The 126,928-nt window shown below is 35.8% G+C and overlaps 7 protein-coding genes and 1 long non-coding RNA gene across 10 annotated transcripts; 1 reads left to right on the top strand and 7 right to left on the bottom strand.

Annotated features, from left to right (window-relative positions):
* Nucleotides 1–7,213: 7,213 nt before the first annotated feature.
* LOC149503289 (uncharacterized) lies at nt 7,214–11,504 on the bottom strand. Its single transcript, XM_089738750.1, has 6 exons — nt 11,435–11,504; nt 11,049–11,166; nt 10,177–10,832; nt 9,896–10,112; nt 9,315–9,360; nt 7,214–8,482 (listed from the first exon to the last, which is right to left on the bottom strand). Exons 1-6 carry the CDS (start codon nt 11,502–11,504, stop codon nt 7,214–7,216), a joined length of 2,376 nt encoding a protein of 791 aa, XP_089594876.1.
* A 350-nt stretch (nt 11,505–11,854) lies between these two features.
* Nucleotides 11,855–16,020, bottom strand: LOC149503288 (venom peptide SjAPI). The gene is made up of 4 exons (XM_089737446.1): nt 15,866–16,020; nt 15,617–15,676; nt 13,569–13,730; nt 11,855–11,997 (listed from the first exon to the last, which is right to left on the bottom strand). The coding sequence occupies exons 1-4, from the start codon at nt 15,892–15,894 to the stop codon at nt 11,958–11,960; spliced, it is 291 nt and encodes a 96-aa protein (XP_089593572.1). The 5' UTR covers nt 15,895–16,020; the 3' UTR covers nt 11,855–11,957.
* Nucleotides 16,021–16,033: 13 nt separating this feature from the next.
* LOC114250489 (uncharacterized) lies at nt 16,034–18,725 on the bottom strand. 2 transcript variants are annotated; one of them, XM_089737441.1, is made up of 4 exons: nt 18,461–18,725; nt 17,184–17,367; nt 16,673–16,951; nt 16,034–16,169 (listed from the first exon to the last, which is right to left on the bottom strand). In XM_089737441.1, the coding sequence occupies exons 1-4, from the start codon at nt 18,540–18,542 to the stop codon at nt 16,166–16,168; spliced, it is 549 nt and encodes a 182-aa protein (XP_089593567.1). In that variant the 5' UTR covers nt 18,543–18,725; the 3' UTR covers nt 16,034–16,165. The 2 variants fall into 2 exon arrangements, with proteins under 2 accessions (XP_089593567.1, XP_028040178.2); XM_028184377.2 differs by lacking the exon at nt 16,034–16,169 and having other exon boundaries at nt 16,468–16,951.
* Nucleotides 18,726–27,995: 9,270 nt separating this feature from the next.
* On the bottom strand, nt 27,996–28,911 carry LOC114250511 (uncharacterized). The gene has a single exon (XM_028184415.2). It carries the CDS (start codon nt 28,909–28,911, stop codon nt 28,093–28,095), a length of 819 nt encoding a protein of 272 aa, XP_028040216.2. The 3' UTR covers nt 27,996–28,092.
* A 303-nt stretch (nt 28,912–29,214) lies between these two features.
* Nucleotides 29,215–84,767, bottom strand: LOC149503287 (uncharacterized). Of its 2 annotated transcripts, none has more exons than XM_089737435.1 (5): nt 84,505–84,767; nt 74,260–74,745; nt 38,898–39,016; nt 32,848–32,941; nt 29,215–32,053 (listed from the first exon to the last, which is right to left on the bottom strand). In XM_089737435.1, exons 2-5 carry the CDS (start codon nt 74,410–74,412, stop codon nt 31,892–31,894), a joined length of 528 nt encoding a protein of 175 aa, XP_089593561.1. In that variant the 5' UTR covers nt 74,413–74,745; nt 84,505–84,767; the 3' UTR covers nt 29,215–31,891. The 2 variants fall into 2 exon arrangements, with proteins under 2 accessions (XP_089593561.1, XP_089593559.1); XM_089737433.1 differs by lacking the exon at nt 84,505–84,767 and adding an exon at nt 79,387–79,546.
* Nucleotides 84,768–86,162: 1,395 nt separating this feature from the next.
* Nucleotides 86,163–91,987, bottom strand: LOC114251451 (uncharacterized). The gene is made up of 3 exons (XM_028185711.2): nt 91,738–91,987; nt 89,010–89,114; nt 86,163–87,286 (listed from the first exon to the last, which is right to left on the bottom strand). The coding sequence occupies exons 1-3, from the start codon at nt 91,882–91,884 to the stop codon at nt 87,188–87,190; spliced, it is 351 nt and encodes a 116-aa protein (XP_028041512.2). The 5' UTR covers nt 91,885–91,987; the 3' UTR covers nt 86,163–87,187.
* Nucleotides 91,988–106,812: 14,825 nt separating this feature from the next.
* On the top strand, nt 106,813–107,794 carry LOC149503286 (uncharacterized). Its single transcript, XR_016325727.1, has 3 exons — nt 106,813–106,956; nt 107,040–107,287; nt 107,392–107,794. It is a non-coding gene; the product is annotated as an uncharacterized LOC149503286 (long non-coding RNA).
* A 9,153-nt stretch (nt 107,795–116,947) lies between these two features.
* On the bottom strand, nt 116,948–119,993 carry LOC114251445 (clavesin-1). Its single transcript, XM_028185704.2, has one exon. It carries the CDS (start codon nt 119,863–119,865, stop codon nt 118,876–118,878), a length of 990 nt encoding a protein of 329 aa, XP_028041505.2. The 5' UTR covers nt 119,866–119,993; the 3' UTR covers nt 116,948–118,875.
* Between the last annotated feature and the right edge of the window lie 6,935 nt (nt 119,994–126,928).

Here is a 126,928-nt window from a genome sequence, read left to right as displayed (position 1 = left end):
TTAGGCGGGCTTTATTCGACCAAACCTTTTCAAAGAAGTCCCATTAGCACTGGCGTGCCAGGTGTTCCGACATTAGTACTCTGGATAAACGAGAGCCTGCAGCAAACATAGATATTTTGTAAATTAAATTTTATTATATCTGGCATGTGTTTGCCAATATTTAGTTAACATCGGACTGTCGCAGCTAAATGACTTGATTTGTCGTAGATGATTCGTGTGTTTTTGTTTTTCTTTTGAACTCCCCGAGGAATCTCTGATATTGCTTTAGCACATAATTTATTAGATTTACGTATTCACTGAGAACTCCAGAGCGAGCTATTCGCAAACTAGGTTTAGACTTTGCAAGAAACATGTCGAGTTCATATTAAAATGAGATAATATGTAACATTTTTATTTTGTTATTCAATTTTGTTTGTATTGAGAATAATTGACAATTCGAACGACGCAAGGAGCTAAGAAGCGGAAAATTTAAAGTTTTCACGGTCTCGAGGATCCTGAAATGAAATGCCAATGGCAGATCAGGTATTTTCCGATTAAATAGATTTCGACCCTATTGACACCTAATACAAAATTAATAAAAGCGGTAAACTGCTAAGTACTTTAATTTACTGAAATTTCAGTAATTTAAAACAGAACCGAACTTTTTTATCGCTGTAGGGGGCCCACTAGGACACCACTTGTTTGAAGACATGATATATGGACGAGGTTTACTAGACCTTATTTCGCACTCAAACTATTAAAAATGTCTTAAGGAATACCGAAATGGTGCCCACTCAACTTCTAAAAGATTTATTTGTTGTAGCACTGTGATTTCAGGTTTTTTTTTATTGCTTAGAAGGGTGGACGAGCCTACCTGGTGTTAAGTGGTTACTGGAGCCCATAGACATCTACAACGTAAATGCGCCACCCACCTTGAGATATAAGTTCTAAGATCTCATGTATAGTTACAACGGCTGCCCTACCCTTCAAACCGAAACGCATTATTGCTTCACGGCAGAAATAGGCAGGGTGGTGGTACCTACCCCCGCAGACTCACAAGAGGTCCTACCACCAGTAATTACACAAATTATAATTTTGCGGGTTTGTTTTTTACTACACGATGTTATTCCTTTACCGGGGAAGTTAATCGTGAACATTTGTTGAGTACGTATTTCATTAGAAAAATTGGTACCCGACTGCGGGATTCGAACACCGGTGCATCGCTTCAACACGAATGCACCGGACGTCTTATCTTTTAGGCCACGACGACTTCACAAAGGTAGGTAGTTTCAACTGTGCTTCGATAAGAGGTGGTGAGATAGTAAAATCAGAGTGAGATCATCTCCTACAATTCCTTAGAGCACTACCCACAGAAGGCACTCTAAGGACAAATTTCACAATAGACCTATACATTAAAACGATTCTTAAGATCAGGAGCTCACCTGCGCAAGTACGATAAGAAATGAAAGACTGTAAAACAAATTAACAAATGAACCTCAATTTTGAAAGCGTAAAAATTACTCACAAAAATTATCTTTCCCAACTCTCTCGAACTCTTTCCGTCTCTTCGAAGTTGAATTATTTTATGTTCATTTTAAATGGTAGATGGGACTTTGTTCTGTTATACGTGGATATGGCTGCCATTGCAACGACTCTTTCAACTTAGTTGAATAGGGTACGATCAAACTTTTTGTATGCAATGACTTTCGTTTACTGTTTTTGTGTTGTGAATATTTGCAAGGCGGCATGTGATAATGATGTCACTGGAGAGGCGAAGATTGGGCCGTGCAAGGTGCGTCGTAAACACGCCTTTGGGAAATTCTTAGTGATTACCTTCAGCCGGGTTGAGAGCACTTTACTTCCCGCTGAGTGAGCGAGTTCCGTGCTTACTACACCGTCTCAGTTTTCGGAGTTATCTTTTTTTTGTTCGCATTTTCTTTCCTAAAAGGTTTTAAGTGTGGGCGAAATTTTTTCGTTGCTCTTTCAATCTTAGCGCTTAAGAGGGATATCAAAGAAAAATTAATCTAATACAGTTATAAATAGTGTATTACAAAATTACATTTAATTTGCATTCAAAAGGGAAGTTGTGTTAAGCGTTCAAAAGTGATGTCAAAGAAAAATTTATCTAACGCAGTTATAAATAGCGCATTACGAAATTAAATGCAAAAGGGAAGTTACCTTAAATTGTTAGGTTTTTAACAAGCTTATTTTGAATTTGATGAAATTCTGTTCCTAATTATTTATAGCTTTCCTGTTATTGTTTAACTAGCGATGATTATGAAGATTCAGAATTGTATGGCGGAAGACAATAAACCGCCTACTTTATGGTATAAAGAGGCAGCTTCGAAGAGGACTTGCTTGGTATTATTATTGAGTAGTTAGCGGAACTTACCGAATATAAACGCTAACGCTATGTGTATAGATATTTATTAAGAGGTGACAAACACGAGTGCATTCACTTAAAAAGTTTGAAATGTCCATTGCATAAAAGAATGTTAATATCAAAAGGCGAAGAATAACAATTTCAAATAAACTTATTTAGACGTTGTAGAGTGATTTCTTAATATTTATTACACTTTTTTATTGTTGGTTGTTTCATCGTTGTTACGTTTTTTAATCTGAAATTATCTTCTGCGATGGTAGAGAAGGAAACTAGGAGCAAGCGGCTGGTTAAAAATCCTGCGTCACCTTATTAACAAAAAAACTTTATATTTATTATCTTTCCTTCTTCCATTTCTCCTATTCAAGGCTTAATTCAACCTTTATTGGAATACAATATTTATTATAGAACTTCAAAATGTTCTATATTATTATTTCATTACTTTCATCGCAATTTGGATTACGATATTAATTAAATAATACAAAGGAGCAAAGCGAAAATTAACAATGGACGATAGATATAAATAATAGTGAATAATTTCAAATCGGTTCCATGAAATATTAAAAAAAAAGATTTATTGCGTATCTACCTAACGTTTCGCGATCCACGCTTTGTGCAAAATACGAAAATTGGAAAAGCTCTCCGTTTGCCGCGTCAAATAAATATCGAAAGAAATAAGGTAAGCGAAGCAATGGGAACGAGAAATCTATTCCTGTTATTATATTATACCAATATTTATTTTAAGATTTTTATAATATTGAATGTTTTACATACATAAAGTAATATTGTTTTGTAGGTTTCGGTGTCCAGAGATCTCAATAACGGCGTGTTTGGCTATTTACGCCCTAAAAGTGTCTTAAATGTGGTACTTTTTTTACTTTCATCTTACACATTTTCGCTATTTTGTATAATCATTTATGGAAACAGAATTTTTGTGACATAGATAAACTAGTATACTAAGTTTGAAGTTGTTTGGTTGTATAATAAATTGAATGTTTGTATCATGAACTCATTGCCACGTAGTGTATACCAATAATCAAATGTCATACCACAGAACAGAGAGTATTATTTTATCATAAAATATTGTTTCAAATCTATGACTTTTTACACAAAATTTTACTATTTAACACAACGGAATCAATTCTAGTTTCTACATAGTCGTCGTTGACAGAAAATGTTCCAACCATAATTTGTGAAAACGTGTCTTAAAGCTTATTTTATATTCAAGTCCAGTCATTTTAGAGCGTGAAACAGTGTGGTCACGAGCGAACGTAGGCCAAAATGAAATACAACAAACAGAATGGCCTGAATGGAAATTTGCATAGCGTGAAGTCTGCCAACCTTTAAGTACTCTCTTGTTTATATCTTCAGATTTTCGTAACAATTTTGGTTAGCTAAATATTTTATTTAATGATCACAATAAAAGGCTGATAATATTGTTCGGATACATTGAATAAAGCCTTATTATATACCTATGTATAATATTCTTCTTATATTGCTTAAACGGGTGAATCAACTCAAGGTCAGCTTGGTGTTATTTGGTTCCCAGAGTCTATAGGTTTCAACAACTCAACGTGATCATATAAGCTTAAAAATCTCCGTTGTATTGTACTCGTATAGGACAATGGTCAGCCCCACCCGTGCGGCCAGATATTATTATAATATATCCTGCGTTGTCCGGCTCATGCTAATCTACCTTTTTGCCAAATTTTGCCTAAGTTTACTTTATCTAAGTATCTACAGTCATTTATGAGTGAGTATGAAACATAAAAAAGTTCACGTTTATAATAAACAAGCGGCACGCTCCGGCTCCGCTCGGGTCTTTAACAAAAATTTCAACGATATTTGACGTTGTTTTATTATTTTTTTTAATAAAAAAATTTCTATTGCAAATAACATTTATTACTTTTACAGTTTGTTAGTTTAATACATAAATATAAAACAATTTAAAGTATAAAAAGCTTATTCGAAGTGGTCTCCATTGGCTGCAATACAGTCCTTTAAACGTTGAGGCCAGTTATCAATAGAAGCACGCACTCTTTCCATGGGAAAATTTTTCACTGCCAATCGTACGGATTGTTTTAGGGACTCCAAATTATCACGGCGTTTAGAGCAAGCCGTACTCTCTAAAACTGACCATAAATCATAATCCAGCGGATTAAGATCGGTACTAGACGACGGCCAGTCTTCAGCTCTGATGAAGTCCGAAACATTCGTTTCCAACCAAGACTGCGTAGACCGAGCTTTATGACCTGGCGCCGAGTCTTGCTGGAAGGACCATTCTTGATTATTGAACATGGTGTTGTTAAGGCGCTTCACTACCTTCTCAAGAATGGTATCTTGATACACCTGTGCCGATGTTTTGATACCTTTTTCACAAAAGTATGGCTCAGTCACTCCTTCATAGCTAATACCCCACCAAACCATCACTGAAGTCGGATAGTGCCCACGTTGCTCTCTTTCGACTAATTGGGAAGCTTCCTTAGAGCTTTGAGCATAAATACGGTCATTTTGTTTGTTAAAATGTTGCTCAATTGTAAAAAATTTCTCATACGTAAACAAATTTTTTTTATGACCTCCCTTTGCGTTGTTTCGATTTTACCACCCTATTCTCTTTTAAATTATCAGTTAAGAAATGACCAGTATGTCTCGCATAGGCAAGTCTGTCTACAAGTCCTAAGTCATCTTTTAAAATACGCGACGTGGTTCTAGGTGCTATCTTCATCTCCCGAGATAAAATCTTTTGCTTTCGGACAGGATTTCTTCGAATTCTTTCCCTTACTGCTTTGACCACCTTTTTCGTACGAACACTACGTGGACGGCCAGATCTTTTTCTGTCACAAGCAGGAGATCTCATTGCACCTATTAATAGCCCGGTACACAAACATTTTACTAATACCAAGCGTATGGAGAGTTTTAAAAATTGCATTTGGCTCCATACCTACTTTGTGTAATGCAATCACAGCGATTCGGTTCTCTTTATCACCCCACTCCATTTTAATATCGCAAAATATTGTACAATGTTTTGGCGCCAAAATGAGAAAACTCAATGAGCAATCATATAAAAATTGCAGATTCCAAATTCGAATGTAATATTTTGTTTATTTTTAATTGTAACACTATTTATGGCCAAATTAAGTAGTATAGATTTTCTGTGCGAATGACACAATTTTAAAACAAGCTACAACATTTGGTGCTATTGATCCGATTTAAAGAATTTCACTAAAACCGGCTCAAAAACGAATGAGACAAGCATATAATATGCTCTGCGAGAGTTGTAATTGTAATTATTTAATGGAAAAATGTTTCATAAATAGGAAAAAACATCGTACACAAAAAAAATCGGTCTGTATAAATAGTACTGGTAAACATTCGGTCCATAGATAGAAAGAGTCAAATAAAGTAGACCGAATTGTCAGCCTCCTTACTCTCTGAATACGAATTTAGATTCCAATTCGAATGTGTATCAAGTTTCTACATTAAAAAGAGCTTTGGACCCGAAATTACTGTTTGTTCAAGATATAAGACGGTTGGTTCGATATCATACTGTTCCAACTGCATACAAATTTGAGTTAACGCTTACGCGATCGAGAACGTTAAAAAATTCGCATTAAGCACACTGATACTTTATGTCAATCCAGCACGGTCCCAGCACACACAAGCCCATTTTGTAATACGTATTTGACGATACGAATGTCAAAAATTATGAAGTTATAATAACAAAAATAAGATAATAAGTATGTCATGATAATTAAAAAACAGTGCGTAAAAAAATATCTATAACGTAACAAATGAACCGAAAAAATGTATTGTCACCTCAAAAAATTCGATGCCTTCTAAAATGAACCTACACATTAGAATTTCATAGTTTCTTTTTATTTTTTCAGTATGGCAATTAATTGGCTACTTGCGATGCCATTGTCGCCGGTATCTTGTTTATAAAAATCTTCAATTATTATACACATATTCTGTTTAATGAAAAATGATATATACTGGATAAGATGAAGTTAATCGATTATAATAAAAGACCCGCCGGCCGGCCACCAAACCGTTGGTCGGATCAGATAATTGCGCTCACTGAACTCTCTGTTGCGAACGCCCTAAGAGAAGTCGAAAACCGAAGCAAATGGAATCTGAGGGTACAAAGAGCCACGAAGGGCTTTCAAGGACACGACCTTCAGCAATGAAGTATTCGACTAAGAAGAATAATCGATTCGAAAATGTGATCAGTTGATTACATTAGGTGAAACGAGATGAAATGATATTAAGTCTCAATAAAAAGTTATTAACTGAGACTTTAGCGGACGTTTTGGAAGAACCAGAGAAACCACGTGCCCGCATTAGTCCACTTTCATAAATGTTAAGCGGTTAATAAACCACCGATTGAACTTCATTGAACAGTAAATTAAGCAGCCAATGAAAATAAAACAATTCACACCGCTTCGTTCCTGGTGTTCCTGCTAAAATCCAATCTAATCGGACCTTAGTTTACTCATAAACATGCTCCTATAAACGTGCTGAGGTATAAATGAGCTCGGACCCAGCTTCGGATGCTAGACGCTCATGCGATTCATATTATGAAATGAGAATTAAATTGTCTGTGAAGTATACAAGAGGATTACCGCATAAAATCGACGTAGGTTCGTATAAGAACGTTTCACACAGTGCTCTAGCTCCAGTAACTTGTGCAAGTCTGAACGTACGAAGGTCCATGATGTGTAACATACATAATGTACGATCAGCTACGCGATCCTCGTAAGCCTCCACATACTGGATTATATTAAATTCAAAATCAATTTAAAGTTAGAGCTTTGTTTTGTTTGTTTCAAATAAAATACAAAGTTTGGAGACGTTTTATTGATCAAAGTAATCGAAATGACGAAATTCATGATGAAAATACGAACGTCGAGGTGTATTGTGAATATGTGAAAATTGCTTCCTAACGATTGGTAAATTCATTGGGTACGTTTTCTCGTTCGCATTTTTGTCGAAATAGAAATTTTGATGATCATGTGGGTTTACATTCATTAAAAAATTTGGATGGTTTGTCGTGAATCTCATTGACGAACTTCTTGTTTGTTTAATGAATTGTAATTGTCTAAACTGGGGACTGACAGATGTGTTTGTTATTTTATTGTTCGGTTTTCTAGTCGGTCTTATAAAGTTAATATTTAACTTCAATTTATCTGTTTTATTTGCAACTGTTAGATTATCAAACGAAGTTTTTCGTTCTGCAATGTTCTGAAGATTGTTCATTAATTGTCGACGTACAGGATATTGATCAAAAATTCTCAGTCGTAACGGTTTTGCTGTTGAAACAAAAAATGTGTTCCTATTCGTAGGTACTACCATATTCAATTGTTGATAGTCTTGTAGTCTAGCATTTGGATTTTCATCTACATTGTTCAAGATACTTTCTAATTCTTGAAGACTCATTAAACGTGGAGTGCTCGCGGCGACTTCAACTTTACTTTCAAGATTAAACAACCTCTCGTTGCTGTTCTTTAAGTATTCAAACATTTTTGTGCTTGGTTGAAAATACCGTTGTAAAGAAGATCTCACGGATCTCTCCCAGTAGGATCGAGGCGAATAAGTATTTTCACTGAAGATGGGATGATTCGGACTTTGTGAGTCGGATTTTTCGATTTCTATGTTAACTTGGCGTTCAGCGTTAGAGTCTATTGATCGTATCATCGAAGCTATTTCTCGGCCCAAGTTACTGTAGAAATCGTTATCCAGCTCGTGTTTTATAAGATTTCGCCTTTTTTCAGATATATTTGGAGGATGTTCTGATGTGATCTGATCTTGATAATAATCATTATTATAATTTCTTCGGCCTACCATTGAATTTCGTAAGGGTGTCATTCCATAATGAATATCACGCTCAGGTAAATAATTAGATTTGTTTAAATCGACTCTATGTATTAATTGAGACAGATATTTAAAATCCACATCGTTCATAGATGTTTCGTCATCGTTTTTAGACATCAATGTATCTGAACGTGCTCTATTCCGGTTAATTTCCCCTGAATAAGGCACCTGGGACTCTCGTGACATATCGTTGAAATCGTCATCAGGGGGCATTTTCTTTCTTCCTCTTAATTTTTCCTTTATTTGTTGTAACTGACAACAAAAAATTACCAGTCAAATTAAATATAATGTTATATATATTTTTATTGGTTTCGAGCAGACGAAGCTTTCGGTTTTATCAAAAAAGTCACCGCGCCCCCCCATTTTCAAAACATATGGTTAGAGTCACAATTACTTTAGAAGAACGGTAATATTTTTTTCCAAACCGGAACGCTTGTCTTCTTCGAGACAAAATTAGACAAGATAGGAATCTCGACTACTATTAGGCCCTACCACTATTAATTACGCAAATTTAATCTTTTTGATTTTAATCTTTTTTCCATTACTCCATGAACGGAATGAAGATTTGCTTGCTATACGTTCTTATCTTATTCATCATATTATACGACATATATTATTATATCATACTTATATTATGACATGACTATGAATACAATTTACTGGTGGTAGGACTTGTTGTATTTACTGGTAGTAGGACCTCTTGTGAGTCCGCACGGGTAGATACCACCGCCCTGCCTATTTCTGCCGTGAAGCAGTAATGCGTTTCGGTTGGAAGGATGGGGCAGCCGTTGTAACTATACTGAGACCTTATACCTCAAGGCGGGTGGCGCGTTTACGTTGTATGTGTCTATGGGCTCCAGTAACCACTTAACATCAGGGCTGTGAGCTCACCCAAAACGGCGTCTTGCTTACTTTTAATAACAAAATTAAATAACTTGTAAAAGATACATGAAACAAATCGAGATTGAATTAAGGCGATCGAAATTAAGGCATTTTAATTGTATTCTGTAGCATTTTTTTCTATCAGGTTCTTGTATCGTTTCTAGCTTGGAATATGGTTCGTAAAATATGCATAGTTACTTACAAATTTAGCCTTAGGTCCGAGCCTTCTTTTAGTGTGATTCTTTTTTCTAAAAAAATTTAAAATCCAATTAAATTAATGGAAGTGATATATGGAAAACACTTCTGAAAATTAATGTAATAAATGTGGGTATTTGTTTTTGCACCACACGCTATTTACAACAAATATAATCATCTGACGATCTCGTCCGTGGATCTGTTGCGAAAGCATGGATCTGCCTTTCTTTTGCAATACATTGTAAATTATGTACCGGAATATGCATTTATTATAATCAGTCCATATTGTGAGTTGTGTAGTTTTAATATTGAAGTGACGAAGCAAAGGATAACAAATTAAAATTATTTTTGTATATTATGCAGCTTTTAACTTTGGAAACGGTTAAAACGGAAACAGAAACGTACAAATTACGAAATAACATTTAGTTACAGGCTTTACTATTGATGTGGGATGTAACTGACGTAGTTTGAAGAGAAAAATTAAGAGGATTGGAGACCCATTATTTCGTGTAATTGTTACTTGTAATACTATTAAGTCATGGACTGATAAAGGTGCGGCTTATTGTCGTAATTTAAAGGAGAACTTACGGCTTTTGTGAGCCACTTCGTTCATTGGGTGTTTTTTCTGTAGTTGTCGAAGTACTATTCGCAGAGTCTGAACTAGGAGTGTTGGTAGTGATCGATGTTACTGAAGTTGAACTAGAGCTTGTTCGCGTTGTAGTTATTGGTACAGTGGAACTAGTCGTTTGTTCATTTTTTGTGGACCGAGTGTTTGTTATATCGTCGTTGCAAGATGGCGTAGTACCTATTTAGAAAAAAAAAGACATTAATGTTGTTTTGGATTTATTGAATAAATTTTAGATACATACCTCCGAAGATGGGCAGCTGTCCTACTGGTGGTACAGGCACAACTGGATACATCGGTATAGCGGGCGGTGGCGGTAAGCCTATAGGAGGATAGTACGGTGTACCCATGTTTGGCAAGAATATAAATGACGGCAACGGCGCTTTAGGCTTTTTGTTCAGCAGCAATATCTTTTTGTGACCGTGATTTTTTTCTTTTTTAATATATTCGTCGCTTTCACTGCTGCTGCTTGAGTCAGAACTGCTGCTACTGTCTGAAGAAGTATCGGAACTAGAGTCAAAGAGACTGTCGTCTTGTGTTATTCGTAAAATTTTCTTTTTCAAGGCATTGTTCTTCATTTTCCTCCTCTTTCCTGTTCTTTTTGAATGTTTGCGAAGTTTCTTCTTCGATTTGTGAGTTAGCGGCATGGAGCCACTTCTTCTATTGACGATCTGCTCTTTATCGTTTGTTTTGTTGATCACCTGATTTTCTACTGTTTTGAAAAATTGGTTGTAAAGCCAGTCACCAAGGTCGTCAGCGTCTTTCGTAATCTCATCGACTTTCTCATTTACAGGATCGACCGTTGAAGTTGGACTGACGTTTTCTGTTTCTGTCACAGGAATTTGGAATCTAGTTGGATCTATCTTCGCATGCCGTCGAAATCCCTCTATCATTTGTGTGCTGAAAGTTATTTACAAGGAAAACACGATTTACCTACACATATTTCAGTTCCACTTATAAGCTTTGTTATCGTTCAAAAAACTACATTTACATCGTTCTATTACGATCGTTTATTTTCCTTACAAATAAAGATGTATATTGTTAGACATCGAACATGTTTTTAGGTTTCGAAATTGATGTACATATATAACGTTATTCAATTTTATTTGCACTTACTTGGATTCACATATTTTCGTTTCCGTATCAAAATAGAAACCGGGATGGCAGTGGCAGCCGACAATACATCCCGGGATCCCATCAATGCAATATTCAAATCTGCCATGCTCACCACATTCTGTAAATTAATGGTTTAAATCTCGTAAAATTGTATGTTCTTTTCATCATTACTCGTATTTGTGCGCCATCATTTGGTGAGCTGAGCCTCTTTTGATTCGAAGGATCCGTTTGTTTTAACCGTAAGCATTAGCGATAAACTACCATGATGCAGATTGGTACATCGATCTGTGATGAAATATTTGCTACAGGTGAATATGATTATTTGTTTTTTTTTTTAATATTTACAAAATAAAAGTTTCAATGGTTATAAATTAAGTGATAGTTACCGTATTGTAATTTGACTTTAGTACAAAAAAATTGGGGCAGGAATAAACTGATTAAAGTCCAGATATTCATTAGGTTAGGATACAACCAATTAGCGGTTACGACTCCGCAAGGAACATCAGCTTCGCAATTTCCTTATGAACTCTATTGAACTGAAATACGATACAAAGTGATCAGTTACTAAGCACAAATTGTATATTAAAATTACACTTTTTAAATCACTTATCACAGTGCAGTTTCTGCTTGCTGGCTTGTGTTTTTTTTTCAAGCAAAAATAATGCGTGTAAGGTTTTCTTTTTAGCGCTACCATACAATGACCGCTTTGAAATGATAAGGCTCGGCGGTGTTGCGTTGTTCGTGTTTCCAAACCTTCTTTTTGCTTCAAGTGTTTTAAAATTAAACACTCGATCGTTGCATTACAAAATGATTTACTTAAATATGAAACAAATAAATGCAGTAGTAGAAAAGTTTATTTAACAAAAATACATTTTAACAGATATATGTATGCATATGGTCATTTCATTTCTACTGGTCGTCACCAAGATCAGGAATACCTTTTAAGCCCCTGTAAAAAATGAAATTATACTTTTAATTACAATTTTAGACATGGAGAAATGTGTGTTCTTTTTTTGTATGAAAAAAAAAACTGATTGACGTATTGTTAACAAGATTATAATTATACATATAATGAGGTATGCTTGAAAAATCACATGTTTCAACATATTAAAATTACATTGTGTTTAAAACTGCGAGTCTGTTTTATTTATTATATTATAAATGGAATATAATAACCTCCGTTTTTAAAAACTGGCCGTTAGAGATTGACATGAACATAAAATCTAACGCCGGGTTGGCAATTTTTTCGAACATCTTTCTTTCCGGTTTGAAGGGTGGGACAGCCCTTGCACACTAACATCGTTGGTTCGACTCATCCAATGAGGGTGGTAGCATTCACGTCATGACGGATACGGGCTACGGTAATCACTTAACAATAGACAGACGACTTGATAAATCTATTTAGGGGAACAAAAAAAATTCAATTTTCAATTTTACTGCATGTATTACGACGGCGTTTACACAGTTGTCTATGGGCTCCAGTAATATCCTCTTAACGCGGAGAGCCTCGGTAGTCAATGAAATATTAAAATAATTATCACAATAAGTACAGATCGTAAAAACATAGCTTTTAAGATTGGCTTAAAAATAAAATTAGTTTATTGATATTTTTTTATGCTAATGTTTCTGAATAACCAATATAGACAATATTCAAATTCTAAAATCATCCACGGAGGATCGTCCACTAAGAATCATTATCAAACCCATCATTTATGAGGTACTTATGTTAAAACTGACATCAAACGAACCTTATAAAAGTGACTTTATTCGCCTCATTCATTAAAATAATCCTCATTAAGAGCCTTTTAATTTGCGGCGAGGCTCGTTTTGCTACAATGTATTTCCACACCGGATTAAGTCATTTAGATTAAAATTTTTTGAACATAATTTCTTATTGCATCTGTTTTATGTAGTCTTTATTTGACGCAGTCGTCGTGGCCTAAAGGACCTCCGGTACATTCGTATCTAGCAATGCAACGGTGTTCGAATCCCGCAGGCGGGTACCAATTTTTCTAATGAAATACGCACCTACTTAACAAATGTTCACGATGGATTTCCACGGAATATCATCGTGTAATAAAAATCAAACCCGCAAAATTAGAGTTTGCGTAATTACTGGTGGCAGGACCTCGTGAGTCCGCACGGGTAGGTACCACCACCCCGCCTATTTCTGCCGTGTAGCAGTAATGCGTTTTGCTTTGAAGGGTGGGGCAGCTGTTGTAACTATCCTGAGACCTTGGAACTTATATCTCAAGGTGGGTGGCGCATTTACGTTGTAGATGTCTATGGGCTCTAGTAAACACTTAACACCAGGTGGGCTGTGAGCTCGTCCACCCATCTAAGCAATAACAAAAAAACGCAATTATCGAAAAAGATAGTCTACGGGTATAGTAGGTAACTTGCCTGCGCTACCTTCTACCTTCCTCGGTAATTTCACGGCGCAACTATTAATAAATTAACTCTATGTTCATAACGAGATTAGTAAGTAAGCAAATTTTATTTATTGTCGCTGCGATTTACTTTGTACAATCTTCAGGCAAGACGCATTTGTGTGTCCGATCATCTCTCACATAGGGGTGAACGCAAATGCAACCAGGTTCGCAGAAAGGGTAGCACGGCCGCAGTCGGTCTCGGGGGTTGTCGCAGGTTACTGAAGCACAGCCAGCGAAGCACGCTTCGTACCTACGTACCGTTTATTTGCTTAATCAAATGATACGGTTCAATAACCTCATATCACATGCATTGAACAATATAATAAATTTGTTTTAAACTAAGGGAAAGTACCTATATCGACATTATTTAGCAATCTTATACCTTTCTTATACCTAACGAGCAATTCTTGTAACTAGTCAGGTCATAAGTATTGTCACACAGTAAAAACATTTCTTTTAGAATGCTGGCCACAAAAAAGTTTATTGGATTCGAATTTCGAATTGTTCATGAAAATAAAAATGTATACTTTTAGAATTTTACTCATTTTTTATTATTTAAATTTATAATTTAAATATGGAGTGGACGCTTAAAGAAGACCGTGTTGCAGTTATTGCGTTGCATCGTTGCGGTTACGCGCCAATTCAAATTTTTAACATACTGAAAAATTTGAATATAACCAAAAGATTCGTTTATCGTACCATCAAACGATACAATGAAGACTCTAGTGTAGATGACAGGTCAAGAAGTGGTCGCCCTCGGTCTGTTAGGACTCCAGCTGTGATAAAAGTTGTGAAGGCGCGAATTCAAAGAAATCCCAAACGTAAGCAGAAACTGTTGGCCCTTCAGATGGGGTTAAGCAGAACCACGGTGAAAAGGGTGTTAAATGAAGACTTAGGGCTTCGGGCATATTGAAGAAAAACAGGACATCGTTTGAATGCTCGTCTAATGGGCCTGAGACTGAAGAGATGCCGCGCTTTGTTGAAGCGGTACGCGGAAAAAAAAAATCGGGAAATTCTTTTTTCGGTTGAAAAAATTTTTACCGTAGAAGAGAGCTACAACAAACAAAATGATAAGGTGTATGCACACAGTAGTGAAGAAGCGAGCAACCGTATTCCGCGTATCCAACGAGGTCATTTTCCATCCTCGCTCATGGTATGGTTGGGAGTTTCTTATTGGGGCTTAACAAAGGTACATTTTTGTGAGAAAGGTGTAAAAACGAATGCAGTTGGGTATCAAAATACAGTCCTGACGAACCTTGTGAAACCTGTTTCTCATACCATGTTCAATTACAGGCACAGGGTATTCCAACAAGATTCGGCGCCAGCTCATAGAGCGAAGAGCACACAAGACTGTCTGGCGGCGCGTGAAATCGACTTCATCCGGCACGAAGACTGGCCCTCCTCCAGTCCAGATTTGAATCCGTTAGATTACAAGATATGGCAACACTTGGAGGAAAAGGCGTGCTCAAAGCCTCATCCCAATTTGGAGTCACTCAAGACATCCTTGATTAAGGCAGCCGCCGATATTGACATGGACCTCGTTCGTGCTGCGATAGACGATTGGACGCGCAGATTGAAGGCCTGTATTCAAAATCACGGAGGTCATTTTGAATAAACTTTAGTGTCATAAGAATCTATGTTTTGTTCAGATCATTTTGGTATATGAATGGTTACATAATGAATAAACTTGTTTCAATTATTTTACATTAAACATATGACAGAATTTATGACCTGACTAGGTATATATAATCTTGTATATATATATATAATCTGAATCTCGGAAATGGCTCCAACGATTTCCATAAAATTTAGTATACAGGAGATTTCGAGGGCGATAAATCGATCTAGGTACGATTTATTTTCAGAAAATGTTGTTTTATTCGTGTTTTCAATAATCAACTCTCCCCACATCTATTGGCGAATAATAATACTATTTTTCTTGATTGAGGGCAACTAACCGCTCTAAAGACACAACAAGATGGCGTTATCAAAAAAAAACCGGTCATTGTCTAGTGTATTATTTAAATATTGATATTGATAATGTTATTAGTAACGTGATGACAGTAACACAGGACCATTTTGTTTGTTTCTTTGTTAGTGTATGTATATGTTTCGAAACTTAACTTAAATTAATACCTTTCATGAGGTCTCTCACAATTCATTACAAACGGGTACTTTTTTTCTTGGTCTTTTTCCCTGCGAGACAAAAAAAACTCATTAATGGATAAATGACGACTGTTTTTGCTTATAATTATCTTTACTGGAAAGACAGGATGGGATCCAGTCACACCAACCAAGCTAATTTTAACGGGCTAACGTTGCTATATTTACTTCTGGTTAACAAGTTAAAAGTGCTAAGAAATATTCAAGAGTAATTTTACTAACGAAAATATTGCGGCGTGTGTCATTTCCATACTTTTCGTCGCGCCGTTGTTCCATTTATCAGGATCTTCATAGTGTTGTCGATATGATTCGGCTTCTCTAATTCTATCGACACCAGTGTGGCTCTTAAGGTCAGAATCGTCAAGGAATCGGTCATATTCAAATCGACGTCGAGTATCCCAGTCTTTATGGTCGTCTGATTTCAATAAAGCCTTTTGTCTTGAGTTTCTCCTTTCGCTTATAAGTCTTTTGTTAATATCGTCTTCATAATCATAGTTAGGTCTCGTTGCTAATGCAATAATGTTATCTGTAATATGACTTTTGTGTTAAGGTCACAATATCCAAACCGGTTTAAAATTTCAAATAGTGACTTACATAAAAGAAGAGCCAATATCAATAGTATTCTCATTTTAATTTGTCACTGTTAATGTCAGATGTATGTCGATTGAAGACCGCGAAACAAGTGAAATTTTACACGGTTGTAAAGGGTTATTATATTAACAAGACACAAAAGGTTGTATGGAATGAAAGTCGAATTCCTCAGTGCTCCAAACTGCGATAGCTGAGTTAGTCTTCGTATTGAAGTCATTAAAAATAGAAAAACTTAATCTCCTTGTTTTGCCTTTCAGTGATTGTTTGATGAAATTCATTTTAGTTTTATTATTCAAACACAACAAGCATAGTTTACGATTTTTGCATTTGTCTATGGAGATCGATAGGAAAACAGATGGTATAAAATAAATTAAAACAAAATGGAACCTAATGAAATAAATGAAACCTAATGAAACAAAATCTCTTTATTTGAATTACATTCTTTTTGAGTTTGGTCTATATGCGTCGCTTTGTAGAATTTTCCTTGGCTGGAGTGCTTTGATGGGCGGTGGTGCTATGACAATATTAAAATAATTGCCCATCCTGGATACTTCTGGACTCCTTCTAGCATCTTCTAACTTGTAATTCGGTGCTGGAAGTTCGTTCTCGACAATTTCTTGACCTTCTCGTTTAGTATGACTTCGATATGACCTTCCTGAATACTTTGGTGATAATGTTTTGTCTCTTTTTGTGGGTATTGGTATACCCATTTGCGTCCTAGAAAAAAAAAAGCTTAATAAGTTTATACTTTTCAAATGTAGCATGTTTACTATACATTGTTTTTGTGGACAGTTACATTCATTTGCATTTGAGGTGCTCACGAAACTTCAACGCAACGTGTCTTTGACGTGAAGACGGGTGACGATGTTCAAGTGGTAATTTTCGCCAAAAGCAAAAAAAAAGCGTTCTGAAATTTTAAAATCATTGAATCCTGAATTGAAAGACTTACGGAGAGCAGTCTTGTGGCAGTACGCACTGATGGGTCCGGTCGTCCCTTATGTAGGGTTCTTCACACACACAGCCAGGCTCGCAGTACGGGTAACAAGGACGTAAGTGGCTGCGGGGGTTGTCACACGATACTTCCGCACAACCACCGAAGCATGGCTCGAATACTTCATTAGGCCAATAGCAAGCTGGAATGTTTAAATTAACATAACGTCGGTGTCAAACCAAAATCTGCTATGTGCAAAAACTCTATTTTGAATTAACGAGTAAAAGCATTTTCGTATAAAATTTTATATCGACGCTTGAAAGGCAAACGTGACTAAGCGACAATGCGTGAACTTTACAGTAGACTAATTTAAAGTTGAAATACCTGAAAAATTTTCTATTTTAACGAATCTAGCTGTAGGATTGAAATTATTTTAATAGCCTTAGAAATATATTTTTTTTGCGCATCGAATATGGTTATTGCCTATCATTTATGTACAAAGCAGTTATTGTCGCTTAGTCAAGTTTGCCTTTCAAACGTCGATATGAAAGTAAATTTTGAAGAACTATATCAAATGAAAGCTATAGATACATATTAAAGCTATAGACACATGACAGTTTTTTTATACGGTAGATAGGGCTGTGAACTATACGAAAAGGTCAAAAATTAAAAATCTCAAAAAGTGCACATAGCAGATTTTGGTTTGACAACGACGATAAAGTGTTTAATATTGTCATAATTATAGTATGTTATACTACATTCGTTTATCTAAATCAGAAATTTATTAAGCTACTTTTCGTTTTAAACTTTAAAACATTGTCATCGAATGAAAAGATTAATAAAATATGGTTGAAATATTGCCCTATAACAAAAGTCTTGGTAAATTTTCCCTCGGGGAAACCTAACGACATTAACGGGTTTGTAGAAGCACTAAATCAACGGTACCAGTTTTTCTTTTCTTTGCAATGGAACCAAAAATGACTTGAAGGCAGAGACAAAGATGCAGTCGTTTTTAGAAATATGTACTATCAGGTTAAAAAGTATCACAGTTTATGTGAATAATGTAATTTATTAAAAATATCATCATTGTAAATCAATTTTAATCTAGTATGTTTTACATTCATTTAATTGATATTTAATCACCTATGTTCTGGAACTTCCTGGAGTCATGATAATAAAAAAAAAATTAGTGATACCTTGAGTTCACTTTTGAATTTAGCACACTGAACATTTGGTAATTATAGTCGGTAAACGAAAACTGTAAATAGCAGGTTATCAAAAATTAAATTACTCACCTTTAACAATTTTATCTTCATCCCTACCATTTGTAAATACTAAAAGTAATGATAGACTAATGCATGTACACAGTAACCTCATCTTTTACATAAAACTTCCACTGCACTAATGAATTACTCGAAGAGCCTATTGTTTCGCTCTATTGTCTTTTTGTTGAAAGATTATTTTCAGACAAAATGATTTATGGTTTCTATTTCTTGAAAATTTTTTTTTAATGAATTTTATATGCCTAGATATTTAATATACGTTCTAGTATGGATACATCGTGCTTTCTTTCATCGCACCAACCCTTATCCGTCGAACTGTAGGGCGGGATTGAGATCCCGTTAGAATCTGTGCTGTACTGTGCCCTCGTAAGTCCACTGCTGGACATAGGCCTCCCCCAAGGTTCACCACAATAGCAGGCTGTCGGTCTACCTCGTGGGAGGCCTACCTGCGCTGCGCCTTCCATCCGAATCATGTCCCTTTAACTTCTTCGGCTCTCCCTCATACGCTGCTTAGTGAACCGACGTGTTGGCTGCTCTATACACATCTTGCTAAAGAGAAAATGGGTGACGGATGACCGCGCGCTGGTAATAATCCAGCAACCCTGCTGTTTACCAGGGGCATCAGTTAGCGACTTTTTTTATTGCCCTTGTAGGCAGATGATCATACAGCCCAGATGGTGAGTAGTTACTGTCACCCATGGACGTCAGCAATGCCAGGGGCAGAGTTAAGCCGCTGCCTACCGTCATATTGCAAAACAAGTCATATCGCTCGGGAAACATCGTAGAGGGGAGCTCATTCCAAAGCCTTTAAGGCGGGATTCGGATAACCCGCCTATCAAAAGCTTCTTTGTTCGTCGTCTTGACCGCCTGTTCGGCGTATCGGAAAGATAGGGTGACGAAGTCAACCAATATGGTCTATTGATAAAAAGGGGAATTGTTAGTTCACGCTATGTGTAATCACCATCTTGTTCATTTCTGTCGCAAACCAATTAAGCCGGCTTAAAGAGCGGGATAGCTTTTGTTTCATCGTAGTTGATAAATCAGCTTTTCGAGCTAAGCACAAGTAGGTATTCACGTTATATTAAATAATTCATCTTGAGAATTAACAAAATAATGTGAGCTATATATTTTTAGCATGGTAAGCATATCGAATATCAGAAAGCTTATATGGAGAGGATAGAGGTCGTCAAAACAATATGATAAGGGTTCACGTATTTCATAAACACGAAGCCCAGTTAAGCTCCGTCTGATTGAATTATTGCTTGCGTTGTAAAGTCGTAGATGAGTTTCAGTATTCGATCACGTTTCTGGAATATTTTATAAATCGCATCACCTATAGGTACTTATTCAATAGGTGATTAACGTTAATACTAAAATAAAATGAGTACAAATGAGCATAACAGCTAATATGATTGTAACAAAAGATGTTGACGGAAGACGTACTTTAAAAAACCTATCATACAAAAAGACAGACGTTGTGCATAGCATTCTCTCAGCGGCCGTGTCACTAAAATTTAAGTGATGGCAATGAATTCCGGATAACTTGGGTCTACCTTCAGCAATTGATGATAGTTTTGAATTTTGAATACATTAAGTTTTTTTTTACGAGTATTATAATCGCCAAAGACGATCTTGACGATTGGTGCCGTGATGATTTATATTATTTTCACAAAATAATATGTATTTTTGTAAATTTGGTGACAAGATTTGCCGTTTCCACTGTGATGACATATTTTAAGTTTCAAGTTTACAAGTTGGTTTTTCATCTTGGTTTCTCTCATCACATAAAAAATACACAGTATAAATACATTAATAAATCCATGTGTCGCTACACTACCCTATACGAGTAAATTAAGGTGGCGCCTTAATTTACATTAAAAAGTATACCGTATAGTGTCGTAAAATTTTTGTCTTTATAAATCTCAATTAATCAATTATTAGATTAATAATGAAACTAGAAAAATAACAAAAATCTTACGAAAGTAGAACTCACTGTACATTGTACTACGAGTACAAGCGTCATATTGAAACAATTGTTTCATCAAAAAAGAGCAAGGGGATGAAAACAAATAGTAAAGTTGCAATTTTATGAGCTCCACAAACACGATATGATTTCGTGCGATAAAATCCTGGCAAATGAAAGTTGTACTCACTTTGTTCTTGTATTACCGACTTACTACATAGTACTAGAATAAATAAATATCTATAATCACTTGTAATAGCGCTAGTTTTAATTATGTTTTGTATACTCCAACTAAAACTATTTTGATTTTCAGAGGGTAGTCTTGTTTATAGGAAGCTCATAAATATGAAACAATTTTTCACACAGGCACTGAAATTTCAAGAATAGATAAGGATGCTAGTGAATTATTTACAAGTGGGACGTGGATTGTACAAAAAAAAAATGTTTATTTAGAAGATATATTACAGATATTTTAAATGTTTGTTAGTAACTTATTATCTATGACATAATTTAGTTAGGTATATAATAATTATTTACTTTTTATATAATACATACATATGTCGTGTGATCAAAATAAAGGAGAAAAATAATAATTTACATCAGTTTTTATTACAAACTAGCTGACCCGGCAGACTTCGTAGTGCCTCAATCGATAAATAAAAGACCTAAACTTTATTTAATTCCGAGAATTTTCATATTTATCTATCTTTTAAACCTTCTCTGGACTTCGACAAATAATTCAAGACCAAAATTAGCCAAATCAGTCCAGCCGTTCTCGAGTTTTAGAAGAGACTAACGAACAGCAATTCAGTTTTATATATACCTAGTCAGGTCATAAATTCTATCACATGTTTAATGTAAAATAATTGAAACAAGTTTATTCATTATGTAACCATTCATATACCAAAATGAACTTAACAAAACATAGATTCTTATGACACTAAAGTTTATTCAAAATGACCTCCGTGATTTTGAATACAGGCCTTCAATCTGCGCGGCCAGTCGTCTATCGCAGCACGAACGAGGTCCATGTCAATATCGGCGGCTGCCTTAATCAAGGATGTCTTGAGTGACTCCAAATTGGGATGAGGCTTTGAGCACGCCTTTTCCTCCAAGTGTTGCCATATCTTGTAATCTAACGGATTCAAATCTGGACTGGAGGAGGGCCAGTCTTCGTGCCGGATGAAGTCGATTTCACGCGCCGCCAGCCAGTCTTGTGTGCTCTTCGCTCTATGAGCTGGCGCCGAATCTTGTTGGAATACCCAGTGCCTGTTATTGAACATGGTATGAGAAACAGGTTCCACAAGGTTCGTCAGGACTGTATTTTGATACACAACTGCATTCGTTTTTACACCTTTCTCACAAAAATGTACCTCTGTTAAGCCCCAATAAGAAACTCCCAACCATACCATGAGCGAGGATGGAAAATGACCTCGTTGGACACGCGGAATACGGTTGCTCGCTTCTTCACTACTGTGTGCGTACACCTTATCATTTTGTTTGTTGTAGCTCTCTTCTACGGTAAAAAATTTTTCATCCGAAAAAATAATTTCCCGATATTTTTTTCCCGCGTACCGCTTCAACAAAACGCGGCATCTCTTCAGTCTCAGGTCCATTAGACGTGCATTCAAACGATGTCCTGTTTTTCTTCGATATGCCCGAAGCCCTAAGTCTTCATTTAACACCCTTTTCACCGTGGTTCTGCTTAACCCCATCTGAAGGGCCAACAGTTTCTGCTTACGTTTGGGATTTCTTTGAAATCGCGCCTTCACAGCTTTTATCACTGCTGGAGTCCTAACAGACCGAGGGCGACCACTTCTTGACCTGTCATCTACACCAGAGTCTTCATTGTATCGTTTGATGGTACGATAAATGAATCTTTTGGTTATATTCAAATTTTTCAGTATGTTAAAAATTTGAATTGGCGCGTAACCGCAACGATGCAACGCAATAACTGCAACACGGTCTTCTTTAAGCGTCCACTCCATATTTTTGTAATGAGTAAAATTCTAAAAGTATACATTTTTATTTTCATGAACAATTCGAAATTCGAATTCAATAAACTTTTTGTGGCCAGCATTCTAAAAGAAGTTTTTACTGTGTGACAATACTTATGACCTGACTAGTTATAGAATACACCTACAAAATTAACATAATGGTATTGTTTAGTTTCTATGTCTAATTGCTACGTTTTACTGTTAAGTAAAATTGGTCTATTTATAAGATTGACAAATGTATTTGTTAAATAAAGTGCGAATATAAACATTTTAGGGCTAGCTCACGTTTACTTTATGAGTGTTGTTATTGTTAACAGGTCGTTTTATATAGCTGGAGGGAAATTGAGGCATTTCACATAACCATCGACGGAACTCGCTCGGATCCGCCTACGAAAAATAGCTTTCCCGATAAAATATGATTTTGTGCGATCTTTTTTATTACTTATACTCGGGGGAAGTTTGCAGGTTTATAGTCTAAGTCTGGGTTTCGTTAAATTTGCGAACATTGTAAAATACCTTTGTGTTTTTTTTTGTTTTATCTTTTTGTGTAATATTACGAGTGCTAAGGCAAAAACAATTTTCAATTTCGTTCCAATAAACATGTTAAATCAATTTATTTGGTGGTTTTAGAATTGTAAATTTCATTGATTAGTTCACTACGGACTTAACTTGAGGTTACTCATTGGAGTGATATTAGTTGGGCCAATACGCACTTTTTTTTAATTGCTTAGATAGGTGGGCGAGCTCACAGCCCACCTGATGTTAAGTGGTTACTGGAGACCATAGACATCTACAACGTAAATGCACCACCCACCTTGAGATATAAGTTCTAAGGTCTCAGTATAGTTACAACGGCTGCCCAACCCTTCAAACCGAAACGAATTACTGCTTCACGGCAGAAATAGGCAGGGCGGTGGTACCTACCCGTGCGGACTCACCCGTAATTACGCAAATTAGAATTTTGCGGGTTTGTTTTTATTACACGATGCTATTCCTTCACCGTGGAAGTCAGTCGTGAACATTTGTTAAGTACGTATTTCAGTAGAAAAATTGGTATCCGCCTGCGGGATTAACCTTTGCATCATCTTTTTTCCTGATTTGCCACAAAGCAATACACGTTCCTCTTTAAGCGATTACGAATATGCCCCATACCTTTGAGACCAAATCAAATGGTAATTAAAAAACGATGAACAAATGTGACGCGAAAATATTTATTGATCATTTATATTACGCGGCTAGAAAAGTAATTTCCAAACATTAATGACAGAGAAACATAATCTTCCGACATTGAAAAAACATCGCATTCCCAACACGTGCACAGCATATTACAAGCAGAATGATCTTCTGGTCCCTTAAATAGACGCCTGTCGATTACGCAGCCCTTTCCTACAAAAACAAAAAAAGAAACACTTCTCGATTTTAATCCTTACTCAACTGAGCTAAGGCTGTGTTCGGTGTGTCGTAGGTAACAAAACAACAAATGATCACCAAGAGCCGATCTCGGCAAGTCCGTTGGTCTCTGGGGCTTGTAGGTCCGATATATTCGGGCGGGTACGCCAAGTCTTCAAGATTACTGTCAGCAAATACGATAGTCCGACGTGCCTTGAAAAAAATAGTCAAATAATGAAACCCAGAGGAAGATCGTTCATTTCCTTATTTTCCAGGACGGGTCCCGACAATACCTTCTCCAATTAGTGTTTTGTATTTTACCCGTTGTCTTTTATGCGTTAACTAATAGTTTGTTTCCTTATAAAAATCGTTTGCTTACCTTCAATTTCGCCAGACTTGTCTTTTCTTAACGTGCGTTGTTTTTAATGGTGACTATTGGCAATTAGTCGTTGTTGATTACATATTGACCTGTTTATTACAAACTGCAGCCTATTTTTTTAAATTAAAAAATTACTATAAGTACCACCTACAAGAAAATAAAATTATGAATGTAGATAAAGTTTATTAAATGTGCTTAATAATAATGGATAAATCAAAAATCACAAGTCAGATCTTGATAAAATTTAAATGGGGCCACATTAAAAGCACCGGCTTTCAAATAAATATCGACAACAATGGTTCACATACAAAAAAGTTCTGCAATGACACATTTAAAAAAATTAGAGGTCCCGCAGTAGTCGAAATTCGACTATAATTAATTGGAATTGTTAGTTTGTACACTATTATAATTGTATTTTATACTTCTATAATCACAAATTGCGCCAAGGCTACACTATAAAAAATATTAATAAAAACAAACAATATTTAATCTATTCTCAATTTGACAATAAATAGTATGCATGCGTGTTGCGTCAAATACATGGTATGTAGTGTGTGTAATGTTTTCTTTATTGATTTAATGTATTTTAAATGCATTATTTAATAAAATATTAGCATTATGCAATTCTTCTCTATATTCTGTATAAGTGTGGAAAATTTCATACTCCGGAGTCCGTGCAATTTTCGTAAAAAGGGATACAAAGTTTTTGCTTCACGTATTAATATATAGATACAATCCATTGAGGACCTCCTGATTTATTAAAATCGATTAAATTAGATTTCCACAACGAATACTGACAAGAAATGATACGTGGGTTACGTTATATTATATTGTATGATACTTTGAAGCGATATACATTTATTATGTTGATTTTTTAACACATAGGTAGGAAAATTTATTATTAACAATAATTACTGATCTTATGATTACTAAATTAACATTAAAACATCAGGATTTAAATTAAATTTTATTTTTGAATAGGAAAGAAGTTAAACTTATAAGTACCTACATATAATTAGAATGGTATTGTGCCATCTGGATTCGACCAGCTTATCGTGATCTTTGAGAGAGTCCTAAGTCCAGCAGTGGATGTCTGTGGGCTTGATGATGAAGATGTGCATGATAATTTATACAAAAAATAGACTGCGTCTACTGCTTTGTTGCTAAAATAAAGTTACTCCATGCCCATGAGACAATTGTTTTTGTAAATAATAATTGAGAGTTCAAGGTCATGTTCCAATGTGCATTTACAGCTATGGGTCATTTAAAATAAGGTCCTTTATATTTTGCAGTAATAAGATATATAAATGAATGTATTTTCTATTCGATTTCCGGATCTTCTTATCTAATAGTTTAAGATGACATTTGGTTTGAGTCGTGAGATCTCGCACGATGGTATACCTCGAAATCGAAACGCTTAAAAATGACTGAAATAATAAATATAATTCAATAATACACAAATATAAAACATGCCTTAATACCATATCACATGTAATGGAAATATTGAACGTAATTTGAAGATTAAAAAAAATGTCGATTTCCTGCCTATATATTTTTCGTTATGTTATCTTATTCTTTCAGTTGACCTAATGAATTGTTGTAAACGAGTACAGGCAATAAATAAGGAAAACAAACGCTAATAAACATACTCGAAGAAAGATAATTAAGGCGCCCATTGACAAAGTTACGAGTATTACAGTGGATGTATTATTACATGTGCTCGTTCCTTCAGAGCTTAGGTGGCGAACAGGAATCTTAAATGTGGTTGTGAATTTTCGTTGCTCGTTGCGGGTATTTTCATTTTTGCTTTCCTGTACGCTTAAGTTATTTTTTAACTAAAAAATATTTTTTGCGTCTTAAACAGATTTTTAATTAGTTATAATATTGCTTGAATTTTTCAAAGGATAGAACTAGGGCAAATTTAAAAAAAAAACCGCGTATTAATTTTTCTTAAGAACTACGCAACTGGCTTTTGTTCACGAGCGATTATCACAATGTGTAATAAAACTATCGCGCCAAATTTATAACTTTTGCTGGCGATAGGGTCGTATTTGTCTGTTTGTATGCCCATTTATGATTAGACCGGTCACGGGTTCCGGTTTGAACGGCAGAACAGTCATTATCCAATTGAAACCAGTAGTGCCGTGAGCTTATCAACCCAATCCAAAATTTAATGACGAAAAATGAAAGACGCGGTATATCTATACTAATATTATAAAGAGGAAAGATTTGTTTGTTTGTTGTTTCGAATAGGCTCCGAAACTACTGGACCGATTTGAAAAATTCTTTTTCCATTAGGAGCCGACATTGTCCCTGATGAACATAGGCTACTTTTTAAATTTTTTTGTTTTTTTTTGTTTCATGTGTGTTTTAATGTTTCCGAAGCGAAGCGAGGGCGGGTCGCTAGTACAGGTATATTTAGATGCAAAAAAAATGCGGATGAATCGATATTAAGTTTAATAGGATACCATTTCCAATATAATATTACTGAGATTCAAATTTACTACACCTTTTCGTAGTGATATGTTCTAGGATTTCAGTCGAGCAACATTACGTAATTGAAAGCCGCGGTTTCGCCCCGGCGGCAACACCCATGCCGAGGTAGTGACGCCCGCCGCGTATAAATTAGAGAATTATATTAATCTGGGATAACGCGCAGACTGCTGTAATTTTAACGAGGTTACTCTTCTTTTCGTACCTGTGGATCTTTTAAGCCTTGTTTTATGGGTTCAGTTTCTAATTGTCTTTTGTATTGGTTGAATAAAACAACAACTGTCAGCCAACGATTTTAAGGCAATTCATAATATCTTTGTTTATGCATTTATGCTGTTTATAGTAATGCTCGAACTGTTATTAAATAGTGTATTTAAAAAAAAACTATTTCTTACAAAAATATACTTAATTTTTTTGTTATATCTGAAAAAATTATCAACTATTTTTCAATATTGATATTTATTCCGCTAATGAAAATATTCGCTATTTTGTTTGTTTCTAGATTACATAGTTTGCAATTTGTACATTTTTGTTAAATTGTAATTTTTATTTTATACTTCTAACAGAGGAACAAAGAATTTACGTGATGATTATAGGAGGGAAATTATCGCAAGATAGCGTAGCGTTAGGAACCCACCTGGGGAAGGATTACGGGCCTAGATAAGCAAATATATTACCGCAATTACGTTAGAAAAGAGGAGATTGGCTTGAAGAGAAAACTGCCAAGAATGTTCGTACAATCTAAACGAGCTCTTTCGAACCTCAGAGAGCACATCTCAACATGTTATCAGACTTCGTTCTCCAAAGGCTTTGTTTGTTTCGAGCGTTAATACACTGCTTAACATATTTTAATCTTTCCTCGTCTTTGTTCGGCGAAAAGTCAGTTAGAAATTAACTGTCTCCAGCTACGTTATCGGGGTTATGAGCATGTTATATTCCGCCTCTTACGCCTCCTTAAACTTAAGAAGAAAAAACGCATGTTTAATAATGTTTTAGTACCAAATTTTTTACGTGACAGCGTCTTATAATTCGATGGAGCCGGCTGCCGGAGCCGGCCGCATGAAAAAACATGACTCATGCCGCGTTACCTCGCTCTGAGGCGTTCTATTTAAGGCTTGAAGTGCAAGCGAGAGCGAGCAACGAGCGGCAAAAAGGCACTATCGGCCTCCGCGGTCGGCAGCGTTCGACATCTGTCTCTCTCCTACTTGAGTGAGCGATGCATACGCGCGGACAGCTGCTATACAATAATACATTTACATGTTTTCGTCAAGTATGAAGTTCAGTGAAAAGTGAATGTGGTGTCAATTGTTTATAGTAACATTCATCAGTATTTTCTTATAACGTTGTCACGTTCAACTATCGTCAGTAAATCGACTTTACAGACAACCGATTGTTTTTACAGAAAATTGTTGTTTCTTCAAGATTATTTTGCGTCGCCTAAACATAGTCCGCTATCAACGAAATACGAACACCCAGTGACGCAACGGGCATTCTCACTAGCTACGAATGTCACAATATTTGCTACATCAGTCGCTTCGGTGACTATACGTAGCGGTGCGTTTGATTCTACGATTCGAAACATTGCTTTCACATCACTTTCTTTCATGCCGCTTGTTGTGAAGAGTGGTGTTCTCACAGGTCCGGGATTCACAGTATTTACTCGCACACCTTTCGGTCCAAGCTCCAAAGCCAAGCATTTACTAAACATGTCGATGGCTGCCTTTGACATGCAATAAGCGGTCATTGCGGGCAACGGCTTAAATGAGAGCATACTTGAAATGTTGACTATGTTTCCTCTGGTTTCAATGAGATGGGGTATAACTTTAGTTGTAAGAAGATAAGGCCCTCGAAGATTACTTGCCATTACGTAGTCGAAAGCTTCGATGTCAGGTTGTATTCCAGCCAGTGAAGATACTCCGGCGCTGTTCACAAGAATATCGATCTTTCCATACTTGTTTAATGTGTTATTGATAATTCTCTCGATATCATCTATACTTGTAATGTCAGCAACAATAATCAATGGTTTTCGACCGCAGATTTGTTCACAGCTGCTAGCCGTTTCATTAAGTTTGTTAACGTTCCTTCCAATTAGTGATAGCGAGGCATTTAATTCGGCAAATTTCATTGCACAAGACGCGCCTATTCCCGAACTGGCTCCCGTAACTAAAACTACTTTATTATTGAACATAGTACCGGCGCCGAGCGAGTACTGACGACCAATGAGACTGGTTACATTATACATCGATGATTACGAATCCGGCTACGTTACTATGTGACCACAAAATGAAAGTTAAACCAGCTTCTATTATTACAGAACGTTGCTTTACTGTCTTACGTTAAGTTATTGACATATTTAAATTAAATCAATCGATAGAGATGGTTGTTTTTTTTTTCTAGAAGTGTCGCCTGATTCATTGCTCTGTTTCATCTGTGAACTTGTTATTCCTGTCTTTTATGTGTTATTTTGTGGCTCTTTTTTATTCCTTTATATGTAAATAAAATAATTTAAAGGGTTGACATGAAATAAAAAAAAAACAAGGTGGTTTTATTACGATTTATTTGTGTCATCAGCATCCGTAAGATAACATTCAATTTTTTTAAACTAATTTTTTATTTACAGTATTTTAATATTATTATATATTGAAGCCTAAACTTAAAATAACTTAAATTATTTTGGCACTTGCTTTATAAAATGATTAAAAATTAGTTACAATTGGTAAAATTTTTGCATTTAATTTAAAATTACAATACATACAAAAATAAAACTTCATACAACCTATCGATATAAATACGACACAACCAATTTTTATGTTTCTTCAATACAAAAATACCACCATTTTGTTACATAGAAAACGAAAGTTGTTAATAAGAAAGTTATGAAAAATATGAAGATATACGCGTTATAAGAATTTATAATTATTAAGTCATACAGAAGAATATGAAATAATTGTAACAATAGAAGATTCGAGATTCAATAGATAAAACAAAAATACCCATCTTGATGTACTAATAACTAGAAAAAAGTAGCTTATTATAAAAAGTCCCTAAAATTATTTTTATAAGAAATTCTACTAATGTTACACTTTTAGTTTTAGTAAGTTACATATAAATTACTAATTTACTAATACCGAGAGAGCGAGGGAGAGGGAGAGGGATATATTTGTAAGTCAAGCCATGAGTTTTCATTTTCGTGTTACCAATACCTGCTTGAGTTATGAAACGATTTAGATTCCCGAGAGGGATTTGTATCAAGAGGCTGATTTACATATTTATGTTAACTGTATAACATTAATATGGATGTTGGTAAATATTTGTATTATATTACTTCAGCGGTTGATGGTAATTCAATAATTGTTTGATTTAACCTTTGCATCGGCTATTTATGGATACAATATTTAATTTTAATCGCATTCTATACTATTATACTCCACGTCAATAGCTTACGACAAATCAATAATTCGTTTGTGTGTGATAAAAGAGAAAAAAAATGATTTATTTATTTTAAATCACACTACTTCTAACACTAGCCGACAACAGTAATTGCATACTTGAAAAAATTTAACAACACCAAAACTACGCGAGTCAATAGAATCTAATCTAATACAAGATTTCAAAGAATGTCTTTCTATATTACGAAAAAGTACTGAACCTACTAAGCTTTTTGATAGGTACTGGTATATGTAGCACACGTAGAAACAGTTTAAATATTAATATAGAGGCAAATACAGCCAAATAGGAGCCATAAAATACATCATATTTATAAAAAATGATGTGTATAAACACTGGAGGGAGTGCGATATTGGACGTATTTACTTCCACTTAAATGTCTTAATCTAACGCTTCCTACATACTTAGAACCTACGTCTAAAAAAATTGAATAAACATTTTCGATAGACCAGTTCCTTCGAATAAAAATAGATCAAAAGGCATGCGGAAATATTGAAAACTACAAAAGCAAAGTTTTTTTAATATGGTAATAAAAGGTTCCGAACTATTTATTAGGGATTTAAAAAATATATATTTATCGTAGAGCCACTCGTAAACGAAATATTCGTAACGTCGGTTGAGGTTTATGGAACATCGTCCAGCGATCGATGTGACCACGGCGCGCCATCCAATATATTATTATTTTGTGTATCGAAGCGTGATGGATACTACACACATCCATTTCAAAATTATTAGTTCACCTTATATTAAATTCTTTCGAAGCTGAAACACAGCGAACCGTAAAAAAAATGAAATCACTGAAATTATATCAGCCTAACCATTTGAATAAAATGAACATTATGTTTAATGTCTATACCGTAGCACTATCTATAGTTATAGCTCTAAGGATTAAAGATTAAGATATGACTAAATGTGATCTCCAAAGATATTTCGAAAAAAAAAAACCTATTGCAATAGTTCCTACAAATATCTACAATGTACCTAGAATATTCATAAATCGAAATGCAGTACCTACGTGATTATCTAAGTACTAAATTTCTAATACAAGGAATATAAAAATAAATAAATAATCTATACTACAAAATCTACAAGCTTCTCTCCATAATTTCAATAAATATTCACAAATTTATGATTACTTTTTCCACTGTCCAACAATTCCTTCCCGTTTCAAGTTGATAATGGTAGTTGAAATGATTAGAATTTGCGATGACGATATTGCTTAGCAATCTTAAAATTAATGAACAGCAAATTGCTACTTGAGTTCGAATTCATAAAATTCCTATTGTACTCAATTCAATTCACAAGAAGACTTTTGAAATTGATCTTAAATATTGTTTAAGCTCGAATTGAATTTTGTGAGAGTACAATTGTACGTTTTCATCATGAATTTAAAATGTCACCTTAACAAATGTATTGCTTAAATCTTAGAATATTTAACTCCTATTCGATTAATCTAATTATCTTTTCACTTAAAGAGTTCCATATTGAAACTGAACTAAATTGATGTGTGCGAATGTATGTTATAGATTGCTTAGTTTCAACTTTTGCCCGGTATTTAATGTAATGTCGATTGCTAGTGAATAACTATCAAAATTTGTCTCTAATGTTATTAATATTGAAACTTCATTTAAATGGCCGACGCATCAAAATTATCATTTGAGATTACGATAATGGCAAAGTTTTTTAAGCTCGTCGCACAATTGCAATTTCTAAGGATAGCTACTATATAATTTGACGAACTGTGTATTATATAGTACATATTTTGACTGCGTTATTTAGGAGTTTTTCAAATGGTGCGTGTCGTGGTCGCAACGGCGCAATACAGCAAAGTGTGTCACTTGGAAGGAGTTGGCAGAACGACTTCCACGTTCTAATGTCCCGGTCATCGTGTAACCCATGTTGAAGTCGGCCTGGGTCACGTTAGTTGTCAGGTATAACTGTTGATAGAACACAATAAAGGTTTATTGGGTAAGGTCTAAGTACCGTTTTCTTCTCTGTTCGTGAATGCATATATCTATATATATAATAAAAATGAATTACTGTTCGTTAGTCTCGCTAAAACTCGAGAAGAGCTCGACCGATTTGGCTAATTTTCGTCTTAAATTATTTGTCGAAGTCCAGAGAAGGTTTAAAAGGTAGATAAATATGGAAATGCTCGAAATTAAATACAAATAACAATTTTGTTTTTCCTTTAATGTGTTCCCCGTCGGACGGATTCCTTTTCTTTGTTTTAAGTTTATTTTATCCAAAAATTTAGGTCTTTTATTTATCGATTGAGGCACAACGAAGTCTGCCGGGTCAGCTAGTTTTTAATAGATATTAAAAAGCCTTAGTACTAATAATTACGAAAAAAACATCTCGTATAAGATCAAATATATATTAATAAAACATAGGAGAAAAAAATGTATTACATTAAATCAATCTTGAGGTGTTTGTTATTTTGATCAATTTCAACGAGTGGGAACACTAGTTAATAAAGCTTTAAAACAGAAAAGAAAATATTACCATGATAATGTTATCGGAATTGTTTAGTATCTTATTTAATTTGGGATTAGCATTAGCATCTGTATAAAATAGCGGGTAAAAGTTTGTTAATATAATTTTAGGTGGCTTAGAACTGTTTCACTTCTATTCTTTTTTACGATACATGAAACTAGTAAGGTATCCTAATTTATAAAAGAAAAATTACATACAAAATTTGTTCCTGGTCATTATTATATAAAATTATTACCTTAAAATCAGCGTCGGTTCCGAGATGCTTAAATGTTCCCACGATATAAACAGCATTGACTCCGCTCACGACCATCCGAGCGTGGGTGCTGTGCCTAAAACAAAATTATATTTTTTATACATCAGTACAGTTCTTCAAATAAAGTGCGAAAAGAGTTCAGAGTTGTTGGCAACAACTGTGCTGGAGCCCTGGCATTCCTTGCCGTCGCATTACATGTCAATAAAAAAAAAAACTATCTTTTCATTTTTCATTTACTGCATTTGTTTTTATTTTGTTATTTTCCTGTAGCACAAGATAACGGCAACACGCACAGGGCCGTTTGTCAAGTCAGCAAGAATTAGTGCGGCACGTTTCCCGTAGACACCGGCCACCTTGTAATACTGCGACGACGTCCCCTGATTTATATACAGTTCATTGCTTCATAACAGTGTTTTACGTTCAATTTTGTTATAATAAACGTGTATAGTGTGTATAAAGTAGACGGATGACTAAATATGACTTTACTATAATAATGAGCTTTTCTGATCGTAATCAGAAAATACGTATTCTGGATACACAGTCAAAATTGCAATTAAACAATAATTTTATACAAAAAGAATAAATATTAATTACACAATAAAAACTACAATTAATCGTGGGATACTGAGAAAGACCCCTTGTACAGGAGCAATGTCTTCGAGCAGCACCGGCTCAAGAAGGCTGGTGATATTTACTAAACAATCACTTGATCATATTTACTAATGATCATGAAAAGAACTAATATGAAATATGCAAATCATCAAATAAAAAAATCTTGCTTTTAAAACTGGCTTTTCTCGCTTGCTTAGCTTTAGCAGTTTATGTGTGTTTGTATTGTCTTCGATACTGATTTTTTTATTAATTAGGTTGAGGTTTTTTACTGGTGGTAGGACCTCTTGTGAGTCCGCGCGGGTAGGTACCACCGCCCTGCCTATTTCTGCTGTGAAGCAGTAATGCGTTTCGGTTTGAAGGGTGGGACAGCCGTTGTAACTATACTGAGATCTTAGAACTTATATCTCAAGGTGGGTGGCGCATTTGCGTTGTAGATGTATATGTGCTCCAGTAACTACTTAACATCAGGTGGGCTTTGAGCTCGTCCACCATTTAAGCAATAAAAAAAATAAGCACATGTCACGGCGCAAGCGATTTACTACCACAAAAAATAATTAAATACTTAATTGGCATAAAAAGTTTATAGATTCAGCTACATTGGTTAGAGCCATTTAATTACCGTGTGTACCTACTGTCTACCGTATGTTCCATGGGGAGTGCTCTGAGGAATAGTTCGAGATGATACCGGCATCTCGTTTTTACCATCGCACCGCCCACCACCGGAGTAGAGTTCATTCATACTACCTGGAGCCACTGCGGTCATCCACAGTGCGTTTTCAGATGTATTTTTTGCCACGTACCATCCGGCTATGGAATGAGCTCCCCTCCACGTGGTTTCCCGAGCGCTATGACATGTCCTTCTTCAAACGAGGCTTGTGGAGAGTATTAAACGGTAGGCAGCGGATGGCTCTGCCCCTGGCATTGCTGAAGTCCATGGGCGACGGTAACCACTCACCATCAGGTGGGCCGTATGCGCGTCTGACTAGAAGGGCGATAAAAAAAAAAAAACTAAGATTTTTTTATCACAACATATCATATGTTAAAGTACGAAGACAGTATTGTTATACATATATCCTCAAATACAGGCTATGTTGTCGAGTGAATTGGTTGTGAAATTGTAAGGGTTGTACAGTGTATCTATGGCGCGAGACAGTCACGCAACCCGTAAATAAAATTCGGACGGTGCTTTTCGAACGGTCTATGCGTCGTTCGGGACGAAAGTATCTGTTCCCTGGTCACGTTTTCCTGTTAGTGGGGCGTGAATCCGACACGTACTCGCACACTCCTAACGGTCCTGTAATACCGCTCGACCTACAAGGGTGCGACTGAAGGGACAGTTTAAGGTTTTTAGATGATGAATGGTGTGTACTAAAATTAATAATTTACTATTAGTGTCTTTAGTGTCAAGTTTTATTGCTTAAAGGATTAATTCGATTCGATAAAAATTTATAAATGATGACATATTTTGAATATAAGTATTATAATAACTACAAGAAATTGTTGAGAAAATATACGACGTTGTTTTTTGTTTTTTTTTTTAAATTTCGATTTTTTCTTATCTAATTTTTTATTCATCTCTAACCTTCAAAAACCACGAAATTTCTAAAGTGTTCAACCGCGACTGTTACATTTAATAAAAGATTGCGGATAATAACATGTACTTTTAGGTTAGGAATATTGTGTTCTTTTTTTTTATAATAAATAAATTGATTTAATAAAAGTTTTTCGCATAATCATCGACTGATGCGTTATTATATTTAGACGCAGAGAGCGAACGTAAGCTGCACACGCGTCTATATCACGGATTGGTATCAGCATAAAGACTCTAAAATATTTGAAGCGTCGGAAATTGTAAAAATGAAAATGATAAACCCGAGATTAAGGCGTAAAAAAAGCTGTAGTTGTTAACTGACTCGCGAAACCTGACAATAATATTAGGTTTTTCCGACCCCCGCAAGAAAAAATAACGATATTTAAAATTAAATATATGTCTATTTATTTTTATTTTTATTTATACTTATTGTACACAAAAAGAATATACAATAAAAACAGATTTAAAGAATGTCTAAATACTATGTACAAAGGCGAGCTTAACTCATTCATGGGTTTTCTTCCAGCAAACCATTAGCAGAGAGAAATACGATGTATAAGAGGGGAATAGTGTACAATATAAGAGCTATTAAAGCATGATTTTTAAACTAAGTATATGTCAAATTTAAATCAAATGTAGAAATTTCGACCATGTTCTATGGACTTTAAAAAGTGTGCCCGTTTACCTTTTTACCCTTTTAACGTATTTATTTGAATAGAGGTCCCGCAGTAGTCGAAATTCGACTATAATTAATTGGAATTGTAAGTTTGTACACTATTATGATTGTATTTTATACTACTATAATCACAAATTTTGCCAAGACTACACTATAAAAAATATTAACAAAGACAAACGATGTTTAATCTATTCTCAATTTGACCACAGACGTCAAGAACAAAAGTTTGACAATAAATAGTATGCATGCGTGTGTGCGTCAAATACATGGTATGTAGTGTGTGTAATGTTTTCTTTATTGATTTAATGTAACTTTTATGCATTATTTTAATAAAATATTAGCATTTTGCACTTCTTCCCTATATTCTCTATAAGTGTGGAAAATTTCATACTCCTCCTTCCGCGCAATTTTCGTAAAAAGGGATACAAAGTTTTTGCTTCACGTATTAATATATAGACTAGATTTTGTTTTGAACGACACGCGTAGAATAGTTAATATACAAACAATTTGACAAATAATCAGTTTTATCTGTTCTACTGCTTATATGATAAACACAGTCAACGATACTTATGTTTTGTCTGTCAGCTTTTAACATGTAGGTAGGTAGCTTAAGTACTCTTGTAAACGAAAACATTTTTTAATTATTATGGTGTCCTCGCAACGGGACAGGTTTCTGGCGGTTCAGATTGGCGGTAAATTTTCTTTACGTAAAAAAATAAGAGCTTGGTAATAGAAAGTGCACCAAGGTTGTTTGTTGAGCGGCTGAAATAATTACAGGTCGGAGTAATTGCGAACTTTGAGTGCTTTTGGCGTTGGTTCAAATGAGTAAAACTAGTTTTCATATTATTATTTCAAAGTTTGACCTAGTTCGAGCGCGGCTTGTTAGGAAGCAACCTTCACGTAATATATGTATGTTTGTTGGTTGATAACATTATATGTTTTGTGACTTACTGCCTGTGACTTGGCATAATTTGAGGAATTATTAATTGAATAGTCATTCCTCGTTATGACTTCTTTCCTCGATAATCCTTAATGCTGAGGGTCGTGGCCTCTTCTAACAACTTTCTCCTGTATTATCCTACGCCATTCCTGTCTATCCTCGGCTATGTGGATAGCAGCGTGGACTAAAGTATTGAGAGTGGAGAGTATCTGGTCCGACCGGCGCATTGGACTTCTGCCTCTTGGCCTTCTTCCGCATACCTTGCCTGTTACGACCGACGTCACTTGATCTAGATTAAATGAGGCTTTTTTGGGAAAGTACACATGGTGGGGTCCCACGTCCTTCCACTGCAGTGTTTTTCGTTATGACTATATTCATTATTATTTTTTGCCCTTGTAGGCATACGAGCATACGGCTCACCTGATGGTGAGTGGTTACCGTCGCCCATGGACTTCAGCAATGCCAGGGGCAGAGCCAAGCCGCTGCCTACCGCTTAATACACTCCACAAGCCTCTTTTAAAGAAGGACATGTCATAGCGCTCGAAGATACATATTTTTGAATGATACATATGAATGGTGATGAATGAAAGTGATATGATGATACTCATGAATGATACTCATGAAAGATACATGTTTTTTTAAATAACTCAAGCACTATTATGACCTTGCAATATTTATAAATTTCAAATCAATCTGATAAACGATTGAAGAATGCATAAAATACGGTTTTTTCATGGAAATCTATTTTTTTATTGCTTAGATGGGCGGACGAGCTCAAGGCCTACCTGGCGTTAAGTGGTTACCGTAGCCTATAGACATTTACAACGTAAATTCCTCCACCCAGCTTGACATATGAGTTCTAAGATCTCGATGTAATACAACGGCTGCCTCAACCTTCAAACCGAAACGTATTACTTCTTCACGACAGAAATAGACAGGGTGGTGGTACCTACCCGTGCGGACTCACAAGACGTCCTACCACCAGTAATAATCTAATCTACTGTATGCATACTTATTTATGTTAATAGAGTAATTTTATTGTGTAATATGGTGTATTTCATTACCACGAGAATGCCACGCTTTATTTCTTTGAAGTGTAGTTCGAATTGAGAGGTCGTCATGAATTACGGGCAGTTTAAGCAAAGTAGTGAGGGTGGGCTGCAATAATCGTTATCGCTAATGGAACGCGCTTAGCCGCGCCACGGACTAAAGTATTTCCCAAACAGTGAGTACGTTGCATTACAGAAAAAAAGTCTGTTCCACTCAAACTTAGGAAACAAATTAACTCTATTTTGATTTTCCTTTTTTTATTAGGCTGACGTTTAGGTAAGCAAACGAGTCCACCATCCACCTGATGGTAACCTTCTCTCTTAGACGTATGAAATGCTAAAAGCCAAGCGCTTGCCTTGAAGTCTTTTGGGTAACTACAAAACAAAGTCCGGAACCGGGAACCGAAGTCTATCCGTGAATCCAGAGCTTTCAATTATAAATAAAACACATTTTGGCTTATCAGAACAAAAGAGTTTCATTACATACTGTACCAAAATATGTGATTTTCGATAAAATAACTATTTAGATTATAAAAAAAAGTAGGAGTTCCTCGGTTTCAGGCAGCGATATTTAAATTTTATTTACGGAACGTGGTTTCTGGTTTTCGCAGTCGTCGGCGACAGTTCCGCGTCGCGATAGTGGTGCCACCCCGGTTTCTCGCCGTTTATCAAACCGCCAGCTTCGCGATTTCACCTGAGTCCAGGCTCCGCAGTTAATTGCGCAAAGCTCGGCTAATGTGCAACAAACATGATAAAATACTTCCTACTGACGTCAGCGCTTAATTTAATGTTTTCATTTTTCTTTACCTTGAGCACCGCAATTTCCTTAGCTAATTTAATAACGGAACGACTCGTTTTTCATTTTTGTTACCGAATTTACATCTAGCCTTAAGAAATAAAATTAGATTGCTTAGTACTTAATTATAAATTTACTAGCCGTACTCGCCTGCTTCGCTGGGCATTTAAAGTTTTATTATTGTCACTATTATTAGGGAGTCCAACACTCATCTAAACATTAGCCTATCCATTAAGTACATGTATTTTCTACATGGATACCAAGTTTCAAGACAATCGGATGCATGGTTCAGTAGTTATAACGGGACATCCGCAAAAACCACTGTAGATTTATATATTAGTATAGATATGACGTTATTAGAATATTACCTTCTAGTGCCTGCGACTTCGACTACCTTGCAACGCGATCGACGCCACCAACAGGGCTGCAACGTCCAGTAAGAAGAAGATGCGCTTCTTGCCCACCCTTCTTCTGGGAACATTAGCACCTGCAAAGAAAAAACAAATGTATTTAACGAATTTTAGTTAATTTTTTTAATTCATCCTGATAACTGTTCCAAGCTGATTTCCATCAAATTCCATTCTATACCAATACAGTCGTTTTCCATCAATGCTATCTATACATTTTTGTGGTAAAATTCTCAGAGTAATATTTTAGACAAAGCACAATCTTCCATCTAAAACAATAAGGGAAACGAGAGTTCTTCACGGAACGTCGAGTACGAATTAACTAAATTAGAAAACTTTACAGGCCTTTCGGCGCCGGTTGAAAAATAGCTTTTAGACCAAAACTAATATTGCGTATAGAAACAAAAGAGCAGAGTTGGTAACGAAGTTGCTTCGTGAAGCGGGTTTACAACCGCGGGCGATGGCGCGATGGTTGCTTGGAACAGGGCCGGCGGTGGTTCACGTTCCGCGGGCTACGTCATCGATAACGTAAACCCGGCATCGTAAAGTCGCACCGCGTTCCCAGACTTGTTCGCTCGATTGGCTCCTGGCGTTCCGCTCTCATTTTCTCCGCCCCGTCTCAGGCAATATATTTTTTTTTTTCTAAAATGTTTTCCTGCTTTCGACAATATTGCTTCAGTTTCAAAGAAAGGCGGAGTCGACGGAGACGAAATCTCTTTCAGATTGAGTGAGCACACTAATGATCGAGTTCCGTGCGCAACCGATGACTGAAGGTGGGGACCAAGCAGGTATGTATCTACATAATCCATTCAGAGTTTCAGACTGGAGATGTGCTTTAAAAATGTGCCCTTTTATTTGATCATTTCGATGGTCTAGTTAATGGATAACTCTTAAAATAAAAATAAAATTTTCATGAGGATATTAATAATTACTAAGTATTAATAACAGTGTACATTTATTTTAAACTAGCGATCCGCCCTCGCTTCGCTTCGGAAGCTGTAATTTATTATTGATTTCTCCACTATTTAATGGATGTTATTATACATATAAACCTTCCTCTTCAATCACTCTATCTATTAAAAAAAATCGCATCAAAATTCGTTGCGTACTTTTAAAGATTTAAGCATACATATGGACAGATATACGGACAGAGAAAGCGACTTTGTTTTATACTATGTAGTGATAAATCGATTAAGATCATGGCGGATTTGTATCGATATATACGAAAATATGTATTATATAATAATAAATACATTACATCCTCGTACATTCTCTGTAATTGTTTATGTTTGGTGCTAATAGTTAAGTGAAGTCTATTCCCGGCGGTATGAGCCAACTTTGCCAAGTCTATTATGAGTTTTAGTTAGATTTGTCTGCGTAATATCTTAGGAAAACAACGTTGGTTTTACCTTTATAAATGAAAAAAAAAACATTGTAGATTTATTTTCGACTAATTTGTTACTACTGTTTTAAGTATTTGAGAGAGGAGACAACGATGTAGATGTAGACTTTTATTTTGATGTTTGCCTTTTAAGGGAGGTTATAGAATATTTTTATTAGTTGGTATTGCTGCGATAGACAGTCGATCTCACGGTCCCTTATATTAAGCTTATATTAAGACCCTACTAACCTTATATTAAGAGCTCAATGAAGTCCTTCGTGGATTCCCTCATCTAACTTAAATGTAAGATAGAATTGGAAATTGAAACCATTGTCTTTCTCTTTAAACGACAACGCACAAGGAAGATAGGATCATTATAGTGGTATCGAGCGAGGTGAGCTTGCAACGTGCATAACCCTTAAGATAGGAACTAAGTGTTACAAACTAGGAGAGTTTGGATATGGGCATACTGCTACTATGGGCGGATAATAACGAAATACAAGCAGCATTTTAAGGAGATTAAAATCACGTCTCCCTATCTTGAATAGTCGTTACCCGCGGCTTCGCCCGCATTGTCAAAGAAAAGTGTTAGTATTTTTATCTAGTGTCACGACATTTTTCTAATGATAAACTTCATTTTTAAGAAATGCTTATATGGGTGGATGAGCTCACGGTCCGCCTGGTGTTAAGTGGTTACCAGAGACCATAGACATCTACAATGTAAATGCCACCACCTACCTTAAGAGAAGAGTTCTAAGCTCTCAGTTTTAAAAATACAATTCTTCAAACCGAAACACATTACACGTCACGTGTTGGGCTAGGATCATCAATCAATCTGTTTATTTCTACAGCAGTAATTCGTTTGGCTGTGAAGCTATTATAGAAATAAATTGTGACTTCGACTTCAAGGTTGATAGCCTTTTATATGTTTCTATACCAATACCAGGTGAGGTCACCCTTCTGGTGCAGTATTTTTTTTGGTATTCCCCAACTGTAAGCAATTCAGTTAAAACTTTTAAGTCCAACAACTATTATGCAGAAAACAATTATTTTTCATCGATCGATGCAAGTGACATCTCTATTTAGAGATCATAATGCTGTTTTTACCGAACAAATATCGCTATGAAAAAACATTGAGTGCGACAGTGTCTTTTTTACGTGTGATCATTTTCTAAGGTTGTATTACTTTTTTTACATTATGTTTATTTTAAAATTGTCATTTGATTTAGATATTATGTAATAGGCATAATGGAACTGATGTTGCTTCATAGCATTATTTGGTTACTGATATTTTTATATCGCAAATGTAATTGGTTTTATTTGTTGGCTTTCGATGTAGCTGCTGCGATACCGGATCTCATCAGGGCCGAGTCGATAGTCACGTCCCGACACTCGAGCGCAGAGACCACTTGACAGTTCGCGTCAGTGCTCGCCACTGGTGCATTTAGTGCTCTACCTCCGTGTTGTAACGAAGATAAATCGTATCTAGAATTATTATTAGGCACCTAATTAAAAGACGTATATTTTTTTGTGTGTTTTTGTTGATGAATAAACAACTTCGTGAGTCAAGTGATCTGAAGCCCATTTGTTATCTTAATATATTTATATTTCTTCTGTGCGTGTGTTGGTTGCACTGAACTTCACCTAAACGGCTGGACGGTTCTTAATGAAATTTTCTGTGTACCTTAAGGTGGATTCGAGAATGGCTTAGATTTACAAAGCAGCCTGGCAGATGGCGCTATAGTCGGTATCTAGGTTATTTATCTTTCCTAGAAATAATTTATATGGCAAAACAACGTTTGCCGGCCCAGCTAGATTTTTAGAAAAATATATTTATGGTTTAGATACCACCCTTTATGTGGGAATGCACGTTTAATTTGCGGCGAAAATAGGTTAGACGGTGACGTCGACTGGTACGGGTTATTTTATTATGTACATTAAATTTCGAATTCGTTATGAGTGTCAATTTCTGAATCTCACAGTGGATTAAGAGAAAAAAGTTAATTATCGGCATTACCCATCGATATCTCAAGTAAATGACAGGTCTATAAATGTTAATCAAAATGATGATATAGTTGTTAAACAGAGCGGATTCATACGAATATAATTATTAAGATTAAGTAAATTATTCCCTTAATAAATACGAGATTAAAAAAAATGCTTTTTTTTAAAATGTATATCATCAATTGAGTTGTTGCAATCTTGTTATTTCTAGCTCGTGATGTATTTCCTTGTCCCGCATCGCACCGAGAGTCGGCGCGGCGTAATTGGATTTAGTCTGGACTACGAATACGACGTGAGGATTACCGCTTTAAGGGATTTGACTACGAACCTAACCCCTTGGAAAAGTCACGAGGACCGCTTCCCGTAATTAGTTTAATATTTGATTTCTGTTTGAGAAACTTGAATAAATATAAATTTACATCAATGTGGGAAAATAAAGAGAACTTTTGCCTGAAATTTAGTTTTTGTATGGAATTAACTAACTAATAGACTACCCGTAATCAGGACAGCGCTCGAGAAGCTGCGCAAAATATTGTCATCCCAATTACCGTAAAATCTCAAGACAGTCTCTTTGACCAGTCTGTGTTACCAGAGATGTTATACGACAGTGAGACGGGATAGTTTACTATAGGTCTTATGAGATGACTCAAAGTCACCCAAAGAGCATTATGGTTATGAGGGTTATGATTAGAGTTTCCTGCGATATCGCGAAATTAGGAACGACGAGATCCGTAGGAGCACCATGATAAGCGACATAGCCGGAAGGATTAGTAGTAGCAGGGTTACACGATGATGAAATTTATCAGTCCGTTACTTATCAGTTTGTACATTGTACATCACTATAGTATAGCCATATACATGAAAGTGAAAAAAAAATTATTTCATATGTGAAATATGTACTACTTGATGGTAAAAATGTTGTCTTGTAAAACACCATAGCTTTAAACGCTCCTGACTCCAATTCACTTTTTATTTTCGTTTGAGCGGCATGTAGCAACTAATAATGATAACTGGAAATTTTAGTAATAAATTAACCAGTCTTTTAATGAATATTAAATGGGTCCAACACAAAATAAGCTCTATTTTTAAGTACATCTATAACTATCAGTACAATTCACGCACACGAAACCAAAAGACAGACCAAGTTAGATAACAAACTAATTTTAATCTATACTAATATTATAAAGAGGAAAGATTTGTTTGTTTGTTTGTTTCGAATAGGCTCCGAAACTACTGGACCGATTTGAAAAATTCTTTTTCCATTAGAAGCCGACATTGTCCCTGATGAACATAGGCTACTTTTTTAATTTTTTTTTTAAATTTTTTTTTTGGTTTCATGTGTTTTAATGTTTCCGAAGCGAAGCGAGGGCGGGTCGCTAGTTTACATATAATTTTGTATTATTTAGGATCTGTGCGATATCGGACTTAAGGCCGTTTATTTAATAGTTCATAACAAATAGCTTTAGATTGGTGAAAAGATAAGTCCATAGGTCAAGGTTCATTCAGTGAAATCGTAAATTCAATTGTCAATAAATTAAGACATAAAGTAACCAGAGCTATAAAAAGTTTTTAGTTAGTGATAAAACATGGTACATCTGTTTTGTCAATTATTTCCAAGACAAAAATTGTGTGAATGATAGATGAAAATTTATATCTTTGTGTGAGTGACATTTACTCAAATCTAGTACGTGTTTTATTTTGAACTGTTTGTTCGATTAAATATGTTTATTTAGGTCACTTGTCGCTTGTCTGAAATTGATTTGTGATGAATATAAACTGTTGTGGAAACATGCTGTCGTCTAAGTGATTAGTAACGTGACTATGATATAGTGGAAGTTGCTCAATAGTTTAATATTTCTGTAGTATCGAAAGGTTGTAGGTCTATGAATGAGCTGACTGATTTCAACGCGAAACTTATTTTGATGATATTTTTGATGACAATATTTACCTAAAGAAGCTTCACGGAGATTTCTTTGAAACAACGTATTTCGATTCACAGGTCCAATAAATTCTGCTATTGGTGTTGAGTGCACATCATCACACACGCATTAACGTAAATCAATATGCGGAATTCGGGATAAATACGAGTATTTTAGCGCTTCATCCACGACGTCTGTTTCCGGAACGTTTTGTGTCAAAATTTAATTAAGCCGAACCGAGCCGGTAAACGAACTATGTAGCCACCGGCTAGAATGTCGCGCTCCATTGCCTCTGATTACACCTGTGCTATGTACAATATGCAAATTGTCGAAAATTTACTTTGTCGTCGTGGCCTAAAGGATAAGACGTCCGGTGCATTCGTGTTGAGCGATGCACCGGCGTTCGAGTCTCAGGCGGGTGCCAATTTTTCTAATGAAATTCGTATTTTACATCTGTTTACGAATGACTTCCACGTTGAAGAAATATCATCACGTAATAAAAATCAAATTCCCAAATTATCGTAATTACTGATGGTATGGCGTATTGTGAGACGTCACGGGTAAGTACCATCACCCTGCCTATTTATGCCAAGAAGCAGGAATAAGTTTCGTTTTGAAGAGTGGAGCAGCCGCTGTACTATAAAAACTGTGTCTCGGAACTCGTGTCTCAAGGCGGATGTCAGCGTTTACGTTATCGATTTCTATGGGCTCCAGTACAACCTAACATCAGTTTGGCCGTGGCTCGTCCTCTCATTTAAACAATTAAAAAAAGAAAACTTCAATTTATTGTAATCTCTATTTTTCATTATTCAAAACCGTATTGTATGTTCTTAAAAATATTTATTCTCATTTTAAAACTATCGAGGGCAAAATCTGGTTCCGCAAAATAAGCGGTTCGTTGGAAACACAAAGAAATTAAAACTCCGCAGACGTCGGTTGCCCAGACAATCGTGTTACTAAACGCTGATCCGAACAACAAATCAATTTTCGACATCCAGTTTGGGGATTAAAGGGGAACGAAATAATATATTGCATCAAATAGAATCGAAGCGTTTGATTATTGTATAAATTAATTTATAAAAGGTGTAGTGACGTTTTGTAATAATAAAACAACTATTGGAACTTAAATCTGCATTTTGGATGGTGATTGAATTGTAGTTCGTAGCCATACGTGTAGGGTCTTAGAAAAAAAAAAAGTTTATTCTAGAATCCGCTCTTTCCCAACTTAAATATATACCTCCTATACGCTACCCATTAACCTAGATTTTTAAATATCCCGGTTACTTTTAGGAATGTTTCCTCAAGGAAAAATATTCTCGATGTCAAAAATAATAATGTTAGAACCTTCTTCAAGTTTTAATGAGCTTACGACATTATCTGCATCATTATTACTAGTATATAAATGAGTAAAAAGTTTACTTCAATGTCAAAGCTCGATTATCTAAACAACGATTGCTAAAGCTAATGATAATCTAAATAATAATTTCGTTTTTCACAAAAATTTGCTATACTCTTCCCGATGTCATGAGCAATGGTAATCTCTTGCCATCAGGTGCCCTCAATTTCTATTGATATTTCTAGAATAACTTAGCCAGTCTTTTAACTAAGCTGATGATTGCGAAACACGTTCCATGCTGTTTCGTTTATCAGATAATTGCGTGCATCTAGTTGCAAACCGACACGGATAGAGACGCAGCCCTCCGCTAATGCTCCACGTTAATCTTCTACGTGACCCACACTGGCTCAATCTAAGTGTAAATACGAGTAGATATGTAAATTTGCAAATAGCATGAATTCAGACGACGAAACTGAATCGCTTTTGCGGGTTTGCTTTCCCTATTATCAGTAAACTCCTTATGTTGTTATTTGTGATGAGCGCCATTTCCGTGTAGCTATCTTTTCGTATATAAATTTTTGATTTGCTTTGTTTGATTTGATTCAAGAGGTATCTAAGGTGTTTTTTTATTGCAAATATCTAGTTTCCTAGTTTTAGATTTAGTTGCCTATTTTCATGTATGGATGTTGAACATTCTTATACTGGAATTTAAGAAAATAATCTATCGTAAGTAAATTCAAATAATGTTAATTAAGCAATTATTAGTTTGTATGTTGTAGTGTGATTATATCGTATAACATACATCCGAGTTAAGTAACTAAGTTCAAACTAATAGAGATTCATCAAGCATGCACGAATTGATGAGACACTACAGAGTAGACGGAGGTTCTTGGCTTTATGCAAATAAGATGGTTTAAGTTAGTAGCACCGGGAGTCAGTGCAAGTAACAAGGTACATGAAAAGCAAAATTACCAAGTCATTTTCGTGTCACGAGCACGGATTATTATGTTTATATATTATTATTGGAACGAAGTTCCTTATCGCGCGTTGTGAAAGGGGGCTAGACGGAAAAAATTCTTATGTAGGCGCTTATCGCGTGACATTGCTCGTATCCGATTGGTCCGCGTAATGAGTACAGTTTCTCGAGATAGCGTTTCAACAATAGTAATTTAGTTCATAGTATTGTTTTTTTTTTCTTCATAATGCCGTAATTTATTATTATAACTTTAAAAAAAAATTACAATTCCTTCACTAATTAATCGAAAGGAACTTCGTTCCATCCGGGTGTCCCTTGACACCTCTGAAGTTTTTTATTATTGTATCTTTAATTGCTATTTTGGAAAAGACCTAGGATGCCTTTCTGTTTCAGCGGTGTTACAATTTAATTCTAGAATTTTAATTAAATATTTACATATAATTTTTCTGATAATTAAAACAAATTGAAGATGGACGAACCCAACAAACACAATTACATACAATTACATTAATTTGATGAATTTGAATTAAACTTCTAATTTTGTAGTTCGTTTTTTACGAGACACGCATCGCCCTTTTAATCAGCTATTAGTCCCTTTTTACGAAAATTGCGCGCACGGAGGAGTATAAAATTTCCCACACTTATTGAAAATATAGAGAAGAAGTGCAAAAAGCTAATATTTAAAAAAAATTACGCATTAAAAATACGTTAACTCAATAAAGAAAACATTACACACACTATCATGTATGTGACACACACACATATACCTACTCTTTGTTTATTGTCAAAATTTTGTTATTGCTTAAAGTCTGTAGTCAAATTGAGAATAGATTAATATTGTTTATCTTTAATATTACGAGTGTTTGTCTATAGTGTAGTCTTGCGAAATCTGTGACTATAGAAATGCAATAGTCTTTCACAATAGAACCATAAATAATTTCAATTATTATAATTATAGTCCAATTTCGACTACTGCGGGACCACTAGTTTAAATAAAAATACATTGTGATCACCAACCAAGGATAACACTTTATAAATTTGTTCATGGAATTCTTTTGCGCCTAGGGCAATGACAAGTCGCACACAAAGGGGGTCGTAGTTTCTTCACGAAACAAAGCAAGAATCTGTAACTAGAAAATGTGTCTCCGTTGTTATGAAGTCGGGAGTCAAAAATTGAAATGGCTGCGTCGTGTCGGGCCGATGGAGTTTTGTACATCGCTCCAGGAGGAATTTGGCGTGCTCGAGGCTATTTCCGGCACGTGTAATGCACAAAGAGTGTTAAGTGCCGGTCGTAGTTCATCGATGGAACAAAGGCAATAATGAGTCATCATGTAATTTCGTGGTATATACGTAAATAAGATGGCTATTTCTCAATCTTGGCAAAGTTTTTTCTCGTGTTGAACGTTAATACGTTAGGACTTATTTTTCACTTTTCCGTTTTAATTTTTTTTTTATTTTGTAAATTGCGGTCTATCTAGTATTCAGCTACTGGAAATAAAAAGGAAGTGGTATGCTATTTAGGAAAATAGGTGGTGATATTATTGGATATTACTTAGAATGTTGGTTTGTGATGGAGAAGTAAAGAGTAAATGTTTCTCATGGTAGTAAGTGAAACCTCACAACTATCATCTTGAACAATTCTTAATATTGTAATAAAGTCCAATTGAGGTAGTTTACTTTTGAATTCGCACATGGAAAAGTACATCAGTAAAATTTTCATCTTAAATGTTCGTATATTTTCAGTAGGAACAAAATGTGGTTCTCTAAATTTTTTATTTATTGCTTAGATGGACGAGTTCACAGCCAATCTGGTGTTAAGTGGTTACTGGAGCCCATAGACATCTACAACGTAAATGCGTCGCCCACCTTGACATATAAGTTCTAAGGTTTCAGTATAGTTACAACGCCTACCCCACCCTTCGAACCGAAACCCATTACTGCTTCACGGCGGAAATAGGCGCGGTGATGGTACCTACCAGTGCGGACTCACAAAAGGTCCTAACCACCAGTAAGCAAGAGGTCCTACCACCAGTACAGAACAGCGTTCCAATTATTTTACTTGCGGTTTTCACGATTCACATAATCCTACAGCTCAACCAATCGACTACGACCAGCGGGATTATCATCGAGGCTAGCGAAATTGTAAAATCAAAGCACGTTATAAAATAAATCGTTGAACTAACAACCGGCGATTACTGAAGGCATAAAGTGTCGGGACGAGCTGAATTTAATAGCTGGTATAATTCAATTGTTCCGGACTGTCGGCCTGTGAAACTACGTTCCTTTTGCGTCATGGACCGCGCGGCAGATGGCCCGTTTGCTAACAGTTTATTTGTTGCTCTTAATTGGAACAATCCAAATGTATTTCATTCCAGTGGTCTTCATGTTTTTTTTTTTAAATGAAAATTCAAAATTTGTGATAATCTACATATATATACATACGAATATCATAAACTTGAAGTTTGGTACTACATAGTAAATGTATCTGTTATTAATTCACGCAAAAATGATGGAGCGTATTTTGACGAAATTTCCGATAAAGGTAGTAAGTAGTCAAATCTACATTAAGAAATATGTCTTTTTTATCTTATATGATACATGAAATGACCCGCCCGGACAATGCCGGATATATGTACATTACTAAATGTGAAATAAATATACCAATGTTGTTTTTTTTTATTCTTTATTAGAACAATACACCTATTAGGTTATGTCGGCTAATTATTAAATTATTTTTATTACCATGTCAAAGTATCAGGTCAGGTTTAAATTTATTACATTTACTTATATATACATATACATTAAATTATATATACATTTATTTATTCAATGTAGTTTAAAAAATAAAAATACTCACTAAAATAGGAAACCGAACTAAGAATTAATTTCTCTTTTTTGCTCTCTTGTTCATTACTGGTCCAGGGTATCAGAACGAAATTATATTGTCATCGGTTCTTTATGGTGTGTACAAATGTTCAATTTAGTAAGAGTTTGCGACTGATGAGATGACTTAAAGATTCTATATATCAAGCTCATAAAAGCGTGTTAATAAATACAAACCAATATAAAAGTACGCTAGTCAGGAACTAGCGAAGTCAGGAACTATTATACGTAACGATATATCTAAAAATCGAACAATAGTTTATAGACAAGAGAGTGATATAATAAACTTTTAGCCCAGGAATATAACACAAATTAATTCTTGTTGAATTACAAATTGAACGCGACTCTAACCGCAGGACACACATGATTTATTTGAGTGAATTCTGCAGCCCACTTTGAGACTTCAGGTGAATGTTATTTTTGGCAACACCAATATTTGTTAAGAATAAAAAGTATGAGTGGTTTTTTTTTTGTTTAAACCAAAAATTTGGTCCGTCAACTAATCTATCGAAACTAAAAATAATGATAGTCAAAACATCGAAATCTCGAAAAAATGCACACAGCATATTATATTGGTTTGACAACGACGGTATTTAAGTATGTAGTGTTATGAGGCGGCTATCTTATCTTTAAATTCAGCGCTTGTACAGTAAGACTTTAATAGTAACTTAACACTTTATCAAACAGTACTAAAGTACATTCCAAATAACTAAAAATTTCGTTACGTGACGTTTTTGATAAATCCGTTTTTAATTAAACAATTTTAATTATTCTGCTCCAAATCGATATATGTTTAATTGTGTAAATTACATGAAATTTTCTCCCGTAATTCCAGGACAAACAAGAGACAGACATAAAGTAGTTATTAAATTCCCCCTTTCAATTCTAAGGATTCTTCAATAAACAGACACACTAGATTCTTTGTACACAAACATTATATACACACTATACACGAACTAAACATACGAGATTGTTATAATAAATCTCAGACAAATGGCCGAAACCATAGCAAAACGTTCAATCGAACACTCCACCACCCAAACACGTATACACAATATCATTACGACAGTCATCAAAACAAAATTGGGAATGAATGAGAGCCACGCGGGGCCAGACTCGAATCAAATATTGGTTATACGTAGGAACGTTTATAAGGGAATCCCAATAACACGCGTACCACATTTCCAATAATATTACATTAAATTATATGTATTGGTTTATTAGGAAGAGCTTGGGGAAGCCGTTATTTTGAGGAGCGGAGAAAAATAAATATTTGCCAATAAATTATAGTTAAATAGTCAGATTGAACTATTTATTTGCTATTACCCGTATTAGGAAATAAGTTGAAAAAAGATAATGTGGACGTTATATTTGTTTATAGGCACGGTGAGCACATTTTCATATCTTTGGTAGGTAGTAGGTAAAAATCTTTAAAATTGTTTTTATAAATTTTGTTTTGGTAATTTTATTGCTTACTAGCTGACCCGACAGACTTCGTAGTGCCTTAATCGATAAATAAAAGATCTAAATTTTTGAATAAAATAAACTTAAAACAAACAAAAGGAATCCGTCCGACGGGGAACACATTAAGGGAAAAACAAAATTGTTATTTTTATTTAATTCCGAGCATTTGCATATTTATCTACCTTTAAAACCTTCTCTGGACTTCCACAAATAATTCAAGACCAAAATTAGCCAAATCGGTCTAGCTGTTCTCGATTTTTAGCGAGACTAACGAACAGCAATTCATTTTTATATATAAAGATAAACTTTTTCCGCAACGCCGTGTTTCAAGTCTATCGATTTCAATACAAGTATCACTGTTATTTTCAGGTAAGGTAAGCACGACAATGTTTGTATACATGTTTGTAACATCAGCGAACAATCGGCCTCGTTAAGTCACCGTTGGACGCCAATTTCGGTCGGCATTGGTCTGATTGCCCGGAAAATAACAGATCGACAAACGAGATTTATAAAGATTCTATCAATCATCATTATTGATGTAATCACGAATCGATTTCCTCCATAATGTTGTTTGTTAATAATAATCTGCATTTGCACGTTGTACATTATACATTTATGTGCATCTGTACTAATATATAAATCTACAGTGGTTTTTACGGATGTTCCGTTATAACTTCTGAACCATGCATGCGATTGACTTGAAACTTGATATCCATGTAGAAAATACATGTACTTAATGGATAGGCTAATATTTATATGAGTGTTGGACCCCCTAATAATAATGACAATAAATAATAATGTCAATTTTAAATGCCCAGCGAAGCGGGCGAGTACAGCTAGTTTGTTGATAAAACAGTAGATTTTGCAAACAGTAATTTTTTTTGGGCGTATTATATTGATGGTGGCCTGGAAGCCTCTCTTAACTTCGATTTCGACTTCTTACTAAGAAGTGACGTTCCGACACTGACTTTACCTACTTACAGATGGGTTCGAGATATACCATAAATTAACCAACATTCATATATCTGACGCACGGTATTCCGATGGTTATCTTACATGAGCGGGATTGTAAAATTTGAAGAGAGTCCGTATAGGTACGGGCCGCGTGAGTGAATAAACATTACATTCGCATCAGTCATTTTTTTCCCTACCTATGCTGATAGCCTTCAGAGGCTATGTCAGCTTCTCCTTAACGTGTAGGTGAGCTCACGGGGCTCAAACCGGGTTGTTGCTAACACTGGCCCTAGCAAGAGCAGTGCTTCGCAGAATCTACCACTGGATCGGAAACGCAACCCACAGAGAAAATCCGGTGAGAAACTCAATGGGCTGTGTCTATGGATAAGTCATTAGGGGCTGAAGGCATGCTTTGTAAAATGTCACCTTACTACCAAGGGCGTAACAGAAGTATGATTGTAGGTTACACATAAAATTTACTTGTATAGCAATCATGAAACTATGGTAAGTAAGTGTGCCTACCTGAAATCACCTGTTTTCATTTAATGGCTTACATATTTTATTCTTCACTATTTGAGTGCATACCATCATAAAACCTTGGAAATAAACAAAAAAGTGTTTTTATAACTTCAATGATGTGGATCGGTGATAAAAACTTACTTTTTTTCTTTATAATCGTTATAAATTCAAAATGAGTTTTTATTCAGTACGACATTCCTAGTACGGGAATTTAAAAACTCAAATCAAACGATTATTTCAAAAAGGTTCGTTCGAATTTTCATTCTCGTCTATAGAAGAAAACATTTCAAAATTGGGATTAACGAGCTTCCCCTCGACGCTCAAAAGCGGCGAGCATCAAATCGCCACGTGTGTGTGTACTCCAGTGAATGCGATGCACTGGAGACCGAGCCGAACGCTACTCTATACAGAGGTGTAACGAGTAATGTCCAATTTACAATTCACGTGTCGGTAATATGATTTATCCAGCCCTTTGTGGCACGAACGTAACCGAGGGTTCCCCTTCGTTAAATTACTAGTGACACAGCCTAGGAATTCGTAGTATATCCGTATAACTTTAAATAATTTGCACGGCAAGTATTCTTCGGACTTTTTTTTTGGAACTATTGCCAGTTTTAGACGAGATGTCTTAGCCTTATTTCAAGAAATTGTTTTTAATAGCGTAAAATTTTTTTAGAGTCTATGTACGAAGCGTTTGTTTCGCCACTGCATGCAGTCTGTACCTGTGTTAGCATTTCGAGATTAGTGTGTGTTGGTCTTATTAAATAAAAAAATAAAATAAAGAAGAATTACTAAAAAAAATTGAAAATATTTTGTCATAAGTACTCGATGTTGTTAGCCTGTGTATTTCGTTCCTTCGTATAGAATATTAAATCTCATACAGTTATCAATATCTTGTTATCTTGTTCAGACGTTCGTTGTACCTAAATCGAGTTTGGAAACATTGTAACGCGTCTGTTCAATAACAAAATGAAGTTTCAGTCTGCGAACAGAAAATTTAATACTGATCATTTGAGTAAAAACGAAGAAAATGTAATTCATCTTAGGTATACAGGAAAAAAAATCTAAAAGTACCAAGAAAATAATTTATCGTTCTTCAAAACTTAAATATGCGCTGAGGTACTTATTTAATTCTAGGTTTGTTGAAATTACTTTGGAACAGTTGAGAGAGTTTACAAGTTAGTTCAAGAGTTGAAATCTATGAGTAGCCACTTTGAAATTCTGTCTATACGTAGTGGTCGGCAGTGAGTTAATAATTAATTCATAGTCCAATAAATGTTCGGTTTAAATATCAATGCAAATAACATTTACTATAACACAATGAAATGGCTGTACATTTTAAGCGATGTTAAATAAAAAATGTAGCTAAGGGAAACGAGACTTCAGTGTTACAAGATAATAAAAAATGCATATTTTTAGGGGACTATTGTATGTATGCAGAGCACAATACTTAATGGAAATTACATAATTATAGCATAGTAGCAATGCCACGTTTAATTGTTTATATTAGTTAATTTTGATTAGGGAATAATGACATTTTCGTTTTTCATCCCAAATTAATTATTTTTTATTAATATTTATTGATTAATTAAGCAGCGACGACTAAAAAGCAACGATTAAAAACTTTAAATGATTATTAGTTTACAAATAGAATTTATTTTTACCTAAAACGTAAGTAAGTCGTTGTGTAAATTTTGGATTATCAGCATTTTATTTGTATTTTATACATTACGTATCAGCATGATCACGCATGTTGATAAACAAATACTTGCAACAAATTATATAGATTATTTCATACACATAGACACAAACAAAAACAAAACGAAGACCTTTATTTAAATAGTAATGTGGTAGTTGAGAAGGCTGTGGTACACACCATGTAACACTAAGTTCAGGCAACGTACAATAACGATAGGAATTCGATTTGGGCCTTCGAGGCAAACGTCCTGAATGCAAATCGTGGGTAAATTCGTGATCCGGTAAATTTCTCCCTAACATTTTTAAATTACAGTAAAAATTGGTTCTTGTCCCTCTTTCATTTTATACGTAACATGGGAAAATTGTATCACTTTGGGATCGGGAGATCAGTCGTTCGTGACCACAAGCGAGGTATTTGGAGTATCGAAACGACGGAAATCGTATACTAAATCGATAAAATAGTAAACAGGAGATATAGTATTTCTATTTAGACTCTCCGTCTATCCAAAATAAGCTAGTGGTGTTCTATATTCGATTTTCATTCTCTAACTGTTCGATTCTTATAATTGGGAGCGATCTCATCTCTACGTTTACATACGTCTATAGAAATTTTATGCTCGCAATGGGACATTTTATTTTTTTATTTTTATTGCTTAGATGGGTGGACGAGCTCACAGCCCACCTGGTGTTAAGTGGTTACTGGAGCCCATAGACATCCACAACGTAAATGCGCCACCCACCTTGAGATAATAGTTCTAAGGTCTCACGTATAGTTACAACGGCTGCCCCACCCTTCAAACCAAAACGCATTACTGCTTCACGGCAGAAATAGGCAGGGTGGTGGTACTCACCGGCGCGGACTCACAAGAGGTCCTACCACCAGTAATTACGCAAATTATAATTGTGCGGGTTTCATTTTTATCACACGATGTTATTCCTTCACCGTGTAAATCAATCGTGAACATACGGTGGTAGGACCTCTTGTGAGTCCGCGCGGGTAGGTACCACCGCCCTGCCTATTTCTGCCGTGAAGCAGTAATGCGTTTCGGTATGAAGGGTGGGGCAGCCGTTGTAACTATACTGAGATCTTAGAACTTATATCTCAAGGTGGGTGGCGCATTTACGTTGTAGATGTCCATGGGCTCCAGTAACCACTTAACATCCGGTGGGCTGTGAGCTCGACCACCCATCTAAGCAATAAAAAAATAAAATAAAAAAACGTATTTCATTACAAAAATTTGTACCCGCCTGAGATTCGAACATCGGTGCATCGCTCAACACGAATGCACCGGACGTCTTATCCGTTAGGCCACGACGACTTCAACATATCAGAAGACTCTAAAATAGGTTCAAAGAGCAATGGAGGAGGCTATGTTTCTCCCTGTGATAGAATTAGTGTGGAGATTCGCATGGTGCACCATAGTAACCGAAATAGCCAATAATACGAAATCGCAATAACGGTGGGCAGGGCTCATTGTACGTAGAATAGACGACCGCTGGGACCATAAAAGTTCTCGAGTGGCGTCTGGACATCGGAGGCGTAGCTGGATAGGCTTCCCACAAGATGGACTGACACAAGGTTTTGGTAATCGAACAGATCATAGTGGTAATATTGTCGATGATGAGGCTTCTCATAAGTAATTGCTTTGAAAGACCACTTGCATTTTTTTATTAATGTGAATGTTGGGTATTACGTGTGCTAATTGTTTTATTTTATTTTATTAGTTTATTAATCGCTGTCATTATACTTAAGTACATATCGACGCTTGAAAGGCAAACGTGACTAAGCGACAATACGTGAACTTTACAGTAGACTAATTTAAAGTTGAAATACCTGAAAAAAATTATATTTTAACGAATCTAGCTGTAGGATTGAAATTATTTTAATAGACCTAGAAATATATTTTTTTTTTGCGCATCGAATATGGTTATTGCCTATCATTTATGTACAAAGCAGTTATTGTCGCTTAGTCACGTTTGCCTTTCAAGCGTCGATATGTACTTTAATGTAGAAAGATATTAGAAGGACATACAGCTCAGCTAATAGCTGCAGATTAGGAGAGAAAAATGCAAGTCATTTACTTGGAAAATAGTCTGAAGACGATTCCCATGAGTGTCGTACAAGGCGACTAAGATACCGATATAGGTAGTAGCGTTCTCTGAGTATTTTAAAAGCATTATTCGATAGAAAACCTGCATTTATTGATAGCGAGTACTGTAGGTACAATAAAATTGAGATTTAGCCCTTATGCCTCAAGATGGGTAGTGGCGTTAGTGTTATGATGTTTGTATGTATATAAGCTCCGGTAACAACTTAACGTCAATTGAGCCTTGAACTTGTTCACCCATATATTTTTAATGATTCCCTTATTTTTGTGCTTCTATTTTTTTTCTATATTTATTAATTCGGTTCACCGAAGTGTATGCTTTTATTTTTATATCTGCCTATTGCAGCATTAAAATTATTTCGATCAATAAATGTTTTAAAAATACAAAAAATTAACAAAAAAGAAAACCGCCTTCCATAATATAAGTTGAGGACATGATTAATTTAGTAGAGATTAATTATTATGGCTAACTCAAAAACTACTGGTTATATCTTGATAAAATTCATCAGGTATCACATGGGAAGCATCATCTTTTAAATTTATAAAATCACCAGATACGGTTCACTTAGAAAAAGAGTTCTGAAGTAAACTCGGATAAACAACATTCGGATTGAGAACCACCTTCTTTTTCTGATGTGGACTAAAAACAAACAAGAATTATGATACTTCATTTCTTATACCGCGGATCATGCGGAAATACTATAATGGTTTGTTCTGTACCTATTCAGTCTAACTTAGTTTTTAGATTAATTTATTTATTATAAAAAAAAGAACACAATATTCCTAACCTAAAAGTACATGATATTATCCGCAACATGCTTCGTCAGATTACAGAAATAAAGTTATCAGCAACATGCTTCGTCAAAAAGTACAATACTTACTTTCAGCTGCAAGCGTCGTCGTCGTCGTTTTTAGATAGAAAAACGTTTTTACATTAAAAACAATGAACCGTACACCGCATATTTTAATACGAGAAAACGTCTACGTTGGTACATTCGAGCCGATGAGAGGATCAACATAACGCGTCCAATGTTAATGAATTACAGGATACCGACTAATTATACCCTCGGCCCTAGACGATTGCTTTCCCATGTAATTTTCACTAATTACTAAAGACCGCTCTATAATTTCTGGGTCGTTGGATCCTGATACCATGAGATATACTATTAAAGGCTTATTCTGCGAAAACATGTGCCTCGGTTTCGATGTTGGGCTTTCACGATGAAGGAATAATATCGGTAAATCAAACCCGTAAAAGATTTGAAATAGTAGGGCATATGGTACCATACCTCTCTAGCGAAGCATTCGTCCTGGAAGGGTAGTAAGAAAGTTGAGACCTAGTTTCATGGTCTACGACGTTATATTGCTATTCACGGAATTCGATTCACATCAGTAACATTGGGTTTTGGAGTTTTTGTAAAGCCGTGGAAGATAAAAGTGTGGCGGAGGATTTAATGGGCGGTCATTCCAGAGACAGATGTTGTTGTTGTTGGAGAATGATCTCAGAAAGAGTGGATATTGAAAACCAACTTTTAAAATATTATTTTGTGGTAGGCAGTTTATCGTCTTTACGCCTGGCGTTGCCGATGTCCATTTGCAATTTTAAGTACTTGTTTGTTGTGTGATTTGTAGTCATTGCCATTTTATTATTATTTATATACAATTTAAAATAACGTCGTTTTTCTTCGGGTCGTGCTGCTCCTGTCTGAGGGTCATGACCACTTCCATCTATGACTTTTGCTCTCACGAATTGAACGTTGTCAAATATCGTAGATGGTGAAATCAAGGGTGTTGTGAATCAGGTCAGACCATCGCATTGGTCTATGATTTTTTCTCTCTATAGCTCTATTTTTTTTATTTTTTATTTATTTATTGCCCTTGTATGTAGGCGAGCTTACGGCCCACCTGATGGTGAGTGTTTACCGTTGCCCATGGACTTCAGCAATGCCAGGGGCAGAGCCAAGCCGCTGCCTACCACTTAATACTCTCCACAAGACTCTATGATCTTTTCCTTCCGCTTTGCTAGTAACTACTAGTTTCTCAAGATTGTCTCTGTCTCGCCCGACCATACGTCCGTAGTACTCTAGGATTCGCTTGAGGCAGAAAATTAGCGATTCGTTAAACTACAAAATCGCATCCGTATTATGCACTGAGGATTTTCATTAATCATAAAGTATGAATATAATATAATACGTAATTTAATATTTAATGTACTCTAGTATCAGTTAAATTTTAATTTGTCGCTCGGTAGTCCGTGCGCCCTAATGGCGTTCTTTGTCTCAGAATTAGCAATCAGCAGACTCCTGGCACCGGCCGAATTAAAAAAAAAACAGAATTCGGGGTTTTTTGCTTAATTGCACCACAGATAAGTGGTGATGCTTCTTAAATGAGGAGCATTACGCATTTTGTGCCATGAATTTCTAAAACAAGAAAACTGCTATAAAGTAAAAAAAAATACATCTCGCGGGGGTCATTTGAAAGTTGTAAGATTACGGAAGTCTTTATTATGACATCAAAGGACTCATCTCGTATCTTTTAACCGCGTACGTCTCATCATAAAATACGTAAAAGTTCAGTTAAAAAAAAATGAATAAGGTCCAAGTTTTCCACTTTATCGCCGTCAAAATTAACTTGGTTTTAAAGACTGAATTGTATTTCGAACTTGTTAATTCCCGTCTCTTGCGTAGTTACTTAAGTAAGTCTTTCATTAGCAGTCTCCGCGTGAGTTGAATTGTAAGAGTTGAGTTTAAAAGGTACGGAAAAATTCACAGACAAAGATGGTTGGTCTTCTGTCTCGAGATTGGAAGCCCTTCTTTGGTTTAACTCTTCTGAATACAAATGAAAAGCTAACAACTTTCCATTAAGGGTAACCGAACTCATTTTTGAAAAAAATATTACACTTACCTTTGGAATTAATAAACAAAGAGTAACCTAGTGTGTGTGTCCATATATATATATTTTATTGCTTATGTGGGTAGACGGTCTCACAGCCCACCTGGTGTTAAGTGGTTACCGGAGCCCATAGACATCTACAACGTAAATGCGCCACCCACCTTGAAATATAAGTTCTAAGATCTCAGTATAGTTACAACGGCTGCCCCGCCCTTCAAACCGAAACGCATTACTGCTTCACGGCAGAAATAGGTAGGGCGATGGTACCTACCCGTGCGGACTCACAAGAGGTCCTACCACCAGTAAACACTTACCTTTGGAATTAATAAACAAAGAGCCACCTAGTGTGTGTGTCCATATATAGACAGTACCAAATTTTCTAAAATACGTATGTTATATGTGCTCATGTATTTTACAAGCAACGAATAACATCTCGTAATAAAACACAATTTGCGTAATTAACTATCTATGATTACGATTACTGTAAGTTCGCATGAGCTAGCAGCTAAGTAATTTGGAACGGTAAGATAGGCTTTACAATAATATAATTGTAGCTTTAATCTCATCTCATGTCGTGTGGTCGTGTTATATTGTGGTGTCTATAGGCTCTAGCTAGCATGATGGCCACGCTTATGACCTTGAACTCGTCTGCCGATCTACAACAGTAATATGTCCAATATACGATTAGTAGTTATTTTATGTTTAGTATTAATTATAGAGTTCATTCATATTATATTATATTTTATTTTAAACTAGCTAACCGCCGGGTGAGGCACTACGAAGTCTGCCGAGACTTCGTAGTGCCTCAATCGATAATTAAAAGACCTAAACTTTTGGGGGACACATTAAAGGAAAAACAAAATTGTTTATTTTTATTCAACTCCAAGCATTTTCATATTTATCTACCTTTTAAACCTTCTCTGGACTTTCACAAATAATTCAAGACCAAAATCAGCCAAATCGGTCCAGCCGTTCTCGAGTTTTAGCGAGACTAACGAACAGCAATTCATTTTTATATATGTATATAGATTAGTATTAATTATAGGTATAGGATTAATCGCAAAATTGCTTTTGAATTACGTAAATATTCCTAAAAAGTTACTTCTGTAAGTAACGTATGACTTTCTTCAACCGTAATATTTTATATTTCAAATGTGAAAAGAGCAATAGAAGAGCTCATGCTCAGTGAACCCGCAGTATCGAGGGTCGACAGCGGTTAAAAAAGAAGCTACGTCTGTCACACGCGGCGGGAAACTCTTCGGGACAATGAAAAACACTTTCACCCTACCGCGTTTGAATGCAAAATAGGGTACACATACGTACGTACTCATGTATATCGTTACACATTATGTAACTGTTACTTGCAGACTACATTACATACGTGTTATACCTATTTAAAGTTTTAAAATTAGAAATCTCTTTAATATCGGAAACATTAAGTAAGTTATGGTATTTTTTTTCGGTCTTTGCGTGTCATGGACATAATTATATATTACATTTTAATGTAAAGAAACAGCGCGAGTTTAAATCGTAAAAGTAGTCGTAATTATAAAATAAGTTATTTTATTTTTCATACACTAAAACTTGATCGTGTATTTGTCATATTATTTTCGACCAGATAAAATATCCAAGATTTTTGATAAGACGCAGCGAGTTGAAAACACTTCGAAACTTCAAATATCAGAAGAAACTAATTTATAACGCATCAAACCTTAAGGTAAATGACGTTTAATCAAAGTGAAACATTTCAGTGAATAATGGAACATGAATCGGAGGTGGCGGCTATATCCAGCGAATAGTTTGCGAACTTTGAATGACAGTTAAGGACGAGGTATGAAAATCAGTGTTCGTAGCGAGACAGCAGGAATGCCGTGAGTCTCGATGTGTTTTCGCAAATCTAAATGGCATATACCTGCCGCGATGAAAATTTGTATTTAGTATTGAATAATAATTTACACTTGTATAAGCTGTGAAGTATTAGAATACCGTATTAGTAATTTTAATTATACTAGAGGTCCCGCGGTAGTCGAAATTCGACTATAATTAATTGTAATTGTAAGTTTGTACACTAATAAGATTGTATTTTCAACGCCAAGAGTACAAACAACACTATAGAAAAATATCAATAAAGACAAACAATATTTAATCTAATCTCAATTTGACCACAGACGTCAAGAACAAAAGTTTGACAATAAATAAATAGTATGCATGCGTGTGTGTGTCAAATACATGGTAGTGTGTGTAATGTTTTCTTTATTGATTTAATGTACATAATAATATCTTTTATGTATTATTTTAAAAAAATATTAGCATTGTGCACTTCTTCTCTATATTCTCTATAAGTGTGGGAAATTTCATACTTCTCCGTCCGCGCAATTTTCGTAAAAAGGGATACAAAGTTTTTGCTTCACGTATTAATATATAGATTCGTATGTAAAGAAAAATTTCTTTAATTTTAAAAAGATTTTTCGTGGACGGGTTCACTAATCAGTCGTTTAGTGAAAACAGTGGTTCAGTCTTGCATAGTACATATAGTAATATTGTTTAAAATATTAATTTAAGTAGAGATTAAGGGCTTTATAAGTATAATGAATGAATATTTTGTTACATATTTTTATTTTAGTTTTAATTTTAAGCTCTCAAAAAAATCGTATTTATATCACAGAAAACGCAGTCAAGTCTTTCATTGTCTGGAATATTTGATATCATTATATGTGTTGACTCAAATCGTCTTGGATATAATTAAAAATCAATGTATGTTTGTACTCTTAAACCATTTATCCGATTGGGATGAAACTTGCAGCGGTTATTGTTGCCAGTCTAGAAAATATATCTAGATGTTTGTAGTATAAAATTAAATATTATAAAATTATCGACAGTAATGGCGGCCTGGTTTGACGAATCTTTTGATATAATTAGAGTAAGTTCAAATTTGAATATAGCTTTTGGTACTTTTCGTTTCACGTAGACTTTTGAAGTAACTTACTCATCATTGGAGATGAAGGAAAATCAATTTTTATTATTGAACTCTGAGATATTGTTGAGTCATTGTTACTTCCAATAATAAGGCATTATTGACGCCCGCATACACATCAGCTGCGAGGCTAAGATAATTAATAGAACTATCAGCAGCATCCAATAAAGCTAGGTAATGATATCTCTAGAGGCTCGTAGAATGAGCCGATGCCCTTAAACGTCCTTATAACGCCGGAGGGTGACAGGAATGGAGTGTTTGCTTTGCTCCCGACCACGACGATGGGATAATGGCAGTGCCGTGACATTGACAACCAGTGAGATTTAATTTAAATGCCATTCCGACCGTTTCTTTTCGTATAATATTAAACATCATCTCTATATCTATTAACCTAATAATATCTATGCACGTAATGAATTGTGGCTAATGTAGATTGAAAATAGATCGTGAAACAGAAATATTACTTTTTATATGTTGAAGATTCCGAAAATTATAGCATATTTTTCGATTTTGCGAATTATAAGCATATTGAAACCTACTCTCACGGTTTAACGTCGTGTTTTTAATGTCATTAAATTATTTCCGACCTTTCGAATATCCGCGATTCAGAGAAATGGCGATTAGCATTTCATGTTATGTCAATCAAAATTGGATAGTCGTGAGTTTGTACCGTGTTCTTCAAGTACTATATTTTAAATAAGATTTTTTTTTGTTTTTCCATGTGCAGAATTTTGCGGAAATATTTGAAAACAAGATTATATAAGTAACAGTTCCTTTTAAGCTGGTTTAAAAAAGGAGGTTTTATTGTGTAGTTTTATTATTATTTTTATTATTTTATTTTATTCAAAGAAAATAATATATTATATATTTTAACAAACTCTATATGTTTATCGCATTGAAAAATTGTATCGTATAAGTATTTATTATATTATATTATTTATAATGCTATACATGTGAAATTCAAATTTCAATACCTGAATGTTTTTTACATTTCTTATACAAACCTTTTAGGACTAAGAATATTAATTTCGTAATAATTTCGGTATCGTCAGCACCGGATCAGCATAAGAACCGAAAGGCAATTTGTTGATAGACATTTTCGTTTAACAATAGAAAAACGCTAAGTCAGCGCCCATTGAACTCAGAACGCGAATCAATCAACGTATCGTCTGACGAATCATCTTTCTAACTTTTATTAAGTATATTGAGGAGAAATCTGAGTGCTATATGTCTTATAACTTATTAATTACTTACTACTTATTAATTAATTACTGATGGTAGGACCTCTTGTGAGTCCGTGCATGTAGGTACCACCGCCCTGCCTATTACTGCCGTGAAGTAGTAATGCGTTTCGGTTTGAAGGGTAGGGCAGCCGTTTAACTATACTGAGACCTTAGAACTCATATCTCAAGGTGGGTGGCGCATTTACGTTGTAGATGTTTATGGGCTCCGGTAACCACTTAACACCAGGTGGGCTGTGAGCTCGTCCACCCATCTAAGCAATAAAAAAAATAATCATCATATAGAATCCACGAATAAGTCATTGCGTATTTTTATGTCTTTACAAATAATATACAATCACTAACAAAACACAATTTGATAATAAGAAATATATTATTATATACCCATACAAAAATCCAACGGGATTTAATTTTTCCATCATCCCTGTACAAGCGAACGCAAGGGAATAGACAGCAATTTACACGGCAAAAGAAACCAATCAATGAGTTGATCGAAAAGCTAGAGCAGGTAAATAATGTTATGGTATATTCTCGAACATAGTTTAGGTTTAAAGTCACGTACTAGTGATTTCAATTTCGAGCGAGAGCTCGCAATGCAGTATTCCCTCGGGTCGAAGTGAAAGGTGTGTACGCGTCGCAGGGGAAATATAGATAACGTGATTTGCGGGCAAATATTAAATGAAAATAATACAGTGTTATTACAGTACATCCATTCAATCAAATCAAATAACTTTTAGTATGAGAAATAGATATAAAAATTAAGCATAATATTATAAGAATAGAACATAAACTCGATTTGTTTTTCGAAGCGTGAAGTTGTGGGTATAACGTGGGTATAAAGTATATTTTTTCAAATTGCATTTGGAGAAAATTAAGGCAAAGGTTAAAAGCTATTCTATCACAAAAATTTTATTAAAAAACGATTATCACTTAAAATGTAAAAAGCTCACCGCTACCCCTATGTACAACACAACGTCCTTTTCGAGCCGATACAAGGGAATGTTATTGGTTCCATATTAAATCTACGTCTCAGCTCACAGAATAAAAATCGAACAGAAATGCTTAGCACGACTAAGCTTGTAAGCCATGATGATCTTAGTCTAGAATCTAGGTCTAGGTAGATGATTTAAATATATAAGTTTGGGTGATTATTTTCAGTTCGTAGACGTAGTTATTACGCACTTTTAAGGTTTAATTTCGTGTATTTTATTGTCAACATATGCGACGTCCGTCGACCACGAGAACACGCTTTTGAAACGTTGGATATAATATAATGACATAAAAATACGTGAGGTTAAACCGTAAAAGTAGTTTTAATTATGAAAAATTTACCTTTTAAGTTTATGCTTTATGAAGCAGCTTGGTTCTTCTAATTTGGTGGTAGGACCTATTGGGGGAGTCCGCACGGGTAGGTACAACCACCCTGCCTATTTCCGCCATGAAGCAGTAATGCGTTTCGGTTCGAAGGGTGGGGTAGCCGTTGTAACTATACTGAGACCTTAGAACTTATATCTCGAGGTGGGTGGCGCGTTTACGTTGTAGATGTCTACGGGCTCCGGTAACCACTTAACACCAGGTGGGCTGTGAGCTCGTCCACCCATCTAAGCAATAAAAAAAAACTACAAAATACAAAATGCGCCATTTTTATTTTTCCTCAAGGGATAGTATTTGTCTGAATTTTCATTTCACATTGTGCTTTATTGTACACGTTAAGCTCTACAAAGCTCTATGGCTAGGCTATATTACGCGCTCTTCACAATCTTCCTTAACGACTCTCACTTATTGAAGAAGTTTAACTTACCAAGTCGTAAGAGTGGGATTTGTTATTATAGAATAATTATTAAGTAGCCGTTTATTTTTTTTTGTTCGCGAAAATATGTTTTTTTTACAAAAGTGATTCATTTATAATTCACCGGTTGTTCATACGGTGCCTGTAAACATAATTACTCAATTTACTCGTAGGATACAAGCCGTAAAAGGAGAAGAAACATTTAGTAAACCCTACCCGCTTTGCTGGCCGATTTTTGAGTTTACTTTAATCCGTTACCCAACATACAAGATTAATCGCGAAGCTAATCTGAAAATTTCCTCCGTTCCAGCACTTTCGGAGTCTAAGGGAAGATACATATGCACATCGACTACACAACAAAATATGAATGAACTGATAGTGATGCAATGAATTGAGACTTCGACTTCATGTGATGACCATAAACCAAGTGGACTGTGAAGCTTATACGCCCATATTTGCAACGAAAATGACGTATAGACGTAGAATCTCATAGTGTAATATATAGCTTGATATTACAGCCGTGCAGAACAGTTGCATGCGGGATCAGTTTTAAAGTACCTAGCTTAAGACGTAAGTTTCTTGTTTGAGCAAACATCAGTACCCGGCATCGCCTGGATCGCCTTCCATAAGTTATACAAGTTGTTTTAGCAGTTAAATTTCTAAAAAAGAATACTATAGGAGTCATTTTATTTTTCCGGCAATGTTGCGCACTTTCACAGCAATCTTTTATTAAATTATAGCTGTTGAAAGCATACGGTCTATGATAGTATGTAGCCATCCGTAGCCATACGGTTGATCGTAGTCATCGGCAAATGCTAATAAGGGTACAGGCAAGCCGTTGCCTTTAAATCCTACTTAAACAAAAATGAACACTACCAAGTTATTATCTGTAAATCAGTAAATTTTAGAATTATGAAGGAACATTACCTATCTACTTAGTATTGTTTGTCTGTATATGCTTTATCATTTCCATACTGTAGATCTATTATGTGTATATAAGTATGTTAGTATGTAAATCATATAGTGATTTCATATTATACGTAAACATTATATATATATTTCTTGTTTAAATGTATTTTCTTGTAATGGTTTCTAAATGTATTTTCTTGTAATGTTCTTCGTAATGGTTTTCTGCATGTTTACTGTTTTTTAATAGTACCTAATTGTGTTTTGGTGTATAATAAAACATATTCTCTTTCTCTATCTTTCTCTCTCTAGTTTTAACTATGTAATTCTAGTTGTATCTTAGAAATTCAGTGCAGTTGCTATACAGATTTAACTAGAAAAAACGTGTTGCAACTAAAAGCTAATTTTATACTTTAAACATTACGTATATAATTATTATTTGCGCTAAGGTAGCAAGCAATAATAAGTAGTAAATAGACACTGTTCGTCGAAATAAAGCCTGTCTAAGAATCAATGCCGACTATTGGTCGGAATATGAGTTCTTGAGCTTCGTGTACTTAAATAGCGAACTCACGAAGCGTCCGTATATTCAAACTATACAAGAATCGCAAATGAACATTGGTATTCTGACTACGTTTAAATTATCCACAATTACCCATTCTACTCCGGGAGTGGTTTCTCGACAACCACTTCAACGTTATTTCATATCGTTTTGAATTTTAAAACTGAACACCAGTTAGAATTATACGTATTTTTTCACTGTGAATGTTATATTATATACTTCAATTTATTTTTGATGAAATACCTCTCTTTTCGCAAAAAATATATCTTATTTACAAAGTTACTCTTTCCGGGACGTAAACAAACTTAGGACGGGTCTCTAAATGCCGCTCAAGAGTGTAAATTATGAGTCTCCACGCCCCTGTTTTGCCACAATTTATTACGGACATCATCTAGACCGTTGCCTAAGCCTACAAGTACCTACCTGAACGCTCATTCTAATAAATGAATGAATGAATAAATGAATGAATGAATGATTTATTTTATTTCAGACAACAACAAGTCCATATGTGTACATAGTATCATTGAAACATACTTAAAATTAACAACACCAATCAAATAAAAAAGATACATTTATTAAAAATAATTATCAGTTGAATACATTTCATGGTAGAGTTAACATTTTCTTTTACATTTTGACATTCAACAAGTGTGTTTTTGATGACATCCAAGTTGAAATAAATAATTTTGAATTTGAATTTGAATTCAAATATTCCATTCAATTGATATGTAATGATAATGTATTTCTTTATGCTATATTTTAATTATTTAGTTTTTCTTTCTCGATAGAAAGATATCCAATAAATGAAATAATTGAGTATCAATTGTATCACCTGCTGAGCGACCGTGACGGAAGCCGTTCTGTCGGTCACTGATCAACTGGCGATCCTCAAAATACTTCAAGAGTGGCGTATTTATTATTCGCTTACGAATCAAGCAATATTCAAATGTATATCTACAGATATTATTGATTTAATACTCAACATCAGAAACAGATTATAAATAATCTTACGTGGACCCCCATGTAAACTTGAATCCACTTATTCAGAACTTTGTATAATGCGGGCTCATGTGGAGGCGAATTGTTATTCAAATGTCCAACGGAAAAGTATGTTAATACACAAAAAGGAAAGTTTCACAAGAAAATCCTTTAAACAGAGATTTTTTTCTTTGAATCTAATTTATGGATGAAAATTTCTTTGAAGTCATCAATTTTTCTCATTATGAAGACTTTACGTTAACAAAGGATTTGGAGTACTTTTAATTGCAAATTTGTAACTTCAGCACTTTTTTGATGAGGAAAATCAGTGTTTTTTTAAATTATTATGCAAAGCTTAATTAACTGAATGAATTAATTTACGCTGAGAGAAAATAACGGTGACCTTTTTTCGTTAACGTAAAATCATTTGTCCAATAGAGATCAAAAGGAAATTTCATGAAAATTATCTTCGTGAAAAATAGAGCTACTGGGAGGGAAATTAACTAAAGAAACCTACATTTTATTTAAAAAAACATGGTTCGAAAACTGAATCGAACATGTAGCGGCGTTTCGTGTGTTTTCATAATGAATCTTGTGTATTTTCATAACGCTGTTTTAAAAGATCAATTAACAGTTCTTTCAAAATAAAAAAAGTCTACTTATTAACCTAAGGATGCCGGTCTTACTCGTATCAAATCATTCGAGTCTGACGCTGTTCAATTTCAATAGCTAATGCACAAATTTTTATGGGGAAATACGTATCTGACATATGTTTAAGAACACTTCCAAGATTAAGACGTAACCCACAATATTTCTTAATTTGTTGAATTTAGGCATGTAGTGCTCCCGCACGGATAGGTATTAGGAACCCTCGTATAGATATGTATATACCGCGAAGCAGTTGTGCCTTCAGAGTTGCGGGGTAGCCGTCATAGATAAAATTGAGACTGACACTTGAGATTGTTAAAATTTTTACAAGTTCAGCTGTTCTTTGAGTTTTTTAAAAGTCAAAACAAGTCCTTGTTGATGAATTGTTATACATGTCGGCGGCATGTAATAATCATATTTTTTTAAAAAGCCCTAACATTTCCTTTCTAATTTAAATATTCTAAATTAGTCTGCGAGTCGCAAAGCACCAAAAAATGTATTTTGTCAGTGACGGTGAGCGAAAAATTGCATATGAACATCAGCAAAGCCAAGGGTACAGCGAACCCAATGTATTTTATGAAATACTAGCGACCCGCCCTCGCTTCGCTTCGGAAACATTAAAATACACAAGAAAAAAAAAAAAAAAAATTTTTTTTTAAAAAGTAGCCTATGTTCATCAAGGACAATGTCGGCTTCTAATGGAAAAAGAATTTTTCAAATCGGTCCAGTAGTTTCGGAGCCTATTCGAAACAAACAAACAAACAAATCTTTCCTCTTTATAATATTAGTATAGATAATATTTTTTTAATGCTTCGATGGATGGATGAGCTCACAGTCGACCTGGTGGAGTGGTTACCAGAGCCCATACATCTACAACGTAAATGCCGCCACCCACTTTGAGACATGAGTTCTAAGGTCTCCGTTTTTACAGTACAATGGCTGCCCCACCCTTCAAACCGAAAGGCACTACTGCTTCACGGCAGAAATAAGCATTACCTACCCGTGCGAACTCACAAGACGTCCTACCACCTACTAGTATTTACTAATGGTCTCTCGTTTCCATTATTACAATTCCACTAAATATTTAGCTACTAATTCATAAATGCACTTTAAAATAGTATCTAACATCATTATGGTTGAATATTAATTGAATATTGGGAATGTAATAAGATATTATATAAGAGGATATGTATGTGGGTGTGTATTTTGATCATTGTCACAGAATACTGGATATATTTGGAAATCGGTGGCTTCGAAGGCTCATTCACCCATTTTATTTCTCTCAGGTATAGCTTTGAGGTATCCAAATAAACAAGAATTTTAAGAGCCGGTGACGTCATATTTAGACATTATTTAGATTAATTTAATAAAAAAAAAGTTTTAGCTGACTGACGGAAAATAAAACTATGTACGTCGTTTTGTAATTTACGCAGGGGAAAACTGAGTGAAACTTCAATTACTCAAGAAAAAAAATCCCATTTCCAATATATCTCATGCTGTATAAGCACTTGCATACTGTTCGTAAAGTAGGTAGACACATTAGTCAGATTGAAACCTCTTTCCCGAACTTAGAATTGCAAAATAGTGCTTTATAGCACTCCCGGATGCTGTTTGATACAAAGAAAAATATCTTATTTCGATGTTCTCGAAAAGTATCGGAGGCTCAGACATCTATCACAGTATCGAGTCTGAGATTTTATCTTGCACTTTATTTTATTTAATCCTTTGTGGTAAAACAGAAATGTCAAAAATTTTCAAAAATAGAATGTAAATAGATTAGATTAGTAGCAATGCTTACGTTGAAAATTTTTCTTGAACATTCATACCCTTCGTTGCGAGTAAGCTGACTTACTTACTTATTAATAATATAATTATTTAGTTTATTTGAGACGCTGACATTAATCTCTTTCGCAATATTATACAAAATATATATACCTAGTCAGGTCATAAATTCTGTCACATGTTTAATGTAAAATAATTGAAACAAGTTTATTCATTATGTAACCATTCATATACCAAAATAAACTTAACAAAACATAGATTCTTATGACACTAAAGTTTATTCAAAATGACCTCCGTGATTTTGAATACAGGCCTTCAATCTGCGCGGCCAGTCGTCTATCGCAGCACGAACGAGGTCCATGTCAATATCGGCGGCTGCCTTAATCAAGGATGTCTTGAGTGACTCCAAATTGGGATGAGACTTTGAGCACGCCTTTTCCTCCAAGTGTTGCCATATCTTGTAATCTAACGGATTCAAATCTGGACTGGAGGAGGGCCAGTCTTCGTGCCGGATGAAGTCGATTTCACGCGCCGCCAGCCAGTCTTGTGTGCTCTTCGCTCTATGAGCTGGCGCCGAATCTTGTTGGAATACCCAGTGCCTGTTATTGAACATGGTATGAGAAACAGGTTCCACAAGGTTCGTCAGGACTGTATTTTGATACACAACTGCATTCGTTTTTACACCTTTCTCACAAAAATGTACCTCTGTTAAGCCCTAATAAGAAACTCCCAACCATACCATGAGCGAGGATGGAAAATGACCTCGTTGGACACGCGGAATACGGTTGCTCGCTTCTTCACTACTGTGTGCGTACACCTTATCATTTTGTTTGCTGTAGCTCTCTTCTACGGTAAAATTTTTTTCATCAGAAAAAAGAATTTCCCGATATTTTTTTCCCGCGTACCGCTTCAACAAAGCGCGGCATCTCTTCAGTCTCCGGTCCATTAGACGAACATTCAAACGATGTCCTGTTTTTCTTCGATATGCCCGAAGCCTTAAGTCTTCATTTAACACCCTTTTCACCGTGGTTCTGCTTAACCCCATCTGCAGGGCTAACAGTTTCTGCTTACGTTTGGGATTTCTTTGAATTCGCGCCTTCACAGCTTTTATCACTGCTGGAGTCCTAACAGACCGAGGGCGACCACTTCTTGACCTGTCATCTACACTAGAGTCTTCATTGTATCGTTTGATGGTACGATAAACGAATCTTTTGGAATATATTCAAATTTTTCAGTATGTTAAAAATTTGAATTGGCGCGTAACCGCAACGATGCAACGCAATAACTGCAACACGGTCTTCTTTAAGCGTCCACTCCATATTTAAAAATGAGTAAAATTCTAAAAGTTATACATTTTTATTTTCATGAACAATTCGAAATTCGAATTCAATAAACTTTTTTGTGGCCAGCATTCTAAAAGAAAAGTTTTTACTGTGTGACAATACTTATGACCTGACTAGTTATATAATATGTACATATTTCCATAGTAACCGATATGATGAGATGCTGTAATTAATCATTAAAAGACATATATGTATCATCGTTTTCTAATTTGAGTCGATCTCTTTTTTAAATTAGAAATATACTTTATGAGTGGCGTAAACATTTGGAAATACGACAGAAAAACGAATGAAGTAAACTTATAATAAAACGAAACGACAAACCGATATTCTTGAATTCGAAGTTGTGGCTTCCACTTGACTTTTAAACAAAATAAATCTCTCAAATGTTTACTTCAAAGGGCCTTATTTAAATATTCGACGCCGGCTTTATAGTTGTAGCGTACCTACGGAATGAATGCTGATGTACTTTTGTTTCCCCCGGGGAGGCTCATCAGACTCAGAGCGACGTCAGCTAGAACTCATTTTATTTAAAGTTACCAACTAGCCGGGGGCAAATGATTTGTCTTGCAAGTTATCATTAGCTATTTCAAGAACAAAGTAGGTTATTTAAATACTATATAATATACTATAGCTAAAATATTATAACTATTCGGTATTGGTTGGTTGAAATAAAAATATTTGTAATTTCTGTGAAGGTTATAGGTTTTTTTTTAGTGATTTTATTTATAAGATAACATGACGAAAAGTATCTTAGATCTTTTTTGTGATCTTAAGATCTTATTTGATCGGAACTCAATTAATTGCAAAGACGCATCCTACCATAGGATCGCACGTTTCTGTGATGTTCGTAATTAAAAAGTACCAAGAAGAGGAATTAAAATATAGAACCAATTTATTATGATTGATGATTATTATGATTTATAATACTAAGAAAAAATTATTTATAGACATTCGGTGCCGTCACATTAAAGATATAGAAATGAAGAGACGACAATTGACGGCAGTATTGTTAGTGAAAATATAATACAGAAAAAAATCATGTAGCAATACACACTCGGGGATCTATTCAACTATTATGACCGTCATAAGATTGAAAGCATCGTTATTTGACGTCATTCTTAAAGACCATATGTTTAAGAATGCCAAATGCGGGTTTACGTACGTGTTCACTAACGATTTACACGATGAAAGAATAGTATCAAGTAATAATTTACTGGTGGTAGGACCTCTTGTGAGTCCGCGCGGTTAGGTACCACCGCCCTGCCTATTTCTGCCGTGAAGCAGTAATGCGTTTCGGTTTGAAGGGTGGGGCAGCCGTTGTAACTATACTGAGATCTTAGAACTTATATCTCAAGGTGGGTGGCGCATTTACGTCGTAGATGTCCATGGGCTCCAGTAACCACTTAACATCAGGTGGGTTGTGAGCTCGTCCACCCATCTAAGCAATAAAAAAAAAAACACTGTAATTTTTTGGCTACTGTTGTTGTGTTAAATAGCTCATGGTCTACCCGGTATTAAGCGATCACCGGCGCTCATGGACCTAAAACTATAAATGCCATCACCCTCTCCGAGACCCGGCCTAAGTCTGTCATCGGAATAATTTGACGGTGAAGTGTCGTGAGCTGGCACTGGAATATGACATTCCCTGTTATTATATTATGAGATAATTGAGATAAGAAAATATGGTAAAAAGAAGTATAAATAAAAATATTGACAAAATACTTTCAAAGTGTAAACGGCTAAAAATTGTTTTTGTTTTTTTTTTAGATTGTAAGATAACTGGTGGCCCCCTGGACAGGGCGAGTACGGACTCAGCCAGGAGAGGTGGGATTTGCTAACAGCTGCCCGAGCGTCTTATAAGTATCTAATTATGCGAAACATTATAATATACTGAGAGATGGATCCCGTTAATAAGTACGGTACGAATTAACCATCATGACCAAAAGTTGAACCGAACTTCGATTATATTGAGCTTAGACGCGCTCTACCTTGAAATATGGGTAATACCTGACTACCGGGTCGAGCATTTCATTTAAATAACAAGATGGAAACTTCCGGAAACTAATTTTATCAAGACATTAGTAGATGCGGGACCGAGTTCAGTTTCAAAACCCTTTGAAGTTAATAATTCTGAAGTAACTAGCATAGAACACGAATAGATAAAACATTTGTTAACACTAGTGGTCCCGCAGTAGTCGAAATTCGACAATAATTAATTGGAATTGTAAGTTTGTACCTTATTATGATTGTATTTTATACTTCTATAATCACAAATTTCGCCAAGACTACACTATAAAAAATAATAACAAACACAAACAATATTTAATCTATTCTCAATTTGACGACAGACGTCAAGAACAAAAGTTTGAGAATAAATAGTATGCATACGTGTGTGCGTCAAATACATGGTATGTAGTGTGTGTAATATTTTCTTTATTGATTTAATGTATCTTTTATGCATTATTTAAAAAAAATATTTGCATTGTGCACTTCTTCTCTATATTCTCTATAAGTGTGGAAAATTTCATACTCCTCCGTCCGCGCAATTTTCGTAAAAAGGGATAGAAAGTTTTTGCTTCACGTATTAATATATAGATTTATGACAGCATTTGTTTTATGTTTATATTGATTGCAAAAAATATAAAATTTAAATAGAACCACATGAGAAGAACCAGCTTTGAAAGGTAAAAAAACATAAAAATCGGTTCACCTAGAAAAAAATTGTGAGTAATACACATAAAAAAACCACTTCCTGCTTCTTACGAAGCATTTAAAATATTCAATAAAAGTAAACTTAAATCTCCTTTTGTATTCATGTTGAATTTTATTTTATTTTGTTGTATGGAATATACCTCTAAACATTCTTAGAACTTCCGAATAAACATAAGCCACTCTAATTATACAGTACGCCATAAGGTTGGCTTGTAAATAATTCATTAGAATCATATTAAAGGTGTGTTACTTACTTTCTTGGGTTTCCCATTCTTCCTGAGGAGTTTCGCGCAGCAGAGTCCTCTGGTGTCGGGGAGGGGAGCAGGGGGGCGGCGTGACCAGCACAGTCGTTGAGGGCTCGCCGTCGCCTCCGCCTCGCTACGTACCTCCTCTTTATCTTCACACATTACCACTACACCCTAACCACCCCGCTAACCTTACACGACCAACGAAAAATCACAACCTAAAAGATATCGATGCTTTATGAGAACCGCTGGCATTGTTTCCCCTCTGTAACTGCGATGGTGGATCGATAAAACTATCTCTCTCTCTAATATATTGCAGGAATTGTGATGCTTTGTCGAATCGGCTTACTCTGACTTATTTACAAAAGCAAAGATTCTCTTAAAGGCTTGCTAGAAAGAATAAGTTCGATTGTTAGATTTTTTTGTAATGACCAACCGAAATTAATTTTACTACGTTATTTCTAATAAGAGTGGGTTCAACGTCCGATAGAACATCTGAAACAAAAAAAAAAAAACAAATATTATTGTAGAATTCACATTGTACATTCGTATCGATTACTGATGTCATTTATATCCGTAATTAACAAATTAACCACTTATTTCGCGTTATTAAACTAATTACGGATCGTGTGTTGAAGTTTCGCGTGTGACACACACGCGTGTCGTTTCAGCAGACAATAACCAACTTCGGAGCTCGATAATTCTTTAACAAAGAGGGCCTCGAAATGAACTTAGACTAATTTCCATGTAATTTGTGTTCTTATTCGGGATTTGGCAGTGAGTCGTAAAGTAAAAATGTTACTTGTAGACCGCGGAGTCCCCGACTTGATGAATATTAAACACAACACGAATAATGAATGCCGCAACTTGCTCGACATAATTACAGGAGACTCATTGAATTCTTTGAACAACCGCGACGGAGACTGGTTGAAATTCTCTTCAACATTTTTTTGTATTGCACTTTAATGATACTCATAATAATAATAATAATAATAATAAATAAATAAATAAATATTTACTAACAATCACGCCACCTTAACTGATCCCGTGATAAGTTCGTAAAGAACTTGTGTTACAGGTACCAGATAACGGATATAAATGTAAGATTTTTATTATACACATACATATATTTAATAGACATCCATAACCCTGGAAAAGACTGATTTTAAATAACATATTTATGTTAAACCTAACGATCAGAAAGTATAATCAGAAAGAATAAAACAACTCGATTTTTTTAATTTAACTTTGCCGAGGTGTAAATACGAAATGGTTTTCAATCATTCAGAAAACTTCTAAATACCAATTACCCTAAACTAATATTTCTATTTGTTAAAAACAATCAACACATATATGTAGATGTAGATAGCTAGTAAGTCGTAAGAAAAGCGAAGACGCAATAAGCATTAGATACGCTTATTGCAAAGAATAAAACTCCAAAATGTCCGGATATATTCACGTCTTGGTTTGCATAGGTTTCAGGAGCTAACTACTGGCCCCGAGTAATAAACTGTCACATGAAAAAGAAGATGTAGCTTCATACCCTACAAGCCGTTTTAAATGTTGACTGCAGAAGTAAAATGGACTGGCTGTATTAACCCATACACGATAACAAAAATCCTCTACCAGTAAATCTGTTTCCGATGTAAAAGAACTACCTTTTTTTTTTTTTTTTTTGGTCAGGAGGAAATCGCCGGACTTCCGCCCTTTTCTGGGGATACTGGGCGGGGTATGTCAGAGTCGAACTGACTAAAACCTCCTGTCGCTCAACAACCAACGTCCAAACCTCGCATGAGACAGAACTCATGACAAGGCAAAGGGGGGAAAGTGAAGCGTTTAGTGCGGAGCACATCTCTCCCATCACCCTCCCCCTCGGGACGCCGGACTGGCGGTCGTCGGCGCCACGACCACCAGCCCTCTCGGTCGGCAGACTGTCCGAAGCCCGCCTAGATGGCGCCGGTTAGAGTGGGTTACCCTACGGAATACCCCGCTGGGCCAGAACCAGCGTGGGTCGAGGATAGCCGGCCTTCCATCACCCGGATGCTCTTGCGTAAAACGCGTGCAGAGCAGCTTGCACGTCGTCTTCTTAGGCCCCCCTCGCCGGTCCCCAGACCGACATGTGAGGGGGACCCGAAACACTTAGAGGGCCAGGGCTTGGGCGAGATCCGCCTCCCTGGCCCCCGCTCGACGGCGGCGGGATTGTGCGTCTCTCACGCGCCCCGCCGCCTCCTTCTGCGAGATGGTGCACTCGCAGAAGTCGAGCATCGCCTTCCACGACTCGTCGTCGCCGAGCATCGATGCCACAACACTCGGCAACGACAAGTCGGTTCCTATTTTTGCGACGAGGACACGGCGCCACCCCTCCCATGCGGGGCAGGCGACGAGCGTATGCTCTGCCGTGTCCAAGTCGCAACCACAATGGTGGCACTCTGCCGTCGGCTCGGCTGTGATCCGGTGCAGGAACTCACCGAAACAACCATGCCCAGTGAGCACCTGCGTGAGCCGGAAAGTGAGGCGTCCTCTGTCACGATTCACCCAATCCACAAGGACCGGGCGAATCGCCTCGACGGTCCTACGACCAGCCGAAGGATCAGCCAGCCGTCTGGACCATGACTCCAGCACGGACCGCCGAGATTGGGCCCTCCGTGCTCTGACCACACTGGGGCTGGGACGCGCCACGCCCCGGGCACGAAGTTCAGCCCGCCACCTATAGTCAGCGGCGAGCGCCTCCGCTTCCAGAACCCAAGGCGGCGTCCCAGCCAGTACACACGCCGCCTCAAAGAACTACCTAAATATTTAACAAAGAACGTAGAAAATCTACCTTTCATATAAACTAAAGCAGAGTTCAATTTAGAATCTGAAAAACAGGTAGGTAACTGTAGACAGGCACGTGTATATATAAAACCGTAGTTCCCATCACAGTTCTGGATTCATTCCAACAGCTAATATCCCATTCTGTTTGTCTTTCGAAGCAATAAAATGACTTTTATGCAAATCATACGAATTCTATACATTTTTGATGAGCCACCGCAGACGCATCGTGGCTTAATTAATAAGTACATTTTTCCATCAAAACTTTCTAAATTTTGAGCTGTCAAAATGTTTTTCTTTGTGGTATTTCACGCGACAATGTTTTGTTGTAAATGTGAAGCAACATTTTGCTTATATTGTTTTTTTTCTTAAAGATTATGCTTTATAGCGTGTAATTAAATAGTGATGTGTTTGAATAAAAAGTTTTTCAAAAAGATTAAAGTATTTGAGTAACTTGAAAACAAAGAAAACAAGCTCGCACTTACAAATATTGGAGAAAAGTTAATTTTGTAACGTATTCGTAAATACTTTCAAAAAGTTTCGCCTTGTGCTAAGATTGAATGCCATCATTTATCTTGAAATAAGATTTAGAAATTTCAAATGTATTGTTTGTACTGTACTGTCACCCTGCCTATTTCTGCCGTGAAGCAGTAATGCGTTTCGGTTTGAAGGGTGGGACAGCCGTTGTAACTATACTTGAGACCTTAGAACTTATATCTCAAGGTGGGTGGTGCATTTAAGTTGTAGATGTCTATGGGCTCCAGTAACTACTTAACAGCAGGTGGGCTGTGAGCTCGTTCACCCATCTAAGCAATAAAAAAAATTGTATAACGGCTGTCCGACACTTCAAACCGAACCGAGTAACTGCTTCGCAGCAAAAATTGGCAGGACGTCCGTACCTATCCCAGCGAACTCACTACACTAACATATAACAAATACCACAAAAGTATAAGAAATAATAAGTTTATTTTTTTATTGCTTAGATGGGTGGACGAGCTCACAGCCCACCTGGTGTTAAGTGGTTACTGGAGCCCATAGACATCTACAACATAAATGCGCCACCCACCTTGAGATATAAGTTCTAAGGTCTCAGTATAGTTTGTTACAACGGCTGCCCCACCCTTCAAACCGATACGCATTACTGCTTTACGGCAGAAATAGCTGGGGTGGTGGTACCTACCCATGCGGACTCACAAGAGGTCCTGCCACCAGTAAGTTTATGCAGGTTTCATTTTTATTGCACGATTCAATTCCTTCGCAGTGTACATTTTTCGTGAATACTTTTACATCTTCTGAGATTCAATTCTTTATACAATATACAAATACTAATTTGAATTGAATTCTTAAATAGAAAATTAATTTTGTAAACCTCCAATAGTAAACGACTGAAACTGAATGAGTTTGTGGCATTCATATTCATTAATTATATGATGTCTGAATTCTAAAAACACTCAAGGACTCCCTTCTCCGCCCTAGGCTTCCCGTCTCGTCGTATAAACAGGTTTTTATTATAAAAATCCAGCGCTTTTCGTTCAAATACACGAGTGCACTTGTCGGCGCTTAAACAACATGGAAATGAGCTTGAAAGCGAATTAGCTGCACGTGCCCTAATACGTTTATTTACTTTACAATACAACGAGTGATTCAATTAGGAACAGAAAAATTGCTAAAGATAGTAATTAATTTAAGATTTAAAACAAAACAAATTAACTGGTGCGTATGAGTAGTAGAGTAACTAAAATAAATATGTAATTATAACAAAATCTGTCATTAAGACGGTGCGAATTTATCAATTAAAATGAATAACGTATTGTCAATATGCGGTAGTTCAGTGGTTTGATAGTGCTGTTTAAATTACTCGTAATCACGAGCGACATTAATCATTTACAATCAAATGGCTCATGAGTTCGTCTTCAGTTAGATGAAAATTTAAAAAAATGAAGATAAGAATAAAAAAATAAACTTGAAAAAAGACTTGAAGAAGCTCACTTTTATTGTTCGTTGTATTTATATTTAAAACTAGCTGACCCAGCAGACTTCGTAGTGCCTCAATCGATAAATAACAGACCTAAAGCTTTGTATAAAATAAACTTAAAACAAACGAAAAGAATCCGTCCGACGGGGGTCACATTAAAGGAAAAACAAAATTGTTATTATTATTTAATTTTGAGCATTCTCATATTTATTTACCTTTTAAACCTTCTCTGGACTTCCACAAATAATTCAAGACCAAAATTAGCCAAATCGGTCGAGCCGTTCTCGAGTTTTAGCGAAACTAACGAACATCAATTCATTTTTATATATATAGATATGACTTCATCTTACCAAATCATTAGAAGATACTCAGGTACATCAACGATCACGCACGGCGTTTAATAAAAAGATAAGAATGTGTTCGTGGAAACTTCGTTGCAAAGTTTGACGTAGCGAGTTCTACGGGCTACACCGCCGGGTGTGCGCTACGCAGAGCTACGACTGCTCTGAACTGAAGCCATTTTAACTGAGCCTTATATTACCCACAGCCTCCCAGCCCATCCTCCCCTTTGAACGCAGCCTCCCCAAGCCATTGATGTTGATCTACGAAGAAACTGTTCCTTTTCGAAATGACGGCTGTGCGTGAATTAAGGGTTTTATTTCTTTTAAGTGTAGTTGTTATCTTTTTAGAATCTTTAGATCTTTCAAAATTGAAATCTGAACTTAATTTATTGTTTCATTGTGTGAACCTAAAACGATTGATTATAAATTAATTATAATGGTTCATTGGTTGAAACAATAAAATCCTCATTTCTGAAATAAGCATTCTTTCGATTGGTTCCGATCGGGCTTAGGTAGGATAGGTCTTCCTTAGAAAAATTTCTTTCTCACATTTCAAATTGAGTATATGACTAACATAAGGACTAGAGAGTATGTTTAATTAATTAATTAACTGATATTTTCACCCTCCAAGTGATCTGTTTGTTGACATACAGCTACATAGTTTGTAAACGTGTGAATTTATTTCATTCTCGCTTCTGACTTACACTGACATTGAAATTGATGATTGTTGACCAGAAGATTAACACTCTAACGCTGTTAATCGTAACAGCTTAAGACATATGTATACTAACACAAAACTAAGATTTTACAAATCTTTCTTTCAGACAAAATTAATTTATAAGATAACTCTACACAAGAAGTAATAGAGTTAAAGTAAGATGCCATAATGAATTAAAATTATGGAATCATGCCTGAGATCAATTTTATATATTCGTATATCCTCTGTGAGTTTTTTTTTTTTTTTTTGACACATCCCTTTGTTGACTAATAGAGAACGCCTAGTATCGCCGCCTGTTCATAAAAAAAATTAAACGAATATACAAAGATGTATATAGTGGCGAACTTCAAACAACAATTGTAAAACGCTCATAGAAAAAACCCAATTTTGTATAATGATTTTCGTCATTATTTATCCCTGATATAGAACAATCTTATCTTACACTACTCTTTTTGACTTTACAAGTACAGTCAAAACCGTTTACTGCGACATCGTTTAATACAACATGCCGGTTATAATAACCAAGAACAAAGGTCCCGGCTGAATGCCATATGACCGCCTTATTAAAAATATTGCTTTCTACGACATTGGTAATAACGACATACCTCATAAAACGACCACATTTAACTAATATTTCGGAGAATTAGATCTGTTAGAACGACCGGCTAAGCTGTATTGTAAACAATTTGAATAGGTATCCACATTTGTCTTCAATGGCTTTTAAAATCAGGAAAGAAAACAATTGGATTTATTGTAGTGTAGGGTCTTTTCTAATTCTTAGAAACAAAACACGTGCATGCGGTAGACAAACCCCGCTTCTTCATATCTTTTCAGTTATTTTGTTACTTATCTATACACAAGACGCACCAAAACTTTGTGGAGTTATTCGTGAAACTTTCAAAATGTCGCAAAGAAAAATAAAACAAATTAATATTGAAGAAAAATCGCGTATTATATAAATATATTTTTCCAATAATTCCCTATCGATTTGTTTGTACTTGCATGATACACATTAAACATCACCGGTTGTTACGACTATCGGTTTTTACGACTGAATATGAGCAGTCCCTTCGATGTCGTAATAACAGATTTTGACTGTAGTTAGAAATTACATGTTATACTTCGTACTCCTTTAAACATGTTTTTTTTTGTTCTTCTGGTTGAACATATGAGCTCACGGCCTCTTGTGGTTTCCGGAATGATTTGAGACTGTCTGTTAGTTATTCAAGTGCCATCATAGTACTGTAGCAGAAATAGGTATGGCTTTAGTGCTACCGTACGGACTTTCAAGACGTCCCAGTAAAAATCCTCTGTCCCAAATTTAATTGACTACATATCGGCATTTACTAATACAATGTCCTAATAATAAACTAAAATACCAACCATGATATATGTGCTCTTAATATATATAGAAAATATTGGATTCCGGTGAGTGTTGGGTAAACAATAGGGTAAAGAATGTCATAACTTAAAAGGGCGGAAATATTAGTTGTACGTACTTATATTTAATATTGAGCGATTTTTTCTCGAATAAAGCAAAATTTGGTTTTTTATTTTTATTACTTAGATGGATGGACGCGCTCACAGCCCACATGATGTTAAGTGGTTACTGGAGCCCATAGACATCTACAACGTAAATGCGCCACCCATCTTGAGATATAAGTTCTAAGGTCTCAGTATAGTTACAACGGCTACCCCACCCTTCGAACCGAAACGCATTACTGCTTCACGGCGGAAATAGGCGGGGTCCCGGTACCTACCCTTGCGGACTCCCAAGAGGTCCTACCACCAGTAAATACCACCAGTTATAATTTGATTCAATCGCTACTAAACTTAATCACTATTGTTTGATTACTGTAAAATTGATGCTCCTTCACTGATTTATCGTTATTACTAGCCCACTGAGTTTCTCGCCGGATCTTCTCAGTGACTCAAGTTTCCGATCCGGTGGTAGATTCTGCGAAGCACTGCTCTTCCTAGGGCCAGTGTTAGCAACACTTCCGGTTTGAGCCCCGAGAGCTCACCTAGTGGAAGTCATCGTGGCCTAAAGTCTGGTGCATTTGTATCTAGCGATGCAACGATGTTCAAATCCCGCAGGCTGGGTACCAATTTTTCTAATGAAATACGTACTTAACAAATGTTCACGATTGACTTCCACGGTGAAGGAATAACATCGTGTAATAACCCGCGTAATAAATCAAACCCACAAAATTATAATTTGCCTAATTACCGGTGGTAGGACCTCTAGTGAGTCCGCACGGATAGGTATCACCGCCCTGCCTATTTCTGCAGTGAAGCAGTAATGCGTTTCGGTTTGAAGGGTGGGGCAGCCGTTGTAACTATACTGAGACCTTAGAACTTATATCTCAAGGTGGGTGGCGCATTTATGTTTTAGATGTCTATGGGCTCCAGTAACTACTTAGCACCAGGTGGGCTGTGAGCACGTTCACCCACTAAGCAATAAAAAAAACACGCTAGGGTAAAGCTGCAATAGCCTCTCAAGGCTGTCGGCATAGGTAAAAAAATTAAGTTATTATTATTGAATTGATCGACGAAATTTTAAAATCTAAAAAATAAAATGATATTTTGTTATCTGCGACTCATTTTGATATTTTGTAACAAATTTTAAGTTTTAAATGTCTTTTTCCAGCTCCAAGTCCAACATAAATTGAACTACCTTCTTTGGACAGATAATTTTTACCTTTTCGGGGCAGAGAACGTGCTCTCGACACATAAATCTTTTTACTGTCTAAGGAATAGCAGTCACACTTTGTGGAAGAGGGGGTTTCTTCATCTTCTTCACAATACTTGTTTAGTGGAAAACAAAAAAGGGTATATCTTCTATCGAGCGGATCAAACAGCTCGATAGAGTGATGGTCCCAATGTTATTTTTCGGAACTAGTATATTTGCAAACTTATTCTATTATTGTTCTATGTTAGCTACTGCTACACTTGCATACAGGTTCAGCTGCAAGTTTAGCGTATGTCTTTACGATGTACATTACCCTCTTAAGATTCTAGTTAGATTCTTGGCCTATTGCGAGCAAATCAGAGAATCCTAACAGCCAGGCATGTAGCTGTGCCGATGTTTTTCGCTTAGCCACTTTCAATAAATTTCCAGCGGATGTAAGTGACCTATAGGGCAGTCTATCTTAACTTCAAATCATGCCAGCGTTAAGAGCCGCTTGATTATCAGAGACAATGTAGAAGTTTGGGTAGTAAATGTTTCATCGTTATAAAGTGACTTAAATCCTTGTACTGTTAACTGACCTAAAAAAGTGACTTACGCATGGCCTTATTAAATATAAACACGCCGATCTCCACTGTAATCATGATTGGAATATTTACCAAAAATAAAACGTATAATGCCTTTGTCACACTTTGTGTATCAAAGTAAGGTTGTCCTACATAGTAATTGTCTGTCCTGATATTAATTGGGATACACGAATATATGAACCTAGTCAGCTTAAGTCACATAATTACGTCGTTAACTATTTTTGGTAATGGTATCTTCAACTAGTACCTAACGTGTTCTCTTCGAGTTTGAAGAAGTCAGCTGTGACAAAATGAATTGTGACTCTAAATCTTGAGCCTCAGATTGAGCAGTAATTTTCATTTTGTGGGTTTCTGTATCTTATTTTCTTTTAGTTTAAGTTAATATTTGCGTATATCGTGCTTTTAAAGATATAAGAGTAGAAGTTTTGAAACGTTGGACTAAATTTTTGCTGGGTTTTGTTAGTCAAGACAACGTGAATATTCGTGCTAAGTATGGAAGTATTCACTGTTTTTATATGACACGCACTTGTTTGGTTCATACACAAAGTTTTTGTCATAAGCACCTACACAGCTATTGGTTTAAATAAAAAACGGAACCAGAAAATTGAGTAACAGTTTTGGAGATTTACCAAAAAAGCTAATGTAATATTTAATATTTTTTCCTCCCATTCTATATTTGGACTGTCCTCGAATGTATTAGTTATTTTGTTTCCTTGTTATTTAGCGTTTTATTAACATCATTTGTTATAATATTTGTCTTCCAGTGACACGCCTGTGACATACGAACAGACAGAAACGACAAAATAATAGTAAGATTTTCGATTTATGTCGTCTGCGACTATACATACAAGTATACCTATACAGAGCCTTAAAAATATTTTTTACATTTCTAAATAATTACTTGTTATGATTCCAATAAATTATACCAAAATTATCAATGAGATAATTGTCTGTAGACATTAAATAACAATACAATTATGAACACAAACATTCATAAGAAAAGTAACGACATACGTAATTCACACTAAATATAATACTAAGAATTCCTTTTTAAATAGCTGTCCCTTTTGAGAAGTAAATATGCAACGGAAAGTGTAAACAAATGTAAATCTAGACGCACATTTGTGACTTACCTTAAGGCTTCCCTCTCTTTTTCCAAACATGTCACATGATTTGTCAAAAGTTTAATATCGCTTGTGAAGTCAAGTACACGCATCTATTAGAAGTATCCTAAAAACACTTATAAGTGGTATTAAAAACAGTAAATGTTTGTTTATATTTTAGTTTGGTTAAAACGAAGATATAATATTAACATCATGTTGTTAGGGCGGGCTCGTAGCGCCGACTAGCGGCAGTTGCGCGAATTTAGCACGCTAGGGCGGCGGCGACTGGGGTCCTTCGTTTTGCCGTCCCTGGCCTTTTCTATCTCATTCGCGCACACTACACCTTAACACCATACGCCGCGTTACGCAAAAACGATGCTTTTATCAATGACATAGGACGTATAATATTAGAATGAATACGCAAGGTCTCGCCCCTCGCGTAGTGGCCTTGAGTGAGCCTGATGTTTTCATCCCGTGCGCGTAATAAACCGTTTACGAAGGGGACACGAGTGACTTTAGCTGAAGGATTTATGGAGGAATCTCTAAAATTAATTCGGAACAATTGGGCTCTTGCGCGTCACGGGGAGGCTAATCGCTAATATGCCACATTTACGGGAATGATTTCGGTGCATCAATTTAATTATGTGTGAATATATTATATTTTTTTGTTTTCTATTCCTAATGTTGAGATAATTAATTAATGTTGTGCGATTCATATTGACTTGAACTGACTGACAAAGTATTAGTATATTGAACAAAAGAAATAGAAAATTTCAAAAATATCGAATTAATAAACTCATCGTAGCGAAGCGTTTATGAATACGTATTGATCATGTTACCCCAATATTATAATAATTAAACACAGTCTTGGGGATTGCCTAGATCTATGTCACCGAATAAGTAGGTTACAGTTAAGTTTAGCGTCGGAGCGTTACTTTTTTGGAATGAGAGATTACTAGAGGCCCGGAGGCCTCCAAAGGAGACCTGGCAACATGAGGACAAGTGATTCGTTTATGAATCTACACCCGATCCGAATCGAGACTCGCTTAGATCCGGCGAGAAACTCAGGGGTTGATTTATGGGTTAGTTTGCACAAACTGCAAAGAGTTTGACGAGTACGGTTACCGGAGTGTTAGAGCTGAAGGCGTCTAATGCAAGAGTTATTGATTCCGTAAGGACGTGTCTACGGCATCGACAGTGAGTGGCTCCTGCGTGATCTGGATTCGGGGAGTAATCAGCGGCGGCAACGATAAGACGATTATCATGACGCATAGCCCTATCGAAGTAACGTTCCGATGCTGACTTCAGATGTTTCCGGATCGATTAGAGGCATCAAAAATGTACCGAATAGCTGATGAGTTTTCTTTTTTATTATGAATAATACTAATACTCATATTCAAACATCGCAGCGGCCGTACTCCTGATTTAAACAAAAAACTAAATTTTCTACGGTTTTCGATTAATTCAATAAAAAATCAATTAAAACTAACTTAGACGGGCCGTCGAAAATTTTGTTACCCAGAATAGAAGAAATGCGGCCAAGAACTAGATCGATCTATAAGCTTAGACACTCCAACAAGAATATTCGGCCCGGCAGCCTAGCGAAATATAATTTAGCAAAACTATGATAAAAAAATTAATGACGACCACGCAAAAATATCTGATAAGGTTTACGAATTAAAAAGCTCTTTTGATTTAAATATATCTGTATAATATCATAAATAACAAGAACATTATTAACATAAAATGTATTGTGGTTTATTGCGTTTGTGACATACATAACGTTTAAATTTAAGCTTCATACATTTACACTATGGACCAAGATCGGAAGTACCGGCCAATAAACTAATTCCAACAGAACTTTTTTATGGTGCTTATGCTGCATGACCAAATAAATAGATTTTTTCATAACTACTCCCTTTATTGTGTGGCTTAAGATATTATTAAAGGTTTACATTACTGTGATAGTGATCGGTTATTAATTTAATTAAGGGATTTTTTTCTCATTACATTTACGCACAATAGGCACGACAGTGAAGACGATTGTCACATTCCTGTCAGTTATTTTATGGAGATGTTTGTGTATAATAATATTCTCGTGGTTTCGAGCCATGTAGAAATGTACGTTAAAGTGATATACAGACAGATTTTCTTGGGTAGATATTGTATGTGTAAATAATACAAATACGATATTAATAATGCATAAGTAATGGTCGGGTCCACACCGGATAGGAAATGTCTACGTTTTCTCACGTGCTCTTTTTTATCCGTCATTTTAACATGATATCAGAGTCGAAATTTGTCAATTGTACGTAGTACGTAATAACATACTGTTGTCAATATAAGAGATGAAATATAGAAAATTTTTCAGCGCACACGTTCTGTCGGTATCAATTTTAATATTGACTGCTATTCTTAGTATTTGGTCCGCTAATTGAGGGCTGTCAAGGCTATATTTTTGCAGCTCAAAAAATTAATTACAACCCGAACATATATTTTAAATATCAGATTTCAACGAAAAACCACAGATTTATTTTGAGAGTAGAACTTTTTGAAAAAAATTAGCCTTTTTTAAATGGACAGGATTTTGCAGCGCTATTAATATGTGAATGAGGACAGCCCTGAATTAACTTGAAACGTAAATAACATTTTATATGTACACCAAAATATAAATTTAAATATGCAAATTATAATAAAACAATTAATTTTAAATTTATCCTATTAACATAGGTTCTAATTTTCCAGATTCATACAATGCTTTAACATCAGAGCCACCTCCCACACAGTTGCCATTTATAAAGACTTGAGGTACCTGTAAATATAATATTATCCAATTATTTATGTACTGTTATTAGTAGTATGTACATTTTAATGTAGTAGTGAAAAAGTTAAAATATTATTTTTGGTTATTTTTTTTATATATAAAAACGAAAAAAATGTTGAAAAATTTTAATTTCATTTCCTACAAATACATGGGATACGATGGTTTCTAAGAAAATGATGTATTGCAAGTTTTTCTTTTTAAATTATTGGGGGTCAGTGTGTTGGGTAGGCAGCAGCTTGCCTCTGCCCCGGGCTTTGCTGAAGTCCATAGAAGACGGTAACCACTCACCATCAGGTGAGCTGTATGCTCGTCTGCCTATAATGGCAATTAATTTTTTTTATTAAAATGCAGGTAAACATCTCAGTGTTAGCTTTAGTGATATTATAAAAATTTTTGAAAATGTTTGCAGAAGTGTTTTTGCAATTTTTTGTTTTAAATAGGTAAGTAAATGTAGATAGAAAAGCGGGTAGCACCACCCCGCCTTGATATAGAACTGAGTCTTAGAACTCATGTCTCAAGACAGGTGACAAACATTTACGTTGTTGATGTTTATAGGCTCCTGTAAAAACTTCGTACCAGCTTCTTTACAAGTATAAGCAATAATTTAAAAAAAGAACTGAAAGTAATTTAGTCCATTATCGCAGAGCATTTTGCTTGCTTTATCTAACTACTTATGCCTCATGTCTTTAACTAGATAGTAGATAAGTAATTAATTATCTATAAATACGTGTATTAGGTATAAGTGAAAAGTAAAACTGACATTTGGGAGTTTTTTGATTTGATAGGTTAAAAAAAAATTGTTTCAAAAAAATTGTTTCTTTAATATGTCTAGAATAATATAACTGTATATATATATATAACGTATATTACATATAAATGAGCACTAAGAGGCATGACATATTGTGTTCTGCCTTGATATCTCAGACTCTTATATATAGAAGTTGAGACGAGGATCAAAACGCAAACCCCGTGGTCTCAAAAAAGAAAAGAATAGGCAATAAAGCAATCCAAGAAATTACCAAGTTTTACAGATTAAAAAATATACATTTGTATAGTAATTTCTATTAATTGTTGTCATAACCACATAGTACAGTAAAATAGTGATAAATAAACCACAGACCATAACCACCTAATGACATACATAATGGAATTTTTTTAAATAGCAATTTAATGTGACCAAGATTATTGTCACAAAGAATGTAAATTATTGTATGTTTACTACCTAACTTTGTGAATTGTTGTTTGGTAAATATTCAATAGAAAATTAGAAAGATATTTATATACTTGACTTATAGAAGATTAACATTATTATATTTCAGAGTTGTTTTTAATTTATGTTTTTTTTAAAACTGAAATGTTGCATTCCTAAGGAAGTAATTTGTTTCTTAGCCTCTTATATTTTTAAGTTAAGCAGCTAAAAGATTTTTTCCAAATCCACCCACTTTGAAACCACGATCAAGTGATAAACCAGTAAGTGATATATTCATATATTGGGCTCAGACTTTTCAAAACCATTTTGTTTTTTACAGATTTTACTGTACGCAATGCGTATTGTAGTTTTTTTAATGCCATAACAGGCAGACAAGCATACGGACCACCTGAAGGTAAGTGGTTACCGTGACTCATGGACAGCATTTAATATAATTAAAAACACATTTGTTTGCAGTGCATCAGTCTAGGGATTGTTCCATTAACTAGTCAAGTTACTTACAGTTCTGAAACCAGTCAGTTGTGCAAGATTATCTTGAATGGTGTTTCCATCATCACGTTCATTCAACTCAATAACTTTAATTGGTTGCTTCACTTTCTCAAAAACCTGAAATTAGTTTGATTTTTTTCAACTTAACATTTATTTTATTATAGCCTTAGGGAAAAGATAGCTTATTAAGCGATGGAACTGCATGTGTTCATATCCTATTGGCAAACACCAATATTTTTATGTACCAATGTTTTATGTAATGAAAAAGTATATCAAAATCTTGTAAAAACATCTAACATTTTAAGGCATTAGTAAGTTCCTAATGACTTCAAAAGTAACCATAAAACACACGTGGTCATAATATTATTCAATAATCAGTTTTAGAGCAAGAGCCCACGACAGCCAGACCTTCGTTATTTTATAAAAGCTGAAAGTTTCTCTGTATATGTCTCCAACACAGGTAAGAACGACCCGCGATTATAGAGTTTCGATTGTGGTTACTTGGGCAGGTAACAGGCAGTAAAGGTATATAAAATAGTACCTTAAATTCGTTAAAGTATAAAGGTTTTTTTTTTAATATTTACTCCAGAATATCTTTAGAAATCACGATATCCGTTGCCGGACACTTTTTCCAGTTGTTACCCCCTGCCAGACACCCCTAAACTTTAATAAATTTTAATTATACTTTCGTTATACTATAAAAGCTAAATTTTATATATGTTACTTAGGGACTTATAAAAATATGTTACCCCAATAGCCGGACAGTTTTAATGGTTCTTACATCTTGCCAGACACATTGAGAGCCCGCTGTAGGTGCGAGCGCGAGGTAGCAACTGTTCAAGCGGGTGTGAGCGAGATAGAGTGCTTAGTCTATTGTGATCTTTTACTGCACATCAGCTGTCGTTTATAGCATTTATCCGTTCTAAGCAGTGATATCGAGGCGCTACCCGGCATGGGAAGCTCTGTCATTCTGGCGGGCGACCTAAATTGTAAACACATCAGGTGGAACTCACTCAACAACTGTCCTGGTGAAGCTGGAAAGGCCTCTGGGCCACCAGTAATCTTTCAATCATAAAAAAAAAAGGATTTATCCTGCGTTCTTCAGGAAAGGAAAATTAAAACCATACAAAACATTTAAAAAATATCCAGAGTACCAGGAAGCTTTCAAAAATTTCCGTAACAGCGAATCAATTGAAAATTTAGATCAACAACAAAACATCTATAATAGAGGTCTATATGCAATGCTTACAATGTCCGTAATGTAATTGATATTGATGCTGCTCGACTTCAATTATTCATCGACTCCTATACAGTCTCTAATGTAAACGAAGCTTTTGACCGAAAGAAATTGCGAAATTTTGACGTTAGCAATCTACCACCTTGTAAAAGCGAGCTATTGCAGCAATTTTTGCGATCAAATTCTGTATATACCATTTGGAATAATGCTCATCTAAAAAATCCAACCTCATATGGAACCGGATAATGATGACAGGGTATTGAAAGATGACAAACACCAAGATCTACTACCGAGTTATGTTAGAGATTCGCTCAAAACTCAATCAGGTATGTAATTATTATGACAAATTATTGTACATATTTTTTTTATTATTCAAATTGTATAATTTTTCTTAATTTTTTACAGAAACTGATGAATAAGGCGATATTGATATCGCCTTATTCATCAGTTCAATATCGACGACAATGAGGAAAATTATAAGAACGATTTAATATTTTTCTTTGACATGTAATATTTTGTTTGTACTTTATAATATTAAAATAACATTTTTTATTTTCTATAATATTGCTATGAACGTAATAAAATAATTTTTTTATTGGATATCTTAAAAGATCACAATAGACTAAGCACTCTATCTTGCTCACACCCGCTTGAACAGTTGCTACCTCGCGCTCGCACCTACAGCGGGCTCTCAATGTGTCTGGCAAGATGTAAGAACCATTAAAACTGTCCAGCTATTGGGGTAACATATTTTTATAAGTCCCTAAGTAACATATATAAAATTTAGCTTTTATAGTATAACGAAAGTATAATTAAAATTTATTAAAGTTTAGGGGTGTCTGGCAAGGGGTAGCAACTGGAAAAAGTGTCCGGCAACGGATATCATGATTTCTAAAGATATTCTGGAGTAAATATTAAAAAAAAAAACCTTTATACTTTAACGAATTTAAGGTACTATTTTATATACCTTTACTGCCTGTTACCTGCCCAAGTAACCACAATCGAAACTCTATAATCGCGGGTCGTTCTTACCTGTGTTGGAGACATACACAGAGAAACTTTCAGCTTTTATAAAATAACGAAGGTCTGGCTGTCGCGGGCTCTTGGGCTATTTCTCCAAATAATGAAGAATTACCAAGAGCATAAAAGTGAAATTATTTTGTCAACTCAATAATTTGTTTTTGTCCTGTCATAGTTTTTAACAATGTCCACCTGTCGCCTATTCTCTTCGTCGATATTATACACTCGGACTAGGTAATGTAAATTGACAAGCTGAAGGCTAAAGCAAAAAAGGACAAGTTGAATCAGTTAAATGATTCACCCACTGATTCATCCAAATATTTTGATAGCTGGTCCTTTTTTGCCTTTAGGTACTTAGACTTAGTACTAGCTTTCGGTACTTTGATTCGTTATTGGTATTTTGATACGTTACTGAGTATTACGAACAGAACTATGACGAAGTATGACAATAACTTTTAAGAAACAATAATTTATTTTACTTACATCTTTTGCTAGCTTGCAGTAAGGACAGTAAGATTTGGAGAACACTACAACTTTGTCTTTGGAGATAGCTTCCTTGATAAACTGTTGAATGTCTACAGATCCGGCCATTTTAGATGAACGCGTAATTTTTCCAGACTGAGAACCCATGTACTGAATTTCGAGATGAAAATAAGAATCAGGTTTTTATTTTTTTGTAGCAATCACGTCATCGTTTGGGATGCTGCCATTGTCAAGTAGGAGTAGTTTTCTCGAAGAGAAAGGCAATGAAACTAAGCCATACAGCCAATTCTTAAGTTTTATATTTTCAATATATAATTTTATATTTCAAGGCAAAAAAGCCAATTCTTAAGTATTCTTCATTTATCTTTTTCAAATCCGTGTAAAAGTCTATTCAGGTAAATTTTTTCTTTCCATTATGTTTCAGTTGAGGGTTGTCGCAATCGTATTTCTTAAAAAATCAGAGTTAAAAGTCAAAACTAATATTCTTCATTATAAATCTCCGAAAGTAGAATTAATATATTCATATATTGGTTTAAAACTTGCAGGGCACTTAAGCAATTCTTGAAGAGATGCGGGATTCTATCCTCATAAACATCTTGCAGCTTATCGATAAGTACGATGTGATGAATATTAAAAGCCGGACATGTAAAAAAATATGATGTAAAGTTTGTTCTTCATTTAAATGCCATAGTCAATTGACTGTTTGTTATTATTTCGTCAGTTAGGCAGGCAAATAAATCATAGCCCATTCATCCAAATGTTTTTTACAAAAGCACAGAAAAATTATAAATGAAATGGTACTGAATGAACATCATTGTCAAATTTCATAACATGTATTTTATTATGAAATGAAATGGAATTAAATTGAATAGAGAAAAATTTGGTGAAATAACTTTATCCGAATTAACTGAAAGTTTAATGTTTTTTTCTTTACGCGCACAGTTACCAAAAAATAAAAAATTAAGAAACTACTATTATCACATGCTTAAATTTAAATGAAACATTGAAACATTGAAAAAACAAACGTTGCTCTGTATATCTGCTTTCATTTGTTTCTTTCATAGAGGATAGAACTAAAGAGATATTGCGGAACAAGTTAAAAAAGTGCCCACGTGTAGGTAAATAGCAAGTAAGGCCCTTCGTACACAAGGCTACGCAAATCTTAGATACTCGACGATTTTAGTCTCCAAGCGACTACCGCCATAGAAATCCATTGAGGTTCGTACACGAGTCGCGTCGCCGATATTCGTCCCGCGACTCACGTCGTGCCAATCGCGCGCGACCTGCCTGTAGAGATCTTCGCTACATAAGTCTCGGGGATTTCCAAGATAGCGGAGCAATTTTTTAATATTACATTTATTTCTGAGGTGGAAAAATATCCTTGTTTATATAATTATAAATTTAAGGAATACTTAAAAAAGGAAATAACAGAAAAAGCTTTTCGTAGTCGTAGGAAAGGCCGTTAATATAACAGATTGGTATATTATTATAGTTTTAAAAATAGTCAGTACATAGTTTTGTAATGAAAAAACACTTTTAGGCAGTACCTATATTCTTTTTATTAAGCTTTTGTTTTAGGTATTTACACGAATTTTGTGTACATTTTATTATGATAGCCGATGTTGTAAGCCGGATTGGCGACGCTGTTGTTGTGATCTAGAATCATTATCTAGCGTACCAGATATCCGTATCCACTATATCCTAAACAATACAACAAGTAATATCTGATGTTAAATTAATGGTATAGTGACTAAATAGGCAACTCGCGTCTTGCGATTCATTGTCGTGTGTACGGACCGTGCGCTACTCGATACTCGCGACTTGATACTAATGTCGTTGACAACATTAGTATCGAATATTTGCGTAGCCTTGTGTACGAAGGGCCTTATTGTTCGAAGAATCACCGAAATGACGCTGGTGTAGCAATTGGAAATGGTATGATTAACGCAGTTTTAAACAGACAGACACTTTGAGTGTGCTGAATTGCAGTAAAGGCTATGTTCCGAGGCTCGCAGTCTATGAGCACTGTTCAGTGCTCTTACTGGGGAGCAATTCGTTTCGCAGTATACAGTTTGACAGTATACAGTCGCAGTATCCTAGGAAATACCACAAATGACATAATAAATCGTCGCCATTTTTCTACTGTGAATACTAGAGGCGTTTTCGAGGTAAGGTGCTCTAAGTGCATTGATCACGTGATCCCTTTTACCGTGCCAAATTTCAATAATTCGGTTATTAGGTTATTATACATTAAATTGCTTGGAAAACAATATTTTCTTTAACTAAAGAGTACACTTAAATTTTCTATACGATTACGTAACTAAATTTAATCAATATTTTTTTGGTGTGATAACAACGTCAAAAAAACCTTGATGATAGTATATACAGTGTATATGTGTTCTGTTCCTTGTTAAAAAGTTACTAGTTTGACTAACTTTATAGGAATGGCTCGCAGTCATAGACTCATACTTCAGTGCTCGCAGTGTACTAATTTGACGTCACACCTTACAGTGCTCGCAGTGCAAATCGGGACATTTTTTTAAATTTTTTTATATTGCTTAGATGGGTGGATGAGCTCACAGCCCACCTGGTGTTAAATGGTTACTGGAGCCCATAGACATCTACAACGTAAATGCGCCACCCACCTTGACATACAAGTTCTAAGATCTCAGTATAATTACAACGGCTGCTCTGCCATTCAGACCGAAACACATTATTGCTTCACGACAGAAATAGGCAGGGTGGTGGTACCGACCCGTGCGGACTCACAAGAGGTCATACCACCACATAGCCGAAATGTATTAGTTTAAGGCGCTGTTTTTTACATCTTTCCATTTGCTAATTTGGCACCACCTTGTCTCCCTTTCAGCAGACACTTTTTAATATACTGAGATGGTACTCCTTATTTCTACCCTCCATAGTTTTGCTGCAAAAAGGAACCTTGACTAAAGACTACTCAAATAAACTAACGGATTATTCAACGGACTTTGACATTACAGTACACGACACTGCAAAGAAGTATTGAATGTACCTATTAGGTACATGATTATAATAAAAAACACGATGAACACAAATCAATAGGCCCTTTTATATTGTTGGAATTGTATCGTAAAAATCTTCTTCACATACAATTCTCTTTTGTGTGGTAAAGCTATACCACATTACTGCCATTGGTTTGTGGTGAGTGTCACAACATCTAAGCCAGTCGCGCAATAGTGCATAGTATTACTAATGCCCTCCAATCTTGCAGCATAAAACGGGACTATCAAGTATGCACCGTTAACTAATTACATGCTTCCGTGACATCGATGTATACGAACTAAACTCACGAAATAAGCAATTAATAGTAAACTAAATAGTATTCGCAAGATTGTAGAAAATATACCGTTGAGTATCACACGGAATTGTGCTCGTGGTCCAGACGATATTACGGTATGCTTTTGTGATGGCCTATTGTGTACCTGAACGCGTAGGAACTACCATTAAGCATATGCGAATGCGAATCAGTTAAATATTCCGGTTTGAAGGATATACCGTATATAGAGTTTAGTGTTATAAGCCTTAAAAATAAAATTACCAAGTAGTTAGTTGTACTGATTTTGTTTTTCTGAAAGTTACACGCGGCTGTGACTTATCACAGCGTCACCTCTTTTCGTGCATGGTGCAAAGGATGGCTAAACGATTTAAAGACTGAGGATGAGAATTTACAGTTGAATTCTCCGAGTTTCAAATTTGTATATGGCAATCCCCAACCAGGTTTTTAAATAAATAGAAATAGATTCTTATATAAGTCCCTATTAGCCCATACGAATAGGTATAATCATTACAAAAAACTAAATACAGTTCACAACATTGAAATGGAGATCACTATATAGATGACTAGCGACCCGCCCTCGCTTCGCTTCGGAAACATTAAAACACACATGAAACCAAAAAAAAAAAATAAAAAAAAATTAAAAAAAGTAGCCTATGTTCATCAGGGACAATGTCGGCTTCTAATGGAAAAAGAATTTTTCAAATCGGTCCAGTAATTTCGGAGCCTATTCGAAACAAACAAACAAATCTTTCCTCTTTATAATATTAGTATAGATAATAATGATAAAGGCAAACTATGTCATCATTTCATTCCGTGATAAATTTCATTCCTTCCAGTTATGTTATTAATAATAATAATAATATAGAGTAAGCTATTTATAAAATTTCGTGATAAGTCAAAATAAAAAGTATTTAGAGGTGACTGCGTATGAAACCGTTATTTCAATCGTTTACCAGTCAATTGTAAAAATAACCTTACTATCCCTGTTATTGAATGAATGTTGAATGTAGCGAGACATTCTTGTGAGATAGTAGTTTCCGCGTTCGGGTTCAAACAAATGTTGTTTTGAAACTTGACACCGCTCAGCACCTGCGTATACTGGTATGCACAAACAAACCTACATGTCATTTTATGGAAAAGGGCGATCTCGTTTTTATGAATATGTATCATAGATTAATTTTAAGTTTTTTTTTTATAACGAGCTCTACATGGTTTAAATTGATTTCAATAGATTTAAGTATGTAAATTTTAAATACTGTCCTGTTTTTTTTACAATTTGCTGTTCGGTGTGTTGAATATTTAAATAAAGCATCTCCCTGCCTCACGTCACGCTCAGAAGGATGGGTCCCGAAGCTCGGTCATATAATCGGACTGACATTAAGGCGTTTTCCTCTCCACCTTACAATTTCTAAACTCATAGAATATGCATGAGTTACACTTTGCAGTTTAATTAATGAATTATAAGTAGATAGTATTGTTTTACCTTGAAGACTTTACGAAAATTTTGCAAGATAAAGGTTGTTAACCTAAAACAATGCTCTATTAAATAGTACCTATGTTAAATTACTGTGTTATCAGTAACGTAAGCTACTCCTATTCGGCAATTTCACATACGACTCTTCGATCTTCAGAACAAATGTTAAGTTTTTATTAATAAGTATATAGTCGATAATGCCAATATCACGTACGGTGGATTGAAGTCTTTGTCTACACGTAGGTACACTTCGAATATATCTGGTACGAGGAGCTAATGAGGATTATAATATACATATTTTATATATAGGGTTATACGTATTGATATATATGTATATAATACCACTATGCCTACGTCTTTTTCTAATACTTTGGAATGACCTTTTATACTTCTTCTCTTTTGAACGTGTATGTATCACATCGCATCGTATCGTGCCTCCATCCGAGGATTTGCAAGCGAAGTAAATTGTTCCTTCGTAATAAAGTAACACTTACTAGTAGTTAGTAAGTACTACTGGGGATAGGACCTCTTGTAGTCCGCGCGGGTAGGTACCACTGCCTATTTCGGCCGTGAAGCAGTAATGCGTTACGGTTTGAAGGGTGGGGTAGCCGTTGTAACTACTCAAGTATACCTTAGAAGTTATATCTCAAGGTGGATGGCGCAATTACATTGTAGATGTCTATGGGCTCCAGTAACCACTTAAGACCAAGTGGACTGTGAGCTCGTCCCGTTTTTGCAGGATAGCACCGTGGTACGTGAGAAACGTGGATCTCCATGACCACATGGACCTAGAGTTTATCAGTACGTAAGTTTGCAAGTAAGTTTGCAATCGACATCAATACGCATTTCGCGAAAGCGGCACGACACAGGAACCCTCTCATCGTGGCTGCCGAAAACTACATTTACGATCTAGCGGGCCGAATGGTAAACAGTCGACGTTACCCTAAGCACGTCATTTCGGATCCTTTCGATCCACTAATGGTGTTTTTAGGTACCTCAAGCACCGGTCATCGTTCTCGTCAAACCCGTCACTTGTGATGAAGGGCTCGGCGAGTAAATTAACTCTCACACAGCTCACCGAGTTTCTCGCCGGATCTTCTCAGTGGGTCACGTTTCCGATCCGGTGGTAGATTCTGCGAAGCACTGCTCTTGCTAGGGTTGGTGTTAGCAACTCTCCGGTTTGAGCCCCGTGAACTCACCTACAAATGTTAGGGTGAAGGTGAAATAGCCTCTCAAGGCTATCAGCTTAGATAGGAAAAAACAAATAAAAAAAACGCATTGTGTATATCATTTCAAATGCGGCTTATGGATAGTTAAGTATTTTAAAATAAACAATGGCTCTTTTAGTTGTTTGTTTGACCACTTTAAAAAAAACAGACTTAGATCGTCAATAAATAACATGATCGATACAAAATACGTTTAATCGTAACTACGATTTCTATGCACAGTTTATTTTTATTGCAATTACTCGTTTTTCAAGAACGATAAAATTGGCTTTCATGAACTGAGCCGAAAGTGTCGTAGGTATTGCATACAATAACACAGTGTAAGAAATTAGACTGTAGACAGAACTTTCAAATTTTGCAGAACAAGGTCTTTCGTAGAGAGTTGCGAGTCGTAATTCTCAAAAAGACTCAACTCAAGCGTTGAGCATCTTATCCGTCGAGATGACATAATTAAATTTTTATTATTTCTATTATAGGAAATGGGGGGATTTTTTTAAAAAGGTAGGTACCTCCAGGAATTTTTCGTTATCTTCTACGTTTTACCGTCGTGGGTATTGGCTCTTCGTCATTGTGAAGTTTACTCATATTCCTTGGAATCTATATATTAATACGTGAAGCAAAAACTTTGTATCCCTTTTTACGTAAATTGCGCAGACGGAGGAATATGAAATTTTCCACACTTATAGAGAATATAGAGAAGAAGTGCACTGTGCTAATATTTTTTTAAAATAATGCATAATAGATACATTAAATCAATAAAGACAACATTACACACACTACATACCATGTATTTGACGCACACACGCATGCATACTATTTATTGTCAAACTTTTGTTCTGGACGTTTGTGGTCAAATTGGGAATCCATTAAATATTGTTTATCTTTATTAATATTTTTTTATAGTGTAGCCTTGGCGAAATTTGTGATTAAAGAAGTATAAAATACAATCATAATAGTGTACAAACTTACAATTCCAATTAATTATAGTCGAATTTCGACTACAGCGGGACCTCTGGTCTGTTATAAAAATACAATACATTACCAGAGGCCATTTCTTCCCCGTACCGACATTTGTTAAGTTTTGCTCCGACTTACTGACTCATTCTCACAAAATAAAGACATGAACCGCATTGTTATCATTCGGCTTATCTCCCCCAACGACTTTACTCATTACAGTCACAAGCCTGTGATATAATAAAAGCACGCTTTTAGTGATCATAAGAGAACATTTAAAAAAAAAGTGCCCTCGTTCGATTGCGATCGGATTATTTCTTATTTAATAAATAGTCCCGCAATTTTTATTTATAGAGTCCGTCGTTAAACCTATTTCGCAGTTCTTTCAATTAGTCACGTCACAGAATGTATATGAAACTCCTCAAAAAGGCACTCATTCCACATATCGTTACGTTGCAGTTACATACTTACCCACCAATAGTCACGGTGGAATATAATGACATTTCATTTAGCAAGAACATAAAGTCTAATTGTCCTTAGACGCTTTGTGAAGCATCGTAGCAAAATTAGAGGCTTTGAACTTTGTGCGCATAGGTATCACAGTCACAAATTAAGGCATTTAAATTTTAAAATGCTGGTGTTTCGATCCTAATATAAACATAAATTTTATTTTTATTTTTTATTGCTTAGATGGGTGGACGAGCTCACAGCCCACGTGGTGTTAAGTGGTTACTGGAGCCCATAGACATCTACAACGTAGACGCGCTACCCACCTTGAGATACAAGTTCTAAAGTCTCAGTATAGTTACAACGGCCGTCCCACCCTTCAAACCGAAACGCATTACTGCTTCACGGCAGAAATAGGCAGAGCGGTGGTACCTACCCGCCCGGACTCACAAGTGGTCCTACCACCAATGCTATTCTTGTTATTTGAAAGCAAGTAAAACATGATTTTTATTTTTCGATGTTCAGAAAACAAGAAGAATATAAGATCGTAAATTGGAATCTACCAGAGAATATTGGTGATCCGTATTCAGCATTAACTCTGAGTTATGTGATGAAAATACTCAGATGTTTTATATTTATTTAATTTGCAAAAAATACCGTATAAATAGCAATGATGCGTTTTTGAAGTAGTTTATTATAAAATGGAAAATATCGACTGCCATTAGAGGCTAACGTATTTCCAGACTATACGTGCATGTCTAATTCTTTGCCACGCATTGCAGCTTAAGCCTTTTGACGTATTACAACATTGCTATGACGACTCTTTAAATACTTCTCATATTGAAGTTCGCCATAATGTGTCCGCGGTAATATAATGTATAATAATAGAATAGAGCACGACTGAAGGATGTTTCATTTCCTTTATTATCAGTGCCTGTTTTATTTGGTGATTTTTTTCATTTCACACTTCATAGATACAATAAATTTTTGTTTAATTTTTTTTATTGCCCTTGTAGGCAGACGATCTTACGGCCCACTTGATGGTGAGTGGTTACCGTCGCTCATGGACATAGCAATGACAGGGGCAGAGCCAAGCCGTTACCTACCGTTTAATACTCTCCATAAGCCTCGTTTGAAGAAGGACATGTTATAGCGCTCGGGAAACATCGTGGAGGGGAGCTCATTCCATAGCCGGATGGTACGTGGCTATTAAAAGCAGGGGTGTATTGCATGTCCACAAGCCGTGTGGTTGGCCGTAAACTCATCCACACATAGTAGAGCAATAAAAACAAAAAACAACTTGTCTTTGAAGATTTGCCTCCTTTATTTATAAGATATACAAAAACACATGCCACTTGTAAAATAAACGTCAAACAGTATCTTCTTCAACAGTGGTTTAGCAGATGAACGTGTCCAAGACAATGAAGCAACGGTTCCCTTGCACTAAATGTACACAGGAATTATTTCTTAAGGCACTGTTTGCCCAAGCTATCGACATGTTCAAATAAATGTATTATTATTTGTTTCTTTTAGTTTCTACAAACAAAACTTACTTTATTTCAAGAAAACAAGTACGTACAAATAAAGCATCCAACAAATCCATATATAGGTATAACGGCCCCAAGTTAAGATTAATCTTTTGTCGGGAAGACATGTAAATGACGTAAGTAAGAACAAATCCACCTTGACTCCTAATCTATACTAATATTATAAACTAGCGACCCACCCTCGCTTCGCTTCGGAGACATTAAAACAAACATGAAACCAAAAAAAAAAAAAGAAAGTAGCCTATGTTCATCAGGGACAATGTCGGCTTCTAATGGAAAAAGAATTTTTCAAATCGGTCCAGTAGTTTCGGAGCCTATTCGAAACAAACAAACAAACAAATCTTTCCTCTTTATAATATTAGTATAGAAGAGGAAATATTTGTTTGTTTGTATTGAATTGGCTCCGAAACTACTGAACCTATTTGAAAAATTATTTCACTGTTTGGAAGCTACACTATTCCCGAGTGACATAGGCTATAATCTTTTTTGAAAAAAAGAAAGTGTTCCTTACTAAACCTAAACCTCCAATAATGTAACCAAAGGTGTCTTTACATCGCGTGCCCTGCGAAAACTATTGATGATAGAATAAAAAAATGTACTACGACTTTGTAGAACACATTATCTATACTAATATTATAAAGAGGAAAGATTTGTTTTTTTTTTTTTTTTTTACTGGAGCCCATAGACATCTACAACGTAAATGCGCCACCCACCTCGAGATATAAGTTCTAAGATCTCAGTTACAACGGCTACCCCACCCTTCGAACCGAAACGCATTACTGCTTCACGGCGGAAATAGGCGGGGTGGTGGTACCTACCCGTGCGGACTCCCAAGAGGTACTATTAGGTTGTTTGTTTGTTTCGAATAGGCTTCGAAACTACTGGACCGATTTGAAAAATTCTTTTTCCATTAGAAGCCGACATTGTCCCTGATGAACATTTTTTTTTTTTTTTTGGTCAGGAGGAAATCGCCGGACTTCCGCCCTCCCCTGGGGAGGGAAGGCGGGGCATGTCGGAGTCGAACTGACTAAAACCTCCTGTCGCTCAACAACCCGCGTCCGAACCTCGCATGAGACAGAACCCATGAAAAGGCAAAGGGGGGAAAGTGAAGCGGTTAGTGCGGAACACATCTCTCCCATCACCCTCCCCCTCGGGACGCCGGACCGGCGGTCGTCGGCGCCACGACCACCAGCCCTCTCGGTCGGCAGGCTATCCGGAGCCCGCCTAGATGGCGCCGGTTAGAATGGTCTATCCTACGGAATACCCCGCTGGGTCAGAACCAGCGTGGGTCGAGGATAGCCGGCCTTCCATCACCCGGATGCTCTTGCGTAATACGCGTGCAGAGCAGCTTGCACGTCGTCTTCTTAGGCCCCCTTCGCCTGTCCCCAGACCGACATATGAAGGGGACCCGAAACACTTAGAGGGCCAGGGCTTGGGCGAGATCCGCCTCCCTGGCCCCCGCTCGACGGCGGCGGGCTTGCGTGTCTCTCACGCGCCCCGCCGCCTCCTTCTGCGAGATGGTGCACTCGCAGAAGTCGAGCATCGCCTTCCACGACTCGTCGTCGCCGAGCATCGATGCCACAACACTCGGCAACGACAAGTCGTTTCCTATTTTTGCGACGAGGACACGGCGCCACCCCTCCCATGCGGGGCAGGCGACGAGCGTGTGCTCCGCCGTGTCCAAGTCGCAACCACAATGGTGGCACTCTGCCTCGGCTCGGCTCCGATCCGGTGCAGGAACTCACCGAAGCAACCATGCCCAGTGAGCACCTGCGTGAGCCGGAAAGTGAGGCGTCCTCTGTCACGATTCACCCAATTCACAAGAACCGGGCGAATCGCCTCGACGGTCCTACGACCAGCCGAAGGATCGGCCAGCCGTCTGAACCATGCCTCCAGCACGGACCGCCGAGATTGGGCCCTCCGCGCTCTGACCACACTGGGGCTGGGACGTGCCACGCCCCGGATACGAAGGTCAGCCCGCCACTGATAGTCAGCAGCGAGCGCCTCCGCCTCCAGGACCCAAGGCGGCGTCCCAGCCAGTACACACGCCGCCTCGAAAGAGATGGTGCGATAACCACGGATGACCCTGACCGCGATGGTGCGTTGCGGCCGTTGCAGCAGCTTCGCTACCCCCACGGCCAGGGACTGGCCCCACACGGACGCCCCGTATAGGGCCATTGATCGCACCACCCCTGTATAGAGACGGCGCGTCACCTGGTCAGGCCCCCCGACATTGGGAAGAAGCCGGCTTAACGCGCCGGCCACCCCCAACAAACGAGGGACCAGATTCTGAAAGTGAGCACGGAAGGTCCAACGACTGTCCAGAATGAGGCCGAGGTACTTCAACTGCACCCCGACCCCGATACGGACGCCTCCAACCACGATATGGGCATCGACAGGTGGCACTCTCCGGGGCCTGTGGAACCACATGGCCTCGGATTTACTGAGCGCCACGTCGACGCCCAATCTCCTGATTTTGCCGACGACATGCGCCACCCCAGCCGTAGCAAGACGGGCAGACTCAGCAAAACTCCCCCCCCTGATGAACATAGGCTACTTTTTTGAATTTTTTTTTATTTTTGTTTTTTGGTTTCATTTGTGTTTTAATGTTTCCGAAGCGAAGCGAGGGCGGGTCGCTAGTTATTAATAAAAAGTGTCGCGACAGCACATGTCTAACTATTATAGTTATACCGCAACAAGTGCTTTTTTATTTAAAAAAATAAAACAACGTCAAATACCGTTAAAATTTTGTTAAAGACCCGATAGGAGCCGGAGCGAGCCGCTAGTCCTAAATATATTATTATGTTGCAATGATGACTACGGCCATCGAATCTGAGCTCCGAGTTCATCACAGTGACCCACTGTTGCTATGGTGACCGCTTCCTTAATAGTATTTTCCTACATACTACTACTTATTATTTACTTCGGTCAGTCGTCTGTGACCATAAAAACTGTAAAGTACGTCGGTAATAACTAATAATGTACCTACTTCTTCTTAGTCGTTTGTACTCTTAGCAGAGCGGTCGTGGTTATCAATTCGGATGGTAGTGTGCTTCACAACGCGTAGTCATTCTTCGCGTACCACGGCCGTTCTTGTGCACTTATTGACGTAACCGCTTAGAGCCTTTATTTGATCGGACCATTGCAACAGTATCTGCCGCTCTTTCATGTACCCTCAACCATGATTGAGGATAATAGTATGTATAATGACAATACATTAATTTTAAGTCGTCGTGATCTAAAGGATAAGACGTCCGGTGCATTCGTATCGAGCGATGCACCGGTGTTCGAATGTCGCAGGCAAGTACCTACCAATTTTTCTAATAAAATACGTACTTAACAAATGTTCACGATTGAAGTGAAGAAGTGTTCACGAAGGAATAACATCGTGTAATAAAAACTTTGCGTAATTACTGCTGGTAGGACCTCTTGTGAGTCCGCACGGTTAGGTACCATCACCCCGCCTATTTCTGCCGTGGAGCAGTAATGCGTTTCGGCTTGAAAGGTAGGACAGCCGTTGTAACTATACTGAGACCTTACAACTTATATCTCAAGGGGGGTGGCGCATTTACGTTGTAGATGTCTATGGGCTCCAGTAACCACTTAACAGCAGGTGGGCTGTGAGCTCGTTCACCCATCTAAACAATAAAAAAATCCGAGAGATTCAGATGTAATAGTTTTAATTACACTTAACACCATATGCTCATTTACTCTAGTTCTGAACGAACTAACTAGTCCCAGATGACGATAAACAAAAATAATCTCCCAAATTCAGTTTCCTTCTAGTGTAATGTCGGCAGCAGCATTTAAGTAGGCGATAGCATTAAAGTTGTGGTGTCGTCGTTTCAACAAATTTTTCAAGATGCGAACAAATTTTTCTTAATACCTGGGGTTCAGGGGATTTCGGGTAACGTGGCCGATTTTCAGGTTTTACTTTTAGAATTTGTAATTTTCAAATAATTCGTACGTACGCTATTGGATTATCTGATTCTATTTCAACATTCTATTCAGTAGATTTGAAGGCAATTAACCGTGACAGACTGGTACACATATGAATTTCCCATCGAATTCAAGGAACACTAACATTTTCTTTAAATATATTTTTTTATATATTTTTCATCTTAGTTTGTTCTTGTCCTTTCTAATGGTCTGTCCCTTGTTTTTCAATTATGATAGTTCAAAGTCTTACGGCATACGTATTTTTTATGGCATTGTTTTAATTGATCAGGCAATTTACATACACATGTATTCCAATCAACAATTTAAAGCTTTGTGTCACTGGCTCTCCGTGGGTTAGTTTGTTGTCAGTAATATTATTATCTTATCAAATTTACATTATGATTAATTAAGCACACAGATAAAATACATTGTGCATGAATTATAATAATAATAAAACACACTTTGGACAAAGACCATAGAGTGTTAGTAGCAAATATCTGATGTTAGTAATGTACATATCCAAAAATAATTATGAATGAATTATGAATTGTTATTGAAAGGAAAATGAAGTTAAATACGTCCCTAAATCCGGAATGAGATTATTCGACAGAGAACTAAAGTCATCGACATAGCTCAAAGAGTCAGCAAGCTGAAGTGACAGTGGACTGGCCTTATATGCCGTAGGACTGACGATCGCTGGAGCAGATGGGTTCTCGAGTGGAGACCGCGCAGCGGAAGGCGTAACGTGGGACGCCCCCTGGCTAGGTGGTGCGATGACCTCCGCACGATGGCCGGCAAGAAGTGGATGAGGAGAGCCGCAGACCGGGCTCAGTGGTGTGGATTGGGAGAGGCCTATGTCCAGCAGTGGACGACTGTGGGCTGTTGATGATGATGATGATGATGATGATGACGTCCCTAAATATAGGTTGTATTTAATTTCATCTTAAAGAGACAAGTATGCGTTTAATCATTGACTATACAGAAACTGACAACTTTGTAAACAAATAATATAGGAATATTCTCCCTTATGCGGGGCGGTTAGTGGCCTTTTGTGCATTGTGGCAGCTTAACTTTGATTTCTCTGAGGCCTCAGTTTGCAAGTTATTGAGCCATAGTCACTGGCTGTTGCAAAACTCAGTATGGCAATAAACAAATTAAAATATCTACGACGCTTTTTCAATAAAACTAAAATAGAACAGTCTATGATTATGTTACGTTTCTGTTTGACTATGGTAATCGAGTTCGAGATGCACAACATTGAATTTCTATAAATAAATAAAATGATGAGTCTTGAACGTAGTTGTACATCATATCACAGTTGACCACTTAAAGAACTAGTGCCTGATTAAAACTATTATTATTTTCACCTTTCAAATACTTGACAGTTTTCGTGATGACGGACGTCTCAACGGAAATAGCGTAATGACAATTATAAGGTGCGATTAAATCGTAAAATATTTTATTACTTTTTTATTATATTGCTACGCCTCACTAAAACCGAATAGAATAGTCTCAATTAAAGTCTAAACAATACACTTGTTCTCCAAGCATACCTAATTATGTACTGTTTCTCGTTGTTGATAAAGATATTGTTAATCGGTAAAGATTCAAGATTAATTACTGAAAAAATGAATCATATTCAGTCGCGTCTTTTGTTTAAAACGGAACACTACGTACGCTTTGTTTCGGATGATGAAATCGTGAACAATGGCTTATTTATTTGTTTACGGGCCAGCTAACGAGGATCGATGCTGTGTGGGAGTGGCCTGTTTAACGGCCGTTTTCAATAACGTATCTGAGTTTTCGGACAGATAGCTATCTCCGAATATCAGCAAGAGCGTATCTATCCTTAGTTTGCGTTTCACAATTACGGATAAGTGCTATCTCTCTTTAACCAACAGTAGATAGCTTCTTCCCTCCGATTTATCCGAGCCTCTTGATACGTTTCGTTCTACTACAAATACGAAACAACATCAGGATCAAGACTTATTTTATTTTATTCTAAATTATAGCTATAATTTAACCAGCATATTGTAGACTATCATAAACACATTTGTTTATAACAAAAAGTAATAAAAACATATGTAGATTTTTTTAAATTGGACGTATTGCTATTTTTATCCTAGTCGAAATTATGAAACGAAACGTTTTGACAGTCCGTTTGCCAATAAGCAGTGATCAGTTTCTTTTGTTTGTTTTTCTATTGTTTACCTACTATATTAGATGATGACTTACCTCCAAAACGCTTTAAAACTTTCGTTTATAATTCTAAGTGTGTTTATAATTAAAGAGCTACAGTGAAATAAAATGAATTCTGTAAGTATCTATGAACTACATTGATAATAATAATTTTACTTTGAAAACTTTGAGTTCAAGTTTAGATAATATATCTTTTTCAGTCAAGAAAGGCAGCACCAATGACAAAAGATGAGACGATGATTCTAGCAGAACTTGTGGCGGCGAAAAAACATTTCAATAATAAGGCAACAAATGCCACAAACAATAAATTGAAGGAGCAGGCTTGGCAAACCCTTGTAAATGATTTTAATTCGTCGATTCGTCGTTTCCCACGAACTCCATCGCAGCTTCGACTAAAATGGGAAAACTTAAAGAACGCTACGGCAACATAAGAAACAACCTTAGTAAGGTTAGTATAATTAGTTGATTGTTTGTCTCTAATAACACATTGATAAACATGATTTTTTCTTCAGGTTGCCGTAGTATTTGAAATAATTATGCTCTTTGTTACAGGCTGGAGGTGGTAAGGATTGCAGATGAAATTTTGGATAAAGCATGCACATTGTTGTAGGTCACATATAATATTTTTAACACTTTTACAGCCAAGCGGAAACAAGATGGAAGAAAAGAAATGCAAGGCTAGCATAGGGACAATGCATTAGCAGAATATCTAATAGCAAAAAAGAGACTTGACTTGGAAAATAAAGAAAAGGGTAGCAAAAGTTAAGTTAGATTTAGATAATTAAAAAAATTAAAAATTACTTAAAAGGAATATTAAATTTCATAAATTAAGTAGGCAATAATAATTTTATGTTAGATAGTTTTTTAAGTATATGTACAAATTCTAAATTAAATATCTTGCATGTACTAACTACCATGTAATTATCATTTTGGAAAATAAAAAATAGTCAAATTATCTTTGGAGTTTATTTTATAAATTATCTTTGGAAGCAATTATTTATAAGTACATAGTTGTATTTCAGATGTAAGTTTTGAAAAATTGTTATGAACAATTATATTATTTTCCTGTAATGTATCTGCGACTGAAATTTCTGATTCTAATTCTTCTAAATTCATACTTCTGACGATATTATGCAGCATGGCAGCTATAATAACAGCTTGCATATTTTCTAGTTTTAATCTACTTTTCAATGATATACAGGGAGTCTTTTACAAACACCAATGCATCTGAAAATTATACATTATTCGCTTAAATTATTTTACAATACAGTATAACAAGCTCTTAACTAAAAAAAAGATTACCTCTCTATAGTATTTCTTGTTTTAATATGTGATTCATTTTAAATCGTTCCGATTGAGTATGTGGGTTAATTAATCACCTTAAAAGATAGGGTTGTGGGGATAGCCTCTATCGGCAAGCAAATAGCAATTTCCAAGTCCACCTTGTTATCAATGTTCTCTTGATATGTAGATAATTTATTATAATAGTGTCATATTAAATTCATATAAACACCTAAATATATAATATAAATAAATAGAAATATAATAATAATATATAATAATAATAATATAAATAAGGTAATATAAATAAGAAATACCTTTTCAATCGGAATGGTTATTTATAGTTGTATCATGAGTAGACCCAGGCCATCAAGCAACAACATTTTGAAACATCAATGATGCATTGCACACAAATTACACATTCAAAATACTCTTTTTCTATTTCTAAATTCCTCTCCTATATTTGAATCTGTAACACAAATATAAAATGTAGAGGTATTAGTGTGTAATAAGAATGAAGGTAAATAGCCTACCAGGTTATTGTATTAGTATATGAATGTCATTTAGGGCACCATGGGAATCCAGCAGTATTATAGAATTCCTGTTGAGTGTGATTTTGTAACACAACAAAAATTAGGTATAATTTTGCTATTGCTATAAACAAATATAAGTTGTAATAACGAGTACTTTTATGGTTAAAATTTATCTTACCTTTTTGACGTTACACTCAAATATGGTCTCATTAAATTAATCAATTCATTCACAACACCTTTGCTCAGAAATCTATAGTCAAATTCGTAATTATTGATCTTCGCCATGTAATTCAGACGATCTTTATTTTCCTAACCATATGATATCGGCCTCACTATCACTATCTGCATCACAATCCATTATCATTTGAAATAATTCCATATCACTATCATCACTGCTACAATATGCCAATATGAAGAGAAACAATTATTAAATTATAGCGATTTACTTTCGAAAGATAAACATGTAACCGGCCGATTTTGACAGATAAGCGAATGCCCATACTAGAGATAGCGCTGCCTACCGGAGAGTTACTTAAAACTCATATTGAAACGGAAGTAAGCACGATTTGTATGAGCGTTCTATCTTTAGCAGGTTATCCGTCCTCCCGACGATGGATAGATAAATCCGATAGGAACTGCTGCCCGTCGATAGGTTATTGGAACGTAAGTAAGGACAAAAATATAGATTTGTCTATCTTTAGTAACCGAAACTAGGGATAGATAGGTTATTGAAAACGGCCGTAAGCCTTCTACTATATTGCAATAGGTAACATCGACTTGGCGAGTAGACACTTAAATTAAAAACTCGGCCATAGACATTTATCTTAATTTTTTACCTGTTTCCCAAAAATAATTCGCTTCGGTTCGACCAAGTTCAACTAAAGCGTGTAAGCATGCATGTATTAAACTAGTCTGGTACCACCTATTCGTGGCCGCCCAGAAAAAATCCGCAAAATTCCGAAAAGCTGCATAATTTATAAATTCCCGCTATTTCGCGTAGTAGGGCATATTATTAGTCCTGAGGGATAAGCACCACCTTACTGCCTGTACCTGCCGAAAAGCAGTCACGTATTTGATGAGTAGGACAGTCGTTACATAAACCAATACAACTGAGAGAATCTTGCGTCTCAAGTGGGGACGGCGTTTATCTTGTTATTTAAAGGTATGCTTAGATTTGTTTGCAGGACGAAATAGTAAGAAGGGGAGGAGTCCTTCGGCTTGATGAAGATGAATCGGTGCAGACATGAAAGAGCGCTCTCTCACGTTTCACACCTTCTCCTGCTAAATTTTTCGCAGAAGTCGAACACCGCCCGTCACAATTCGTCGCTGTCAACTATCATAGCCACGACGCTGACAGCTATAAGTCTGTCCAGACTTACGCGACCAGGACACGGCAAAGCGCCAACCCATGTGAAGCAGACTAAGTGTCCTCCGCCATCTCCAATGAATCCACAGTACAAAGGCTTACTTACAAGGCAAATAGGAAAACAAACGAAAAATCTTATCTTAGAACTAAAGTAAAGCGCCGGCCTCCACGTTGTGAGGTCTATCGGCACTCGTACCCACTTAACATCATGTCGGCCATGAGCTCGTTCATAGATCTACGTAAAAAATAAATAAAAACGTATATTTGCCATAGGCCTAATTCAGTACATAATTCAAAAGCGCTATCCCACGATTAATCCGTTTGTTATTTGATAAACCTGGCTCATGCGTTGTGTAATAAGACATACTACGACCACAGAATGCAATACTAAGGATAAACTCGAGAAAGATTGTATTACTGTGGTGTCGGTTGTACGGTGGTGCGGTGTGTACAGCTGTTACAAACGAATAAAAACTACACTTTATAAAACAATTACAGCGTTCACTTTTTCACATTAGTTTTTTTTATTGCTTAGATGGGTGGACGAGCTCACAGCCCACCTGGTGTTACTGGAGCCCATAGACGTCTACAACGTAAATGCTCCACCCACCTTGAGATATAAGTTCTAAGGTCTCAAGTATAGTTACAACGGCTGCCCCAACCTTCAAACCGAAACGCATTACTGCTTCACGGCAGAAATAGGCATGGTGGTGGTACCTACCCGTGCGGACTCACAAGAGGTCCTACCACCAGTAAATAGTCAAAGTTAATTGTAAATAGCTGTTAGCAAGCATTTATTTTAAATTAATCTTAAATCATACAAGATCTATGCAGAGACTGTGTTTCTTTATCTATTCTACTGCTTATTTAACGGAGAATCTTCAGATTTGCATTTATTCGTTTTTCTGATATCACGGTACCAAACGGTACGGCTTTTTGGTGAGCCAAATATTCTGGGGGAGATGAAGGCACGGAGCCTCGGATGGCTTGGGCATGTAGTAGGTACAGATGGAGCAGTATCGGGCTGTGTAGCGGGTGTACGCGGGTGTACCGGAGGGACGCCGCCCCGTAGGGAGGCCCAAGTACCGCTGGTCTGACGTTGTGGAAAGAAATTTACGGGAGCTCCAAGTGTCGGACTGGCAAGGTGTTGCGCAGCGCCGGGATGAATGGCAAAGTTTATTGTCGAAGGCCAAGACCCACTTCGGGGTCATAGCGCCAGCTCAGTAGTAGTAGTAAGAGCCCTGGAATGTTTTAGTAGACAAATGGTCAGAACATCGTCTCACGATAGATCCAATTGACTGTATGTGGAAGTAAGACTTCAATACAATTATGAAAAAAATAGACCTATTAAAAGGCAAGGACGTATCTCGCCCCGTGTCTATGTACTTCCTAAAGAACCTGCTACATCAATAACAAGATCAAGGTGCAACCAAGAGACAACACTACCGAATTTCATAGCTTTGGCACCTTATTCAATGGAATATTTTAAAGTATGATCTTCCCTTAATCGATTTCTGTTAGTATAAATACAAAAGTCAATAATATTATTTGATAAATTTTCATAATTTTACACATTCAGAATATAATTTCAACGAAATTATTTTCAAAACTTTAATCGTTCACCTATTCAAAAATTACATCAGTTCAAAGTGGGTTATCTTATCTCGTTTTTTTGTTTTATTTTCTAAAGTAGTCTATGATGTTTCTGAAAAGTAGCACATACACGATTGTGTGAAAAGAATTAAATACAGTATTTCTCTCGTCATTCTCAAAGTATCCGTGGCTATACGCTACGCCAGCCTAGGATATTCGCTCAAATTTTTTATATTAACCGTACTTATGTGACTATATAGCTCGATCCGAGATAAGAGAATTATTTAATAGATTCTTATAGAAACAATAATTGATATGAAAATTACTACTGTTCTTTTTATTTATTGCTTAGATGGGTGGACGAGCCCACAGCCCACATGGTGTTAAGTGGTTACTGGAGCCCATAGACAACTACAACGTAAATGCGCCACCCATCTTGAGATATAAGTTCTAAGGTCTCAGTATAGTTACAACGGCAACCTTTCAAATCGAAACGCATTACTGCTTCACGGCGGAAATAGGCAGGGCGGTGGTACCTACCCGTGCGGACTCACAAGAGGTCCTACCACCAGTAGTAAGCGAATTACTTCGGAATGGCTTGATGGGTCTGGCCATATTTTAAATCTTCATAACAGTCTGAATACGGGTTTTAGGTAAACGAGAATTCTAGGAAGGTCCCTTAAAAATGCAAAATTTACAAAATTATACTAAATAATGAGTGATTATGGTCGAATTTCTAATAAAGGACGAACGCCAGTAAAATCAATATTTATTTGTGATAACTGTGATCCGCGGCAAAATTTTCCAACGGGAAGTATAAAAAAATCGTTGTCCTCTAAATTTTACGATATACTTAAAAGCAAACTATGATTGGATTGTCATCTTACTACTTAAAAGCCAATAACTGTATTAGCTATGACATCATAAACACCTGTGATAACTCTAAAGTCCCCAACAATGGTATTAACTTGCAACAAGACATTGTTCTACATCGTACTATATCTTTCTATATCTCATAATAATGGATGTTGTCAACACTAATCAGTCAAATGTCAATGTTGTCAGAATGTTGTGTAAATTAATAAAAATTTTTTTTCTAAAAATGGTAGGTCTTATTAGGTATAATCTATTTTCAATGTTAGAATATCTTATTTGCATGATTTTAAATTTGCAAATTTATCACTTCAAGTGGTGAATAATTATTCATGCATCATCTGTTTGCATTTTAAGATAATTTCAAACTATTATTTCATATTTCATTTAAAAAAATATTCTAGAGGTCGACAGACCCAGAAAAACAAAAAAACAAAAATATCAAGGAACTATAAACAAAAGGGCATATATACAGAAACATTCTGTATACTATTTCTGATGTTGAATATTAGAATGATATAACTTATCTGATTATTACTTACAACTATACCCAAAAAAAAAACAAAATAGAGCACTTGGGGTCGCATAAGTAAATTTAATCCGTTTTAAAGCTTAATCGAAAACACTCAGTCTTTATGTTTTTCATAATTTTCTATTTAAATAGGGGAAATCCTTTTTATTCTTAGAAATCCTTATTAAATGAAGCTATTCAGAATCGTTAATGATAACAACAGATATCGAAGTTTAATTAGCGATGCACTTTGATGACCTCGCATTACTTTTTACATCTAATAAACCGACGTTTTGGCATTTTTGTATTATTTCATGCGCATACCTACTGTTCTTAATACTGATTAAAAATTCTAATTGTTAATGAAAGATGAATTAAAATCCATACAGACGCTTAGAAACTGTAATGTTATAAGTTAAACGTAAATTGAGACTATTTTATGTACAAAGAACTGTGTTTTAACAGCTGTTGTGTATTGTTTTTCAGTATGAACGCATTTATTAGCTTGGTTTATGCGTATGTTTGTGTCACAGAATTTTTAAACGTCATTTTCACTGACTTCAACTTAAAATTCGATTATCTTAAAAAAATTGCACACGTTTCAAGGACCGTTGACCAAATAAGAATTTTATACTTTCGTTCTAAATCTTTACCGCTATAAAGAGGATAAAAAAATAATTAATATTCGATAGTTTAAGTTTAGTATTTAATTTTTTGTTGTTTTTAAACTAAATAAATATTATATGTTATACTAATTATAATTTCTAGTTGATAATCATATTATTACCACTAATATACCACATGACGAGTTCATACTATTACACACCATGTATGTATGTACTTATATATCTTAACATCCACATATGTTACTAATGAGCTAAAGTCTTTGACAATGTCATTAAACAATAGTATTAGGTACTGAAGAACATCGAGCAACAAACATTCTGAGTCTATTTGAATGCTTCAAATGTCACACCTTCATAACCGTTTATTTTTACTTTTATCAATGTTTTAACAGTTCACGCTTATTTATCATTCATCTTTTGTGTAGAGGTCTCACGTGATTTTCGTCTCTTGGGGAAAATTTAGAACAATTTCAAAATTAAGTTTTCTATTCCAATGAAGACTGTTAAAGTATTGTAGAACTCCGCTTCCAACGGTCAGGAAATAATATACAGATTGCAGTAGTTCACTTAATCCTGTATTGCTTTATTTTTAACTCCACTTGTGCCATCTTTAGATATCTGCTCACTACTCAATACACTGTTTTTCTGTGCCGTTTTTTCAGACTACCGCCTTTTTTATTATGTCACGTCCCCACTGCTGCTATTGCTCCCACCAACAGTGTTGCTATTTGGCAATCCGAAAATTGCCTTAACTTTGACATGATAAATTTAATTTAATTATTTTACAACAAACCTTACAGTATTAGATGATAATTAGTAGACATAAATATTTTTAGTACGTGGGTTCCTTCCGCTGCGACCGTCGTCGCGTCGCTCGACGGAACTGGAAGCCACATGACTCATATAACTCGCGCGAGGCACTTGGTTCCCTGCCCATTGTCCACGCATACTCATAGATAGCTATTGCATACAAGTACAACCATTAAAGATAATATGACAACGTGCGTACTTGTATGAGTTAATATTTCTATATGGTAACGAAGTACCTATTATTAACATCCGGTATAGATCGTACAGATAATTAATTAATTACGCACGCAGATAAACCTTATTCGACTAAACACAGATAAATTTTAATCTAAAGGCTGAATCTTAAATGCTGTCTGATGCCTACAAACGTAATTTATCTCGAAGCGGTATTATCATTGCCAATTAGAATAGAAGTAATCAAGCTTCCTTCTAACAGTATTAAAACATAACTGTTGCGTTGCTGTAAATGAGAGTGGACTGTATTTATTGCTTTTGAGATATTTATTAGTCCTTATGTGACAAATTAAACATTTAATATAACAGAAATATGAAATCAATGCGTTTTTTTTTTTTGGGCCGAGGGCCGAACCTCCTACGAGGTCCCCGCGCCTAGGGCGCGCGCGGGGTATGTGAGACTTAACGATCTGCAGGTGTTGAGAGCAGATCGCGGGCCCAAGGATTTTAGGGCCCATCCACTAAACGACTCCCCTGCACTCTTACACCCGACGTCCGATCTCCGTCCGGGGTCAGAACCTGGACAGAGTAGGGGGGTTCCCGCGGTCAACACTAAATCAATGCGTCGCCCTTGGAGGCTGGAATTACGAGTAAAAAGGGAAAAAGTGTCATAGCGGACGTCGCCCGTTGACACTTCGTTCCGAAATCAAACAATTACGAATAGTATGCTTAAGGTGAGCTTGCAGTAGTTAGAGCTTTAATTAACGCACGTCTATGTGGTAAAGCTGTAGTGTGCTTATTTTATCTGAAGCTTATCACTTTTTTGTTTTTTTTTCTATCTATTCTAGTCACCTCGAGGGGTCGTATCAGATTCACCGGGCGAGTAGGTGAGCTCACGGTTTATCACAGTGTACTAACCAGGCACACATAAAAGGAGATTGTGCTAATATACAACATATAACATACCCCACTGACATCCAGTGGCATGATCATTTATAGAGCCCCTGGTTTGACCTAATTTTGATGGACTTCAGCAGCTCGTAGGAAACCCTCTACGGGAGAGGGCCCAGCCGAGCCTCCCGATCTCGTTTATCCCAATAAAACTGTGAACGAAATCAATCCTTTCAACCAACCAGTCTTGCTTTTTAATAAATCTTAACGTAAATTATTAAATCTTAATGTTTAGTAAAATTTGAAGTCTCAAAGCACAGAGAATTATAATCTAATAAAATTTATTGATCGTATAGACTATTTTTTTAAGTTTTTTATTGGATTCAAACAAATATAATCTTTGCTTGAAAAAAGTCACTTTAGTCAAACCATTTTGGAAGAGATAACGTATTACGAATATTTTACAGTGGTTTTTATAGGTTTGTGAGCTCAGACCAAGCCTGATGTGCTTGACGGGGGCCATAGACATCAGAGAAGCCAACGCATGAGCTCAAAATCTCGATTTTATTGTAGAACAATAACTCTGGAACGCGGGACTGCCTCACAGCAGAACCGAGCGGGATGATACAACTAGCCATGCATATGCTAACCCAATATATTGCCCGTGTTATTCACCGTTCGTGAGCACGGGAGCAGGTTAGTTATGTACTACGTGCTTTTAGCGACATTTCCTCAGTAAATTTACTAACTACTGCAAAATTTAAATCCACTGCTGGTGCGAATGCACTGACATCTTACCTACGTATTACTATTGATTCGAGGAATTATTTAATAATTTAATTATTTACATCGAGTACAATTAATTGCTGTAGAGGCTAATTTTAATAAAGAGCAGTTAATGAGGTGTTTTGATCGGAAGTCGCTTTTCTATAATTAAAGATGTTTAAGTTAAGCTACGGAAGTCAAATTAAAATAGTAAAGCTCCACACGATTTCCAAATGAAATCTAAATCACGTACATACCATTGAAATTATTTCTTTGACCCCTCGCTTCCTATGTTGAATATTTGAAGTTTCTCAAGGTTAAATAAATTGGTTAATAATCCAAATTATTACAGAAGGTCGTTTCATTTAATGACGTTAATGTGGTTAGTGTAATTAGATTTGTAGTCAGCTACATTAGCTGTTCTGGTTTATGTTTTCAAATAACAGTTCAATTGTTTTCTTAAGGATTTACGCGTTCATGCTACATTGAGTTACACGATTATATTACCACAGAACGGTTCGAATCAATTTCTCAATCGTCCCCTTATAGTATGGTTTTGAACGTGATTTTCTAAACACTGAATTTACGAAAGTTTCCACGACAAAAAACGCGGAAACACGTGCAGCTATTATTAATATGTAAGTATCAATTAGAGGCTTTTCGTGTTAAAATAAAAATCGTTGTGTTTTTTATTCAATACTTTATTGTAATTTTTAATATCAGTTGAACTGTTTCAGTCGTATTATTCGATAACTATTTTTATAGGACGTGAACAAACAAAAATCATTTACCAAATATCGTAAAATACGTACATTTACTATAAATTTAAAGGTACATTCAATGTCATTTTAAAATATCTATTAATGAACAGTGTAATCTAAAATAAAAAGTCTAATTATATAAGAAGAGAAGAGAGAGCAGGAGGAGTACAAGCAATGAAGCATTTTTTCATAATTAATTTGTAAATACTGTTGAAACGTATTTCGAATAATCTTCACATACTTCATTTAATTTAGGATTTCATTCACAATAATGTGCTCATATAAACCATACATTCCAAAATATAGATCAATGGATTTAATTGAGAAAGCCAGAACCCAATAAAAACGTTTTAGTCATTAGGAAAATTGGCGATTTAACGATATTCTCAAAAACATAATCATATGTAAACAAGTCTTATTTTTTTTATTTAAGTATAAAGTAAGAAGCACTTTGGAGTTAATTTTTATGCTATAACTTTTTAAGTACACATGCGATCTTTGTTAACACGTATAATATTATTAACAGTTTCAATGACAATATTTTAGTTTTATTTCAAAGTCTACATCTAGACGCTCGGGAATTCAGACAAATATTGTGTTTGGAATGAACGAAAACGATAAATTCACTTGTCAATATTGATACGATGAAACCACGACCAAACAGCGAGTTCTTTAATATTATATGAGATCACAAACGTGAAAAATAAACATTATATCGCATTATAAGTTAGCATTTGAGAGACAACGTTTTAGCTTTATGCAGTCTAGAGTCCTTAACTAGTTTTTTTTATCGCAAGCACGCATATGCAAAAAACCGTAAATATGCATTTAAACAGACTATTTGATAGTAAATGCGCAGAAAGCCTCATGATTAATGCATCTAAGAGTAATTATTTAAAGTTTAAAATAATAATTTAAATGAAATATTCTAAAGTAATTATCATTTTATTCTTACAATACTAGATGGAACTGATATTTTGGTATTGTTTTATGTTTTGTCTGTTTGCAAATGTCACACTGAATGTTTCAAGTTTCATTGCTTATTTGATTGAAAGGTAATTTCGTAAGACGTTTGCGAATAATATTACAATTGATTAAACCCGTTATGCGATAATTTTTCAAACAAACAAATCGAGTAGTACAACTTATTACGTACGTACTTACATATGAAAAACCAATAGAGCATAAATTTTAGGTACCATCTCACAGTTTATGCTTACTGTAAAGCTTCGTATATTTTGCATCATAACAATTCATCATTAAACAACTACATTTAATACAAATAAAATAAGATAAGCATGTTTTAATGTATTCGATCTATAATAAATATTATAAGGTTTGGTCGTATGTAATAATTTCACATTTAATATTATTCAAACATGGACGGAATTATTAAATTGCTCACGATCGTTGTGAGCGGATGCGCGTCGAAATGAGAGCGTGCACCGTTACGTGCGGGCGCATCGATGCCAGCCGGACGTGGAGGATGCTCCGGCCTCATCAACACCCACTCATCCGATCAATGCATCTGACTCATTCCTTACACTACACAACAAAGACAAACCGACCGCGATGTCTGCTGTGAACTCGTTACTCTCACTAAACCAACTAGAAAAACCGTCCTAATCCGAGCCCATATAAATGCATTTTACCGTTAAACTACAAACGGATAATCCAATTTATTTTAAACTTCATTTTTCTTACGAGGCGCATTCTCGTATTATACATAAATAAATTACACTTGATATCACATGATGCATACCGAACCACGCGAAACGTATCGATATTCCGGTGGCGTGCCCAGGAAGGGAGCTGTCTATATAACTATGCACGGACACTGCTTCCGATAAGGTCAATCTTTATCACGTAGCAACTCCGATTTAGCACTTTTCTCATTAGCATGATATGAAAAGTTTGCACTGTCCTTTTGTATATAGGCTTTGTTTAGCTTCGCCGATGGAAGGTCGTCCTCTACTGTCATAGTTGTCACTGGTGTTGTAAGTGTCGTAGGAATGTTTTCACTGCGACAGAACTCTTGGAGCCAACGCTCTGAATTATAGGACGGACCTTCGCCTCCCAGTTCGGCCGGTAAGATATCAAGAGGTAAAGCGTCATGGAGAGTAGACAAATTGTTACCGTGTAAAACTATTCGTTCCCGTGTCTTCGCTTTGAGATACGGTTTTATGACGGCGAGAGCGGTCTCAACATACCAAGGCTGTCCGATGAAGTGAATGCTTTTAAACCGCACCGGCATACAATCTTGTAAACAGTCAATCATCATTTTCAATACCTTAGCTTGTAAACTGCACGATTGTTTGAAGGTGAACTCGGTCCAATCCACTATAATTACGTATCCGTTGGCTTGGTTCTGGATATCCGCCAGTGTGCGTTCAATGGTAAGAAGCAGAGCTCTAAAGACTGAAATTAATGAGCATGCTTGAGGAGACCAGTTCGAGGCGAACACGAGGAGCACACAACGCCCGCGTCTATCCCGTTGTGCCAGCACACCCGGCAAACCGTCGGCGAGCGCTCGTAGCACGCCCCCGTCTGCCGAAGCCCACAGCTCGTCATGTTCCCGCCGATATTGATGATAACGAACCAAAAGCTCGAAACTCTGTTGTACGTCGTGTTTACGCGCGTACAAAAATCTCCTCAAAAAATTGTCATCTTGACATCGGCTTTTGTCTCGTAGGGCGAGGTTGAGGCTCGAATCCACCGCCTCTTTTAGGCCCAAAAGCGCCCGTTGTCTGTCACCGTCTGTGAGTCGTTTTCTAGTCACTTCACAGAGCCGTTCATTTTGCATCTGATGCAGTTTCCAATCGTATTCGGCGTACTCGTTCATTACTGGTTTAGTTAGGTATGAGTCATGCGGCCTTTCACAGTTGAAACGCGTGTTTGCGCGCGCGCCGCTCGAAGTTCGGAACCGACTGCGCACCGAGCTCGCGTCGCGCCGCCGCCATCGCTATCCGTTCATTAAACCGTATAAAAATGCGTTTACATCGCCATATTAACTATTAACTTGACTAATAACTAACCTCAACCGAAATGAGGATTGAAAGCGTATTTTATTTTACGAAATTTAATTAAGATTTGTCTACTTTTTAAAATGTAGAAAGTTTATGTTGTCTTTATAGACAGAGGAGCATACGACCCACGTGATGTTAAGTAGGCATCGTCGCTCATGGACATCCTATCTGCTAGTAGCCTCGAGGGGCTTTCTGGCTTCACGTAGACTTATGGTGGGCACTGAAAAGATCCGGCGAGAAACTCAGTGGGTTAATAGGAACGGTATGTGGCATAAAATAAGTATTTCTAGAAATGCGCTATGGATGAACGCAGCGATTTCACATAGTACAGGTGCTCCGACTGCATCGCTGGGCGATACTAAAACAGAGATACATGAATCATCTCCATCAATTACTCAGAGTACATACTACTCCCCATGGAATATGCGATATCTTTGTATTTTAATATGTGATGTAAAATACAAAGAGAATACAAACAATTATAAGTGTGCTGTATTTAAGAACCATTAACAACCAGAAGAACCTTTCGTGTCTTTAAATAGGCGTAAAGTACTGCTTCACTTCGCTTTGGATTCTCAAAATTTCACTAATACATTTTGCCGTTTTTATTATGCTTTCCAAATAACTTTGATACTCAACACCGAAATAAACTACAACACGAAAAATTCGAATACCGTCAGATATTTACTTCAAGCTCCTTCAGGTGTATCAAGGCTGCAATGCCAGAAATACTTAAGTATGACGTATAGAATCTAATGTTTGTTCATAGGTTCTCAAATCAGAATTTAAAATTATTAAAATAATAAAACTTGAAATATTAATAATCATATCACTGGTATTAAGAAAATTTGATTGTTTAATGTATAAAGCATTTAAGGTTCTACGTTAATATGTATTTATATATTTATATTTAGCGATTTCTCATTAATTGTGGATCGATATTGAATATTATTTTCATGTTTGAAACGGTTATATTTTCGATCTTATCGCAATTAGTGAGTTTGATTGATGTTTTTAATTAAAGCTGCTTTTGTTAAATTATACTTGCGTGTACTTACAATAACCTTCTAGTACAGTATTGTTAGTATTGAGCAAGTAAAAAATATTGTGTAAACGGAGCATAACTTACCCAGTCAGAGCGAAACATAAATAAAAGAAAAACTGAAGGCTGGCGGTATACCGGTCAATTGGCTGGCTGGTTTCTGCGATGACGCAGCTGAGCAAGAAAAGGACGGCGAATCGTGTGTGCGAACGAGACAGATATCTACTTTGTAACGTAACCATAACTTCGAAGCCTTATTTGTAACGTATAAAACGGGTGGCCGAAAAACGTATTACGTCCGCGCTTTGTTCTAACTAGATGGCCATTTATATCCGTAGCCGATATCGCTTCGTCGGTATACTATTGTCCATTACTATTATGATTAAGTATTTCATATTCATAATTGACGTTATCGTTAGCTATTTTAGCCACTCGAGAACGAACGCTGTTCGATATTACATTCGCTTACCTTTTTTGAAGAACGTTAAGTCACGATTCTTGTTAATCGCAATGAATCAGTTGCTGAATGGATATTTTTCGAGACTTCACATTTTATTTTGCATGTCGTGTGAAAGACATCAACGACCCGTCGTCGTTTTTCATAAGCAAAATAATATATTTTTAATTTTTATTTTCTAATATTAATAATATTTCTATATCTTAAAATTTTTTGAAAGAAAATATGCAGAGCGCGTCCAATTACTATCCAAATAAATACTATAAAGTCACATGTGGTCATCGTAATTTTCGTAACAGGTAGGTATTTATAATGAACGTTATAACACGTTATTCAAATAGAAGCTAATTTGTTATGCATGAATAGTATATTTTGATAACAGAAATGGCAGAGAATGGTGGTAATACTAAGAACTTAAAACATTTTCAATTAGACAATTTAAAATTTTAACTTCGTACTCATGTCTCAAGGCTGAGGTTAGCATTGTGTTGAGTATTAGCTTTGTCGTATCACTCTTGTTAAAGCGGTCGTGGTCATCATTCAGTGTCATTGCTGTAGGCAGATGTTATGCGCCCCACGAGCAATCGTCACTTCTCCTGGCGCCCATGCAAGCAATTGGTTCGTCCATCGCAAGGGTAACCTTCCAAGTGGTCTGGTACCTTCTTGGTGAGATCGATTTCCCACATATGCAGTATAAAATTATATTCTTTTTATTATAGTTTTTACCCTACATTTAGACACATTTTAACCTGGTATAATAAAAAAATATCGGACGTTATGAAGTTGGTGAGAATGACCTTCAAAGATTGCATACAAACAAACATACATGTGCGGAATTTTCATTCGATGGCTGATTCAATGAAGTCAGAAGTAGGAACAGATGTTAGGAATTTCTCTAAGACTGAGCTCCGTGAGGTTGCCTATCCGTCCGGAGAAGCTGGAATAGTCCTTTGAGCCTGCCAGCGATTAGATAGGCGAAGAAACGTATCAATCTAATAAAATAATATTTTAAAAAAAAGATGTGTGGTGTCGTGGGACACCGGATATGAACGAAGTTCCTTATTATAAAAATATTAATTTTAAGTTCTATTCGAGATATTAAGAAAATAATTATTTGGGTATACATTTTTTATTATGATTTTTATATTGAAATAAATAAATAAAAACTACTTTACAAAGTTATCAACTTTATTTTATTCACAATGATTTATAAAAATATATAATAATAATATACAAAGAAACAGCTATTTATATGAATAATTATAATAACCGTCATCACGTAGACTATACATTAGACACTGTATAGCCATCATACTAAGACTATACATAAATAATAACAATCTTACGTTACGGACGTTTTTTTCCGGTTAGAGTACCCCTCCGTACCGTCCCATAAGGAACTTCTTTCCAAAAACCACACTGTTCCGTATACGGAAACGTTCGATATATTCATTCGTTCGTTCGATATATTCAACCAACCTTATTTCCGAATAAAGGTTGTCTGAATATCAAGAGCAACGACTTTTAAGAAATGAACCGTGTCGATACAGGCCATGGTCGTTGGCCCCATGCACTGAGTCAGACGATAGGTTAGCTTGATGCGCCGGTAAAAATAGACGCGGCCAAGTAAATGCGCACTCAACAATACACGTAGATAATAAAGATGGACGTACGTATACTGAATATTACAATAGCACAATTCATTTACGCACAATATCTGTACGTCTTTTCTGAGCGGATCATTTATCTTGGAATTTCGCAATCTTAAAATACTCTTGTTCATAGACGTGTAAATGTTATCCGTCATTGTTCACCAGAATTACAAATGAAGCGAAAAATTTTAAAAGGAATAAGTGTATTTTACACAATCTAAATTATGCTCTGCTCCTTTTTTCATACGACTGATGTTTTTGACGTGCTAGCAACATTTTCAACCGACTCCAAAAAAACAGGAGGTTGTCAATTCGACTATTATTTTATACATATTATGTACTCATCAATATTTTCTAGATTAACCGATTTTTATTGTTTTATTATTATTATTATTTGAAAATTAGCGTTCCTTATATATTATTATGTATGTTCCAGTTGTGGTGAAGTTTTATTAATTTCTGACGAGCAGTTCTTGAATAATTATCCTTAATCTTTTTGTTTTTATCTTTGATTTTTTTTTTATTAAATTGGTTGTCTTTTTTGTTTATTATCTTTTACGACTTAACAACACAACTCAGTAATGAACGTTCTCTACAGAGTTTCTTATACGCTATAGCTTGTCTTTCTTCAGCGGAGGTTTGAAAAGAATCTTCAGTAGATAGCGTTCCGACTCACTCAGCCCTCCGCATTCTTTATGTCCGGAAAGTCCATTCATAGAACATCAGACCAACTAAACCACGCACAAGCCAAAAATCAAGCAATTAATATTATGTCAATATCATTTTCATAAAATTATGTACAACAATATTACGTGAACGCAATCTTAAGGTAAATACATACTAGATTCGTGACGCGCAACGATAAGTTTGGATCAACATAATAATTACATCACCAATATTACAATGTTAATTTTGTATCGTTAAATATAAAGTGCCATAAACAATCGAGGTCGTTTTATCGATCGCAAGATAACTTATGATAAGCTGACATTATCTAGGATGTAGAAAACCAAACATGCTTTGTTACGGAAGAATTCCTCATGATAAGGCTGTCACAAAATGTATTATATTTCAAACGTGTTTATCTGTCTGATATTCTATTATTTTGTTAAAGATTTAGATATTTTTAATATCATTCCGAAAACTGTATAATACAGTCTAATACTAAATGGCTGGTAATCTTGAAATAGTGAGCCTTTATTACTCGAGGAGTATGCAATATAGTACAGAGCTTCTTAACTAGGTGCACATTAATAAAAGAGGATGGTGGCTATAAAGGTAAAAATCCATCCGACGGGGAACAACACATCAAAGGAAAAACAAAATTGTTATTTTTATTTAATTCCGAGCATTTTCATATTATCTATCTTTTAAACCTTCTCTGGACTTCCACAAATAATTCAAGACCAAAATTAGACAAATCGGTCCAGCCGTTCTCGAGTTTTAGCGAGACTAACGAACAGCAATTCATTTATATATATATAGATAGATTACAAAATTATTATTTTGGTACGTTCTACATACACGCTGAGAAATAAAGTGGTAATATAAATCGTTTTTTTTTTAATACGGCTCTTCAGACTGGAACGCATAAATGCACTGGGGCAGAATAAATCGGGGTCATTAACCACTAGAGTAACGAGGTCATCTAAACAAGGAGATCCAACCGATCTGAATAAGGAGATCTGTTTTCACTTGCGGCACCTGCGTCAATGCTACCGCGAGTCGGCCTTTGGGTGCCAGTTAACGACTTTAGGGTTATATAGGCTACATTCTACAAGTACCCTTGCTGAGAAGGTACACAAATGTGTGAGATATAGATCACTTTGAGCCGCTTAAATCCGAATACAAAATTATGCGCCCTTTCTTACAACCCGGTACCAGCTTTTATGATGGTCACACTCGGCTTGCGTTTTTTCGATGAGGATACGACGGCACCCTTCCGATGCGAATTCATATTGTGCCACCGCGTTGATGTGCACCACACTACAGCATTTGCACGAGCCGGTAGGTAAGGCGTCTGCGGCCGCAATTTACCCAATACCCGAGGATCCAGTGAATCGCTTCGATGGCTGCAGGTCGGCGGAACGATTGTCTACTACGTTGTTAAATTGCCAAATCTTAGCATTCTTAAATACGATTTGAGGTCAGTGAACTTTAATGACTCTGTTCGCTCTCTTAAACATATTATTATATTCATTGTACAGATTGCTTAGTAGACAGTGGCTTGGCTTTGCCCCTGGCATTTCTGACGCCCATGGGTGATGGTACCCACTCACGATCAGGTGGCCGCATGCTCGTCTGCCTACAAAGCCAATAAAATATATATATATATATGTTCTCCAATTTTAGTGTCCAACTCTTAAATTCTTGCCTAGTCTTATCTTAAATATTTATGGTAGGGCATGTAGCAAGTTCCCGAGTGATTATAGGACTGTGATAATTACTCTGGAACTCGTTTGGTTTGGAAAATAGGGGAGTATATTCACGGTCCCATAATTTATTCCAAGAATACAATTTAGGATTGCGACAAAGCAATTGTAACTTCAATCTTATGTACTAAGTTGAGCAGACGCATTTACGTTGTGGTATCCACGGCAACAATTTAACATTAGTTGAGCTGTGCCCTAGGCTGGTAATAAATTAAATGACTAGGTATTGAAACAGTTGAAGATATAGTATAGTTGGTATGCCCGATGTTGGTATGCTAGTCGTTGGTTATTACAAAAACATTACTTTGTTAGTACTTAAAATATTACAAAGTTAGTATTTTTAAATTACTATTTTTTCTTAAACACATATCAATTTTACAAGGTGCTCTCATATTTATTGAGAGGTAAAACTTTATGAATCTGAAATCGTATAGTCTATCGTCACGTGCTTAACAGAATCACCATGACTTGTCGTTTTATCTTCATACGTGTATTGACGTTAGAAAAATGTCCATCTGAATATAAAAACTAAGTTGGATGAGGCTATAGTTTTTTTGCTAAATTGAGTTTTACAACTATTAGTTTTTTTCTTAAACTTGCTTCTGATAGTTATGCGTTCTGAGTCAATTTTGAGAGTTCAAGTCCCGCACATTCGATCTTATATTAAATATGTCGAGAAATTATTTACCAAGAAATATGGAAGTATTTATAAATAGAACGCCTTTATAAATATGTAGAAGAAGTTTTTCTGAATAAACATAAACACACCAATTGCGCTGACGCATAATAAATATGTACTTTGAATTTTGAAGTCACGCAAAATAAACTCTATCAATAGAGTTTCGATAAGAAAATAATCGAAACCGCTAATAAATCACTAGCACAAGTTTTTTGGTAGATTTTTACTATTAGTGTTATAGATATTTAATTTTTTTTAATTATTAAATTTTTTTAATAAGCAATATAAAAATTAAGAAAAATAATAAAAATATAATGGGTTGCGCTTCGGATCCGGTAGTGGATTCAGCGAAGCGCTGCTCTTGCTAGGGCTAGCAATTGTCTCAAGTTGAGCCCGTGAGCTTACCTAGCAGTTGGAGTATAGCTGAAAAAGTCCGTTACCAGGCTGCCACAAGCGATTAGGTAAAAATAAAAAAATACAAAAGAAAAGAAGAGCCTCAAATCTTAAAGTGGATAGCGGTATTAGAATAATTGATTGAGCCGTGAGCTCGTCTGTTTATCTTCAAAAAAATAATACAAAATTTTAACTAATTTTTAAATAATAATAAAATAGAGTAT

Source organism: Bombyx mandarina, chromosome 03, assembly GCF_030267445.1.
Source record: "Bombyx mandarina strain Sakado chromosome 03, ASM3026744v2".
Classification (NCBI taxonomy): Eukaryota; Metazoa; Arthropoda; class Insecta; order Lepidoptera; family Bombycidae; genus Bombyx; species Bombyx mandarina.
Note: the sequence above shows the minus strand (reverse complement) of the source record. Positions and strands in the feature narration are given on the sequence as shown.

Excerpts from the sequence above, each read along its gene's own strand:
- LOC114250489 (XM_089737441.1), bottom strand. The coding sequence starts at position 18,542 with ATGAGGTTACTGTGTACATGCATTAGTCTATCATTACTTTTAGTATTT. Across the intron at positions 17,368-18,460 it reads TGAAGATAAAATTGTTAAAG|CTTGCTATTGGCCTAATGAA; the intron begins GTGAGTAATTTA and ends TAAACATTCCAG. Across the intron at positions 16,952-17,183 it reads CTGCCACAAGACTGCTCTCC|GACGCAAATGGGTATACCAA; the intron begins GTAAGTCTTTCA and ends TTTTTTTTCTAG.
- LOC149503287 (XM_089737435.1), bottom strand. The coding sequence starts at position 74,412 with ATGTGTGAAGATAAAGAGGAGGTACGTAGCGAGGCGGAGGCGACGGCG. Across the intron at positions 32,942-38,897 it reads GAAGTCGCAGGCACTAGAAG|GCACAGCACCCACGCTCGGA; the intron begins GTAATATTCTAA and ends ATTTTGTTTTAG. Across the intron at positions 32,054-32,847 it reads GAACCGACGCTGATTTTAAG|TTATACCTGACAACTAACGT; the intron begins GTAATAATTTTA and ends TTCTATCAACAG.
- LOC114251451 (XM_028185711.2), bottom strand. The coding sequence starts at position 91,884 with ATGGGTTCTCAGTCTGGAAAAATTACGCGTTCATCTAAAATGGCCGGA. Across the intron at positions 89,115-91,737 it reads ACTGCAAGCTAGCAAAAGAT|GTTTTTGAGAAAGTGAAGCA; the intron begins GTAAGTAAAATA and ends AACTAATTTCAG. Across the intron at positions 87,287-89,009 it reads AACTGACTGGTTTCAGAACT|GTACCTCAAGTCTTTATAAA; the intron begins GTAAGTAACTTG and ends TTATATTTACAG.
- LOC149503289 (XM_089738750.1), bottom strand. The coding sequence starts at position 11,504 with ATGAATATCTGGACTTTAATCAGTTTATTCCTGCCCCAATTTTTTTGT. Across the intron at positions 11,167-11,434 it reads TAAAGTCAAATTACAATACG|AATGTGGTGAGCATGGCAGA; the intron begins GTAACTATCACT and ends ATTAATTTACAG. Across the intron at positions 10,833-11,048 it reads ACGAAAATATGTGAATCCAA|CACACAAATGATAGAGGGAT; the intron begins GTAAGTGCAAAT and ends AATAACTTTCAG.
- LOC114250511 (XM_028184415.2), bottom strand. The coding sequence starts at position 28,911 with ATGTATAATGTAACCAGTCTCATTGGTCGTCAGTACTCGCTCGGCGCC.
- LOC149503288 (XM_089737446.1), bottom strand. The coding sequence starts at position 15,894 with ATGGAAATGACACACGCCGCAATATTTTC. Across the intron at positions 15,677-15,865 it reads ACACACGCCGCAATATTTTC|GGAAAAAGACCAAGAAAAAA; the intron begins GTTAGTAAAATT and ends TTTGTCTCGCAG. Across the intron at positions 13,731-15,616 it reads TGTGAGAGACCTCATGAAAG|GTACGAAGCGTGCTTCGCTG; the intron begins GTATTAATTTAA and ends AACGGTACGTAG.
- LOC114251445 (XM_028185704.2), bottom strand. The coding sequence starts at position 119,865 with ATGAACGAGTACGCCGAATACGATTGGAAACTGCATCAGATGCAAAAT.